We start from the raw sequence: 141,700 nt of genomic DNA on the forward strand, positions 1-141,700 counted from the left end.
GTTAGGAGACTGACTGCGGTTATGTCTGCCGTGTAGCTGCGTACCTGTAACCGTGGTTAGCCGTAACCTTAGTTAGCTTAACCGCGGTTTAGGCTATTCGTGTGACGGCGGTATTAATGTGCTTTGGTTGAAACAGAGGGACGCCAACCAAGGTAGTCAGTAAAAAGTTCTTTTTTCTGCGTTACAAGAAAAAATTCGACGTTTCGCGTCCCTCTCGCATTCTTTTTCAGGGTTTTCTTCCAGCCGTGGGGTCACGCCTATTCTCCACGATAAGGCAGACTCTCCATCGGCAGCGCACCTGTATACCGGTTGACGTTACCGGATGTCGCCTGGATGGGCCAGAATTCCACAAAAAGCCGCTTAATGATGCGGGAGTTGTCGAATTCGATGCGGTGGTCGTTCACCATGCTGTGCTCAGCGAGTGTACTCCTTTGTCACTCGAACTTGCGGACGTCGTTTTTATGTTGTCGCAGCCTCTCGGTGAAGTTCTTTGTTTCCCCCACGTACGAAGTTTCACGATTTCATGGTATGGAGTAAACCAGCCCTTGCTCTTTCTCTTCGGGAGGCCTGTCCTTTGGGCGCGAAAATGCGGAGGTGCCAGCAATCCACCTGCTACAATCCACTTCCACAGGAAGCATGTCCGTACACTTTTTCATGGCAAATTACGCGGTTTTCTTCAAGCTTTGTGTGGCGATGGCCCAACCCTTCCCACAGGGAGTCGGCGCGTCTTAAGAAATTGGTCCCCACAATTTCCACAAACAAAAGCGATTCCGCCCGCGCTTTCTTGGTCAATGCCTGGCAGGCCGACAGCAGTCCGACGCTGCGAAAAAATCATTCGTCGGGGCGAGCTCTGGGACAACGGCACCTACAGGATGAAAAGGCAAGGAGTAACGTGACACCACACGTGACCGAAAAATGTTAACGTAAGTACGTTACCCGTTACAGTTCCTAAATTGTAACGAGTACGTTACTAAGTTACCGAAAAAAGTAACGTGTTACCGGTAAAGCCGTTACTTGTAACGCGTTATCACCAACACTGATTAAGAGCGATTTACACAGTCAGTCAATGCGCGCATGGAGCAGAAAAACGAATAGAAGAAAAGCCTTGATAGGCTGGGCCAAACAAATATTTTTGGGCTGTGATGCGAGTTATGGCTATGATGTCGATCGGCTATAACGCCAGTTGAGTCAACCATATATACTGTATGCAAACGCTGGCGCATCACGTGGGTAGATGGGTTCCGACACTTTTTACAGTTCAACTTCGCCTCACTCAGTCATGCCTCTTCTTTTGCATTTCTTTTCAGGCAACAAGTGACGTCGCTCTCAGGCACTTCAGCAACCCAGGCATAATTCTTAGGTCAACGGTTAAACAATTTCCAGGCACAGAATAAGAATACTTTGACTGCACTCAATTATATAATCACCTATGTCTCAGCGTTCGGCAACGGAGTAAAGTGAACAGAACGCGTTCCCATGCCGGAGTGTACATTTACACCGCAGAACGTCTTCGGTGCACACGTGTCGGCGTTCGTGTTGTGCGGTTCTCTTCTCTTATGTCCGTGCCTGCACTTCTTCCTTCTTTCATGATGAATGCCTTATCCTTTACATCGCTACATAAATGACCAAGTTCCTGACCCTTTATGCTGCAGTGTGAATATGTAGCAACTTACCGGAGTTGCAATACAATGCCAAGATTTCCAGACTAACCGCCACTCATGTAGAATAGGGCGCGCATGTCTTTTTTTTATTCTGTTTGCGTGCTGCCTTTTGCTGCCAGCACCGTCTCATATTGCGCAAACTTTTGCGAGCTTTGTAATCTGATAACGTAGCGCTCATGTGTTCATCATCGCTGCAAGAGCTCAGCTTCTTATGTGCTATTGAAATGCAACGAGTGTAGCTGAAATGCAATTCACTTAAAATTCGCTTAAAGAATGCAAAGGTCGATCGATTACTCAAACGCAACAGACTTCACTCGTTAGGCGAGGTCAGCATGCAAACCATAATGGAAGGAAACACAAAAGGCAGGAGGCACGGAGGTTAACCAGAAACTTATTCGGTTGGGTAAGAGACCTTAAAGGAGAAGTCATGATCTCTGTCAACCCAAAGCGTCGATCCCTATTCTCGGAATATCTCGAAGCGCAGACACCGGCTGCTGGTGCATATCGCAATGAATAACTTTTATCTGAGCTTGCAAGGTGGACGCACATGACGATAAAGGTGGAAGGAAGCACTTCTCAATCCGACAAACTTGTAAATTGAATTATGCAAACAGCTGACCACTCCTAGGTTCTAATACCGTTTATGAAGTTCGGATGTTCCGGGGAAAATAGATATATGCTATTCAACGAAAGCGAGAATTAAAGCCTGTGGGCGAGAACAAAAGCTATTTCTAAATTATGTCGGCTGCTCCCATGCTGTCACTGCCCGTGAATGCGTTAGGCCAATTTCCAGGGCGTCATCCATTTGTTATCGCTTTCCTGTCGCGTTGTCAACTCGTTCAGTCCTTTATCGAACCATGCGAAGCCTGTTCTTGGTAACTTTTCAATGCCCCGTAGCTTCGGAATTGCTGCAGAAAAACAGCGCACAAAATAACGTAGACGAGACACAGATGGAAGACACACAGCGCTGCGCGCCTTCCCTCTCTTTCTCGTCTACGCCCTTGTTGTCGCCTCGCAACACTTGGCAACATTAAGCAAAAGCTCAGCCATGCCTAGCAAAACAGAGTAAACCTTAGCATAACCTCGTAACACTTACCAAAACTTAGCAATGCCCAGCAAAACTTGACAATGCTTAGCAAAACTTAGGAAAAACATTGCAGTGCCTATAACAACAGTTAGCACAACCTCGCAATATAAGCAAAACTTAGCAATACCAAGCGTAACCGCGCAAAACTTAGCAAAATCTTGGAAAGCCACGGCCAGCTATTGCCAATCATCTACGCTGTGTCTCTAGCCTTGCGCCACTAGTGAAAGCTACGCCCAGCTTTTCTTCGGAAAATAAATACCCATTAACTATATAGCCCAACTTACTATTTTGTTATAATATATTTTCTGTAGTACCTTTCGGACAACATATCTCCTGTGTGGACGTTGAGCATCTTTTTCATATTTTGCGATCTATCAGAGTATGATTTTGTTGTATCTACTGGTACCCTTCATTTTGTTATTCTCAACGTGAATGCTAAAATACTACACGCATACAGCAATAGTACACAATCATTCAGATTCGCTTATGCTTATTGTCAGCAAAGCCGTAATACTTAAACATTCACAAATTAGCATTTGTAATTGTCACGCTTATTCTCAAGCAGTGAATGTATCAGTCTTGTCACTTACGAAGGCTCTACTTTTTTCACCGGAATCGGAGCGAGAGAGAATACCTAGCGATGGAGACGCGACCTTGACAGGGCCGTTTCGCTTATACGTTTTTTACTTAATTATCGAAATGTCCAGTTTCGCGAGTTGCTGGTAATTCACGAACAATAAACACACTGTGACTTGGAGCAAATAAAGCCAAATCTTAGCGCTGTTTTGACGGCTCTTGTCTTCAGTAGAGTCGCCCAAAAGTTGAACACATTCTGTATACTGTGACACAGCGCTGGAGTGACAGCTTGTGGGATGCCCTAACAGTGGTGCAAAAAAAAAATATTCCACGCACGTCAGCACTACTGCTTGTGAGGGCAATTCAAGAACACCCACTCCCGTCGCTGCGTTTTTGTTTTTTTTAAACGAGTAACATTGATTTCTCGGCCGTCTGGATGATAATAGCGTGTTTCGGACCTGTATTACTAACCTGACCTAATGACGTGTTGTTCATCACTGTCTTTGTAACACATTTCATTTTCACTTGTCTGAGCATTTTGTTTCTTTCTCGTAAATGTTGTTTAGGAGCGACGCGTACATTCATAAGCGCGGTGCCTAGAACGAGAGACAACGATTGCGTGAAGCGCTTGTGCGGGTGGCTCTTCAACCATGTTGCCGATCATTTATTAATACCCTGCAAATATCCATCCCGTCTTCCTATCGTCGCCTCCGCCACAATATAAAGCTTAGAGTGCGTAATTAATATCACTGACCGCCCGTTGTCACACGTCCGTCGTAAACAATACTTCACCACACGCCGGCGCCCTAGAGGGATGCACGAGACACTCCTCTCGCCTGTGGCGTCTGCGGGTGGCTTACATAACAACCGCGCGCTCTTAACTCCTCCTTTCAAAACGATACGAGGGCGTTCTCCTACGCACAACCGATTCCCGGTCGCCTGTGTGCTATCGCAACCCGCCACACTTCGTGAAGCCATCTCGCGGTCGCCTTCATGGACATCAATTGCAAGACACCATGGCTGACCGACGTCATCCCTCCCCGCAAGGTTCTGCGAAACGCGAGCGCGCATCGCTCAATGAATGGCCACCGCGGGCCTTCAAGATCCAAGAAGGGGTGTCGAGAGAGGCTTGTGCATCGCTGAGCGTGCGCGCATCATTGTGGGAGCTGGGGGAGCTCTTTTGTTTTTTCGTGCGCGGCCAATTAGACAATGGGGGGGAACGCCGTGCCCTCGCTTCATTGCGACACCTGTCGGTCGGTCGTTGAGGGCGCTCGCCTTTCGTTACATCTAGAAGGACCGAGGGAACGTCTACACAGGACCTTAGTGAAAAGGCGGCAGGTGCTGCATCAAAGACGGCCAAGACTGGCGGCCGTCCCGTTGCAACGGCCATCTGCTCTGACGAGATCGCCGTTGCGACCGTCACTCGAAGTCGGTGAGCACGGGTCGAGCGAAGGCGTTTGGCACGACATGATCGTACGATGACATTTGGTGATGCTTATGTTCTAAGCCGGCCAAAATTGTTGAACAGAGGGTCTCGTTTGGAGTCAACATTTCTACAAAGTAGTCTTGCCTTGTTCAAAGCAAGATTGTTGAACAGGTGGTGTCGCTGCAGCCAATGTTTCGACAAGTGGTCTCGTCATCTCCAATGCAAGCAACCTTAAGACAAGACCACATTTCGTAACATTGGCCCCAACGACACCCCATGTTTAACAATATTCATCTCTTGAAGGTAGCCTCCATCTTCTTCTGAACTTATATCTTAAGAAAAATTTTTATCGACTAAAGAAACAAGATGACTCAGCTCTCGTTTTCTTCGACAGTAAAGACCACCGTCGTGCTGTGGTTACGTTTTTTTATCGCCACCACTTTTCAGAAATAATTATGCGGAACCGCTGCAGTGGCATACCCAAAAAGCGAGTGGTTACACAATTTTTTCGTTAGGGTCGATGGTGAATGTAATCGGAGAATGAGAATGCGTGAAGTTTAACGTACGAGATATTTCATACGATATAAAATGATAATTGCAAATTGCAATCTTTTGATGCAGGAAATGTTAAGATAAAGCAGTTGTGACTCCGACTCATTTGTAATGTAGACACTTCCCATTTTGTATCATCAATGTGTGATCAGTGCAACTCTTAAGGAATGGACATATTATAGCACTCTAACTCAGAGAAAAAGAATACTTTCTCACAGCCCTATACGTTTGAAGGCGTTCGTTCACAAACTTGCCTTTCTTTTTTTTTTTTTGCTCAAGCTGGTTCAACATTCCAATATTTGAATATTTCTGGATGCATGTACACAATCTTCATCCATCATTTTCATTGTTACTGACTGAATACCGCTAAAGATACAGGAGCAGAGCAAAAAAAAAAAAGGTTGACTCGACAGGCGCTGCATTCGAAATAAGATTGATTAAGAAGCACACGCCTATTATACACCGTTCATATCCCAGTTGTCTCACATAACATAAAACTAACCGACTAAAGAGCCGTATAAGACTATCACTCTGCCACACTTTCGATAGCGCAGGCGTATACAAGTAAACATCAGTAAATAGAGGGTCAACAATGAATAAAATAATAAAAAACAGCACTACACCCGTCAGACTTGATAACAGCTAAACCAGATGTATGACAGTTATCAAGAAATAAGATGGGTGATTTAGTTGTCCAAGAGGTCTACCGAAGATTGGCTTACGCAGGTGTCGGCCTGCTTCCAGACATAAACAGTTTGCATTAATTCCCTGATTGATTCATTGTTATGACGAAAAAGCACTGTCGTACCTTTCCATATAGGCTTGAAGCGGCATTGCTTGCCGCGCAATGCAAAATTGGAGCAGGGAGCACCTAATAAGTGCTCTCGAAGTTGGATAACGTAAAGGCGCTTTAGAATTTACCAAATGGAAAGTGAAGATGAAGACGTCCCCTCGCTTCGCACAGAGAGGTCTTCACCACCCTGGAACTTCCTTGCCTTCGATTGCTGCCCTGCTGGCCCTCATTGCCGGCTATTGATGATTGACCAAGTCCGAGCTTGTCGGGAGGCCTGACAATCCATCAATGCGAGGACGTCGACAACTGTTGTGGTTTGCCTATTAGAACGGACCGATGGACGGGCAAATAAGCCCGCTCATAAGTATTTGTAAGAGCGAAGGTTGCCGTTGGTGCTACTTTGCACCAAACTGGCTGCTTTACGACCCCGTCTGGCGACGAAAATTGCAGGTTGGCGCCGTGGCTATACTTCAGGTTACTCCTAAACTTTGTTTTGGCGCGTTAGGTACCCATTTTTCTTATTATTTGCAGATAAAATATGCTGTTTCTAAGCTTTTATGTTGTATCAGCCGGTGGGTTCTCCCCCCACCAGCAGGCTGGTGCGCATCGAGACACCCCAAAGCAACGTGCCGTGCTCATAAAAATACGGAGTGTCAAATTTAAGTGTCCAGTGGGGATGCAAAGAAACGCGAACAGAGTGGCACCTACATTCTCTGCTGTTTCGTATTTCTTGTCAAGCGGTTGTAGCCTGGATGACAAGAAAAGCCACTAGAGTGATCCATGAGATACAATCAAGAACCATTCTAGCATCTTTTTATAGCCACCAAGGTCAGTGCCTGATGAAAACAGCGTGCCGCGCGGTTCGCGTTTCTTTACATCCCCCCTGTACGTTGGCAAACGCGTGGCTCGCACGCTGCTCACACTGCCGGCTATGTATGCTGATGTTACGTGTAAGTTGCTCATTCTGATGTGCAGCGCGTGTTGTAGTCAGAACGTGACAAAAACACAGATGCGCAACACAATGAAGCTATAGTCTGTTCATTTTCAACCATATTTCACTATCTGGAGCAGGACTGGTATTATGGAAACAGTAATCAAATTTGGTCTGTGGCTTCAGGAAAAAACTGCTTCAACGTTTAATGTTCCCGGTGAGTTATTTGTTGGCCGAAATCACTTTGTATCTTGCAATAACTTTATCTCTTCGACGTTAACTCTACGCAAGCGCACTAAATTTATTATAGTTGCTTGATTTACTTAGAACTTATCTGTGCCGTAAAGACAAAGCAAGAGAGAAAAACACCGTGCTCTTATTTCTTTGGTCCTGCTTATTCAAACTGTTACTATTTATTCTTCAATAAGAACTGCGCTCCTAGTACCGCTTCTGTTCTTTTTGGCTACAAATACAGGGATTAAATTTAATGGCACGGCTACTTTGGCTACTTTTAGCTTGAATGCGGCGTTTTTTCAAATCCACCCAACGGCAACCCTAGTAAGAGCAGATGCTGGTCAAATGTTACCTTGGACACACTGTTATCAAAACGGTAGATGACTGACCAGCCAGACTCGGGAGCAAAATGTTTCTTCAGTTCGGCCCTTAGTCCACCCGCCTACTCTTCGATTGCGGCGTTCTCTGTAACCATACTAACTGCATGCCATAATTCGTTTCCTTTTCCACTGTGTAGTATTCCAAAAGAATAATTGTACAAGCAATAAGGTCACCGAAGCTTTATTATGCTAGTAAGACTAGTGATGGAATGCTTCCAACATCAAATACAGCTTTCCTACGCGCTGCAAGTTACACGGAGCACGCAATCACATCTGCCCAATTATTCACAAGAAAGAACACTCGGTGAAAACCCTCAGACTTATGATGCAGATAAGTATGCTACATAATTTTATATTTGCTATTCTTTAACAAGTTACTTTGTGGTAGTGCTAAATAAAGGTATCTTTGTAAAAGCCGAAATTGAGAATTCTTCGGTACCATAAAAATGTAAAGTAGATGGCTACAGCGTACGGAATATGCTCAGAAGACGCATAAAAGGAAATGGTAGATGGCAAGGTCGAAGTTCACATGGCAAAGCCAACAGCAGCGAGCAGTGCGAAAGGCCCTACCTCATTCTCGGTGACTCGCACAAGGTTTGCGTATATTATGCAAGCGCTTGAAAACGGGCAGAATGAAAGAATTTAGGTTCTATACTGCACACATCGTTTTTGGAGTGGCCCAAGGCACACATAAGGGAAGAGTATTGGTATGTTACGTATGGCTTTTAATTTTATGTGGCGATCTCTTATGTGGCCCTCAACCTGTACAGCGGCGATGGCTTAGGAAACCCGTTTATTTCTTTGTTACGCGACACCAACTCAGTGAAATTCGCTACGTGACCCGAATATTTACCTCCGCGTTCCGATTCTCACTCCTCAGATCTAGATATTTAACAAGGTCTTTTCCGCTGTGATTCAACCTTGCTCAGTTGGCCCTAACTCGAAGTGAGGATTCCAACGGCTTATTGATCATTATCGCTTGTAATACATACCGTCATATTCAATCTGTGGGCTTGAAGAATCAGGCCGTCTCCTTTCGTATATTGGGCCGACGTTCCCATGGGAGCCGTGCGGCCTTTTCTGCCATTCGTGTAGTCCGGTGTCCTACTATAAGGGTAATCTATGATCGTTTTGCACAGACTGCGTTTACGCTCTCTCTTAATTTGTCACCTTTAATAAAGCCTAATAAAAATAAGCATGCCCGCAAATACTACCGTGAAAAAAAAATCCACAAAACGCTGAAGCGTGCCCTAACGAGCGAACATGCACTAAAAGCTATTTCCAAGTTGATGTTTTGAAGGCGGTACCTTATTTTCTCCCGCGCGCCAATACAGCTCAAGAAGCATCACTGCAAAGGATGCCAAACTCTCTTCTTCTAGAAAGGATTATTATACACACAGAAAAATTCACGATTCTGTAACCATTTCTGCCACAAGCCTGCGGCCATGTTACTTCTGTGATTACTGAAGCTTAGTTTCACGTGTGGAATAGCTCGGGAACAGCGACTGGGAACCGGACCCCAGATGTGAACTATCAGCGCTACAGCAACTGTTAGATTTTCTCCGCCAAAGCAAAATTATAAGTTAGTGAAAGAGTCAAGAGATGTCATGCTAATTTTTCGTTAGGCAATGTCACACCTTATCATGCACTTAAAACGACTACAATTACATTTACACACAAAAATGGCTTTGCACATGCTACCTGTAGCAACAGCATCTTCTGATGCTGTGTAAATCGCAATCAGAAGCGCCACGGGAGAATTGATTCCACTCTGATAAGATTACTAAAATTCATCCTCTTTCCGAGCGCAGTTTTCATGTCATTCGCTCGCTAACAGCCTTAGTCTTCATGAAAATTTACTTTTGTCGATATTATCAGTTATTTGAGTCCCTGGCTGGCTACTGCGTAAGTGAAGTGGAAGCCTTAGTTTTTAATGAAAAAGAACAGGGATCGATGTGTGCGTGAGTCGCCGATTGCATTACTTGCGCAACCGCCTTTCATGTACACGTGTCTTTTTTTTTTCTGTCATTCTATATGGGTATGAGTGCCAAGAGGTTATATATATAGAACATTTCCCTACTGTTAAGCAGTTTTGTGTAGCGCTTGTGTTTATTTCCTTTCCTGAGTCAGATGTTTTATTTCTGCTGTGGTTTATATATTCCATACCACTTACATGCATTTGATGCAAGAAAGGTGCTCATTTTATAACGCATGTTTTAAAACTATAGCCGATGTCTTTATAATAAAGTTTTCCAGATTTTTTATAATATTTTATTTCATCGCGATAGCAATCGTCATAATAAAAAAAATTGCAGTGGCTTAGCTCGGCTATGCCAGAATATACGTAGCGTTAGCAAAGGTTCAGCTGATTATTATTAGCTTTCCAGATTGTCTACGATTATTAGCCTTCTTCTGTTAATTCTTCGTACGCTGAACCGCTAATTGCCAGGCAACTACTTCGGGATCTGATGAGATAAGCTTCTCGGCTCTTCTGCGCCGTTGAGCAGTACTTGCGCTCTCCTTCTCCATGGCGTTACCCACATGCAAACGCCAGTCAGAGGAGCTATCAAGCGGCTCCAGCGCAGTCTCAGACAGCGACTGCACAGCAAAGGCGAATTGCGCGCGCGTCGGCGCCAGAGTGTCTGCCATGGCTTCGACGTCACTCCTCTCGAATGCGCAGACCAGCAGTGGCGAGTCGCGCTGCGGCGGTGGCGGAGTCTGCGCGCGCGCCGACGCCAGTGTGTATGCCGCGGCTACGACGCCACTCCTCCCGAACGCGCAGACCAGGAGCGGCTAGTCGCGCGCGCCGGTGGCGGAGAGTGCGTGAGATGCCGGCTCTGGTGAGCCAGCTGTGTGACATCACTGATCCTCGCGCATGCGCAGCATGGCTCATGAGAATCCACGCGAAATCGGCTCCGGCTAGGCAAGTGTAGCTTGTTAATAACAGAAAACATAGCGCGCGCTAGAAGAAGAGGGAGACGAGAAACGGCGCGTGGCACGCGAAGCTTTGGTTTTTTTGGATTGGAATAAACAGCTGCGTTGGGACGCGCTGCTCTATATCTTCAGGCGTATTGTCCTTAAACCCGGTATATATTAGAACGAAGTCTTCGGATTTTACATAGCTAACGCTACAAAACTGACTAAAATATCATGTGAGTTGAACTTTTTGCAGACATTAAGAACCTACAGAATTATTCCTACGCAAGATTGCATACATCCAGCCAGTGCATCAATGTAATATGTGGAGAGCCGCAAAATGCGTTATTGCGGAGAAGTCCGCAATGGTAGCTTAGGAACCATCCCTACACTTATCCGTGTAAATCCGGAAGGGCTTCGCCTGTTTTACGACAGTTACCTTCTAGTGACGACCCTTCAGAACTTGATGTTCACCACAGTTGCTCTCGCCAAAGTCCCAGGCGCATGTGTACGTGGTAACTAGAAAGAACTTGTTCCTGGTAACTTTTGATACCACAGTAAAGGAAACGCAAGGAGCAGCAAAATAAAACCGGAAAATTGAGAAATCAGAGACAGGAACAGGTAGGATACTAGAATAACAACTTGCTTAAATTTGAAAAAAAAAACGGGAACAAACAGAGCAATTTGAGCATGCGCGGCAACCTTTTCTTGAATATGTACTATGTATCAACTCGCCGAATAAGCCACTCTTGTGAACTTCAACTTTCCTAGAGCACATGGAATACGCAACCAAACTGCCTATTTCTGGATCAGCCGAAATGAAAATTCGCAACTCAGATCTCTTCATTAACAATCACAGAATACGGTGGCGCACACATGCGGCTCCACGCTGTTTGCTGCGCGAATTCAAACTTCACACCTGGCTACCCTCCTACTGACCGCTTCGCTTCGGTGGTTCCATGGACCACACAGGTCGCAGAATAGTGCTGCGCAGCTGTGTATGTGGTTTAAAAAAAGACCAGGCCCTCGCCGGAAACGCAGCGCAGTCACAGCGTAAGCGCGAAGAGCGGCCGCCCAGTCGCCCGTCGCGAACTGCTTGATAGCACTTGCACCATGCGCGTAGTGAGAAAAGTGTATGTACAGAAATAGTCAGCTATGTTTTGTGATTTCAAAGGCAGGTTATGACGAACATGGAGTGTGACAATACGGGCACTAGGCTGTTCACTAACGCATAATGCGGAAGAGCATATATAGCAGAGACGGGGCATGAATGTCTGTGCGTGGACCTCGAACTTGTCATTTGACGTTGCCACAGCACATGGTTGCCTGGATGTGCGCGCATGACCGTTCTTGTTGCCTGTAGCAACTGAAGTGTCGCGCTGTTAAGCACGTGGATGAAGGTATAATTCCCCGCATTTAGGAACGAAGCATTTAGGAGGAAGAACTGCACAATGCAAAAGAAAGAAAGAAAGAAAGAAAGAAAGAAAGAAAGAAAGAAAGAAAGAAAGAAAGAAAGAAAGAAGGAAGGAAAGAAAGAAAGACAGAAAGAAAGAAAGAAAGAAAGAAAGAAAGAAAGAAAGAAAGAAAGAAAGAAAGAAAGAAAGAAAGAAAGAAAGAAAGAAAGAAAGAAAGAAAGAAAGAAAGAAAGAAAGAAAAGTAGTACACTAGGCACGCACATGCAGAGCTTCATTTGCTCCATTTCCACAATAGGGCAAGGTCTGAATTTCTTATTCCCGTTGCAAGATACCTTGCGGTACTCTATGCAACTGCAACGCAACGTCTAAATCTACACATCTGCCGACGTGGGCCCCTCCCGAATTGCAGCTTAGCCTACTTTTAATCACGGGCAGCTTTACAGCGCCCAACCATTAGGCAGTTTCCCAGAGCGAAATAGCCGGTGAGATACAAAACTATCGAAACGACACGTGTGTAGCGGCGCACGCGACTCATCGCGCGACAGGAGGGGAGGGATTACAATAAGCATGACTTTGGCAAATTTTGGCTCGGTCATTTGCAATAAGCGGTCATCTTTACTGTACCCGTGTGTTACTTAATTCAGATGGCTGCACGAAAGAAGGGAATTTTAAGGGCTCGTTTCTATGTTCGAACAACCTTAATGAAAATGAACAGATAATAAAGCCAAGAAAGGTATCGTAGTTATTACAATAGACTTAAAACAATGCAATTAACGTCCTCTGCACCTTCCTTGCCTTCATTATCAGTTAGTTTTCAAAAAGGGCGCATCCATTCACACGGCGCGACAGCTAGTGGGACAAGGGTTCTTAGGCAGGCTAGCTGGTTCGTGACCATTGTAGCAGAACAGCGCAGATAACGGGATGACGTGTCCTGTGAGTTCTTCGTCCCGTTTTCTCCGCTGTTCTGCCACAATGGACTAGTGGGATACTATGAACTGCAATAAAATATGTGCAACTGCTATACCGCACATGCGGCGGCATCACCCGCTGCTCACTGACGCGGATTGTGCCCCTCTGTGTCCACTGAAGCAGATAGGGCTGGGTTTTTGGGTGTCGAAAAAAAAACGACACCGTTCTCCGATATTCTTAAGATCATAAGACACATTATGAGCCTCTGAAACAGCTGCTGGATTTTTGCTGCTTTCAGCGTGATGTGAAGAAAAAAAGGCAGCTTCGCCCTAGGGGTGCCAAGACTGAAGGAAGAGCGGAGCTTCCTTTTATCTCTTTATTTTTTCTTTCTTCTTCTCTTTCTTTTTGTTTCTCTCTTTTCTGCATCTTTCCTGGTGTTTTTTTAATCTCTCTTTCTTTCCGTTACCTTGTTTCTCTTATGTATTTCTTTCTCTTTCTCGTACTTTCTGTCTTTCTTTCTCTTTATTCCCTTCCTAGCTTTCTCTCTCTATTTCTCTCGCTTCCTTAGTCTACCTTTCTTTCTTGCTTTTTCTGTTTTCCTGACTGTTCTTTTTTGTCTTTCTTGTGTCTGTTTCTTCCTACGTCTTTCTACAGTCCAGTCACATTAATGTGACCGCCTGTCAAAAGCCAGAATAACCACCTTTCGCAGAACGGACTGCTGAGAGGCGTGCAGGAAGAGAGTCAGTTAGATTCCTGAAGGTGTTCAGTGGGACGTTGAGCCATGCCGACTCCAGTGCCGTGGCTGGTTGCAGGGTGTTTGCTTTCAGACGTTTCACGCTGTATACGCCAACGTCCATCTCGTTTTTCGATGAACCATGTCTTATGCTCCGATGGAGCATAAGACATGGTTCATCGAAAAACGCCACCTGTCTCCACTCAGTGGACGTCCAGTTGCTGTAATGGCGCGCAAATTCAAGCCTTCGTCGCCGATGAACAGCAGTCAGCATAGGTGCATGAACCAGGGGTCTTCTGCGGAGGCCCAGACGCAGCAGCGTTCGCTGAACAGTAGTTCGGGAGACACTGTTGGCAGCACCTTGGCTCATGTGGGCGGTCAGTTGCTCAGCGGTGCCACGTCTACTAGCCCGAACGAATCTCCGCAGCCGTCGTTGGCCTCTGTCATCTATGGCCCGGGGTGCATCACATTTTACACGTCGCTGATTTTGGACAGTCTCATTTTGCCATGCACGGTACACTTTTACCACGGTGGCACGCGAACGGTTCACAAACATAGCCGTTTCGGAAATGCTTCCACCCTTGGTCCGAAAGCCAATGATCATGCGCTTTTGGACGTCGGATAAATCGTTCCGTTTCTGCATTACACCAACGACTGCAATGTTTTCCGAAGCCCTCACACACCCTTTATATACGCTCAACTTCACTGTGCTGCCACCTGCCTTCTGTGATTGGTCATTTAACGTCGACGTCGAAATTATGTGGTGGTCACATTAATGTGACTGGACTCTGTATCTCTGTCTATTTATTGCTCTGTCTTTTTATCTTTTTATGTCTTTATTCACTTTCTTTCTCCCTATTTCTCTGTTTCTTTCTCTCTCTCTGTATTCGTAGCTTATTTGAAGACACCGTTATTTGTTACGAGTACTAACTAAATTACATCATGCTTTTGTGCTTGCCAAGCACTGCCGGGCTCTGTTAAAATGACAGCTTTTGAACTCACTGCGCGCGAGACTTTATATTTCATTTCAGTTTTTACTTCTACATCAAGTGAAAAGCGGCAGCCGTCACCAGAAATTAGTGAGAGTTCCTTCATTTATTCTTGCTTAAAAATAAAATATGCATGCAACACTTTTGCAAGACCTGCCCCAGAACAACCCCTTATCCTTGTTATGCTTTCATATATACTGATGAAAATCCACCTGCTAGAAAATTACTTATGGAGCGACATTGCTGGTGAATGTCCTTTATTTAGAAAACCGTCCATTAGCGTACCTTGCATATGGATTCGGTATTACAAGCACACTTACGGAAACGCCTCGACGTTGATTTCTTTTCTGGCCCATTTGCATCACCACGCTCATTGACGATCACTTTTCTTTTTCTGGTCCGCCAAGATGATGCAACAGCCCCACGCTGTAAAATCAGCTACGAGCGCTGTCCAGCGAACGTGAGTAGGCGTGCGAATGGGGATCCTTTCTGTCGTCGATTTGTTCCTGCTGACGACGAAACAAAAGAGGCGTAGCGAAAGGCTGCCGCCGCACTGAAGGCGCGCCGCTAATTGCCGCCCAGCCTGCCCAGGCTACACACAGTCAAAACGAGCCGCACGGCCCGTAGCTCGCACGAGGCGTGAAGTGCATCGCGGTGCTTACAATGATGGAGCGCCGCGGCTTTTGTGAACCGCGGGTACGCAGGACGTGCTTCGAAAATGAAGAAAACGGCCGATGTTGCATGCAGCAAGCGAGGGTGCGGCGAAGCTCGTCAACTCATGTTTACTCGCGCCTCTGGCCGAATGCATCCCTCACAATGCTTCCTGCACTCCCGCAACTTCCGTTATAATAGCCGGCGTCTTTGTCGCGTGCGCGAACGCAAACAAGAGGCCAGTCGCGCAGCATGAATACAATTTCTATCGACGCAGCCAACGCTGCATGCGGCCTCTTGCAGCTTCGTTAGTTCCGTGCAGCGTGGTCAAACTGTAAAGTGAGCGTGGAAAACGCCGACTGCCAGAGGTATAAACGCGCGGCGATTTCACACAAGTCGGCTTCACACCAGCAGGTAACCCGCATAAAGTTTGTGTAATGTGCACACTTAGTGCTTCCATTGTGCCTGAGTATCACCTGAAGCCCAAGGGCACAGTCGGTCACTTGCTGTTGTAGTAAATGACTAACGCATAGTTAAGCTCACTCGTACGCTCAGAGGCCTGCAGCAAAACAGGAGAAATTCCAGGTAGTGCACGAAACAAACTTATGAAAGCGATATGAAATAGAGCGTCTGCGTTGCCTCCAAGAAACCATTGTGGCTGAACACATGCGCCCCGCATAACAATGTGAGGTGAAACGCTGTCTGAGGATAAAGCTGCAGCCTCTGTTGACGTCTTACACTTGAGTCTACGAAATGTACAGAATGTGTGTTACCACCCTTTAAACATAAATTTGACGTTCTTCCACGTTCACATGTCAATATGTTTTTCTAGGTTACAAATATAATAAGTGTTTCATAAGCATTTCATATTTTTTGTTAGCTTAGGCATCAGCAAGTTTTGAGGCACACATTTTATGTCTGCTTAAGCAGGACGACGCAGCGAGCCATTGAAAGGGAAATGATAGGTGTAACCTTTCGGGATAACATAGAGAAGAGTGGATTAAGGAACACACGGATGTTAAGGACATCTTGGTCGAAATCAAGAAAAAATAGGCATAATCAGGGCACATAGCGCGAAGGCGACCTAACCGCTGACCATTAAGAGTAACAGACTGCATTCCAATAGAATGCAAGTGCGCGAGGGGTCGACAGAAAGTTAGGTGGGCAGACGAGATTAAGAAGTTTGAGGGGATAATGTGGCCACGGCAGGCACAGCACCGGGTTGATTACAGCAACATGGGAGAATTCTCTGCCATGCAGTGAGCGTAGTCAGGCTGATGATTATGGTGAAAGTAGGGCCTCTCAATGTGCAGTCTGCTCTCGTTTCTCACATATATTACATAAAATTCACGCAAGTTTACGCAGTTAACCGGATGTTAAGGTTATTCTCCCACACATTCACATTTCTCTGTGTGAAACAATGTTCCTACTCCCATAGGGTTGTGCAAAGTGAGCAAGAGGTGCAGTCTACAAAGGCTGGTGATACGCTTGTGTCTGTGTAAATGTATGCGTAAAGCGCAGATGACGGCTGCCTGGCATCCTCGCAAAGCTTTAAATACTGCTGCACACTTGAAAGTGTGTAGTTACGCGGAATATATATAGGAGATCCTGCTTATAAGCACCGATTTGTATGCAGTGTGCAGATCGCGAGCTGCCAGAATAAACGAATCGGGAAACACACACTCTCCAGATAAGGAGTAAGTTAAAGAGCCACTTGCGAGCGCAACGTAAAAAAGTAATTTGGGCTGCATATTTTGGTGAAGTAAAGTTTCAAGCGGAAACTAGGGCGAGCGTAAAGCATAATCAGTGGGAACGTATCGCATAAAACTGTCAGGCTTCGTTTCACACATTGCGCTTGAATGCACTTAACTGTAACTTCTGAATTGTGGGGCAGCTTTCGAGAGGCGGATTTCCTCATCGGGTCAGCTTGTTCCATCTGTGAATGCATTTTCGGACTTGTGCATTCATACGTCTATGCAATAAGTTTAGCAAGGAAAGCGCCGCCCGCTTTTCCTACACTTAATTCTTCTCTGCTTCTTTTCATTTGATCTTTTTTCTTCTGTCTCTTTTTTGTTTTTACTTTTCTTTGTCAGGTTTTGTTCCCATATTTATTATGTACGTTTTCACTGCACTGCACTTAATTTTGAATTTATTGTATTGTATATCGTATTTTCAATTTTGTGTGTTGCACTTTATTTTATTCTTGTTTCATTTCATATCTGAACCGTGTTTTCCCTTTTAGCCACCCGCCACTCATCTGCCAATTGCTGAAGATTTCAATTTCGTTGTAATTTCTAGCAGGGTCATTCCACGCCAAACGTCCCAGCCATTTCGGCGACCATCTCAAATGTACTCGAAAAAAAATCGTGCTCATTTAGTGCATTGAAATCAGTGAATTGCTAGAATATCTCGCAGAGGAAAAAACATTTTTGGTCACGTGGGAGCCTTCCGAATTTCGCAAAATGTCGTCTGAGGGTGGTTTGTCAAAAAAATTAATCTGAGTATCGTTTCTTTTTTCAATTCCAAATTTTGTTCAGATAATAAGCAAAGGCGTTTGTGTAAGGTGTTCGAAGCTCAATAATATTACTGCAATTTTCCTGCCCTGCCTTATACGCCTCCAGAAATTTCGCCAAAATGCTCAATGTATGTATTTTTGTCGTTATAATGTTTTGCTATGTAGGAATATATGAGTAATAAATACTTACTCCCCGAAAGAGGTATTTTTCAATAAAGATATTTTCAGACCGCTGATGTTTCTACCCATTACGAGAAAAAATAACAAATTCGCAAAAAAATCATCGTTTTGGTCCACATTGAGACGCAGATTGCCTTCTTATAAAGTTAAATTGGATGTGACCTCGATTGCGCGAAAAGTGCAATATATGATGTATGGTGTCGAATATAACAACAATACACGAAACCGCTTTTGAAAGGCTTTCTCGCTTCATTATTCTTGAAGGTAGCCCTGAACACGGCGTTTTGAAAGACATTTTCTATCTGGGCAGCAAAGTGTATCCCGGAGGCATTTTCCTTCCTCGCGAAATGGTTGCCAGTGTCGAGAAATTGACTACCCCGCACGCTTCTTTTCTTCTTGATCAAGCCACTCTGTCCACTTCACGAAACACGGACACACTTTTAAGCCTTTGTATCCAGGCGTCCACATATGTGGACAACACATATCACTGAAGTGGGATCAGGCTAGCCAACGAATTTCCGTAAAAATCGATTCGAAATGTTGGCATCACTTCAGCATTTCATAAAAACATCTATATGTGTCCACTTCTGTGAACAAACAGCGGTAAGTGCGCACAGAACAATGGCGTTCTTCTCGAGTCGCCTGTAGAGGTGTATGCCTGCATTTGTTTTATGTAAGTTCACTCTAAATTCTTAAGAGTTTTTAAATTATTCGGCTTTATTCGAGAAAAGGAAGGGTTTATGTTTTTTGTGTGAGTTTTGTTGAAGTGTGAGCAATCAAAGTTTTGTAAGTTGAGTTGTCGGGACGGCGTCCACATTTCCGGACGCCTGGCATACCGAGTTTGTGTAAGAAGCTGATGGAGCGCCGCATGGTAGTAGGACCCGCTTGGTTGCCGTGCGGCTCTGCACAAAGCATTATCTGTATTATAGCTAAATACGCCTTTTAGAAGATATGTTTCAAATTTATTTGCTTTGTTCGGGACGTGAATTAAGTGATGAAGACATACATGGCATAATTTTCGAGCTGGCTAGCGGAAGCGAATGTTCCGATTTGGAGAGCACCGATAATTAGCGCGTTGAAGCAGAGCCATCAAGAAACAAAGGCCTCTTGAACACTCCTACTGCTGATGATGAAAGCATTCAATTTGAATGTAACCATGAACGCATTGGCAATGATCATCAACGACGATAAAGAAGCAAATGGGCCTTGAATGGTGATAACGATGGTGATGATGAATGTGCTGAATCAGAGCCGTTAGCAAGCGGCCACGTTAATGTTTATGATAATTATGGTGATAGTAATAATGATGAATGCGTCCAACTGATAATGAAGGCGCTAATTATGGTAAGTAGCGATGATGAAAATATTTAATGCGTTGAAACAGAGCCATCAGCAAGCAAAGTTCCCATCAGCGATGAAGAAGGATGATGGAAATAGTGTAACTGGGGTTACCAACGTCCACATATGTGGACACCTACATTTTTTTTTTTCGAGAGCTAAAGCTACATTTTCCAGGCTTTCCAGGCAAGGGGTACTGTGTAGATAGAAGGAATTGAAGAAAAGCGTGTGCCGGTGTCGCGCCGTGCAACACTAAGCAGCGCACCCGCCGCGGTGGTCCTGTGGTTATAGTGCTCGACTGCTGAGCCGAAGGCCACGGGATCTAATCCTGGCTACGGCGGCCGCATTTCGATGGGAACAAAATGCTAGAGGCCCGTTTACTGAGATTTAAGAGCACGTTGAAGAGCCCAAGGTGGTCGAAATTTCCGGAGCCCTCCAATACGGTGTCTATAATAGACAGTGATTGCATGCTGCATCCTCAAAGTCACTTTGCAGTGACTTTGAGGATGCAGATTACGTTGGAGCGTTAGGAAATTGACAACGCGAACAGCGGCTATGCGCGGTTTCACGCCGGATCACCTTAACTTTGTTGTACACTCATTCGAAGGAGGATGCGCACTGCCTGGAAGAGCTCTCCGTCGAACTACCATCGCCATAATAGTGAACTTTCTATATGTTAGGCAAAGTAGCCGCTGTAACGAAATACTATTTCTTTCTTCTCTAAAGCGTGCGGTTCACGCAAGAGTTGTACATAGAGATAAACCTCTATGTTCATGCAGAAGGCCGAGTTAATTAGTGGGAATGTCTTTGCAATAGGTAAGTTCAGCCTCCGCACTATTTTAGCAGGAGTTCGATCAATTTAGTGAGAATTGTACAACAACAAGGTTTGTTATGCTTAACGTAAGTACCAGCCAAGTGATAGTGAGCAAGAAACGGAATTTCGGATGTGGTTTCGAAAGAGCAGTGATATACATTCTATCACAATGCATCTGTGATATTGTAGTCTGTAGCGAAGTTATTGATTGAGGTCTCACTGTTATTTTTTCAGATACCAGTAAGTCTGGACGCAGGTGCTTCTGACAATAAAGCCCAGTTTCACTAAACACTCATAATTTCTTACACAACTACAGGTGGCGCCAACTCAATTGCGCTGACAAACCACTGAGACGCAGTTGATATGTCACGCATATTCATGTTTGGAATGATTCCTAAAAACACCAGAACGTTTTATTCTTGCTATGAAGACGTCAAACGTGCGTGCGGCATGGTACGCCACAAAAACAGCATTTCTCGTGCTATTACCAGGCGTTGTTAACACTAGTGTACACATGCTAAACCTATTTATCTTCCGGAAGACACAGTCTTTTAAATGCGAAGCATTTATTTAGTAGGAACTAATAACGCTTTGACTGTTTCTATCTATCTATCTATCTATCTATCTATCTATCTATCTATCTATCTATCTATCTATCTATCTATCTATCTATCTATCTATCTATCTATCTATCTATCTATCTATCTATCTATCTATCTATCTATCTATCTTTCTTTCTTTCTTCTTTCTTTCTTTCTTTCTTTCTATCTATCTATCTATCTATCTATCTATCTATCTATCTATCTATCTATCTATCTATCTATCTATCTATCTATCTATCTATCTATCTATCTATCTATCTATCTATCTATCTATCTATCTAGCTCTGTCAGGTCACTGCATAGACAACATTACATGCTGGTCGGGTGCGTATACCCGCATACAGCGCCCCACGGTATCAGGGTACGCGCAACATGCGATTCACAGTCTATAACAACCCAAGACAGTGAAAATAGACATTGAAGATGCTATCAGACACTCTGCTTGGATCAAACAAGATAAAAATAGATTTTGGTATAGTTGAGTACAGTTTTCATGCAGCGCACAAACACTTACTTATGTATGAGAGCAGCATTCTGGGCAAGTTGCCAATCAAATACATGAGTGCGATCGCGCAATAAAAAAGACATTAATGCAAGAGAAGAAGCACCTAGCGCAGACTTTCAATGAAGTTTATTGTGCCAGTGAACTGGTTTATATATTACATATGTTGCACCATATAAGCAGGTTTCACTATATAGAACGGTTCAGTGGCAGAATAGGTTTAGTTGGAAGTTTGCGCTAGGTGTGTCTTCTTCTCTTACGTCCGTGCTTTTATTTATTTATTTTATTTTATTTTCGCCCAATGATACTGAAGTTGCATATGTCCTTGTCTCATTCAACACGCTATAGTCTAGCGTTACTCATCTTCGCTGGTATACGCCAACGAAAGCTGCTCACACTTTCTTTCGATAAAAGAGACGTCTGTAGCGTAACGTGAGTGCCGACGTTATCAGGCAGAGAACCACCCTTTAGACGGCAGTTGCCAACGTGCCTAGTGGACACGGTATGCACTACTACTATAATTACACGAAGGCGTCTTACACCTCGTAAGACTTGGCCCAAAGTTCTGCTTAAGCAGCTTCTCGCTGACTGCTTGGCATGAAATTCATTCCCGCAATTGATGGGGTCTGTAGAATTCTTAGCTTTTCATTTAGGTTAGCATGCTCTCACTTTACGGTTACTCAGGAAGCAGCAACAAGATCGCCTAACGGCCGAACTAGGAGCTTTTTGGCACCCTTGTTTGAACATTTCACCAGCAAAACACACCATTATTATTATTATTATTATTATTATTATTATTATTATTATTATTATTATTATTATTATTATTATTATTATTATTATTATTATTATTATTATTATTATTATTTGTTTTTTTTGTGCGCCAGTACAAAGACCTTACGGTTGTTCCTGGGCACATTAAATAAACGTTTGATTGATTGATTAATATTATTATTATTATTATTATTATTATTATTATTATTATTATTATTATTATTATTATTATTATTATTATTATTATTATTATTATTATTATTATTATTATTATTAATGCGCTTTGATGTTGCAAGTCAACATCAAAGTGCGCAAGTTTAACCATAATCAGTGTGTGGCTGACTACGTCAAAAGCCTTGCTCAGGTCACAGTAGATTACGTCAACCTGTACTCTCTGAGAAATAGGTGTGGAGATCTGCGTCATGAAACTAGCAAGATTTGTGGTAGCTGAACTGCCAGCGAGAAAACAATGTTGATTAGGAATCAATGAGTTTTTCACACTAAAAGACAATATGTTGTAAAGAGCCAGCTCGAAGATCTTTGATGTGGCACATAGTAGAGAAACTGGGCGATAATTAGAAACGTTTGTTTTAGAGCTCGACCTAAATACTCGGAAAACACGAGCAGTTTTCCACATGCAAGGAAATGTGGAAGTGTCCAGGCAGTTATCAAATATCGCAGTCAGTACTGGGACAAATATACTACCGTAAGCTTTCAGTATGGCGGAGGGGATGCCATCTGGGCCAGATGATCAGGATGGTTTTAAGTGCTTAATGCATTCGCAGATAAGATTTTCATCCAGCGACAAAGCACTGGATGAGCTAACAGCCTTGGGCTGTTATCCCATATCAGTGCTAGAGTCTGAGGCCTTTTAAACGGATGGGAAACGCGTGGCGAAACAGTCAGCGACGGCATGCACTTCTACCCCATTTGAATCCAGTAGTCTGAGGGACTCTCCGCTTTTGCTAGAACGTTCACGTACATACTTCCAAAAGTCAGCCGGCCTGTCAGAGGCGCTTTTTTCTAAGAATTCAATATACGAACTATGCTCCCGTTTATATAGGCGTTTAGAGAGAGTTCGAAAGAAGCTGAACTCTTCCTTCCACTTGCTGGTTGGAGAACATTTAGAATTCCTGTGTGTGCGATGTTTACGTTTCAGCGCACTGATAACTTCAGATGAGAGCCAGTACGGATATTTCCGTTGTTTAGGTGTACAATGGGGAATAAAACTACGCATGCTGCTCAGTACAAGCTCCGTAAACCGATCAACCTGGTCATCAACATTTGGTTTGTCAGTAACCTGTGACCACTCAACGGTTGACAAGTAATGATACAGGCCCGTGTAATCACTTCGATTGAACGCAAGTCTTGGAGATTTGATTACGTAGCTGCTGTAGCTCGTTGTTTCGGCTGATGTAGATAATCTTACGCTAAGTGGTGGGTGGAATTTGTCAGGACGTACAAGAGAGATGTTGGAGCGGGAAACTTCAAGGTTAAACTTGTGCACTTTGATGTGGACTTGTCGATTGTAAATCTCTTGCACAGCTATCTGCTCAATAGATTCTCCTATGTTGCCGTGAATGGGCAACCGTCTTCTTTGTATAAAGTGACTAGTGGGGTCCCTTAAGGGCCGGTATTAGGCCCACTCCTATTTTTAATTTACGTTAATGATGTTTCTTTTGCCATTCGTAATTCTTCTTTCCTCTTGTATGCCGATGACATCAAGATTTTTAAGGAAATTCATTCAGTTAACGGCTGTCACTTGCTGCAGTCAGATTTGTGTTCTTTTTCCGAATGATGCAACGGCAATAACCTTTCCCTAAATACCTTCAAGACAAAATTCATGTGTATCACTCGTAAAACATCTAGCGTGTCATTTCAACACTCTGTCACTTTTGTGTCATTATGCAGGCTTTATGAGATCAGTGATCATGGTGTTGTTGTTGATAGCACGTTAAACTTTTCTGTTCACTTTAAGCGTGCTGCTATGCGGGGCCTTCGTTCTCTCGGGTGTGTTTGCAGAATATCTCGAGAATTCAGTTCTCCTATAGCCCTTCACAAATTGTACACCGCAATATGTCTTCCACAGCTTGTGTATGCGTCTGTGATCTGGAATGGCATTGCACAACCCAACAGTAACACCACTGAACGAGTTAAGAAAAAAGTTAGCATATGGTAACCATCGCCTCGCTAGAAATGATTTTAGATCTGGTTCAAATACTGGTGGAATATTATCATTGCCATCACTTTACTGCCGACGAAATTGTTCTCATCTGTTATTTCCTTGCAAGCTAGTTCACGGTATAATATCCTGCCCTGTGCTTCTCAATTCTTTAATTTTTCGAATTCCGCGTAAGTTAACCAGAGAGAATAGACCATTTCATGTACCCGCCTGCTTCTTCTAACACTCTACCGTTCACAGGATACAAAGTCTGTATAATGTTAATTTTCTTGATCTTGACGTTTTTCATAGTCCACAGTCATTGTTTTTATCCCAGCTTTTCACTCTCTTGACATAGTATGGCACAATGTGCAAAGTCTTTCCGTCTTTCCGCATTGTTGTATATATATGCAATATTATTTTTCATTCCCCTTCAATGTTTCTCGTGTTGTCCTATTTAAATCCTCACCTTTCGTGTTCATTTCTCTTTGTCTACGCGTGTTTGCTCTTGTTATTTCTGAAGACTGTCTGAATCGTATTATTTTTATTGTTTTATTTTTGCGCGCGCCTGCACAAAGACTTTACGGTTGGTCCTGACCACGGTAAATAAATGATTGATTGATTGATTGATTGATTGATTGATTGATTATTATTATTTTTTATTGTTATTTGATTTGCATACACAAATGCTCAAGGACACAGAGAAAAGAGGGAGGGAATAGGCTGACAACTGCCACCTAGAGAAGCACAACGCCTGCCTACTCTTTCGGGAAGAGGGAAAAGATAGAGGAAAGAAGATAACAAAGTAAAGAAAACAAATGACGAAGACTTGGACTGAAACAGGTAAAAACACGAAAAAGAAAAAAACGTTTATAAACTGGTGGATACATATGTTTGATCCATAAAGGTCCGCCGAGCCCGATGTGCCTGGTCGCGCCAGAAGCACACCCTCTCGGAAAGACGCAACCGTCAAGGTTCATGCACATAAATCCCACGAATTTATATTCCTTAATCAGCAAAGCCCGCTGCGAAACACGTGTTTTGCCAATTCAGATGTAAAATTAATTGTTTGAGCGAAGATGTCCGGGTATCTTCGAGCAGGTATCTGTCGTCGCGAGGACCATACAAAGACCCTAACACATTAATAAAAATGTCTAGCAAGTGTAATGGAGTTAAAGTGGAGAGGGGAGCTGTCCATTTCGCTCCTGCCAGACTAGCTTTTAACATAGGAGCTGTTTAAACTCGCCGTTCGCCCGTGCGGCGTTTACAAAAACTCGGCCTGGCTTTAGTTAAGCTTAAGCTTCAGCTTTAGTTAGCTTTAGTTAAGTTTTAGTTAGCTTAACATTAGTTAAGCCTGGCCTGGCTGCTTCTAACTGATCGTTAAATACAGGAACGCACGCTACCAACTGGTTTATTTTCGAAAGAACACTCAATGCGCACACATGCGCAATGAGCACACATGCGCAGAGGGCCAAAATCAAAATCGATCCTGTAAAAACCAAAATTCATTGTTGTGCAAGCCTATAGAAAGCACGCTTACACACCTACTGTCGAACCATTTGATAAAGTAAACCGGCGCCAATTCCCTTGCCACTGCGTCACGACTTCGCTTTAAGACTTTAGTGGAAGAAAACATGGGTACACATGCACAGCACTTAAAATGAAAAGGCAGATGTGAACCCGTCCCACTTTTTATGGACAGCGCGTGCTCCTGTAAGCGAAAATTAACACATCGGCCTGTTTGGCCGACGTATACGTTACCGCAGCTTGATTCCGTTAAGCTGCAGTAACGTATACATTAAGTTGAGCTTAACCTAGCCCAAAATACACGGCCAATAATTTGTAATGGCCAATCGATAGCTAATCAATAAGTTAATAACCAATAAACAAATTATATAGAAATGCTTGGTTTTGCTTAGCCAAGCCCGAATTCGCCACAGATGGCTTCGCCTAAACGTGGAACAGAACTCCTCTGTGAGTGCAGGTCCAATAGCTCAGCGTCACTAGCGGCTACCCGGTAACACTTGAGTAGCCTCGACAGCCTCTTTGATGGGGTGGCACCTACCGGAACTAACGTTGAGTCTAGGCTAATGCAATGAAGTATAACTCAGTCAAACCAGGTTGCTACTTAGGAGTGACTTCGTAAAGCCTTGCAAAAAAAAACTTAAGAAACAAGCATCCACTGGCACAACTTAACAAAACCAAGCATAACCTGGCCAGTACCAGCTGGGTGCCCATCAGCTCCGCTGTTTGTCTAGCCTTGCGCCACTAGTGCAAGATACGATAATTTTTGGGTGCCAATGGCTTAACCACCCCTCCATGTGCACCAGCTGCATACCGCGACATCCTACAACAAGGAAGGCTTGGGCGCCGCAAACAGTTATTTGTGGCAATTCTGGCACGCACGCTTTTTTAAAGCACCCTAAGAATTAGTAAATCCTCTTGAATTTGCATTGGAGGCAGTATAGCACACACACATAATGTAATAATAGTTGTTGGTCTTTCACTTGCCAAAAGCTTGGTATGATTATGAAGGATGCCATAGTGGAGGAATCCGGAAATTTCGACCACCTGGGGTTCTTTAGCATGCAGGTAAATACATGTACGCGAGCCTCTAGCATTTCGCCTGTATCGAAATACGGCCGCCGCCGCTGGGATTCAATCCCGTGACCTTCGGGTCAGCAGTCGAGCACCATAACCACGAGACGAACACGGCGGGTCCATACATAGTGTACAAAAATCATTCACAATAAACGGTATTTGTTGCCACGCATTGTTGTTAAACGTTGGCGATGTCTACGCGTTTTTTACTAGTGAATGAACATCATGTTATTTATTTATTTATTTATTTATTTATTTATTTATTTATTTATTTATTTATTTATTCATTCATTTATTTAATTTCTTATAACCTAATTTCCCACGGGAAGGCTATGCGGCGAGGAGTGCCTCATTTCAAATGGGAGGCTTCCTTCGCGAACTCCCGTTGTGTTCACGGCATTCCTCACTGAGCGAATTCAAGTGGCGGCGCACCGTTATCGCTGTGCCCTTGCGATGTCCAGTGGCATAATTACCGCATAAGTGCAACATTCCGGTTCGGATCCAGGTCAGCAGTGCAGCGCATAACGTCCGCGAAAACTCACCTCGTCCTCGCCCTTCAAGAGCATGCCTCTGCTCTCCTTCACTGACAGTACCAACACGTATGTAACGGCACGACATCACGGTGCGTGCATTCCGTCTACATTGTCTTATCTCTTCTTTCTTCACAACCTAAGCTGTTCTCAGTCTGGTTTTGCAGGTGCGGGTACTTGCAGCCTTGTTCTTGAGGTCGGTGACACTTGTATAGATATCACCCGGATGAAATTGCGTCATAGGTATTCCAGTAGCACTGGTGTGGCGACGCCTGTACTGGCCTATACAGGCTGCGGCAACTGGTGGAATGGCCACATTGCACGAAAAGAAAGAAAATAATGAATGCCAGAAACCTGAACAGCGCAGTGCTGAGCTGGACGCGTTGGTACGTCGTGGCAAGGAGTAGTAATTGTTACAGTGCTACAAAGACATGGAAGGAACAAGCGACACGGAACGGAATGAGCATTACAAATAATTGTTACAAGCAGAATACCCAACATGGAAGAGATGTGATGACGGTCATACATTTGGGGCGAGCATAATTATGCAGATAGTGTTTTCGTGGTTTTCAACTGCTATAAGCAATATTTATGAAGTGTAAGACATACTAGATAGCAGAAACATTACTTGACATCGACATTGATTGCTTCCGACACCTAAATCAGGTGTTTTATTTACGAGATAACAGTTTCTGTGAGGCTACTGTGAAACGCAGAGCCAAAGCAACGGTAACCATACTGTAAAAGCCCGTTAATTCGAATATTACACGGGCATCTTTCACCTTTATTCAATCATCAATCAGTTACAGAGTACAGTGTACTGTACATTGATCATATATGTCAGATAAGGAGCAGGGTTAGCAAAAAGGCAATTTAATGCCTGACAAAGTGCTGTAACCAGAACCGGAAAAAATGGTCCATTTACCCGAAGGCCGAAGTATTGAAAGCATCAAAAAGACAATAAAGAAGTGTCCATTACATTAATGCATTTTCATTTTCTTAATTAATACGTACAATCACTGCTAAGCTGCATAATTTCTTTCAAAAGATGCAAGCAAAAATGTTAGACCACGCATCATCTACGAACCCGAAACTGCAAGTTTTCTGTGCATCATAACATTAGCTTAATAATAATATCTGGGGTTTAACGTCCCAAAAGCACGATATGATTATGAGAGGCGCCCTAGTGGAAGGCTCCAGAAATTTCGACCACCTGGGTTTCTTTAACGTGCACCTAAATCTAAGTACACGGGCCTCAAACATTTTCGCCTCCATCGAAAAATAACATTATCTTGATATGTAGTATTTTGTTGGTTGTTTAACAATCATAACAAGTGCGAACATGTAATAATGCTCTAATGGCATTGTCAAGACACCATTTTTTGAAATCATAAAAGTCATAAACTTCTCACTAGGCGCAACGTCGTACATTTGCTGTTTACGCTCAAATACACGTGTGTGAGCCTGTTAATCATCAAATTTGCTTTGTATGATGCTGTGTGTCATTTCAGTAACGGCAACAGAAGTAGATTTGATATTTGGAAGCAAGTTGGGGCATCGAGCCTCGCTACTACACTGCAAAAGCTTCCCTCACAAATGATCGGCACCGCATCGTGAAAGCATCCCGTCACGGCACTGATGCTGCAAAGCAAGCTAGAAAAAAAATGGCGAGTTGCCGCTCGAACAAAAGGTCCAGGATGGAACTAGCTACAAATATCTAGGGTTTTAGCGCTCCTGATCACCTTGTGTAAGCGCTGCACCTGTTTCAAATCTTTTTTGTTGATTTTCTCAGAGCTGATATTCTTCATATTTTTCCGTACACGAACAATCATAACCTTTTTTGCTAGTGAAGATTTTTCATTAATACTTGACACGTTTCCTTATTACATTAAGGGGTATGCAGTGAACCTCAATAAGAAAAATCGTGCCACAAAATTTGACATGACTGCCTGTTATACGAAGGTGCCTCTAGAGCTATTGCATTATTTTTTTGGTTATTTATTCACTGTGTTCTTGACATTCACCTGATCTCATTTGTGTTGGTTCATTAAACTGGCCAAAGCTTCTTTTACGTCCCTGCGAAATATTCTGTTTTTTTATTGAGTGGAATCTGAGTTAGGAGTGTTTGCGTAAGGCCGACTTTTAATTAAGTTTTTAATTATGAAAAATTAACAATAATGGGACTTGCTTTATAATGCTCGCATGTGCTAAAAAGGTGTGGTTTATAATGTAGACTAGTAATATCTAGTGCTTATCGCTTTTTTCAAAATTTTTATTTCCGGCACTTCGCGTCATACCTTAAGTGAATCAATACTTACTTTTTGCACAGGAGCAGTGTAGGTAAAAGCCGCATGTTTCATCATTAGCGACTTCGATCACAATATGACCACGGCTCAAGACCCCCATGTCTTAAGCCGAAACGTGCTCGGAAGCCATCTATTATTACGCACCACCGCCACCATGCGCACGTGACGATTATTTTTTTCACCTGAAAAATGGCCGGCAAACGGTCGTTCGTACTACATCAGATGTAGCAAGCGAGTTTTACGCGAGCATGCGTACCGCGGCTGACGCTTTTCGTCTTAAACAACTTCCACCATGTATAAATTTTGTGACGTTGCGCACGCATTATCCAAAGTCAAAACGAAGCTACTGAGTGGGAGAAACCGCTATCGCAGGGAGAATCCGCTGTGGGAGAAACCGCGATCGCTACAGCCATGAACGCGCGCGGCCTACGTCCCGAGTCGAAACGAAGCTGCTGAGCGCCGCATCTGCTGCTGAATAAACATGACTCGCTAATGCGCAATCACGGATGGCGACTACGCAGTTCCCAAGGCACGCGGCAAAAAAGAGACTCCGACTTGTCGCAGCTTTTACCCCAGTCGCTGTCGACGCGATCACAGATAGCGCCCACGCATTTCGCGTACGCCTAGTAATACCGAAAACAAAACTAGTTTACCGTAACCGCCGAATGCTTGGTCGCCGACAGCACGACTGTGGTAATATTGTGGATGGTGACGAAGCCTTTCTCAAGGCCCGCGGCTGTTTCGCTTGTTCGCGAACGCCGTTCTCGCTGTTTTGCGTTGCCATTTGCGGCCCTTCGTGCTTGGCGCGCTCCTAGTATCGTCCGAATCAACCGGGTTGCGGCCAAATATGACCAAAATAACGACAGTTTGATTTCATTGAACAATACATATGCTTGCTCGAAACTTCTCTTTCGTAAGAGCGCCTTGCCATTGGTCAACCGGCTTCGCTTATGATATGTGCTAAATATGTTTGTACAGTAAACTCTCACTTGTACGAACGTCGGTTTAACGAATATTTCAGAATAACGAACTTTTAGAAAATCCCCGGCGATTTTCTTATGCATTGTATGCAAAAATCTTTCAGTTGAACGAATTTCAGAATAGTGAATTTTTCAGTTGAACGAACTTGATCCGCGGACCCAGGCTCATTTTTTAAATCAATTCAACGAAGTTTTGTGCACTGCAGCACTGGCATAGCCGATGCGAGCCGCCACTAAATCGCCCATCCATCGGCGGCGGCGCGACATCGCTTGTGCATGCGGCGCCGCCGAGGTAAAGCGGCCGTGCGGGTGACGAAAACGAGCCACGTGCACATCAGCTCGCCCCTTCTTTTTTTGTCTGTCTCATCGGCATCATCGGCATCATCGGCATCGTGCGGCCATCTTCATTTCGGGAAACAACAGCGCATTTCACGCGCCGTGCGCCCTTGTAACATCAACCAGAAGAAAAAGAGTGCGATGAGGAAGTCGTAACGGCTGAGGCAGGTTCAAATCCCGTAACTCTAGCCGAAGCGGTAGAGTATGTTAGAAAGTTGCGAGACTTCGTGTCTTAGCAACAAGCTGGCCCAGAGGCAGCGCACAGAAACGTAGACTCTGAAAAGTTTTGTCTCTTCTTGCGCTTTAAGGGTACCAGTCCAAATTAAAATTACAGATTTCTTTTCAAAATAAATTGCATTTCACACTTTTGACTCTAATGTCTGCTGTGCCCAATGCTGTTCCATATTCTAGTGAATATTCAGTTTAGTGAACTTTCAGTTAAGTGAACTATTTCCTTAGGTCCCTTGAAGTTCACTCAATTGAGAGTTCACTGTATACCCTTAAAAATGGTGCTAAAATTATGGCGGCTTCGCACTATAGTGGTACCAAGCCTGAAGGAGAATGGGAGCTGGGCGCCCTTCCTTTTTTTTCTCTTTATTTTTCCTTTGTTTCTTCTTCCCTTTCTTACACTTTGTCCCTGTTTCTTGTATGTCCTTTTTGTGTCTGTTTTTTTTTCTATTTCCATCCTTCTCACTCTACCTATTTCTTTCTCTTTCTCTGTTCCTTTCTCTTTCCTCCCTTTCTCTCTCTCTCTCTATTTATCGCGTCCTCTTTCTTTCAATCTCTTTCTCTCACTCTGTTTTTTTTTGTTTCTTTTTTTGTGTCTCTCTCTTTCTCTCTATCTCTATGTTTTTCTGTCTTTTTATCATTTTATGTCTTCCTTTATTCCCCTTATTTTTCTCTATGGTTCTCTTCCTCTTTCTCTCTCTCTATTTCTATCTTTCTTTCTCTCTATTTTCTATCTCTTTCTTTCTCTCGTTTTCACTTGACACTCTCACCTGCTGTACACAGTGGGGCTTTCCCAATTCCTGTGGCGCATGCCAACCTGAGGAGTTTTGCTTGACGGAGCGCAAGTTATCGATAGCTTCAACAGTTTCGCTGTTAAAACAGTCCAATAATGTAAATGTTTGGGCTAGCCCGTAGGTCATCATTTATTATACATAAAAAATCACCGCCCAAGCGCTCCGTACAGATAGTTCACCAACCAACCTGAAACGTGCGGCCCCGGTGTTTATCACTACGTTAACCCTGAAAAACGGCAGGAAGGGGAAGATGTAATCTTGCGATGAAAAAAATCCGTAAACAGTGGGTGGGTGCTCGTGCCGACGTTTCATCAAGTAGACTTGTCTTCTTCAAGGCTGGAACTACAGCCTTGAAGAAGACGAGTTTACTTGTCGAAACGTCAGCTCGAGAAGACACCCCCTGTTTAAAGATTTTTTCATACCTTAGTCCCGGTAATTCAGAAAAAAAGACCATTTCAATTTAATTTTTTTTACATGATGTATGGAGTAGGTTACCTCTCTCTAGAAATCTTAAATGCTGGTTACCCCCTGTGCTTTTCCTTCTTCATTTTTGGGGGACCAGTGGTCAGTAGTGGGTTTCGCCCAATTTCTTCGGCACGTACGCGGTATGCGTTCTTGAGAACATAGGACGAAATAAGTTTTTGGTTTCGCCTGGCTCTACACAGCTTTGCGGTAAAATCAAGGCTGCTCGTGAACGAAATAGAGCACAATACAGGGTTGTCCGCATGTTCGTGGTTTCGTTATCTTACGTATAGTCTTGCGCTGTAACCTCAGCCGAGGAAAATATTATCATAATTTATCCGTAAAGTTATAACACGCTGCGGCAGTCAAATGCTTTAGCGAGTATTGTCAATATTTCTTGATAGCTTTACATTAGCGCGCAATGCATCGCGAGAAATGCACGCCTCATAATTTTATAGAAGTAGAGCTCCCAGCTAAGAAATGGTTCAACATAACTTTTGTAAAACCGCCACACCTAATTCATTCTGTCAGAACAGATCTGCCACGAAGAAAGCAAAAAACGGCACAATTGCCTTTTTTATTGAATGCAGTGCAATAGCGAACGAGTACGATATGGCGCCTTTATCGTAGATATTCCACCGCACGCACTCTTGTAACGGTGCGTCCGATTAATGTAACATAATTATCATTTCGATCTTGTTAACGCTCCCGCACGGGAGTCGCATGGCGTGGCAGAAGCTTCGTGACTGTCATCGCAATTCGGTAGCGAGGCAGCTATTCTAATCAGATTGCACTACACGCAATACCAACGCCTGGCAGATATCTGAACCCGTGGAAACAGCACCGTATGCTTCAGGATGAAGTGCAGCGCGCAAAATAGAACGCGGAATCGAGCTACGATACTTCCTTCACCAATCTTCAAAGATACTGGCCGACATCGTTGTCACACACATGATTGCTTATTTGCTTCTTCGCTATAAAGTTAAGCCGTAAACAGCTTCGAGACCGAACTAATAGTTCCTCGTTAGGGATATCTTCGCCAGTGGTTGAGCGCCTAAGCTAATAATGTATTCATCCTCTAGATTAGCTCTGATAAATTGTGACGAACAATTTCCTGTAAATATAGGTTGAACGTGGGTCTACCTTCTGCTGTTCACTGAGTTGTGCATGATCACACCCTCGCGCATTTTGTTACAAACCGTTTTGAAGGAGAAACCCAAGATGGACCACAACCACGGAACCGTCCGTTTTCTCCCAAAGCTCTCTCTCTTTTCAGGACTCTGTCCCCTCGTGTTGTTCGTCGCATTACAGGGGACATTACAAGGTACTACGGCAACGTGGCGTAGACAACAAGCAGATCGTTTTACTGGACACTTCTTGAACATCAGCCTTGTCACATCGTGACCTCGTGCACGTATCTTGGTTGTAATCTACTTTTCCGCCGCGTAAGAAACTGCACCGAGACCGAGCTCCGTCTCTTAAAGAGGATAGATATTTGGAGGCGTGTGCTACGAGAGTTGGGAAAAAGAGACGATAGCCCGGATGTTGCTCGTGATTCCTTTCCTGACGTCTTGACTACTTCTACCTGTATATAGTCGCCTTCTAAACAATATGTCTTATCACTTGTCACTGATTCACACAATTCCGTGCATTTTAGCATTTTATTTCCAGGTAAAGAAAGCTTTGCTTTAAACCCTCCCTAACACCAAGAAAAACTCACTCCTTCCCATTGGTTGTAATCATGACGCGAACTATGCAACAAATCTTTTTTCTCTCTCTCTCTCGAACAGTACTCGTCAAGTATATTTCAATTTATTTTGTGAATTCTTGCAGATAGTGCGTGGAGCCGATCCCGACAAAGGTCGTAAAGCTTCTGCAGGGACGTCAGCCACGGAAGAATATAGCGAAGATTACAGCACCCAAAGCTGTGCAAATACGAAAAAGTAAAGATCGAGAAACAATGTTAGAGTGTTGTCTTGGCCCCTTCCAAGACCCAGCAATGGTGAAAGTGCATCCGACTCAGGACCAGCGGTAGCCTGCCTTCTTTAAAAGGTCTCGACCATCTACAATCAAGCCCACAACTGCACCGGCAGCGTACAGGAGCATTATCCGTGACTCGAGAGTTCACATGATCCCAACCGGGACCACGTGATTCCTTGTAGAGCGCAGCTCTTAGGCGCCCGTTCCTGCGTTGAGCGGCGTCGCCGTTGGCTGGCGTAGTCGGCGTAACAGATAAACCGAAGGAGGATGAAAGAGAGCGAACGTGGAGTCTGTCGATATCACGCGCCACTGGCGTCTTGATGTAGAGGTAGATGTAGATGTAGATCCTATACATGCTGGCGCACACCCACTCAGAGGGACTGGCCAAGAATCGCGTAGCTTAGAAAAAAAAAACATCGCTGATCCCTCCATCATAGGAATCGGTATAACACGAAAGTGAAACGTGTCTTCACAGAAGTAGTACTTATTGTGTAGTGATATATGAGTGTTTGTACAATGTCTATTCGTGTTTGGCAGCTATAGCACCGTTTGATGTGGATGCACCCATGTTCACAGCATGTCTCTATCGCGACGACTAACGCCCATGATCATAATTAAACCGTTGTGGTAGCTGACGGTGTGAACATATATTTGGACACAGCGAATCGTGAATCCCGCACAAGCTCATAATCAACACTGGTACCCGGTGTGCACTTCTTCAAAGCGTCGTCAATTAAGGAGAGAAACAGCACGGTGTGCGCTTTCTAGTAATGGGTAGCCGATGCCTGTGCTCATACATACACTAACACACACTGCGCTTCAGCAACATGGGAGGTAGCGGTTCGTAGCCTGAGCCGCAAACGCGTGCGTCCCGCTGGCCTCTGTCTCGCAGGCGCTGCTCTCGCTCCACCAAGGCACGACATTCGCCCGTCGAAATCGCGTCCTTTCTGCAACGCGTATTGCAGCAGTTTTGTTAGCCGTTGGTGCACGTGGAAGCTGCACTACTCCGATGAGCCGACGCACGCTAACACGCAAGCCAAAGGCAAAGAACGTAGCTGCGTCAAGGGTGCCTCGGCGACGCCAGCGCGGCGTCTACCTCTCTGGTATCGAGACGCTTTAACAATGACCTCCGATATCGCGTGGAATCTCGGAGTAAGCGCTAGTAAGTGTCGATCGTGAAGCATTACTTCTTTTCACATCTCACAGACGGCCGCACCGCCCCGCTCCGCCCGCCGCGAAAGAGAATGTGTGAAAGATAAAAGGCGCGTTCGCGCAGTGTCTAGCATCTCCCTAGTTAGCTTGGTCGGTAGGGCGTCGGGCGGCGCTTGCCGTCACGGCCGCAACGTCGTGGGTTCGACGCCCAGCGGGGTATCTTTTTCTTGGTTTTTTTCTTTCTCCCCCGTTGGCGTCCATTTTATCAACGTCATATCCGTGACGGATGTACTTGGTGGATCCCGGCATAAAACTCTTTCGTGTTAAAAATATTTAAAAACTAGAAATGCAAATAATTTCTCATTCTGTACAACAAAAAGATTTTTGCAAGTTAATTTTGCGAGAATAATAAATAAAAAAGGTAAAAAGTTGGGTGGAATTAATTCTCATGAAATAATAAATAAATTCATATACAAAAGAATCTTACTGTATTTTACTTTTGGTTAACTATGGAACTTCGGAACTGTGGCTATTGTGTAAATCTGTTTGATTGTTCTATGAAATCTTGCATGGCCTCGCATACTTTCCTGCTGCTGTGCCCAAGGGTAAGTGCACCTATGGAGATAGTAAATTTGAGGCTGTCAACTGTAATCCCATGATGCTGCGTTTCTAGAGATGTCTTTCGTTATGTAGAAAACTTTTGACAAGAGATGAGAAAGCGTTCTATTGTTTCCTCTTCCCTACAATAAGAACAAAGCGGTGATGGTGCCAAGCCGGCTCTGTATAAATAAAAATTTAATGATGCAATACGACAGCGCAACTTTATAACTTCTAGATCTCTGTCATGACATGATGAACTTTTCCAGGGTGTCACTAGATTATTAAAATCCGGGGAATTTCTTAGAGATGAAATGCTGAATTTTCGCATCATCATTCGCCTCCGAAATCTAGCCGCTGCTGTAAAAGCTGAAGTAGGGGTAATAATAATATCTTGTCCGTCTAATGCCGCTTTCGCTAATGCATCAGCTGTTTCATTTGGAAACAGTCTTTTATGCCCAGGTACCCATACAATCAGGTACCCACATCACCGGACGCCGTGAGTGCACTGCACAGTGATAAAGAGTCCGTTATTATTACGGCGGAATTTATTGGTGTGGACAGTTTACGAAGGGCCAACGCTATCGCTAAAAATTCTGCAATAAACATGGGTATGAAATCTGGGATTCGGAGGGAAAAGGACCAGTCGAAAACAGGGCAGTAGATACCGATGCCACTTTTTTCATCTCTCTGCAACGCGTCTGTCGCAATGATTACATTTGCGTGCATTCTGAACAGGTAGTCCTGTAGTGTAGCTCTTAACACGGTACTCGGTAGGTGTTTTTCAGTATTAGGGAAAATGTCATCAAAGTAGATTTAAAGAAAATTTGTCGCATTACAAACCGGAATGACCTCCCTTATTTGGACGGGCAGTGGATCGAGGAGAGATTGTGCAAACTTTACTTGAGGTGTGTGAAATCTAGGCCAATGACAATAAAAAAATAAAGCAGGCTGCGCAATGAACACTGTTCGGTTATGCCTTAGAGGAGATTCAAATGCCCTTAAATATGTTTGTACACCCAATTTCTGAATCTAGTGAGAAGTGAGGGAATTCTAGCTTTCATACACAAAACATTATTCGCTACAAATTTAGGTAGCCCTAAGCACATACGCAGTGCTTGCTTCAACAGAAGAACGAGGGGACGAAGTTTATAGGCAGGTGCCTTGTAGTATAAAACAGACCAGTGACGTAGCCGGGGGAGGGGGAGGCACACCGGGCCCGTGCCTCCCCCCTCCCCGAATATATATATATATATATATATATATATATATATATATATATATATATATATATATATATATATATATATATATATATATATATATATATTTGCTATGGCATACAGAGCTCAAAACGACACTCGACTACATCTGCCTGCCCCGCCCCCACTTCAAATCAAGGAGATTCCCCCCCCCCCAAAAAAAAACACAAAAATTTCGGCAGACGCCTCTGAAACACACCCAAATTCTAGAACCGGTCTTACATACATGCGATATATTGATAATAACGTGGCTCTACGCATTCCTGATCTCCTGTTGCTTATTCTCCATAGAATACCAACTGCCCGAACACCCTTCGCTGCGATATATTCTATGTGGTTTCGCCATAAGAAAGAGCGTCATATATCACTCCCAAATATTTGATATTTTGAACTTGTGGAACGGATGTCAAGCTTGTATGAAAGATATATATGGACTGGGTCTTTTAGAGGAAATACTAACAACGCACACTTGTTCACGTTTATAGAAAGATGAATAGCGTCAAGCCAATGTTCTATTTCAGATAAGTACATTTACAGGTTTTCATAGAGAGCGTGGATGTCATTAGCTGATGAAAAGAACGCTATGTCATCCGCATAGACGTACGTGTGTACATTGTCTAGCCTCGCTTTCTTCCTCTGTCACGCGCGCTGGCCCCTCGGTCGGAGCTCGTGCGTATGCTGGGCTGGCAAGTACACTGCGACTGTCTTCGCTTGTCCTAACGGGCTTTCGGCGTTTCGCTTGGTTCGCGATGCCTGCAATGCACTGAGTGGCGTGCGTAGCATTCGAACGCTGGTAGTTTCTGTCGCAACATGTAACGAATATTACATCGCTACAACTGCGGATAGCCAAACTTCAAGCACAGTTGGCGTTGCCCCAACACGAAACTGCGCTGAGAATTCTCATTAGGGAGTATAGTAGTCGTCGGTGAATTTTTCTACCCTCACCCCGCCGCCTCCCAGAAGACACGGCCGCAAACTGACTGACGCCACACGACCAGTCTTGTGGTACTTGCAGGTATACTGAAACATTAAGCATGTATTCGTAAATATTACCAAATCAAAGTAAGCTATTTAACAAAGACAATATATTTAGCCTACATATAAAAGCTTACTTTGCGTGAGCCTAATTACGTTTCTCAAAATAAAAACCGGTTTAAACATGCTTTCCACAACAAATCACATCCTATAGCAGTGTCCCACCTATTCAACACAGAGCTTATGCGGCGCGAAGTTTATTACATATGGCAAAAAATTAAGCTATCACATATGGCAAATCGCACTGGATAAAAGGATGGCACGAAGCAAGAAATACGTACACAAGTGGTCGTTTAATTAAACGATCCCCAACAAATTTTCTACTAAACGGTATATGCTAGATAAATTCTGTAGATGTCGTCTGAAACTTACTTCCTTGCTTTTCCTTGAAACAAGATAGCCCGAAGATCTCAAAAATACATTGCACTGCAGCAGATGTACGTCTGTAAAGAATGTAACCCTTAAGAATAGTATGTTTACAATTTTTCGCGTTTTCTGATGTCCTATATTTCGACTTGCGTGGAGGGAGCCTCATCGTCCCTGCAGGTATTTTCATAAAGTTGTCCTCTCTCTCTCTCTTTGATGTCCTATATTTATCTGTATCTAACCGTCATTCTTGGTTATCATGGTTCAATGCGCAGTTTGTGGTTCAATGCGTGGTTTAATGCGAAGTTCGCTTTGGGGCCCGATGGGCAGATCTTCGTGCTGTTGTGCAGAGGCGACGGTTTATGAAACCAACTGTTTAACCTGCTTGAGTTAGTGAGTGCGTGGCGCTGAGCACGCGCCGCTCTTCAATGGGTCTCTATGACGCAAATCATTTCACTCTCACTGGATATGCGCCAGGATTTCACTTGTATGTGCCGCGTTTCAATGAACCACTTTGATTCCAACGCGGGTCACTGTGAATGTCTCGCTCTTTAATGACATTCGTTCCTTTGTTCGCTGAAAACGCTTCTCTGCCATTTCTAAGACTGCCTGTTTCGTCTTCTCCACTGCAAGCTAATCTGAATATCGGCGGTTTTCTTCGCTTTCAGTTTAACGATGCCGGTCCTTTAGTCTCACCTGCAATTAAGATGTTCCAGTCGTTACTCATGCTTCAGTCTTTTAAGAATGAGAGCTTTCTAATTAGAAATCTGGTGATCGGCGCCCCTTATTCCTCACAAGCGCTTGTTTCGCAGCTTGATCATAGCCACAAGAGTTGCCACTCTCGGACTAAACTTAGACGGAAAATGTGCTAGTGATTGAGGCACGATATGTAAGGGACTAGTAATGTCAACTTGTTGGCTAGTTGGTAAAGCATGATGAAACGGGAAACAGCGCGGTAAACGACGACAAAGAAGGAACACACACACCACACCACACGAAGCGCTGACTGACAACTGAATTTTATTCGGGCGAAAAGTATATAAATACACTTTTAGGCGCACCACGTCACAAACAAAATGACACAAACAAAGCATGAAAAAGCACAGAGACACAAAAAAAAACCGAAACCTTGGTCATCGCCACATGGTGCATCGTGACTGGAAGGCGTAAGCGGTTCAGTTGATACGGTTAGCCGATAAATATGAAATTTCTTTGTCAGATAGTAAAACAGATGGACTACTGACACACTTTTCTTTTAACAATGAAATGTGATGCGCTTCGATAATCTCTCTTGTCATTTGATTTTGGTTCCTAGCTAACACGTCACAATTCTCAAACTTAGGGCGACAACCACATTGCTTACAATGAATACCCAAATGGCCACTAACGGAACTGGTCACGTTATTCTTATGCTCACGAAGTCTATCATTTAAACACCGGCCAGTCTGGCCGATGTAGAATCTGCCGCATGACAAGGGAATGCGGTAGACGACGTTACTTATACATGACACGAAAGGTGACTTGTGTTGTTTACTACGGCCGATACTGTCATCGGGGGTGCTGTTGACGCGGTTACACATTTTTGACAACTTGTTAGGTGCACTCAAAACTACTCTAACATTGACCCGCTGACCAATCCGCTTCAAATTGTGTGATACTTTATGCAAGTAAGGTAAAACAGTGAGTTTTTGACCTTGCGCATGTCTAACGTTAGTATCACTTGCACGTGCCGAGGGGTTACAAACGTTTATTTCCTTAAAAAGCTTTTGTGCTACCGAAGCTAGCACGTAGTGCGGGTAACCAGCTCCTATCAATCTAGTCACCTGGCCTTGAAAACTATCACACTTACAGTGCACGCACGATTTTCGGAGCGCGTTCGACATGCACAACTTGGCGATTCCTCTTTTTATCAACTTTGAATGGGAGCTGTGAAACGGTAGCTGAGTACAAGTCCGTAAAGTGTCCATTAGCAATAACACGTACAGTTACTTTTTTGAAGCAGAGCTCCCTTTGTCTGCTTGAAGCAGATAAAGAAGGCGGTTTCGCAGTAATGCCGAAATCCTTACAAAAGGTGAAAGGAACTCAAGCGATTGACTCCGTGTTTTCGCGTAAAGATGATGTGTCGTTGGCTAAGGTCAAGTCTGAAGCACTTAAGCTGTGCAAAAGATTGAATCTGAAGAGCCTTGCGCAGAGCATGAGCAAGTGCACTTCGAACGCTCTAAAGATGTTTTTTACAGTTAAAACACATAAAATCGGCGCCACTTTCAGAGTGATTGTATCTGAAAGTAATACTTGGCAAAAATGTGTTTCCTTGTTCCTAAAAGACAAGCTCTCGGTGCTTGCTCCTAGTGATCCTTTCAAGATTAAAAGATCTGAGGACGTTATCGAGTTTCTGGAGCATCGACACCCGAAGAAATTTGCCGCTTTTTCAATAGATCTAAAAGATCTGTACTACTCTATTCCCCAAGACGCATTGCTGTCGTGCGTAGAAGATTGTATAGATAATGTTGGCGCTGTAGATTTTCAAAATTCAACTGGATTAACTGTTGCAAATTTCGTTGAACTGTTGTCATTTTATTTGAAATCACTTTTTTCATCATGGGAGGGGTGCACCTATCTACAAAGGCAAGGAATTAATATAGGGTCATGTATCGCACCCATTCTTAGTGACATTTTCTTGGCCAGTGTTGACCGTAAGGTTTCCTCATGTATTGCCCATTCTTGTGTTTTAAAAGTTTTCCGTTTCGTTGACGATTTTCTGGTGTGCCTAGACTGTGACTCAGGCTTGTTTGAGGAATCCGCCTCTAATCTAGTAGATATTTTCAGATCCTGTGCAAATCCCCTCGAATTAACCTGTGAAATGCCGTCTGAGAATTCGATTAGGTTTCTGGACCTACGTTTAAAATGGAGTTCCGAGGGTGTCTGTTGGAGTTTTGAACCGCGCAGCAAGAAACCCATTTTGTCGTTTCACAGCTCCCATTCAAAGTTGATAGAAAGAGGAATCGCCAAGTTGTGCATGTCGAACGCGCTCCGAAAATCGTGCGTGCACTGTAAGTGTGATAGTTTTCAAGGCCACGTGACTAGATTGATAGGAGCTGGTTACCCGCACTACGTGCTAGCTTCGGTAGCACAAAAGCTTTTTAAGGAAATAAACGTTTGTAACCCCTCGGCACGTGCAAGTGATACTAACGTTAGACATGCGCAAGGTCAAAAACTCACTGTTTTACCTTACTTGCATAAAGTATCACACAATTTGAAGCGGATTGGTCAGCGGGTCAATGTTAGAGTAGTTTTGAGTGCACCTAACAAGTTGTCAAAAATGTGTAACCGCGTCAACAGCACCCCCGATGACAGTATCGGCCGTAGTAAACAACACAAGTCACCTTTCGTGTCATGTATAAGTAACGTCGTCTACCGCATTCCCTTGTCATGCGGCAGATTCTACATCGGCCAGACTGGCCGGTGTTTAAATGATAGACTTCGTGAGCATAAGAATAACGTGACCAGTTCCGTTAGTGGCCATTTGGGTATTCATTGTAAGCAATGTGGTTGTCGCCCTAAGTTTGAGAATTGTGACGTGTTAGCTAGGAACCAAAATCAAATGACAAGAGAGATTATCGAAGCGCATCACATTTCATTGTCAAAAGAAAAGTGTGTCAGTAGTCCATCTGTTTTACTATCTGACAAAGAAATTTCGTATTTATCGGCTAACCGTATCAACTGAACCGCTTACGCCTTCCAGTCACGATGCACCATGTGGCGATGACCAAGGTTTCGGTTTTTTTTTGTGTCTCTGTGCTTTTTCATGCTTTGTTTGTGTCATTTTGTTTGTGACGTGGTGCGCCTAAAAGTGTATTTATATACTTTTCGCCCGAATAAAATTCAGTTGTCAGTCAGCGCTTCGTGTGGTGTGGTGTGTGTGTTCCTTCTTTGTCGTCGTTTACCGCGCTGTTTCCCGTTTCATCATTTTAAGGGACGTTCCTACAAACAACGCAAAGGAATAAAAGACGGTATACTTGTGCAATTTTGCTACAAGCACAATCTCATTCCCAGCAAAGTTGTTTCCAACATTAAAACACGAGCTTTTGTTGCCTGCCATTGCATCACGTATACTTTAAAGGTTTATACGCAAATGGCCAGCCCGTGTGAAACTTTGGCCCCACACGTTACTCGTTCGAATATCTGTGACGCGATCTTTTCACAAAAGCCAAAATTTAGCCACGGATATTTAACTTTCCGAGAACAATGTCCATAACAACTTGCTCCACGTTTTATGTTTTACCTTGATGCATTTATTATTTTTTTTCCTACTGGTGCCTCCTCTACTGCACATTTTAAACGCGTCTGAGCTCTTGAATGTTATCGCTTACGACACCTGCGATTTCAAAAGCTACTGGAGCTGGAATATACGTTTCCACCTTTGCCTTGGTATGATCAACGTACACTGTATCTTCACGAAATATAAATAAGGTGCCTTATTGAGATCACTGAACACACTACCAAAAAAACAACAGCCCTTGTACTAGGTATAAAAATCAAATAGTTTAACAGTTATCTGCAAGTCTCTAGTTTAGTGACAGCCGCGAATTTTTGGCGCACAGTAGGACGGGCCTTGTGAGAGGGGCCTCAATGGAGTACCGTAGCAAAAATTACCTCGTAACATTTTGGAAGACTGCTAAAAATTTTTGTGGAGGGCCACATCTGATCCACTTGAATTTAACTTTACACTTCGTGCACTTATTTGCTTCAGTGATCTTCGATGTTTCACAAAGCTTGATAATGGCGGTGTAACGCACTCGCGACAAGGCGGAAGGTTCGAATACGCAGTTAGCCCACACACTTTCAACTCGTTGTCCGTCACCTCCTTCAAGTGTGAATAAGGTGGAAGCTTCGCTTTGCCTAAGCCCCTGGAAAATCAACTGAGGACCTTGTACAAATTATGCAAATAAAGCAAAATAACTATTCAGTGATTCTTTGCAGAGCTAAATAAACCACACGCATTTAACTTCCTTCTCTCCATAAGTTCAAAGTAACCATGCCTTTGCACCAAATCTGATCATTGTTCCCGTACATTGCGCTTGGTACTTTGGAAAACACTGAGGATAATGCGAGGACAAATCTGGAATGCGTGGGTGACTAATTTTGTACAATGGCTTCAATGAAATTCCATAGATTAGACATTTATTATACAACACTAACGACGCGCATCTTCACATATCATCATGCCTATAGGCCCATTCTGTCCTCTGCGGGACGAACGCCTATTTCAACGACTTTCAGTTTACACTGCCTGGCGTTGAGCTGATTTCAATTACGGCTGCGAGGTTAATCTCATCACCTATAACTCTCCGCCGTTCTCGGCTACTTTTCGCATTCCTTGGTATCGTTTCTCTAACTGACGATCGGCTGTATGACCTTGCATTACGTGGCCTGCCCCGATGCATATTTTATCTCTTATTATCAACTCGGTCATCGGCTACCGCTGTTTGTTCTTTAGTCCACTCTGTTATCATCGTATCTCTCAATGTTACGCCTGTCAAGTTTCCTACCACCGCACGCTGCGTGGTCTTTAACATCTTATCGGGCTTCCTTGTTATCCTCCAAGTTTCCGCTGGATATCTTCAGCGAAATATAAAAAAAAGTGCTTTCATCGGTACATTGTGGATTCCAGGAAAATAACGAGTATTCAATCAATGCTATCAAAACCTGTAATAATGCTGCGTATACTTTGGTGTTAGCCATAAAACGTGTCCCCCATTTGTTCAAAATATCATATCGCTGCCGTAGGTAGTCCTACTGTTGCAGTGAGGAAACCGTAAATATTTGAGAGATTTCCTCGAAACAAGCATAAAGTGAAGGTCTGACAATACTCATGAGGCCTCTAATGATTTCACAGATTTTATTGTTTGACGGCGCATCACCTCCAGCATTTCTTACATTTCCCCGTAACATAAACTCTGCGAATTATCTCTGTCTTATTTTTGAGGCAACCATAAAAACAAGCACGTAACAGTTTCTAGGTCTTCCAGAAGAATAACAGATTAGACACCGAGCAAGCTTGAAGCATCCGGTGTTCGTTCCCTCGTTGAAAACGTTCGTATTTCTGTTAAAGTGAAAATTTCATTTCACACGTTCAACCATTTTTTAGCTCGAATAGCTTAGTCGCCGCCACAAGAGACCTTGTACCTGTCGTGATAATTTTATGTTATTCGGTTAGATTGATAATGATTTATCTGCCTAGGCTTGTTGGTGTGTATATGCGTATATTACTGACGTGTAAATGTGTATAATATGTCGCTGATGCAGACTGCATAAGCTATCAGGAGGTCAAGACCTCGTCAGGCTTTTTAGCCTTTAGTCTTTGCCTCCCTCAGGGAAATGTATTTTTTCCTGAAAATAAACAATGTTCAATGTTCAGTGTTCAAAAGCATTATCAACCTAACCCAAAATTATCATGACAGATACAAGTTCTCTAGTGGCGTTGAATGAGCTATTCGATCTTAAAAAAGGTTGAATGTTTGAAATAAAATGTTTCCTCTAGCAGTCCTCGAACGGTTACGCTTAGGTTATTACAAACGCACTCGTATCCCAGCCTCTCGATATATATAGTCGTTTCGCGGAGGTCTCCCCTCCGTGTCCCGACTGCAGCAAATACAGCGACTTTAACCACATGCTCTGGGAATGCCCCTCTTTACAGCACCACACGGATCAAGACACCTCGTAAGACACTTTTTATTCACTGAAAAAGAGTCATGACTGGTTCCATCAACTCCGGGCAGTGAGAAGGCCCACGATGCGGCGGTGAGGCTTGGCCTTCCCGTCCCGGAGCGGCCCGCGGTCTTCCCTCAATAAAAACAGGGGGATGACTTCTTCAGGAAATCAATAAAATTCACCTACCTACCACGAGTTAGGTCAGGTTAGGTTAGGTTAGGTTAGGTTTCGTTAGCTTAAATGAAGTGAGGTTATGTTAGTTTTAATGAGGTCTAGTTTAACAAATACTTTAACTTCTTTGCGCCCAATAAACACAGTCCTCTCAAGAAAAAGGGTATTTTCCGGTCTTTCCAAGCTTCGGATGTCTTTTTTTATAAAAACAGACTCGACAAAATCAAGATGATTCTATTGGAGCAGTAAAATGCAACTAGCATTTAAATAGGCCTACATTTTTATTCGGCATCAAAGAAACTTGAAGTGCCGGGCCTTGTTGAGCCAGAGCAGTGTAGCTTTCGTTGCTGCGCACTGTTTTACCGACCAACAGTGTAATAAAATTCACACCTGGTCGAAGGTCGTTCTTGCGAGTTGCTCACTCTTGTCCTGCAAGGAAAAGTGAGACAGCAAATACCAATTAAACGAAACGAATGCGGCGTCGGTACCGAGCTTAGACCTGGCTGCTGCCTTTTTCGCATTCTCGGGCACACTGACAGCATACTGTGTTCTCTCACCCATGGCGTTCAGCTTGCTGCCAGTTTCTGCGGCAGCTCGCGCGCCGCATTGGACCTGCGCCAAGCCGGAGACCTGAACACGTGGACAGAGGCGCGCACATTGCAGGCGCAAGACCCGCAGTCCTGCTCGGTCAATGCCGTCACGCTCCAATGCGCAGGAAAACTGATATCACACGCTGTCCTCTCGTCTCGCGACCATGCCTTTGCTTCACCGTCGTCATCCATACCTCTTTGCACTACCATACCGGTTCCTCATTATCCTCGCTGTCGTGTCTTTTGTAAGCACAATAATTGAGAATCTGGCTTACGCGTAGATTGCTTCTCGCGTAACACCTTTACGTACCATAGTCACTTGGTCTGCAGCATGCAGAGAGAAGAGGCACGTAGGTATTACTCGGTGACTCGGGCTACCGGTGTCATTTTAGCAAGAGGCATGATTGTGTAGACGTGGCGTGGGACCGCACGGTAGACCAGGGACCCGGATGGGTCAAAACACACTAGCCAATAAAGTTTTTCTGTCTGTCTGTCTGTCTGTCTGTCTGTCTGTCTGTCTTGTCCTGTCTTGTCTTGTCCTGTCCGTCCGTCCGTCCGTCTGTCTGTCTGTCTGTCTGTCTGTCTGTCTGTCTGTCTTGTCTTGTCTTGTCTTGTCCTGTCTGTCTGTCTGTCTGTCTGCCTGTCTGTCTGTCTGTCTGTCTGTCTGTCTGTCTGTCTGTCTGTCTGTCTGTCTGTCAAGCAGACATAATCAGTTTGCTCTTTTTGTGCATTTGGCGTGCATTGCAATCAGGTTCAAAAAGAAATAAAAAAACCATGAGCGCCTGTCTGATGCGATAAAGAAAACATGGCTGATTCCTCCGTCACAGAAATCGGCATAACACGAAAGTAAAGCGTGTCTTCACAGAAGTAGTGCTTATTGTGCAGTGATATATGAGAGCTTGTGCAATGTCTATTCGTGTTTGGAAGCTATAGCAGCGTTTGGCGGTGGATGCACCCATGCCGACGCCTAGTGGCATGTCTCCATCGTAACCAGAAGAAGCGGTCGCTCTTTGTTCAATACTAAACCAGGCGTAATTTGTTCACCTACATCTTTACCCTTCATCAGTTTCAATCCACGCGACCTACTTCATGGTGTTCCTTCAGTGACGGAAGAGACAGACGTCATAAGGAAAGGGCGGATAGTTTAGTCAGGCCCAGCATGGTTTGCTACCGTTCTCTGAGAAAACGACACAGAAGGAAATTCAGCAATGAAATTATTTCATGTTTTTATTGGTGCGTACAAGTAATGACGTAAAGAAAACTAAAGGTGGGCGACAAATATTGCTTGCAGCCACAAAGCGCAGAGCGCCACACTCTCCGCAATACGGGTGCAGTGGTTGCTCTACGAAACGAGCTGCGGCAGCGGTGGAGCGAATTCTCGCGTATTTGCAATGTGCTTACGAGGTACTCGCATAACCCTGAGAGTGTGAACTAGCGCCGTTGATGGCCATAGCGATGGATATGCCTTTTAACAGAGAAGCTGTTTAAGCTAGCCGTAATGTGTCCGACCCTATCTCGAGAAATAAACAGTATGTGCCACGAAAATTAGGTAAATCCCACTACCATAGGTCAGCAAACTCACTCATGAGTCGACTCACTCAGACTCACTCAGACTCAGATCAAGCCGCGAGTCTGAGTGAGTCCGGATGAGTAATATTTTTGTGAGTCTGAGTCCGAGTGAGCCCTAAGTGCAAAATGTATTTCTTCAGTGAGTCTGAGTAAGCTCCACACCTTTTTGCCAACCTATCGTTCTATATAGACCACTTCAGCATTACTATCAGCCTTATGTCGGCTCACGTTTATGCTCCCGTCGACTCACACATACGCCAGCTCAATACTTATTGATCAGAGGCGTGAGTTACGGGGAGAGGGGGAGGGGGGCAGGGTAGATTCAATGACCTGCCCCTGAGAACTCTTTCACGGGCAGTTTTTGATAAAAATATTTCGTGTGAGTCATCCCTTTCAATAAAAATGTCCTTACTGGATTGCAACCACTGATAACTCATACTTGAAGGCACGATATCAAAAGGCGCCAAGTAGAGCACCAATTATTCACACCACATATTGGTGTGAAAGAGCATTGGCACCATGGTCGATAAAGCCAATTATATGCTAATGGCCTCATGAGTCGACTCAACCAGACTCGCTCAGACTCAGATAGAGCCGTAAGTCTGAGTGTGAGTCCGAGTGAGTAATAATTTGGTGAGTTTAAGTCCGAGTGAGTCCGGCTGAGAAAAATTGCCGTGAGTCTGAGTCCGAGTGAGATCTAAGGGCAAAATATATTTCATGAGTGAGTCTCATTGAGCTCCACATTTTCTGCTGACCTATGCTCGCGAGTGGTCCACTAAAAGTGAAGGAAACAGTTAGCCAAACAAACGGGTATGTTCCGCAGAAATTTGTGCGGCCTATCAGGAAACTGTCATCATCATAAACGGGTATGTGCCACACAAATTTGGTATATGCCACTCCTCACCACTGGTCCACTTAAAAGGAAGAAGGCAACAGTTAGCCCCACACTAGGCAACAGGAAAGGCAACGGCGGCTACGAGAAGACCCCAAAGCGATGGAAGGCCCACGCCAACGACGACGTGCCCGTAGATATATGAGAGGTGCGAACGCTTGGTTTCAACGCGAGTTTCTGTCTCTGGAGTTTGGACATCCGTGTCGTGTCTGTCACTGTGTGTGGTTTAACTCGAACCTCTCTGCGCTGAGTGTCAGCGTAAAAACAATCAAGCATCACCTAGCTAAAGCCTAGCAACGACCTAGAAGCAACCTAGAGACAACCTGCATCCCCTAGCTAAGGCCTAGAAACAACATAGGAGCAACCAGATTTGTCTTCAGAATCGTCCAGTTTCGCTGTTTCAATGCTTGCGCGGCTTAGCGCTTAGTGCAAGCCTCGTCAATTTTTTTTGTATTTCCCTTAAACCTATTGTTTACCCACCACTAAAATAACAAGTAATTAGCAGCATGTTCTAATTAACATCATTATCAGTCGGCTTTATATATGCTGATGACTAACCAAAATCTGTCCCCGGCAATTCATTTGACTTTTTTTTTCCTAATACAATTGAATGCTTATCCGTCTCTGCCGCGCAAACAACTTAATCTCACTTGAAACGCGGAAAAAGAGTGTGGTTTAATTTGTGTTGCTTATCTTAACCTCTGGAATGCGCCGGTCAGGTAATTTTAGTACTGCTTTCAAGTAGCATTTCTTCGTTTATATCATTGATAATGACCGTAGTCTTCGGCTGTTTATTTTGTTTTGTTTTTAAGAATTATAAGCTCTTAAGAAGCAATGGAATGTATGTTTTGTGAGACTTATTAGATATCAATTCCTTAATTATTGGCACTTAACCTAAGAGTCCAAAAAGCATTGCGCGATAATTTGTTTTCATTCATATTTTCTACGAGACGTTTCGAAATGCGTTCACGTAGAGCACGACTACGTGTCTCGCATGGCAAACCTATTTTACGATCGTAAAGGCGCACTATCGCAGTGCATCAGCACTAGATTTATAGCGAGATTACTCGCAACTGGGCAGATGTCATCTAATTTTCAATCCGGCGAGTTTTATTCTCCTGTTATAAACAGAACACCAACGTCACACGCTGACCATAATTTGTTTTTCTCTTCCTCCTTTATGTTTACATCTGACCTAGTTATGTTTTTTTAATGAAGCGCTCACCTAGCAATTTGAAGTAGTACATGATCGTTGCGAAAAGCTCTACTCTCTCATCAGAACCAGGAGTTTACATTATATTGTTAATTTTTATATCACACCTAATTCAAAGAAATTTTATTTTGCTGAGCTTCTCTACGAATCAAAGCTTCTGATTGTGCAATAAAGGAAGCAGACAATCTGAATATAAACATGAGAAATGGTTTACGTAAATTTATGCAATAAAAACATGCAATGTTCAGAATGCACGCAATCGCAAAAAATACCGGCTCACTACGGCTTTTTACATGCACCAATGCCTTCTCAGAGTAAGCCCGGTCAGTGCCACAGAGAGGGGAGAAAAAATTATTTTAAGCTGTTTGGCACTTACACGTCTCTCTGATTCGTCAAAATTTTTAAAGTAAAATAATGCGATATTTCCTTGATACGATCAATTGCAATCCAATGTCTTTAAGATAGTGCGACAGCTGATATCCAACAAAGTATGAAAGTGGAAAAGAAACAGCAGGAAGTATGTTAAAAAACATAGCTGATCCCTCTGACATAGGAATCGGTATAACACTAAAGTGAGACGTGTCTTCACAGAAGTAGTGCTTATTGTGTAGTGATATATGAGAGCTTGTACAATGTCAGTCAATCAATCAATCAATCAATCAATCAATCAATCAATCAATTAAAGAACTTTACTTTCACCAAAAACACCAAAACCTGGTGCCTATTGCACCGTTTGAAGTGAATGCACCTACGTTGACGCCTATAGTGGCACATCTCCTGATTATAAGGTCACCAACGCTTACACTACCACACTGCGCTTCAGCAACACGGGAGGCACAGGTTCGTAGCCTGAGCCGCGAACGCGCGCTGGCGTTCAACGTCCCGCTGGCCTCTGTCTCGCTCCAACAAGGCAGGACATTCGCCCATCGACATTGCTCCGTTTCTGCAGCGCTTACAGCAGCAGTTTTATCAGTCGTTGCTATCGCACTGGAAGCAGTCGGCGGCGGAGAAACACCGTTGGTGCATCTGGAAGCTGCACTACTCTGACAACAAGCCGTCACACGCTAACACGAAGCGAAATGCAAAGACCATAACTGCGTCTAGGACGGCTCCCCGATGCTAACGCGGTCAGTGTTTTTCGCTGGTATCGAGACGCTTTAACCATGACCTCCGAGAGGGCGCGCTGGCGGGAAACGTGCCGGCGTACAATCTCGGAGGCCACGCTTTAATTGCGTCGTCGCCGAATCGTTCTCTATCGGCGCTAGTATTGATTGATTAATTGAAAACTTTATTGTAATATATACAATGTGCTCTCGCTTGTTGGCTTCAGCACCATGATATCAAAAAAAGGAAGAAAAGAGAAAAACAGAATAAAAAGGTGATTTTCTCAAACTGCTGAGCTGCTTGTGCTTGTTATTGCTGGGCAGGGAATGGCCGTCGGGCGCAAGTCATTGCACCATATATTGCTTGCATTTTTCCATGCACAGCGTCACATTGTGATCGCGTAACCGGGTCAACACTTCTTCCAGCTTTAGCCGACAGTCATCAATACTTGACCCTCCTATGAGGACATCGTCGATGTAACACCCGACTTGAGCGACGCCCTTGAGGATCCTGTCCATGAGGGACTGGAATATGGCAGGTGCACTTGCGATTCCATATGGGAGCCGCTGGTAATGGTAAAGGCCTTGGTGTGCGTTTACCGTTAAAATACCTTTGAGCCTGATAAAGCTGAGAATAAGTCTTCTGGCAGAGGCAGAGCGTAGTGCTCAGTCAGTAGCGCAGGGTTCACCGTGACCTTGTAGTCGCCACACAGCCGTACTTTTGCTCCCCCATCTTTTGCTACCACCACCAAAAGAGTTGCCCAATCACTCCTGGTGACCTTTTTTCAATATCCCAGTTCGTTCCAAGGCATCCAGTTCCTCAGACACAGCTTGCTTCAGCGCAAATGGCACTGGTCGAGCCTTGCAAAATACTGGCTTGCTGTTTGGTTTCAAGAGAACTTGCGCTTTATAGCCCGTTATGAACCCGATCTGCGGCGAAAACACTGCCTCGAATTTTTTCATTAATTCATCCACAGTCTGATCTTGCTCTACGGCTCGAACTTCTAGCCAGTTCAATTTAAGCTTCCTCAACCAGTTGCGACCAAGCAGACATGGCAACTCTCGTCCACCACCGTCCACTATCAACACAGGTGGGGTGTCAGTTTGACCACCGTGCTCGACTCGCACGTTCACTGATACTACAACCGACACTAGTTCCCCTGTGTGTGTCCTTAAAGGAACAGTCGCGTTCTTGATAGTCAGTTGAGGAAACTCGCGCTGAAAACAGATTTCGGCATGACGGTGACGGAAGCCCCTGTATCTACCTGCATCTTGAAGGCTCGTCCTTCAATCCTGACAGTGACATAGTAGACAGACTTATTCATTTTTATACTGCATATTTCTTGGTCTTCGTCCGAATCCTGTGTCGGACTATCGATTGCATTCACTGCCTTTGTTCTGCGGGGGCGCTGCCTCCCCATTGTTCGCACGTGGCCTTGAAACCCGCAATTATGGCACTCATAATTGCGATACCGCCAACTTTGCGAAGTATGGCGTTTACCGCAACGGAAACACTCTGGGCCATCAGTTCTGCCCCGACAGCTGTCCCTGCTACGACTGCTTTGCCTGAGAACATCGAGTTCTAGTCCGGAGCGCTTTTGTGAACTACCTTGGTGCTCTTCTGACGACATTTGCCGGGTCTGTGTGGAGGCTAGCTCACGGTTTAAAGCAATTTTACACGCCTCTTCGAATGTCAGTTTTTCAGCTGTGAACAGCTCGCGTTGTGTATCGGTGCAGCGTAGCCCGGCGACAAGTCTGTCTCTAAGCGCTTTGTCGAGAAGCTTTCCAAACTCGCAACTTCTGGCCAACTGCTTTAGCTGCACCACAAATTCGGCCACAGTCTCTTGTACCAACTGCACCATTTGGTTAAATCGGCACCTTTCGGCTATCACGGCCTTTCGGGGACTGTAGTGACTTTTCAACAGAGTCGTTACCTCATCATACGTTTTGCTGGCTGGCGAGTGTGGTATTGCCAGGTTCTTCAGTACCTCATACACTCGAGGGCCTACAACTGTCAAGAATACCGCAAGCTTCTTGCCTTCAGTCACATCATTTTGCTGAGACGTAAAGCTCAAATCTTTCCAGGTAGGGCTCGAAGCTATCACTCCTTTCATCAAAAATGGCAATTTTTCCCACCTTCGCCATTGTAGTGACGCCCACGCAGCCGTCGTCTTCACTTCAGCAGCAACAGAAGAAGCACGTGGAAAGCAGCCGACCGGATCCCATCTTCGTCGCCAGTGTAGTAGAGTTAGGCAGCCGAGCTGCCGTACTCAAAGAAACAAAAGTGTCAGTTAGAGAACAAGGAGTAATCAGTGCTTATTCTTGGGCCATGCTTTTATAGGCATGCGGTTGCTAATCCGCTGCCGTGTCAGCGCAGCTGATGACGAAGTGGAACGTCACGCAGTAGACCTTATCATATTGGCCATCGGAACTGACGACAAATGCGGTGTCAGGCACTTTCCATAAAATGATCACAGGATTCAAACACACTCCTATGATTGTAATAAATATGTATGCACTAAACCCTTCCCAACAAATATATTCGTGTTTAACGGCAATCGTCTTCAAACATCGTTTTATAATATTCAAAAACATTACCAATGCACCCATGGTTGTCTACGGCTTCAACGGCAGCATTCAGGCGTAAAGATACAGCGTCATACCGGCCAACTGGCATCCATGGGCCGAATTCACAAACTTCTCTATCGTAAGTGCATTTTCGCATTGTTGAGCCAGCTTCGCTAATGATATATACCCCGCATCGTGATTGGCTGAAATAACCTCTTGCGAAAAATTTTACCGTAAGATGTATTTGTGCATACGGGCCCAGGTCTTTCGCGATGCGTTCTCAAAAACTACTAATGAGCAAACAAGGTTGGTTTGTTGAAAAGAAAACCGATCACTCCAATCGCGGCGGCCTCTCATAACGCTGAGAACGCGTAAGATGTGTCAGCGAACTTTGGTCAAACCTTTAGGAAAATTACGGCATCTCCCGCTAAAGGGGACCATGAGGCGATGCGAAGCCGGAGCACTTGCATGATCGCGTTCCGTTTGCGTTCGTTGGGCATGCTACCGACCTCTTGTCGTGGAACGCGAAGAGGGACGCTACGCGTCTTCCATCTAGCCTGGCCGTTAATTCTCACAGGGCGAGCGGGGAACGCGGTCGACAGCCGGGCGAGAGGGGGGGGGGCAGCGTAGGAGAGGAGAGAGAAGGGGAGGGGAGGCGCATGCGCTCGAGCTCATCGCGGCGTTGTGCAGGAGAGAATTTTGGCATGTCTAGCCCGCGTTTCAGAGGAATAGTGGAAAGGGGGATGGGAGAGGGAAAGTGGAGAGTGAAAGTGGAGAGGGATAGTAGAGAGGGAAAAGGGAGAGGGTGAGTGGAGAGGGGAAGGGGAATGGTGAGGGGAAGTGGAGAGGAGGTAGTTGGAGAGGGTATGCGCATGCGCAGTGAGGGTGGTCACGCCGCACACCACAACCACCACCACCGCCGGATTGAGCTCGACCTTAAGATACTTCGCATCTAATAATAGATTTGTGCATTGCGATAATGCAGCCAACACACTCTTCCTTGCTGTCATCTCCAGAAACGTGGGGTATTTTCCCCGTAGGCTTAAGTAATTAGATATGATTTGCCAGTCAACTTTTTAAGTATAATCCTATAAGGGCAAATATGTGAGTAATTAGTGGGTATAACGTTGCGCATAAAGGACACGGACACTAGAAGAGACGACGTAACAAACGTCTCTTCTCGTGTGCGTCTCCTTTAAGCGCAAAATTATACCCTTTAATGGCAAACCGACAGGCCTGAATTGTAACCCTATTGTCTGTATTGTTGTGCAGGGCAACCATAAATGTCAAATTATTTTCTTTCCGTGTTCATAGCTACTGTAGTTTGAACATTTGTGGGACTGGGAGAACATGCGCGAGATTACAAATAGTGTCACGTGGCCAGACATTTAGGATCAGCGACCCTAACTGCAAGTATGCACAGAGAACTGACCATTGTCCGCCGCGGTGGTATAGCGGTTACGGTGCTCGGCTGCTGACCCGAAGGTCGCGGGTTCGATCCCGGCTGCAGCGGTCGCATTTCGATGGAGGCGAAATGGTAGAGGCCCGTGTACTTAGATTAAGGTGCCCGTTAAAGAACACCACATGGTCGAAATTTCTGGAGCCCTCCACTACGGCGTCTCTCATAATCATATTGTAGTTTTGGGACGTAAAACCCCAGATATTATTATAGAACTGACTATTTGCTTGTTGCACTGCAACAAGCGAATGGTTTGCGTGTTATGAAGGCATTAATTACGCCATGCGCGTTGTGACCTGATACTTCTTTAAAATCATGAGCACCTTCACTGAAGCATGGAACAGTGAGAACCACACTAGGGGGCTATGTTCCCAAGATAATAATAATAATATTCATAATAATAATATTAATAACTTCTGGTGTTTTACATGCCAAAACCATGATATAATAGTGAGACACGCTGTACTGGAGGACTGCGGAATATTATTGACCACCTGGGGTTCTTTAACGAGCACCTAAATCTAAGCGCATGGGCGTTCCTGCATTTCACGCCCATTGAAATGCAGCGGCCGTGGCCGGGAAGCGAACCAGCACCCTCGAGGTTATGATCACGAAAAGACACAATTTAATAGCTTTCTTTAGTCTCTCCAGAACTTCACTGACAATTCTTCGTTTAAAGAAATACTCTAAATGTTCACTAATTACTTATTCTTGAATAAATACACTGACTAATACTCAGTGTATTTATACTCAAAAGGGACACTGAAGAAAAGCAAGCTGGTTTCATTCTTCCAGCGCCGCACACACGGATACTCTTAAAGTGATTACAAGTGTTAGCTTAAACCACAGGTCGGCAAACTCACTCATGAGTCGACTCACTCAGACTCGGGTCGGATCGTGAGTCTGAGTCTGAGTGAGTTTTGGTGAGTAATATTTTGGTGAGTTTGAGCTCGAATGAGTCCGGTTGAGAAAACATTTTAGTCAGTCGGAGTCCCAGTGAGTCCTGTTGAAGAAAATTTTAGTGAGTCTGAGTCCGAGTGAGCCCTAAGTGCGAGATACATTTCTTGAGTGAGTATGAGTGAGCTGTACTTCTTTTGCCGACCCATGGCTGAAACACACTGCACGTAGAAGAAGCGTGTTCATCTAGATGCCACGTGTCTTTCCCTTCCCTTGCTGCGTTTTCTTGTGCATTTTGGAGCGTTCAAACGTCACGTCAGGGCACTAATCTCATGAAAGATGCGGCCAAATGAGGACGTAGTTCGTGTCACTTACCAGCTCGAAACTGCTGAGACTAAAGGAACGATGCAATTACACAAAGAAAATTCAGTCTTGCACAAATTGGACGCGAAGGCCGCAGCTGCTTCTGTATACCTCCGCAGACGTGCTCCGAGTTTTCACACAACTCAGATCCGCTCAAGCAATCTGGGAATGCTGGCGTTATGTATCGAATAATGATACCGAGGAAAGTAACTCGTCCGTTTAGACTAGTGTCTGGTACTCTTCAGTGCTTAACAGTAGGAGGAGGCTGTACCGGGAAATAAAATATTAGCTCATCGCAAGAATGACAGTGCAGAAGAATCCTCACTCACCTTCTCGCAACAGCCGTAACACTCCCCTGGTTTTTCTTCAACGAAGCTGGTGCACACTAATAATAGAGCAATGCACTGGTGCCACATTTTTTTCGCACACACGGGTGTGTGCTACACAGGTGTGTGCGTGGTAAAAGTGGATGAGGGGCTCAGAAAGCAGGAGGATGCGGGTTCGATTCCCCGCCAGAGGTGCCGCATTTCGAGGGTTGGAATTGCAAAAACCACGCGTGTACACTCATTTGAGTGCACATTAATTAAACCCCGATGACCAAAATTATTTCAGAATCTCTAACCACGGCTTACTACATAATTTTATGGTTCTTTTTTATGTAAATCCCCGCCATTTAACGTTTTCATTCAATTAAATTGTGAGCATTATGCACCATACATTATACCATTCCCCGCGCAAATTACTCGCTTTTACTGAGGTTGCATGTTTTTGCACGTAATTTCTGCTTCAGTAGTAAAAACGCGGTATAAAAGCTTTTGCCTTGATGATGTCTGCTGTTGGGGCTTCCATTCGCGTTGTCAATCATTCTCATTTCTGCTACTGTAGCCCCTGTTGATCTACCACCTTAGCGGTCACTTCGTGGGAATAGTCGGGAACCCACGGAGTACTTCATCTGAAATATCGGTAAAAAGGCGCAGGCAGTGAGAGACAGATTGGCATGCCAACTCAAAACCCCAGTTTGATCATTTGAGCCCCTATGCCAAACCAGCCTCACAGTGACACGAACCAGTGAAAATGTTAGTACTAACCTGAATTTGCGCAATTTTTCATCCAATCATGCTTCCGAACTTATCCTCTAGTCTTCTTATACCACAGTGTAAAACTACAAGCATACGCACGCGCAAGCGCGCGTGGTAAGGCGCGCCAGCGATAAAACAGCAGTGACAGTGCCCCATTAGTGGATAACGGTAGTCAAAGAATGCAGCGGGCATTAAAGGGACAATAAAGGCAAATAACAATTTATGTCAGCGTGAAAGCTCAATGTATGACAAAGTCTAAAACGGCAATATTATCAACAGCGATGCCCTACTTACCGAGAAATTAAGCTATATGTATCACATGATCAGCGCCACGAGCGGGACATCTTGGAAATGATCCCGATGACGTGAGAGATCCGACTACAATTAATCACTCGTAATCAAACTAGGTGCAATAAAAAAAGAACCTTCCGTGCATGCTGCTTCTTCGCTTCTGTGTGATTCATGGAAAAAAGAACCTCATTGGCGTTGCCATAGAGAACGGCGCGCGTGGTTCAAAGGTTCCGTTTTCGGCAAACTGCGCTTCGCCCGGCGCCCAGCTTCGCTCACGCGGTCGCATCTCAGTGGTAGTTTCGGTATCGCGTACTGCCGCGTGTGTTTTGCGCGCTCGTGAAAGTCGCCCTGACCGAAAGTTCGACAAAATGCGGCATGCATGTGATGTTGCCGGATGCCCGTATGGTGCACGCCGCCAGTGCACGACGCCGCGCAGTAAAGGCGGGCAACGTTGGGCATGCCAGCAGTGACGTCAGAAAGACCGCTTTCAGGCGGGTGATTTGAAGTGCTTTAACGCGATGACGTGATTTTATTTCAAAATAAGCACCTCCTTGGCACAAAAGTAGCACTACGATGTTTCTGGACCGTTATTTCAACTATCAACTTCGACGTAATATTTGCCTTTAGTGTCCCTGTAAAGTATCAACTTTGCACAACGAAGCTGCGTATGACTAGGTAAAAACATATTTTTTCTGTCCTATGTGCGCATACACTGCGAGCACGTATGCATCCCGGAAATTGAACAAGTCCCGCTCCTCACCGCTGGTTCACTACGAAGGAAGAAGGAAACATTCGGGCTTTTGCAAACACCAGTTAAGATTTCTGTACAAGCGTCACTAATACATGAGAAAGACTGTCAATAAATGAGAATGAGATGAACCCTCGGATTCGGCACACCTAGTGATAAACACCGGGATCGCATGTTTCAGCTTCGGTGTTTAGCCATCCGTACAGTGTGCTTGGACGGTTTATTTCATTTCTTTTTTTCTTTTTCTAAGTGCGTAGCACTTTAGGGGCGCGGCTTGTCGTCTATCCATTGTCTCATGCCACATGGTCGTGCAGTGCTCAATGCGGGCGAAAATGAAGGCTAAGAACGCTCGAAACCTGTGCAAAATGAAATATCAATGCCTAAGATAATGTATAGTACAAAAATAGTCAAGCATTAATCGCAATAATTTCCCTAAAATAGAGAAAACCTTTCTGAAAACATCCGCCTGATACCCACGCCGCGCGAGAGAGGGCGCCACCGCCTCGTCAAGCGCACGATTGCCAAGGCAATCGCTAGGTTGCCTGTGCTACGCACTTCCTCAGCTTGCAGGGTAGTGCAGCTGAATTAGGCGCAGGACATAAAACTACACCAAGACCAACACAAAAACGACATTACCGCAGGATTTAGAACTACACCAGGGCCTATTCAAGAAATGCATTTTTTATTGGGGGTTTCATAGCATTCGAGCCAACGTTCAACTTCCTGTTGGCTGGGCGCGGCTTCCGGTGTATTCACTGAGAAACATAATATCACTAGTTGCCTAAATTTTCCATAAGACTTTCGCAATTACAGCGTAACTAAGGTCCATAGAGGTGTACTAACCAGTCAGGTACGCAATTAGGTATGTATGTTTCGAACAAAAGTGGGCGATTGTGAGTAGTATATGCACTCTACTACAGAAGAACAGTGATTCGACTAGCATCCGTTGCTTTACAAGAGGCACTGCCAATGGAGCCGAATTACATAACGAAACGCGGGTGCTCCCTATAGAACAAGACCACCGTAGGCGCTCTGGTTCCCAAGTGCAAAGCTCTGCCCACATTGTCCAGCATTCTATCCGCGCCGAAAGAACCGCAGTCGTGATTGAGTCGAAACATCTGTAGCTTAGACTTTCTATCTTTTATCTTTTTTAAGCCGTAATATATCTTATTTTTTGCCTATACGTGTCCATCGTGCCTGCCTGCTTGCCGGTCTTTCTTGCGTTGCCATGGCGAAGAGAAGTCCACGCAAGGAAACGTTTTATTCATTAACATCTTAAGGCGAAAGCCTTTAATGTCTCATACTTGCGTCCGTCCGTCCGTCCGTCCGTGCCCTGGCACGATGCCTGCTGTGGCCTCTCGCCCTCACACTCTCTCAGCAATCACGTGATGGCACAGCGGCGAATAGCAACAGTTGCGCGTTGCTCCTTCCAACGCGCGTTGCGCAACTGTTGCGCAACGCGGCGTCGGCGTCCAGTGGGGACGTCCGTCGGTGGCCTCGGACCGTCAACGCGCAACTGTTGCGCACAGCGGCGGCGGCGGCTTCCCGCGGCGGCGTCCGTGGGCGGAGTGGAATGTCCACAGGCTTTCGCCGAACACACTTTGGAATTTACAAAGTGTCCTCCAAATTTTTTCGACCTATATTAAGGCGAAAGGCATTGATGCACAATGAAACGCGAACATTGACCGGCGTCCTGCGTCGGCGTCAACACGAGTGATTCAAAAAATCATCAAGTGATAACGTCACCGTGTGACGTCATCATGACGTCACACATCGCCGAAATTTGTGACGTCATTATGACGGCATCATGGCATCACAGTTACGCATCGTAGCTCGGTCAGAGGTGGGCCGATCACGGAGGCCAGGTGGGGTGCCTCCGATCCTGCAGGCAGTGGAAAACCACTCAAGTGCAGAAAGCTTTCGAGTAGTGGCGGGGCAGGATCAATGTAATCGACTGGGAGGAAAAAGAAGATGGCTTTCACCTTCCAGTCGCCTTAGGTGAGTGCATAAGGGACCCTGTGGGTTTTTTATTGCTATACAGATACGAACGTTCCAGTGTAAAGTGAATTTTCGCCACTGAACCGTCCATTGCCATGTTGTTTTCTCAATTTATTCCAGTTCGCTATTTGATTTTCAATTGCTTTTTTATATTATAGTAACCATTCTTTTTAATGCTGCAGAACGATGAGAAATAGAGTAGCCATGGTTTCATACAACTAGTTTTCTCTACATCAATCAAGTCATAGCGGAGCATAACAGGACCCTCATTCACAAACACGCCTTACGCTAGAAATTTTTTGTCAGAGAATATTTAAGCCATACATGACACGGGACATTTCATTAGCGAAGCCTACTGGCCAACGAGAAAACGCACTGGCCAACGGAAAAGCGACAATATTAGGAAATGTTCACAAAGAAGGAAATCGCATTTAAAAAGTTTGTGAGAGTGTTTTGTTGGCCCCTCACCTACCCAAAATGCGCAAATGGCGAAAGTACATCCGACTCGTATATAACCGTTGTCTGCCCTCTTTAGAAGGCCCCGACTATCTTACCCACATCCGCACGGGCACCATTGTACTGGAGTGCCACCCCTGACTCGATAGTCTAAATGATCCTAACCAAGACCATGGGACTGCTTTGTTTGGCTACAAACCGGCCGCCTTCCTGTAGACACGGCCGCGAGCTTTTACGACATGACTAGTCTTGTGGCACTTGTACAGGATGCACTCGATGATTATGTAAATTGTGCCACAGATGTTCAAAAAAGAATAAATAGGTCATGACAATCTAGCAAGTGTGGGAACTGAGGTTACAAAAAGCATCTCGCAGGTACATGGCGATCCAATGCATATTATGGGGCTGCGCAAAGTATTACCACGTGGAACAACGCATTTGTGCACATTGAGCTTTTGTGTTTTTGTCATAATCGCACCGCCTCACAAGCAGCACCAAGGCGATGACAAGCGACGCTTGCCAAAAGTAAAGCTCGCAAATCATAAACAACGACAGTACACAGCGGGATTTTTTCATGTAACTAGGCCTTTATTTTTAGTTCATAATGCTTTTAAGGCGCGTGAGAACACAAACACAAGGAAAGACACGGGACAGAGCGCCTACTGAAAACTGGTTTATTTGCAGAAATAACGTACATATATATCTTTCTCAGCGCGTGCGCAGAAAGCATATTCGCATCAGTGGTGGCCAGATAATGCATGCTCAATAAACTTTTTCTCTGATTTATACAACACCACGGAAGTGTCACTAACGCACATGTCACCTTTTTCGCCGATACAGAACGCTTCCATCCTTTCTGTGGCTCTTTTATCTTTGCTTCTGGCGATAACCCGCACGTCAGTAAAGCGTGGTCCACAAGAGCTTGAAGGGCAATTCCTAATATTCTTAGGCAAACTTGGGCCCTCTTTATTTTGCTCAACATTTCGTTCGTGCTCCCTGATCCGCTCATTCAAACATCGACCGGTTTGCCTCATGTAGGAACAGCCGCATGTAAAAGGAATCTCGTAGACTACCCCTTCGGCACATCTCGTGTACTATAGCCCATGATGAGTGCCACATCCTCATACATTCCCTATTTCTTTTTCTTTTTCTATTTGAGAGAAAAGCCCTCCAAGCTTACTAGGAGCTGAACAGACGAGCGGAACGCCATGTCTGCTCGCAACCTTCTTCAGGTTATGGGCCAGCTTGTGCACGTACGGCACGGCTACCGGCCTGACCTCTTAACGAGGGACCTCAGCTACAGGCCTGGGAGCCATTTTCTTTATTTTTTGTAAGAGGCTTTCAGCGACACCAATGACAAGCGAACCAGGGAACCCACCTGAAGCCAGCCTGACCAATTGTTTGTCAAAACTAGACTGCATCTGGGCACTTGTGTCCTTCCTTGTGTTTGTGTTCTCTCGCGCCTTAAAGCATTATGAACGTTCACTAACTCGCCCAACAAAAAGTTCTCTTTATTTTTATGCCCGCGTGATTGACAAATACGCCAAGCCGTCTCTTTTTGTACTAAGTATAAGGTGGTGAAGTGCTTTGCGCGGTCGAAAATGTCACTCTCATTCTCTGTTGGAGCTTGCACATCTGGTCACTTGTGTTCGTTTGCCCACGTTTTGTAATTTCGTTGTACACTTGAAAACTGACTGCGATTTCTGGGCGTGTGCTTGTGTGGATGCCATGTAAATAGTGTTTGCCCAGCGGTGCTGATATTAGCGTTGTTTCGTGGAGCTACCAGAAGTCCTAAATCCTAAAAGAAATAGGCAATAGAAAGGCAGGGATGTTAACCAGGTCGCACCCGGTTTGCTACCCTAAACGGGGGAAGGGGGAAGAAAGTAATAAAGACAGGATGAAGGAAATAGAAGAGAACTAATACGCTCGCATTCATAACGGCTTTCACCGCGTCTACCCAGAAGGTAGAAGACTATGAAGTAGACTGCAATCCATCATGTCAGTGACGGCTCGCAAGGACTGGCTCCCAAATATACAGGACTCGCAGAGCACTTACAGCTGATGGGGTTGTCACTCCGCTGAGGAGTGTGCCCATTCTGCTTATCAATGACCTCGACACAGCGATGACGCGTAGGTCTTCGTCGCAAAGATCACCAGCGGTATATTGCGCCGGCTCAGAGATGAGTGCACAGTGGTGGTAATGACGGCCATGCGATATCCGCCGACGCTTTCATTACCTTTGCTTGTTTTCGACTATCCGCATGACACGTGTGTGCTGGTCCTGGTGGCAGTAGTGGTAGCTGTCGGCAAAAAGAAGTCCGGTGGTCCACTGGAGTACAACATCGCCGTGACGCTGCAGGTTCGGCAGCATTATTCCTAGACCTGCGTCGGCAACTGCAACGTCATTGTCGCTTTCTGATCAGCGGCTTCTTTGTGTATTGAGCCTCCCCTTATCATCTGCTTCAATATGCTCCATTCTTTCTAATGAACGGTGTGTCTCTCAATGAAGCTTCGTGCGATCCATGGCATTTGGGACCTATCAGGGCATTTAGTTGCTCGGAGGAATGCTGCATTGTGGGGCTCTTCAGATCGGGCGTAAATCACCGCGCTATTGCAAACTCCGCCCACATTATCCATTTTCTGACACTCTGGGCACTGCAGAGGTGCTGGTGTAAAGGGACAAACTACGTGTCGAAAGTGTACTACCTTCACGTGGGGAGACAAAGTGTCGACTCAGAAGATAATGATCACGCAACGCGATTAACCCAAACGTGATACTTGGACGATGTTGGAATGGTCACTCATTGCCTTGATCAGAATCGGAATGTCGGCAGATGGAATGGCGATGTCGACATCGTATATAACACAAACAACTATGTCCTTGTTCAGCGGAATGTGAGCTTGCACCTTGATACCATCGAAGTCTGTTATGCTGGTCAGAGAAAGCAGGGAGGCTTCGCGTATGACGTCAATAGCCAAGACATTCTTGCGGGAGTTAACTGGTGCATCCTTGATATCGTTTGGCACCAGAGACTCGTGTTTTCTCGAGATGATCAGCCGATTCAGGTTCCAGAAGTTGTCCGATGGCGAAGATGGCACAAATATGACTGCGTACTTTGTTGAAGGCATCTTCGGCTTCACAGTCGATGCAGTTGAAGGGGGTAAGCACCGAGATATCTTCGTTTTGCTTGACGACGAATATACATAAGCAGGTGTGAACTCATCGTCGGAATCATCACTGCTCGCCGAGTACAGTTCGGTGGACTTACTGTCGGCGTCGCTGAGTTCGCTCGTTTCCTCGAGGTGGCCGCATACGGCGGCGGCATGATGCCTGGAAGGTGCGCAGGCAAGTTTACTTCCAGTGTAGCCAAATAAAACAGCGATGGTTACGGAAGTAACATGAAAAATCAGCAAAAGCTGTCACACCCATTCAACAAAGCGCTGTCCGAAAAAGCACACTTCACCGCCGTTCCTGAAAACGTTGCCAAGAACTGTGAAAGCCGTAGCCGTTGCAGTGGCATAGGCGGAACTGTATTTCCGGGGGGCTGGGGGGCACCCCCTTAATCTTACATGGGATCAGGCAGGTAAGTGTGGTCGAGGGTCATTTTGTGGGCTGTATCCCATGGAAGAAAAAGATTCCGCGGGCGGGTGCACGGGCACGGTGTGCCCCCCCTCCCCCCCCCCCCCACCCCGGCTACGCCACTGAGTCGTTACGTCGCAGTGGTGATAACCTTCCTATTCCTCGCTAAAACACTTTCCACTTGTTCATATTTGCAATGAAGAGACAAGGACCTATTTAGCCATACCTGAATGCGTGTGCGACGCTGTTTGACTTCCATTCATTGACCCCTAACACTAAAATTAACGAGCACATATATGCTTGTAGCAAATATTTTATCTTGTAGCGCATTGCAAAAGTTCTGCACCGCATGGTGCACGGGAAGCGATAGGATGTTATGCGGTGACGGCCGTGGCCTTGACGAAGGCGAGAATTGACTAAGTTTACAAGTACCTCTAACATATCGCAATAAAATGTTACTAAATCAAAGGCATCCCAACCTTTAACCTCCTAGCTAATGATACCAATTTTAAAACAACGTGCATATTAGTTTGAAGTGAAAGACAGCGCGGAAAACGAGGATGAAGAGAGAACGAACGACAACAGTGTTGTGTTGTCGTTCGTTGTCTCTTCGGCCTCGTTTTACGCGCTCTTGTTGACCTCAAACTATGCAACACCGACTAGCCCGGCGTCGTACCCTCGTGCATATTAGGTGACTGCCAGCTGTCACTACAGCGTCTGAAAGTACATGCCACTGTACCTTGAGGGAATAATTTCTTTCCGCTCTTTCTAGTACGTGCCGCTGCGTTATTGCTCATGTCACTTGAACAATACGTAATGATCCCAAAAGGATGTATAGGCGACAGTTGCGTGCATTTGAAAATGTTTGATAACCTTTCGTCTAGATCATGAAATAAAAAAATAAGATAACACTGCTGCCTGGCGAAGCCTCTGCGAACAGGAGTAGAGCAGAAAGCGCGGTCAAAATTCCATATAAATATTTAGGATGCGCAGCATATTATAGTAGCTACAGGCACCAAATACGCAGATGCAAAAAAAAAAGGGGGGGCGGAGGGGACATAGGATGCAATTTAGCCGAAGAACGGTACTTTTCTCATTAGTGAAAGAGATTATAGGTTCAGGACACGCTGTCTTAATAGCGCGCATTCTTTATATAATCGAAATTTGTAGCGGAGCATATATAGTGCCCTGATCCGAAGACCGAAAAGCTGCAAATCCCGTTACGTACAAATCACTGCGTAATCTTTACAAAAGATTAGCTGTGGATGCGGGCAAAGTCATTTCTCAAATGCAGTGAAAGCTGCAGGAGCTTGTTACACAAATATACCGCAACGGCCAGTTTACGGGTTGAAAACTAGAAGTTCTTTTATAGTTGATATTCGCTTGCACTGCTGCACGAAGCGGGGAATGTCGAAACACCAGACGGAACTACAGCAGACATGCTGCTTCTAACAAAACGGGATTACCGCCTTGTCAAAAAAAGAAACATACCATTCTACGTGAACGCGCTTGGCAGGAGCGCAGTACACGATTCGATACGTGTATTAAAGTAGTACACCGCGCGAAGTAATGCGGCACGCTGCGGGATAATTGCCGAAGAGCGCGTCCGCAAGGATGAGCTGCTACGTGACAGTTTTTTCTCATGAGGCCACTTGCGAAATCGCTCCCCTTTCGACCAAGAATTTGTCCTCACCGCTTGTCTTAACTTTGACTTGCTGCTGCCTTTCGGCTGACCCTCGTATTTCCTTAAGCGGCCAGTTAGTATGTGTGGCATAGGATGACTTTACGCATTGCCCTCCGCTGGAAGAGGCAGGCGCAAGAAGGTGGACGGGCCGGACGAGGATAACGGCTTGGAATGGATACCAGAGACTGGATCTAAGAGGAGAAGAGGAAAATTGTGGGAGAGGGGGAAGTGACAGGTATAAGTAGGAACGACTCACTCGGTACTTCGTTGTCGAGTTCGTTCGGACACAAGGTCACCAGGTGAGTTGGCCGCTCACATGGGATTTTAGCAGCCGAAGCCTGGTGCCAGTGGAGCGCCCGACCAAGACGATCAGCCGAAGTGCGCCTGCTGTTCCCGGGGATGCGACAGTGGAATACTATTGTTGTTCTTCATTGTAATCTTGGCGTACGGTAGCGGTTGAGCTTTTTGGTCCTTGCTGACGCTGACCGGTTCACTTCGGTCCTCTGGTACTCTCATTTATCGAAAATCCTCATGGTACCTAGCAACACAAACTCACTCGTCGGCATGTCTAGGGCACTTACTATTTTTGCGTGTTAGTCGATATAATCTAAACACGTGTCTACGTGGTGATCCTCGCTGACCTTCACTTTCAAAGAGGTTCACTCATGTGGTCAGGGTAAGGATTACGGTGGACAAACGTACGCTGTAAATATTCGCCACGCGCTGAGAAGAAGCGGTTCTGTGATGCAAAGTCTGAATGCTAAATGAAGTATTTCGGTTGGCAAGAATTTGCTACTTCAGCAAAACAACGTGCTACTAGCTTATGTGCTATGCCACTTAGATCGTTTGATCAGCGTCACTTTATGCTTAGTCGTGACCATTACTTCACCTTGGCGATCGCTAAGTATGACGCAAAATGTCCTGTGAAAATTGTCAGCTATAATAGAGTCAAACGAGGGATAGACGGGGGGGGGGTTAGGCTGAAAGAAGTTCCATAAGAAATACTGAGGCTGAATCGTACTGCGAATGCTTAGATTCGACAGAAGTACAAACGATTGAAAATTACTGTAATTTATTTTGTTAACGTGTGCAATAAATTTATAAACTGAAATTATTGCGGATAATTACTTCCCAAGGAAACATCGGACATAGGTACAAATTATGCGTTGTTGTTCGGTTCTGGCGGTTGATTCTAACGTCCTCCTATAAATTTCCCGAAAGCTGCTGACTCAATTCGTCAGCTGGTCGAAGGCTGTGATCTTCGCCTTTGCTGGTGCCATCGTTGCAACTTCGAACCGGCCTAGCTCGCCAACTGCTACGGCAGTTGGTGAGCTACGCAGCGGCACAGGATATAAACTGAACAAACATCTGTAAATTTTCCCTCATAAGCACTTCCTCACTATAAAAATTGCAGGCGTCTAGGGTGTCTTCGTGTACTGCATTGATCCACCGCAACCTAGTTCCAATTCAAGTCAATCAAGTTTGATCATTGAGAAATGTCGCGGTACTTTTTTCGGTGGGAAAGCATATCTTCTCGTTCTTGAGCAAAGCATTTACAAGTGGGTGTGGTAAATTTCTGAAATGTGTCATGAAAACGAGGCTGTTTTCTTATCAGCAATGCGGTTTTGTTTTTCATGTGTCCAAGAACCAGCACCATGAAGGCTGTCGCTCTCCTCATCCTTGGTAAGTTTCATACGCGTAGAGTTTACCGTCGACGCTTTTGATGTCTAAAACAGATACGCCAGCTAAGATGGAGAGCGTTATTTAGGAACAGAATAATTGTGAGCACCATTCAGTCAGGATGAACTAGTGAATTGCATAGAACGCATTACAACAAGTGTAGACTGCCTCGTACTTCAGAATCTTATTACTGTGGCTGAAAGACTCGTTCCTTTGATCTTAAGTGAAGGAGAACGTAATCGGTGTTCAGGCAGTTGGTATGTACGCATCCAATACCTGCAATGTTCGTGTTAGCATTAACTTGGATTCGCTTATGCAATGTTTGAATGGCTTTATTTTAATGCTTAATTGTTTTAGGTAACTTTCGATGTACACTTCTGGCGGTCTCTAAATACTGGGGCTCCAAAGTACACTTCTGCAGCTACCCCTAAAGAAACTATAAAGAACACAGCTTAGACAGGCCGGCAACTCCACTTCAACATCCACGCGTTTTAACCTTCGTTAATGTTGTTGAACGGTTTGATCGTCTACGGCAGCATGTTGTCGCTTACGTATCCTAACCTAATGGGACTTCAGATCAGTAGAGGTTTATGTGCAGTACACAAAGCAATTTTCTCGACCGGAGAGAAATGGGAGGCGAAATCATTTCGTAATTTTCGCATTGAACTTCGCACCTAGACTTTTTTGTATTGCACCAAAGCAACACAGAGAATTAACTGTAACTCATCATCTTTGCAGCCGCTGTGGTCGTTGCTGTCCCACGGGTAAGTACTCTTCGCATTCTTATCACGCCCTTCATGTAGTGATCTTTAAGACGACAATCTTTGCAGAAAGAAAGACAGAAGATTCTGTTTGGGATAAGCTGTAGCTGTCGTACATAGCGCTTATATGAGACCCATTAATCGCGTCAGTCTTATTGTTCCGCAGTATTGCAAAACTCAAGTTCCAGAGAGCCCATGATGCGGCGGTGAGGCTAGGCCTCCCCGTCCCCACGTGGGAGCGGCCCGCGGCGTTGCTCTAAGAGTAGCGTTTCTCAGGACCCAATAAAGTTCTATGTCTGTCTGTCTGTCTTGACGATTTGTTCTCGACCTTTGATACACCACAGATCAGAAGCGACTGACAGAATGCTGGGACTAAGAAAACTTGCAAGAAACTGCCATTCGCAAGCACTTATAGTCACCTTGCAGGATCGTTAACTTAACTACAAGGCGCACAGTAATCTCTATGATGTTGACTGCGATTCGCTTTGTAAGCTTCGAAACCAAGATAATATAGGCATGATCATGATGAGTTCTTCAAAATACAGTCTGCGTGCTTAAGATGCAACATGCGACGCCAGCAGTGATTGCGGCAAGGAACAACTAAAGAAGCTCTATTGAAGGTGTAGAAGTATTTTTATATTTCGGTTGTGCGGGATCAAAGCAATTCAGGTCTATTGGTATGGGGGGTACGAATGTGAATAAATGTATGTATTCTGTGGTACAAAAGCTGCAAACTCTGTTGTGCTCTTTCTTCTTCACCGCAGTCTCGTCGCCAGGCTGTCAGCCTTCCCGACGGCGTCGAGCTTCTGCTCGGCCGCGCCGCGAACTCCAACTTCCAGTGCACCCGCGACGGCTACTACGCTGACGTCGAGACCAACTGCCAGGTGTTCCACGTGTGCCGCGGTGTGACCAAGGAAGACGGCAACGTCGAGTACGAGCACCACGCTTTCGCCTGCGGCAACCAGACCATCTTCAACCAGGCTTCCTTCACCTGCGCCTTCATCGATGAGGCCATCCCATGCAGCAACGCCAAGGACTTCTTCTACCTCAACGAGCGTCTCTTCCAGGACAAGGACACCCCCATCCTCGGAGACGAGGAGGCCCAGAAGGCCGCCGAATTCTACCCGGCCCGCGCCGCTGCTGCCGCCGCCAAGGCCTAAACAATGGCCCCAGGCTAAAGAGTGTGTGAGGACTGAATGTGAGAGCTTGTACAGTAATACGTATTAAATCGGGTAGCATAACTTCCTTGGTGCATTTTTTTAATTGGGAATCTGATCCACGATGAAGGTGATCCTCCATCCGTGCGCTCAGAAAACGAAAGCCTTAGATGCCTCATCATGCACGAGATTTGACCGTCGGTGACGTCAACACGAGCGATGCAAAAACAAAATCATCATCACGTGATAACTTCATCATATGGCGCATCATGACGTCCCAGATTGCCAAAATTTTTGTCGTCATCACGACTTCAATATGACGTACTCATGACGTCAAATAACGTGACGTCACATGACGTCTTCGCTTGGTCAAAGGTGGTCCGATCATGAAAGCAGTGCAACACCAGCTGAGGCGCAAAAAGCTGGCAATGCCTCCGATCCTGGAGGCAGTGCAAAGCGACGTCAAGTGCAATAAGCTTTCGGAGAGGGGGGCGGAAGGATCAATGCATCGACTGAAAAGAAAAGGAGATGGATTTCGCCTTCGAGTTGTCTTAGGGGAATGCATAAGTGTCCTAACTTTCCTCAGTGGGGTGGCAGCGCCCCCTTGCCCCTCCTCACCCCTGTGGATACGCCTATGTATGCGGCCCTGTGTGACTTATAAATATGGCGTTTGCTCGCGCAAGGGGAAACTGTGCCCTCTTACACGAGATATTTTTCTGGCGTATATTGTGGTTGTGGTGGTTTGCAGTCCCACAGGCACTCCTTTCACTTCTACTGAGGGTGTGAGGTAGAGATGTGCTTCGTCCTCGCTCGGACGACAGTGCCTACCGTGGACGTTGGCAATTCAAGCCACAGTCGCAAGAGGTTGCCGTGCTGTTCACGCTCGATGTACCACATGGTGCCCATGTTTTCATTAACGAAAACCATCGCTTACGGCGGTGTTGGCCGTGATCACGTACGTACGGCTTGCCGATGCTCAGGTAAATTGGGGCCGACAGGCTGGCCATGTCGCTTGCGTTCGTGTTGGCGGCCTTGGTCAGGACATCCCTTTGTACCTGCTCGTTCTTATGGCCAGTTATGTTATCGCATTCGGAATGACATAACACGTTGTCCGCAGCGTCAAGGCAACATGTGTTATAGCGGTCGACGTCCGCATTGCTGTAGTGTAGCCGTATGCCGTCAGGGCACTTAGCGGCGGCTTCTTCGCGTGTCACAAAGAGGCTTTCAATCAGTCTGAGGTCATACTCGGTCAGTATGAAGCCATCGCCCCGCCTCATATGAAATGAAGAGGACAGTGCGTCATTCTGGCGGACCACGTGGACGAGTAGATTGCAGTCGTCTTCCAGGGGTGTTCTGTCTTCAGCTCCCTCACTTGCCTTGCGTTTCAATGTGTGTGTTCCCCATTAGTGTTTTGATTGAGACTGTGCATCACCTGTGGCACATACCCGCATGACATGAACTGAGGTACACGTGACTGTGGGAAAGGATTTCATAACGTACGCGACAGGCGTTTTGCGTCATTCACGTCAAGACCAGTGAATCAAATTTGTCATTCACTGAACCCCTGCTATGCCAATTTTGGTATATTACAAGTTATGGAGACGACCAGGAGAGCGCCCAGACCTAGGTGGCTAGATAGATAGATACGCAGATAAAAACGGGCAAAAGTGCCAGAAGTTCGCTAGGAAATACTTCGCATTTAATGATGCGAAATGTAAGAGCGGCTTCGTTTATGTGCAGCCGCGGTCACGTCTGTGTAGAGCGCGCGAGCAGCCGGCTTTTGCTCTGCAGGGCCTTGAGGCAGTTTCGGGCTCTGACGTGGTCAGCCTGTCTACTAGGCCGCGCATGCTCCTGACACACCATGTCAGAACCCGAAACTCCCTCAAGGTGTCGCCCCGCAGAGCAAAAACCTAGAGTCACTGTATATGCTACCTTTAGATAGCAGAGTAGCGCATAGGTCCGGCTAGCAACCACAGCTGTGTGGTGAAGTAGCACTCCATTTTTGCAGGCGACATGCCTACCGCGTCGCCGATAAACATGTCTGGTGTGTCGAAGGCCGGCGATACATTGGCTGTCGATAACTAGTGTTAATTGAGTGAGCTGCAGCGGCGGCGTCGAGAAATACAAAAATTGGCCCGAGCGTCAGCTTCTCCGCAATGCATGGTTGCTAGCGGCATTGGAAAACAGATGCGCAACTCTGCTACCTAAAGGTAGCATATACAGTAATTCTACAAAAACCTAGGGTGCCTCGATGTGCGCGCGCCTCCGCTTCCAGGGTGAAGACACCTTTTGAAAGACTCCGCGCCGCCTGGCGGCCATATTGGTTTAAAAGTGTCGGGCGGCGCGCAGAGTCTGGCGCGGGGATGGTTCTGTAAACACGTTGTTCTTGATGTATTGAGATCAGTTCTTTGGCCGCTATAACAGGCTGCTGTGTGCCACTCTGCACTAGTTCACACGCGAAAGGCCAACGGATGTTTCGCTTCCCTCGAAACACCGAGCAAAGAAAAAAATGGGAAGCACAAGTGAAACGCGACCGCTGGCATCCGACCGACAGCACCAAGATATGCGAGGCTGTTGACTTGTCCAGCATGTGGCCGTGCATTTATTATCGCTGGCACTGAGCATGCTGTTAAATAAATCCTTGCTTGTCTATCTAGAGCTGCATCGCATAATCATCGCGTGAAGCTGCTTTTACAAAGAGGGTGTTAAGCTTTGCGTTAAGCCGTGCGGAGTGAATAGATGCTTCGGCTACCTTGCCGATAAGCTTAGATAAGCTTGGTCAAGACAAGTTAATCCTAGCTCATGCTAAATAAGCATAGTCAAAACAATCAGTAGTAACTGACACAAGTCAATACTGATTGATACTCATTGATATCAATTAAGCCGACGGATTAAACCAGGGTAAGCCTAGAAAAAGCCTAGTTAAGCCGATATATCGCAGCCCAATTGATTTTGGACAAGCCAACTTAACGTTAATCGATACCAATCTACACTGATAGATACCTATCAAGTGGGATTAGGCAAGATTTGTGAATATTTTGTCGGATCACGCTAATTCGGTCCAAAATGAGATGGCATAGCCATGAAGTAGATTATACCCGACTAGGCTATGTTCTTTCAGATTAAGCATGACTAAATAAATCCAGGTTAAGCTAATCCTGAATAAGTCAATGTTGAGTGAATTGAGAATGACTAACCGTTTGGGTGACTGCGTATGGTCACATTAAGCCGATCCGATAAATTCAATTAGGCTGAATTCATCATCATCATCATCCGCCTGTCTACGCCCACTGCAGGGCAAAGGCCTCTCCCATGTTCCGCCAATCAACCCGGTCCTGTGCTTTCTGCTGCCACGTTATACCTACAAACTTCTTAATCTCATCTAGCCACCTAATTTTCTGTCTCCCCCGCACGCGTTTGCCATCTCTTGGAATCCAGTCAGTTACCCTTAATGACCACCGGTTATCCTGCCGGCGTGCTACGCGCCCGGCCCATATCCATTTCTTCTTCTTGATTTCAACTATGATATCATTACCCCCGTTTGTTCTCTGACCCACTCTGTTCTCTTCCTGTCTCTTAAGGTTACACCTATCATTTTCCTTTCCATCGCTCGCTGCGTCGTCCTCAATTTAAGTTGAACTCTCTTTGTAAGTCTCCAGGTTTCTGCTCCGTAGGTAAGTACCGGTAAGATGCAGCTGTTATATACCTTCCTCTTGAGGGATAGTGGTAGACTACCATTCATGATTTGATAATGCTTGCCGAATGAGCCCCATCCCATCCTTATTCTTCTAGTTATTTCACTCTCATGGTTCGGCTCCGTGGTTACTACCTGTCCTAAGTAGACGTACTCCTTTACAACTTACAATGTCTCGCCACCTATCGCAAAGCGCTGTTCTCTGCCAAGATTGTTCCGCATTACTTTAGTTTTATGCATAATAATTTTCAGACCTACTCTTCTACTTTCCGCATCCAGTTCAGTAATCATGAGCTGTAATTCATCTCCCGTGTTACTCATCAATGCATTGTCATCAGCGAATCGCAGGTTACTGAGATACTCTCCATTAACTCTTATCCCTAATTCTTCCCAATCTAGGGCCCTGAAAACCTCCTGTAAACATGCGGTGAATAGCATTGGAGAGATCGTGTCTCCCTGCCGTACGCCCTTCTTTATTGGGATTCTGTCGCTTTCTTTATGGAGGACTATAGTGGCTGTGGATCCGCTGTAGATTTCTTCCGTTATATTTATATAGGCTTCGTCGATTCCGCAGTGCCTGCATAACTGCTGGCACTGCGGAAGTTGGATTAAGGTAGTCTGAATCTTGAACCATTCAATTTTGAGCCGGTTGAGATTGCCTAGCCAGTTGGGTAACAGATTATGGCCGCACTAGGACAATGTGGACTAAGCCGGATTAAGCTAATCCACATTAAACTAATCATGAGCTTGTGAATTTGGAGTGAGTTGAGATTCTAGCGTTTTGGATGCGGGAGCATGGCCACGTTAAGCCCATCCGCATTAAGACACATTAAGGTAATCTTGAGAAAGTCTCTTATCAGTAAGTTGAAACAACCTACCCATTTGGATGACTGAGTATGGCCACAATAAGGCAATAGAAATTAAGCCGGATTAATCTAGCCGGGATTATGCTGGATTAAGCTAACCTGGACTAATGTAATCCCGAACCAGCCATTTTGAGTAAATTCAGTTTCTCTAGTAAGTTGGATGATAGAGTATGACCACAAAACAGTGTGGATAAAGCCGGATTAAGCTAATCCGCATTAATCTAATCACAAGCAAGTGAATTTGGAGCGAGATTGTGTTGATTGTTAGAGCTCCATGACAGGGTCCTGTTAGAGCTCTAACAGAGCTCCATGACCGGGTCATGTATATCATGACGTACATGACAGGGTTTTCATGTTATGAGCAGTCATTTATATTCATCTTACACTGTTATCGTGCCCTGTCAATTTTGGTATACTGAAACCTAATAAAAGAGCCTTTAGAGCTGTATACTCCTCTTGAGGCGGTCGCTATTCGAGCCATACTGCCTAACTTCTTAATTACTATATGTTCCATACACATCTCACCTGACTATAGACTCTCAAAAACAGAGCTCGAAGACCTACTAGACCAGCTGCCAGAACCTTTTATATTGGTTGGAGATCTAAATGCTCACAATCAGCTTTGAGGCGATCCGCGCTGTGATGCGAGGGGGCGCATAATAGAACAGTACTTGTTATCGTCGGGTGCATGTTTGCTTAACAAGGAACAACCTACATTTTATAGCACGGCACATAAGATATACTCATCAATCAACCTCTCGATCTTCCGTTCTTCGCTCATGCCGTATCTACAGTGGAAGGCGATCAACAAATCCTATACCAGTGATAACTTCCCAGTGGCCTTGCAAGCTACTGGTAAGCAGGGAGTCCCTACATTTCCTAAACAATGGAAGCTGCCTAAAGCGAACTGGGAACTATTCTATGCACTATCATCGCTACTATATAACACTATAGAACACCTTGATGTTGAGGGTATGGCAACGTTCATCACAAAATACATCATATCTGCCGCTAATGAATCAATACCCAAATGTTCGGGCAGAAGGGCCAATGCTAAGCCATTGTGGAATGAGGAATGTGAAAAGGCGAATAAGATCAGCACAAAGCATGGGGCATGCTGTATCGCTATCCTACAGCTGAAAACTTAATAGAACTCAAGCGTTGTAAAGCAAATGGAAGGCGCATCTGACGTATAGCAAAGAGGGAGAGTTGGATGAAATACCTCTCCTCAATTAATTCCTACGCAGACACGAGAAGAGCATATCACAGGTCTAGGATACCCCAGGCGCAACCCCCTAGCCCTCTTCCATTAGTAAGCGGTCTTGGAACCACACTTTAAGGCCAAGCTGACCGGCTAGGAGAGCACTTCCAGCATATATCGAGCCCGGAGCACTACTCAAGGGCATTTTTGAGCCATAAGAAAACGGTGGAGTCTTGCCATTTCCGCCCACAGAAACCCACTGAGGGAGGGTACAACAGCCCCATCACTATGCACGAGCTTAATGTTGCACTAAAGAGCTCTGGAAACTCAGCACCGGGGGCAGATCAAATCACATACGAGATGATTAGGCGATTACCCAGAGAAACACTAGAATGGTTACTTGGCCTATACACCTATTCCACCGGACATACGTCACGAAAATGGGGTGGCGCTGCCGTCGGGCGTTTAGTTTCGCGCGGTAGGCAAAAGACGCTGAGCCTACCGTAGTTGCTGCTGGGTTTTCGATAGTGTGTGTTAAATTCGACGTCCTGCAACGGCATAAAAAGCGGTATGCCGACGAGCTGCGTCGCGGTTGGATGTGCTGAAAGGCACAAGAAAGGCGGCATAAGTTTTCATCGCTTTCCACTTGACGAGGACCGTTGCAAGAAATGGGCAGCTGCCGTGAATCGGGAGAAGTGGTCTCCGACGCCTGCTCATCGGTTGTGTTCCAAACATTTCGTTACAGGTAAGCTCTCATGTTATTTAGTGGTTGGCGTGGCCTGCTTTGTGTAACAGAAATTTTTAACCTATTCTTAAGCCCGTCATTGTTACGCCTCACTCCATTATTCTTCGCAGAAACCTTTTTGCAGAGCGACCACGTTCACCCCAGAGGACGTGTGTGGAGAGTTTAACACACGGTCGTGTTCGCATATTCATCGCATTTGCCTCGGTGTATTGGACTGCGAAAGTCTTGGGAAGGATTTAAATGTGCTCGTGTGAACTAATGATGTGGCAGGTCCATTCACGCAGCCTCGAAGGCTGTGCTTTTCCAATTGCATGCGCTTGCGATGACATACCAACACAAGTGCCGTCGTCATGGCTGTTCTTACTGCAACGTCAAGATTTGTAGGCGTGGCACATTCCGTGGGATGTATGGAGATGCGTGGACGTGCAGCTTGTCCATGCATAGAAAAGCTGCACGCGCGTAATCTGTCGCGTCTGTTTTCTGGGCTGCACGCCTTTGCGGTCGCTGCACACGTGCGTATGGGAAGAGCTTGCAGCCATGTAAAAATTTTTTCCACGGCACGTAGTAATTGTTTAATTTACATAGAGAAAATTGTCGTCAAGGTCGCTACCCTCGTTTACTTGAATAACCAACACGGCGCATTGGTTTGTGCGTGGCGAATTGCCATAACGAATGGTATCCCGTGTACAACTCAGTATTTTACTATGCCCATTTGCACGCTGAACTGAAGAGCGCTTTGCTGGACTAATTATTGCTATTTGTGTTATAGTAAAACGTTCCTGTTGGTCGGGAGAGCATACACAGAGCACGCGATGGCTCGCAGGCGAAGTTTGCTAGAAGCATAAGAAGTGTGGGTGAGGCAGGCGGCCAGTATTTAGAAAGAATGCTCCTACTTTACTTTTATGTACGTTTTTGAGGATAAAAATATTCGTGTCATTTTATACATGTTGTAGTATGCGAACCTTCCTTATTTTCTGCATATATTCGCTGAATGCTTGAAAATTTCAGTGCATGTTAGCATATGTCCTGTGTTTTTAGCCATCCCTATTTCTCGTATTCGATCTTCCTGTCCTCTACCCGTCTATCGAATGAGTGGAAATGTGCTATGCCTTTCTAGCTGGCAACTGTCAGCTGGATCTCTCTTTCCACCATAACATTGTGTTCTTGCTTATAAATATCCAACAATAGTAATAGGTCACATCTTTGTTAGCATTCCATGCAATCATATCTTGCTCGGTGTTGCAGTGGCAAGGCTAACAGACACAATGTAGATTCACGCAGTCTAACCAGGTTACTTTTGTTCGGTTGATATACATTAACACATTCAGTAACGTTCATAACATGTGGTAGTTGCAGTCATAAGCAGCATGTCAAGTGCAACTGTATTAAGCTTCACTTTGTAAGGATGTGGGATCCTTAATTTGTGCATGCAGGCAGACCGTCGGATAGCCCGCATCATCCCGATTATGTGCCGAGCTTGTTTGCACACAAAAAAATACAAAAACGCAGCGGTGTTTAGGCGTCTCCAGCGTGCAGCGTCAAGATCTCTTGCTAGAGAGGTTCATGGAGAGTTAGAACCAGTGGGCACTCGTGAGTCATTTACAAGCTTGGTTATCTTGAAACTAACTTTTTTTGGCAACGAGTACTAAGTTATGGGCATGTAGTAGGCACGTACCAGTGCTGGGCAGTATCGAAGATACATGTATCTTCGATACTATCTTAGATACTCTTTGGGTATCTGGTATCTGTATCGCGATACGTCTTGCAAAACGAGTATCTGTATCTGTATTTCCGATAAATTCAATAATGTATCGTGTATCTTAAGATACAAGATACTGCTATAGAAACACCACAGTGCGAAAGAATAAACGTCGGCCGAAATTCCGGTTCTCAAGCTGATATTGCTGCCACTGAGCCACCTTAATAAAACTGTCGACAGTAACATCCTTGTATATTTCCGCCAGAGCGCTCCAGCGAGCACAGGCGATTATCTTTAAGCGTCCCTATTGGTGGAGCAGAGTCATGTGATGGCGCTCAAGCCATCGCGACAAAAACAAGCGTGCGAACGTCTCCGCGCAGCCTACCTTATTTTTCTAGATGTTTTCTTCCTTTTTAGTTGTGTTGATGTCATGACACTTGTTAACAGACCCTGCACTCTGCTGCGCACTCCAATGCGTGCAGCATCTTTTGCACAAATTCTGATGCCTCTATTGGCCGCGAGGCCTAGCGCGAGCGGACGAAACCCCGCGGTGTGGACGGCTCCTTGCGTCGTCTGCTCACCACACCGTGTTCTCATGTGTGCGTACGTCATGCTCGTCCTCAGGTGACAGCTTATTCCGTTGTGCTAGCACAGCAACAAATGTTTATACTTACGCCTACACGATATACACAAGCATTTCCCCTTCCGAGACTTGTATGTGAGTGCATGCATACACGTGTCGGTATGGCGCTAGGTCGAACCATCGTACCATCCTTTCGACAAAATAATTCCGATGAGGTTGCCACATTATCGTTCAAGCACATCACATAGTGCATTTGCCGTCGTCCTAAACGAAAGAGGTACAAAATGTCGAGGTGTGAATGTAGAGTTTTAGCGACACCGCCTCTTAAAGTGTTGGCGATTTTGAAATCATTATGAAACCGCAAAGCATGAACTAGCATCTACAAAGGCCGGTTACCGGTAAAAGAGACCTAAAACCAGGCAATTCTATAGTGGTACACGCGTATTCATGCAAACAGAAAAGCAGAGTGCGCAAAGTTCTACTTTATCTAATTACGCAGAAATACGGGCTCTCTGTTTTGTAGCCGCCAAAGCAAGAAGTAAATGCCTAATGGGCTCAGTCGCGCAACGCTCTTTATATTGTGGTATTGGCTGAACACAAGTTGAACACGTCCAAATAGAGCAAGAAAAAACATCGACCACAGTGCAAAACATTACTGTGACCAAAGGCTAGTACCCCATTGATTGGCAGATTGCGCCTCTCTGACACGTGATAGGGACGTTAGGCCCTATCACGTGTCAGAGAGGCGTCAGAGAGAAGCACCATTAGGCTGTAGTCAACGCACTTTATTCGCCGACAATCGACTCAAACCGCCTACGGCGAAGCGCCGCTGCGTGCATTTGTATACGCGCCGCCGACCGCCTATCCACGCTAACACGGCGACGGCGCTGCCACTTATAGCCCGATCTCGTGGCGAATACTGTCACTATCGAAGTTTGTCCTGCGTGATGCTTCGTTGCAATGTCTCAAGAATGCAAGAATGGGGCTGCTTTGCGTGTCGCGCCTTTCACACATTAGCGATTTGAAAGATCTTGTGGATGCAAGCTTGACTTACATAGTACGATCAGATGGACTTACATGCAAAAGAGATTCTAACAACCATCCCATTATTAGTGCTGACGTTAGATGCAATAGAACAAGCATTTACGTAACAGGAAACATTTTGACGTACTGTATCTTTGTTCTTCCTGCTAAATTATTCGAATTTGATTGTTATCACAAGTGCTTTCTTTCCTGTCTTCCGTTTGCATCCCATACATTACCTAGTCCTCTGCATAGTTTTTCGCCCGTCTGTTTATTGCAATATGTCTTTTGTAGCCTGCTACTAAAATACGTTCTCTGCTTTATTCTTATTTTTTACCTGTCTGCGAACGTGTTTTATTTCATATTTCGCGGGCTTTCTCTAAAAGCCCGAAAATATTCACCATGCAGCATGTACGCTGCCAAAAAAATTGGGTCGGTCTTTTTTAAATTCGCTCTACGATGTGTCGAAGCGCAGTTGGCCCTAAAGTGAATATTAAAAATGTCGCAATATCGCATAATTGACCTTATTTAATTAACCAGTTAAGCTTAGTACAAAACATACCATAACGAGTGCCACATGACGGCAAACCAAATAGATTTGGTTTCATTCAGCGGCGGTTAACCACTTGTTTTTTTAATAGTGGGTTCTACTTACGCGAAACACCCTGTATACTTATTCACTTTGATTGTTTAATATGGAACGACCTTGCTATTTGACTTAAATATATTCGTTTTTCTTTTTTTAGGTCACCTTAAAGTATTCTTATTGTTACAAATCCGCAGGTAAACAGAGCTAGAAGTGGCAATAGTGTGAATAGCAGTGATAACCTGCGGCGTTTTGTGCCGCTAGAATACGTCTGAGACGTTTCCTGGCGGCTCAGGTTCTCTCAGAGAACAAATGGTAAAAGATTGCACGTTAGTGAATATGTTGCCAACGAACGCTTTACGCCAGCAGGTAAGTAAAATATGAAAAATCACTGCAGTTTTATGTCCTCAAATAACTGTGAGCGCGGACTATGTAGTTCATCGTCTGTACACGACGCGCCACAAACAATGCCGTTGCTGCTGTACACCTGTCGGTGGATGCGGTATTACGAAAACATTACGCTTGCGGACAAGGTAAGACTGCACAGCGGTATTTGCGCCATCGTGTGGAGGCACTTGCAAGTAGATGGTAACCAGCTAGCTGGTCGCCAAGTAGGCCAGCTGGCAGCGACACCAATAAACTACACAAGTGTCAAGCAAAAACAACTAACAGCGCAGCAGTTAAAGAGCTGTCATATTAAGCAGCCAAACAAATCCCAATAAGTCGTTTAGAAATGAAACTAATACGCCTTGAGCAATAAGATTTGTATCTTGTGATACAAACAGGTATTTTGTTAAAATTAAACAAAGCTCGTCGCAGTTCAGAAATTTTCAAGTAAACACATTTCTGTATAGGCCTTTGCTGCTTCATTATATAGATCTATAACAGCAAACTTGCAAATGTATCGAAGTATCTTAAGATACAATTGGGAGGTATCGTATCGGATACAATTATTCCGCGAGTATCTTGTATCTGTATCTCAAATACTTCTCGCCCGAGTATCTTGTATCGTATGTCGATACAATTTCAAAGTATCTTTGCCCAGCCCTTGCACGTACTAATTTGACCGTTCTTGCCAACACCATTTTCAGAAGTACCTGACCCAGACTGCAGTTATGGTCATGACAGTTCAACAATAAGTGATGTCTGTTCTGGTAAGAAGCTTGATGTTTGGCCAAGGTTATTGCTGCTGGTCATAGTGGCACGTCAAATATTTTTCCATGTTCCCTTCTGACTCCCTGACAGAGCCATTGCAGCTTCCCGATACTGATCCAGAAACTCAACAAGGTAAAACAGAGTCATTAATTATACATTTTGTTAGGCATGAACTTTTTTGCAGTATCGCAACAAACCGAGGCAATGGAGCTGGACACAGACGTAGCTGCATTTGATAACGAGTGGCCAGCCATAGCAGTGCCTTGCTACATTTGCAGTAAGTAGACGTAGTTACATGTTGTGTGCTACGCATATTTGTTTCTAAAGTGATAACTCTGCTCCTTGCATGCTTGTTTTAGAGCCAAAGTATCAAGACCTCGAAAGGAAAGTGGGAAATCTGGAGATCAGAAATGAAAGTTTGGTGCGGGACAACAACGTCTTGAGACGGAATCTGCACGATTGTGAAACAAGAGTTCAAGCAGCGGAAAAGAATGCCAACAAAGGACCCTTTTCAGCAGAGTGCATTACAGAGCAGTGCGTTAGCATTTATACGGGGCTGAAAACTGTTGCACTTTTTTCATTTTTATTTCACTGTTTGACAAGTGAAACTTGTATGTCCCCAGTAAGTGTACTGTAGCTGATGTTGTGCTGATTGTACTAATGAAACTGAGGCTCTCGCTGTTGAACACAGACCTGAGTCACAGGTTCGGTTTGTCAGAAGCTGTAGTAGGCAGAAAAATGTCTCGGAACATTCCAAAGATTGCGTCTGAGTGTAGGCGTTTTATTATTTGGCTCACGAGAAGATGCAAGCAGAACGATGCCAATGCCAGTAAAGAAAAAGTACCCGAGATGCATTGCCATCATTGACTGCACAGAAGTACGAATTGAAAGACCATTTGGCTTTTCATCAAGGTCACAGACCCACTCAAATTACAAAAGCACAAACACAATGAAATTCTTAGTCGGCATCACACCATGTGGAGCAATTAGTTTTGCTTCTGAATGCTGGGGCGGGCGAGTATCAGACAAAGAAATTATCTTAAAATCCGATTTTCTTGAAAAGCTTCAAGCCGGTAACATAGTTTTGGCTGATAGAAGATTTCTAATCAAAGAAGAAGTGGCTCGTAGGGGAGCAGAACTTGTTGTGCCAGCAATGACTAGAGGGAAGAAGCGAATCTCCGCAAAAGAGGTGCAAGACGCACGCCACATATCGAAAGTACGCATTCATGTGGAGCGTGCTATTGGTAGCATGAAGACATTTCACAGCCTCCGGAATCGAATCCCCATCAATTTGCTGCGTTACGCCACAGACACTACAGTGATTTGTGCTGCACTCACTAACATGAAGCCCAGATTAACTTGAACATTGGGGCCTTTTGTTAGCCGATCATCTGGTCTCTCACCCCGTCCCTTTTCTTTTTTGGCATGACGCAGAGCATGTATTTTTTTCTCGGCGTAGCTACATTTGTTTTGAATTTGCTGGCAATATTGTGCAACATGCTGTTGTTACTTTTGCATTAATTTTATTGTTTACATGTCATTGCTATTTGATTCTGTCATCCTTCTTGGCCTATTTTATGTACACTACAGGATGAAGGACTGTGCCCAACGACCAAAAACTTGCTCTAGTTTGCATGAGCTGATTCTGTATTATCCCTGTGAACTCCTTGTATTCATTGTACCATCTGACTTGTTTGTCCTCAGCTTCTTCCTCCTTCTCATCGTACCAAGTCCGTTGCTCTAACTTACCACCAGTTGGCAGTCCTATGCACTTTACCAGCCTTTCGCTTAATGCAACTAATACATTGGCTATCGGTATTTACTCTCCTACCCCTCACTTTCCGCTCCATCGTGTGCTGCGTCATCCTTAACTTTTTCTCGAGTTTATTATTTTGCAAGTTTCAACTCCATTGTTAAATCTGCCCATATGCAATGATTGTGTACTTTTCTTTTTAGGGACAACGCCAGTTTACCCGTCAGATTTTGGTTTCTGTCAATAGTTTTTGCTATTTGTCACTATCACTGCTGAAGACCACTGCTCTCTGTTAATAGTCACTCCTGTTTCTTCCCAGTCCAGTCATTTTAAATACATCTTTTAGGCATTCAGTAAACAGCACTAGAGAGATAGCATCTTCTTGTGATTTTATTGCTCATCTCAGTGTTTGTTTCTGATTGTGTAAAGCCAGAACTCATTCTCTTAATTTTTTTATCTTTGTGTTATGTCTCTCAATCTCCTGTGCTACTTTGGGCATTGAGGGTAGGTAATAAAGTAAATTCATAGCCACTCTTTGGTTGTTTCCAAGTTCATGACTGAAATTATCCTTCATAACATGCCTCAGTCTAATGTCATTCTACCACACTTGTGTTCTGTGCCATTTCTTGGATGGATTAGTGCAAGTAGACTATTTTCGCAACGTTGCATGATGAATTGAACAAAATTCCCTAAAAACATGGTCAACAAGCAGTGCACATGTCATGTTAAATTGAAAAGGAGAACAAAGTTTACTAGCATATTTGCAGAAGCCCTACGCCATAACACGCTCTTTTGCCAATGAACATTTTGACACTTAAAGGGCTCCTCACCAGGGAACATAACAAACTTAAGTTAGATGCTGGAAGTTGTATGCCCAGTGAAGAGCATTATGCCGCAAGAATTTTTAATATCTGTGCATTCTGAGCTGAGAAAACGAATATATTGAAGCGGCGCGAAACCATGATACGAGGAGGCGAGTTTTCAACCTTTGCCACTCTCTCCGCGTAGCCTTCGCAAGCCAAATCCCTTCCCTGCCCCCTTCGGCACGTGAACCGGAGGATCGCATGACGCATGTGCATGAACAACTTATGCACACGCAAGCTCACGAGTTCATGACGCGAGACGCGAGCGGTCTTGTCAGCGTGCTCTCTGCAAGCTACGCCAATCACTGTGAAAGCTGCGACATTTGTGCAGGCACAAGACTAGCGGTATCATCAGCGAGAGTCGCATGAACATTTTGTTACGATGCAGGAGAATAAATGGGCCTAATGAGTGTTTGAACGCGGTAGAAAATTGCTTTCGTTTCCAGGGCTGGCGTCTTCTCGACGCGCAAACTGCGATAACACGAACGCATGCGAAACGGAGACACATTAGTCTTGCATCTCGCTGCGATTCGCAGAAAAAAAAAGAAAAACACATGCACTGCGTCAGTGCGTCTTATTTCTCTCAAATTTCATTAATCTACTGAAGCGTCAAATTACGCAGGCTACACACGTCGCGTCAAAGAATTATCAGAGTGTCACGTGCTACTGTGCGAATGTCTACGTAGAGGACCGACGTCAAAGCACACACTTCTACATAGGGCCATTCAGTGATGTACGTCATCTCTTCCGCCCTCGGGTGCGCGCCCGCAAGAGCAAGGGAAAGCGGTGTTCAGTCTGAAATTTGACCTCTCTCTGCGGCACATAGCATTGCAAAATCTGGCAGGCGTGATCATGAGCATCCATTGTGTGCGTTGTGCTCATCACCTCAAAGTGGTCAAGCCTGGTGAGGGTCCCTTAAAGGGTCCGTGCAAACCAAGTTATGCTTACTATTTTTATATGCTGTTTGCTTGCTATGGGTCCTGACGACTGCTTTGGCACCAGTGAAGGCGGAAGCAAAGCGTTTCATAAATTAATTTCTTTTTGACGACAGTTTTTGCTCCAACTGCGGTGTCGTACATCGATTTCTTCTGCCTAAAAATCCTCCAGCAACATAAATTGATGTACGACGCAGCAGTCGATGCATAAACACACTCTGGAAATAACCTCAAATATAAATATGAAACGTGACACATGACTGGTGCCACAGCAGTCATGAAGAACCATAGCAAGCAAACAGCTGATAAAACCAACACGCTTACCTTGGGGTGCAGGGTCCCCTTACTTTGCCACAAAGAGTCACAGTCTGACAATGGCCAGGTCCCTTTGCCAGTATCTGCTCAAAAGAGAGCTGGAAGCACATGCTTCAGCCGTACTTGACGAGCTTTTTGCAAAAGGGGCTTGAAGAAGGTGGGGCTGTAACGCACTTCTATCACTGCGAATTGGTGATGCAGCCAAACAATCAAATGGCACGTCTCCTTTCTGCACACATGCAGTTGTGTTTGAATTTGTGTGTAGTAGGTGTGCTGCTCCGAAAGGCGGCCAGCAGCAGTCATATAAGGAGCTTCCAGGGCCTTGTGATGAGGCTCCCTTAGGGACCAAGGGCACTTGACTTCGAGAGGGCCAACACCATGGCAGCTGCAATGCCACAACCCGTTGGCGGTCGCGCCGAGGAAGGGTGCCTGAAGGGAAGGGTAAATGAGCCGTGAAGCAGTACCACGTACAATGGAAAAAGTCATTTGTGGAGATTGTTTTGTATGATTAGTAGCAAACATGTAGATACAGTAAAATGTATCGGTAAACGCTTGGTTTCTTCTACAGCCTCGTTAAAATGTAACAACCACAGTTATACCAGCATTTTGTTATAGCTGTGTTAATTATAGATTGTGACATTAGACATGTATTTAATGCTCCTAGAAATGATTGACAGCTTTTATAAATGATGAATATGTTTGTCCCCATAAAGGGGCCATGACACCCAATGTGCAGTTACAATCTGTGGTATCTGGGTTAATACTCATGCAGTCACAAAAAAGCTGGCAAGATAGTAACGAATTTGGTTGAGAACATTATAACTGACTATATTTAATGAGCACATGAGCGGCGTGAGAGTCTAACAACACTGGCGCACTTGTGAGCCGTGACTTATCAAGCTGCTTGCTGTCCCCAGCCTTCTGGCGTTGTACGTGTTGGAACATACTTCCTAGGAATTTCATTGCAAAAAAGGAACATCGCACACGCTACTAAACTGTAATTACAAATGCCGAGACCTAATTTATCTTATTTGTGCTTCAGTTGCGTTTTTGACGCAATGTTGGAGATTTGGGGTAAAGTCATTAGCAAGTTTCTCATAAGTACGTACTCATATTAGAGACTAAATCAAATAGGACAACGCTTCGTCCATTATTTGACGAGTTAATATTCGCAGAAGCCTGCAAATTTTTAATGAATATTATGATCATACGTGACGGTCAAACACAAAGCCAATGTCATGCAACTCAAAGTCCTGGTGCTGCGACTTCATAAACCCCAAGTAGTGCTCTTTGGCTGTCCGCTCATGATCCTGACCCCACTTGATGGATTGAACATTTAGAGGGGGCCGGCGCTGTAGAATACTGTCCAGGAAACCTAGAACATTTGTGTTGTCCTTGAAAGTTTTCACCTGGATAAAAATTAACCTCGCCACGTGAATAGGTAAAATTACACAGAAGCAGTAGGAGCTTTACATAGGCTAGTTGATGTAGCATATTAAATGAAAAAATGCTGAGCAAAAACCCAAGGACAAGAAGGGAACTTTTCCTTCCTGTCCTCACGTTTTTAGTGCAATGTTTTTCCATACAGTACACAGAAGAGTTGAGACATATCTCCCGAATACGCATACTTACCCTATGCATTGTGGTTCCAGTGAGCCTTCCATATCTGGCCTCATACCATAAGGGAGATTTCGAAGACACCCTTGTGCACTTCTCGATTCTTTCGATTTCTTTTAATGGTACAAACATGTCTTCGAGAAATCCCTCCTTCGTGCTTCTGGATTTCTTAGCATTCCTGAATGAGTTGACGAAAGAGGCTAGAGTACATCATGTACAGCTGCATGTGAAACACTGCATGGCTCTTCTTAAAAGACGCGTTGTCTGTCAGCCTCAAATTTTTTGTACTTGAAATATTTCTCATACCCCCAGCTACTAAATGGCAAACATGCTTTCTTGATGTGCCTTTCATCGCACAGTGAACAGACTTGTAAAAAACACCTCAATGTGAGGACTAGTTGAATTTCGAGTTTGTATGTGCGTTTAAAAACTGCAGACGGAACAGAGTAATAATGCACGTACAAGATATGAATATAAGTGGAGTGAGGATGATAACTGAGGCTTAACTTGCACTACATAACAAAATTATTTCCTCCACCCACGTAAAAATGGGTTCCTGCAGTCTTGTTTGTGGTAGTGTTTACAAAGTTGGGTTGTTTTTCTTTGGGAGCAAGAGGGGGGGGGGTGTTTGCAGTTTTGCAGTTCAGCCCAGTTGATTAACTACAAAAAGAAAAAAAAATCTTGTTTTGGTGAACATGCCCTATGCACAAACACCCATTTTCCTACCTTAAAAAAGTGTACATCTCCTCATCCTCAGAAGCCGCATCCGTGTCCTCTGGGTCCACTTTTGGGATGATTCGCAACGCCACAGCACTTGCACCTGCGCGCCTTAGCTTCTCAAATATTTCCTGGTCACTCGGGTTGAAAGGCTCTGACGTGTTCTTCGGTTCCGGCGCCAGCCTACGTGCCTTTTTCCCTGGCCTGCTCAGATTAAGCTCATCCAAAGCAGCCATGGTTGCCTGAAAATGTAACAAGAACTGCTAACAAGGGAGCGTTGCATGAAGGTGCAAGATAAAAATTATGTATCAGTACAAACATATATAAAAAAGAACAAAGTCACATCACTTTTTTGGAGGTGGCCTTTGTCCAAGCACATCGCCGAGACGTGCAGGACAAGTCTATCTGGGAACGTGCAGCTGATTCAGGGGCAAAAAGTGTGGCAGTAACATGGCTGCACAGCTCACGCAGCCTGAAAGGGAGCGGCATATTGACTGCACTTCTTTTTTGTGCAAGCACTACTTACTGAAGCGAGTTCACATACCCTGCTTTGCACTGGCAGTGACCAGCCAGCACCTGTCCAGATAATTTGTCAATACACAGCCTCACGTCGTGGCCATTGGCCGATGCAGTTTGTGACGGCATGACTTCAGCACGTACAATGCAAATTTTGTTTGCATTTGTCTTCCAAATGCGGCATTTTCTGATCAGCCCTGAAGGTGTCCAAAACAGTTGTGCAAGTTAAAACTTCAAAACGAGGCAGTGTTTCAGATGTACATCAAGCCTTAGAGTGATGAAAAGCAACTGAAAAGTATCAAGTTTCGTTTCCCTGACCCGCGTTGATCACTGAAAATGTTGGTTTTGTTGCTAAAGTATTTTGAACAGTGAAAGCTTGGACAACGGCAGCCCACAGCGATGTGTGCATTCTGAAATCTTTAATGTAGGCTGGTGCTTGTCATTCGTTATCGCTTGCTATCTCGGCCATCGTGAAATCGATCCGTAGGGATTGGTTCACTTACCTAAATTGAAATGAATAGGCAACCAATATAAACCCAAAGAAGACCGAAAATCAGGGGAAGTTCCGGCTGAAAGCGATGAAAAATAAATCCTTGAGCAGGGAATTTCGCTTCGGTCGACTTAAAGGAGTTCAAATCACGGTTAGCCTCCATCGCGATGGAAATTGCCTCGTGTTAGTGGCGCATTAGCTATGGTTACAAAGTTAGGCACATGTTCATTTTAATAAACGCCGATCATTAGGGACGATTTATCGCGCAATGCAAATCAGTACAGCGCCGATGTAGCACATTAGTACGATGGTTCAAGGTACGCGGAGTTTTTCATCCGATAGCGGACGTGATGACGAAAAGTTAAATGACGCGCCTTTCGTAGCACCCATCGCGCGAACACGTTCAATGCAGCTCCGTGATTAGTGTTGGCAAAGATGTGAGACGCTTTAAATTGCATGGTGTTCGTCTGTGTCACAAACACCAGATGAGCCTCACACTTCACGTATCGTGAAAAAAGCGAACACAGGTAAAATGCTTCTCAGACTGCTGCGCAGGCAGACCAAGCAAACGTTGTTTTACCACGTGCGTACACTGACAGTCAAGCGTAACCAAATCAAAATTGCACCACTCACTCACCTGATTCAAAATAGTTGTACGCTTGTAGAGACTTATAGTTCTCGACGCTTTCGGGTGTGAATTGACTAGGCGAAAACAGCAAGTAAATCACCACGTTTGTCATTTTTACCGGTGGGCACATTCGTTTGGCCTCGGCGTCGTGAACCCACTCGTTGGATGGTATTCCGTATGGATCAGGGCACTGCACTCCATAAATAAGCAGCTTGTCACTGTAGCGCTGCTGATGAGCAGCACTTAGGCTCCTGAAGTACTCAGTCGCTGGAAAAATTGAATGCGGTGGCGAGTCGCGTATCGCAGCAACTTTTCATTAACTGGCGCACATGTGAGCCCTCGCCGCTTATGGCGCAGAGGCACAGAGTCGGGCTTTCCCACCGGACACCGCGGGCAGAGCTTACTAGCTGGGACGTCGGTATAACCACACCTTTATATCGACGGCGCCTACCGCTGTTTAAAAACATGGAGTAGGTCTATATAACAAAATCTTGTCCACAGGACAGATGCTGTATCCGTGGAAGGAGGTTATAATAATCCCAATCCTGAAGCAAGGCAAGGATGCATCGGATGTAAGAAATTACAGGCCCATTGCGGTAACTAGCTGTTTATGCAAGTTGTTCGAAAAAGTCATAAATCGCCGTCTAATGTATTTTCTGGAATTTATCGGAATCCTAGATCACGGAAGTCGGCTTTGTACGACAGGTAACTTAGTACTGCTGGAATCATATTTTAGGGAAGCATTTGTGCACAAGCAGTATTGCCTCTCTATTTTCTTTGACCTTGAAAAGGCATACGATACAGCCTGGCGCTATGGAATACTAAGGGACTTTGATAGCTTCGGTATATGCGGCAACCTATACAACGTCATACACAGCTACCTGACCGACAGGAAATTTCGAGTACGGGTCGGTACCGCCCTCTCCGAAACATACATACAAGAAAACGGAGTCTCGCAGGGCGGAGTTCTCAGCTGCACCCTTTTTATAGTAAAGATGAACTCTCTACGCACTGCTCTACCACCGACAATATCCTACTCTGTTTACGTAGATGACATCCAAGTAAGCTTTCGGTCGTGTAACTTGTCCATTTGCAAACGGCAAATTCAGTTGGGCGTGAACCATGTCTCAAAATGGGCAAATGAGAATGGTTTCGCAGTTAATGTTGACACAACTGTTTGTGTCTTGTTTAATAAATCCAAATCCGTTCAGCCGGCCCCTTGTATCAATACCAATGGCTCCCCCATATGTGTTAAGAATGAACATATGTTTCTTGGGCTAATTCTTGATGTTCGAATGTCTTTCATTCCACACATCAAGGCACTACAGTTGAAATGACTGAAAACGATGAACTTGCTCAAAATGCTGTCGCATCCATCATGGGGAACTGACACTAAATGTATGTTATTGCTGTTTAACAGTCTTGTTAAAAGCCGGCTGAACTATAGCTGCGTAGTGTACCAATCAGCCTCAAAAACGGCACTTACGATGCTGGATCCGATGTACCACTTAGGCATTCGTCTACTGTTGCGTTCCGCACAAGTCCCGTCAGTAGTCTGAACGTTAAGGCAAACGAGTGGCCCATGCAACTCGAGCGTGAATACTGTAGCCTCATGTACACCCTTAAGCTATTTTTCATTCCGACACACCCCTGTGCAAAACTCGTGGCGGACACTTCTTCTCTAAGGTTTTTTGAAAAGCGACCGTCTCTTACAAAGCCATTCAGTCTTACCTGTACCGCGACTGCTGCTCAAGCCGAAATACCGCTACAACAAGTCACTCAAGCACCTTCCATAGAGTGGCTCCCACCGTGACAAAAAACCCACATAAAATGTGATGTCTTTTTGCCAAATAGATAAACAGCGCCATCCTCGTGCAGCTATACAACAGCATTCTTATCCCTCCAATGCAAATATCGCGGCTATCAGCGATTTTACACAGATGCGTCAAAGACTAGACAGTCTGTATCTGCAGCTGCCATCGGGCCTGAATTCGCCTGTTCACAAAGACTCAACAAGCACACTAGTATTTTTACCGCAGAAGCATATGCAATATACCCACCATATAATACATCATTAATCGTAACATTAAGAAATTAGTCGCATTTACTGATTCACTGAGCGTTGTTCGTGCATCGAACACTGGCAAACCAAACAAAAATCAAGTCCTCAGTGATTTGGAAAGGCAATTAATTACAGCATATCGGAGCACCTCAGAGATTACCATAGGCGTGCGCAGGGCTCCCCATCAGGGGGGACAAAGGTTCAACGCAGCGCCCCCCCACCCTACTTAGTCCATGTATGGGACAGATTTTGCGCCCCTCCTCTTATATGACTAGAAGGGTCAATGTACGGGGCAGATTTTGCGCCCCCCCCCTTTTAGAAGATTACAGGGGCAGCTTCCCCCCCTTTGCGCACGCCTATGGAGATTACAGCATGTTGGGTACCAGGCCATGTCGGTATCGATGGGAACGATAGAGCGGATGCCTGCGCAGCACTAGCCGCACAAAAAAGCCGGATTGATGTGGACACTGTGCCATACAAAGATCTAAAAGCGCTTGCCCACCGCAATCTGCCTGAGAGGCGGCAGGAAGAATGGGACCTCGAAATCAACAAGCTTCATACAGTGCAACCTCGTATTAAAAACCTAGTTTTCCCCTGTCGTGATAGATACAAAGAAGTTGTTCTATGCCGACTCCGTATAGGACACACCCATAGCACTCATTCCCATCTCTTAAACGGCTCAAACGCACCAAAATGCGAAAGATGTGCAAAGAACTTGTCCGTTTTACACGTCCTTATCGAATGTACTCAAATGGAGATGGAGCGGAAACGCCACTTTCCGGAGATCTTTAAAAGACATATCCCTCTTCATTCATCACTGTTTATACCATCATCAACATACCATCATCTGACATTTATTGTACATATTCCATGTCATTGTCATAATTTTATTACGTATACATATTTTACGCATATTTAGTGCGCTGCATTTTAGGCCCCTTACAGCCCCGTCACACTTAGCCACAGTCATTGATCACACCGGTGCATTTACATGTTACATTTCCTTGGCGCTCTATGGCCACTATAGCCTTTGCGCCATTAAACCCTAATAATAATAACAATAATAATAATAATAATAATAATAATAATAATAATAATAATAATAATAATAATAATAATAATAATAATAATAATAATAATAATAATACCTTCAGAGCTGTATTACCGAGTCATGTATGTCATGGCCTGCATCACATGCATGATATGTGTTATTACTAGTCATTTGTGTTAGTAATACTCTCTCACCGTGCCATGTCAATATTGGTAGTCAACAAGTTAATAAATTCGCCATCGAAGCCCCATGACTTGGTCATGTGTGTCATGGCGCACATGACATGCATGACATGATTTTCATGTTAGGACCAGTCAGTTATGGTACTTATGCCCTCTTATCATGTCGCGTAAATTTTGGTAGACACCAAATTAATAAAGTGGCTGTTAGAGCTCCATGACCGGGTGATGTATGTGATGGCCTACATGACATGCATGGCAAGGTTTTGGTGTTATGATCAGCTATTTATGTTATTCATAATCTCTTGTCATGCCATGTAAATTTCGTTACTCAACAAGTTACTAAAACCGCCATTAGGGCTCCATGACCGGATCGCGTGTATCCCAAACATATCCCCTAGGATGGCTGGGGCCCATACTGCGCCGCTATTGGCTGGAGATGGTCACGTGACATACGCGCACTTCCGGGATTTTTTTGTTTGTTTGTTTTCAAGCAACGCGGCGGCGTCCATGTTCGCGTTTTGCGCTGAAGCCGTGCCCGCCGTAGAGATGACGCCGATATGTTTGGGCTTTTGGGACGGCGGCGTTTATGTCCGCTGTCGGCTGGCATGGAAGACGCGGCACTTGTACGCCTTCGGATGTTAGCTGTTTTAAGGTAAGTAGTTGTCTCACCTGTGGTATTTACGCTGCGCTCTTCTGTTCCGCGCATAAGCTACATGTGAATTTGTTTCAAAGTTGCAGTCCTTTTGTGACGGGGTGCTGCTTCTTGCTATACCGCGCGTTCACCCAAGAGTCCTTTGTCATCTTTTTCTTATGACGCGATGCACCGCCTTGCAGCTTTCGCGCTGTATAGTACCACTGCTTATGAAACGCATAGCAGCGGTTGGAGCCTAGGAAGGACAATGAAATGCGCATAGCGGGTGCCACCCCCCCCCCTTTTTTTTACAGCGAAAGCTGTTATGAGATCATTTCACCGGCCGTTCTTGGCGCTGTAGTTGTCCGCCGCTGCCGCCGCCGGTGTCCGTAACCACTATCGCTCGAAATAAGAAAAAAAAAACGAAACAAGAAAAACATTCCAGGATGGAACGAGGTTCGAACCTGGGCCCTCTGCGTGGGAGCCCAGTATTCGACCTCTGAGCCATGCCGGTGCTTGAAACTGCCTTGCAAAAAGGTCCTATACAGGCTTCATGTCGGGAAGGAACCACATTAGCATATGCAGTATAGCGTGATAGAAGAGTAAAATAAGCACCAAACGTCGCACAACGCGAATTCTGTCACAGGGCATCACAAAATGCGAATTGCGCAACGAGTAGGTTGTTGAATGCTTCCAACCCATTACAAAGGACTCTGCCATAATTCTTCATCGTCATCAGGCACAGCATCAACAAAGTGCGCATAATGTCTTACATGCATTTAGCAGGTACGACGGCTCTCCGTAGAATGACGAAAAATGGCACAGTGCCTGCTGCCCTACTTCTAAAAAATTAGAATGATTTATAGCGTAGTGGGTTCCTCGCAAGTGCACTTGTATTGGTTGCCAAGGAAGCCCATAAGCGCATGATCCATTTCCTCGGGGTCTCAGTAAAATTACAATGATTTATAGCGTAGTGGGTTCCTCGCAAGTGCACTTGTATTGGTTGCCAAGGAAGCCCATAAGCGCATGATCCATTTCCTCGGGATCTCAGTAAAGTTCTTCGCCCCCCCCCCCACCCCCGTCTCTCTCCCACGTCAACGTATGTTATACAGCATGACGGGAGAGGGAAATAGCGATCGGGCGTCACCCAATGCAAATTGCATAATTGGTGGGCCGTTTAAAGCTTCCAACCCATTACAAAGGGCTGAGCCATAATTCTTCATCGTCATCAGTCGTCGCTTCAGCAAAGGGCACATAATGCCTTACAGACATGTAGCTGGTGCCCCGCTTCCCCGCAGAATGACGAATAATGGCTTAGTAGGTGCTTCCCAAGTTCACAAAAATTGTGATTTATGGCGTAGTAATACCTTTCTAGTGAACTTGTATTAGTAGCCCCAAGGCAGCTTAGAACGGGCTCTAGAAACGCCGCTCTTCCAGCTTTCGCTGTGACTGTGCTGCGATTTCAGCGCAGGCCTGGCGTTTTTAACTAGTGGAATGCTGTCAACATTTAGCAGTAAAAAATACACGGTGAAGATAAATCGTCTTTCGAAAATAGTAACTTAGCCTGTCCGATTATCTGTTCGCCAATCCGTAAAATTTCAAAGCATTTGATCACTCTATCACATTAAAAGTAGGGAGCGCAGTTCTCCTTCTCATAGACTGATGGTTAAACTAACGTCCAAAAAAGTTTTGCGCTGTTTTGAAAAATTGAAATAAGAAGCACTAAACAGTAGATGCCAGCTTCAATGCATATCTCTGTCATGTTAAATCAGACATGCAGTGCAAATAGTAATATCCACTGTTGCCCATGCAACATGAATATTGAGAAAAAAAGTGTATTATTGTGAAACAAAAGTTGGTTATTGAATTCAAAAACATAATTGGACAGTACAGACACACATGATATTTGCAGACACAGTTATTAGAAATATAGTACACATTCCTTTTATTACTGTCACTGAACATATTACACATGAGTGCTGCTGATACAGATATGACAAATGAACTACAAATATGTTTTGCATGAAAAAAAGAACTGGGAGGAAGCATAGTGAAATGTCAGACAGTATGAAAAGACAAAGACAAAAGGAGACAGACACGTGCACTCATAAAAAAACGCTTTATATTTCATGCACTTCTGAAATGAAATAATTTGCGAGTCAGTGCACACGTCTGTCTCATTCTGTCTGTGCCATTTCGCACCGTTTATCATTTCGGTGTGCTTCAAAACCAACTAGCCCCCGAACAAGCATTAACTGCAGGAAGCTTTCTTAGACTGTGACATGTTTTGAAAGTAATGACTGTGAGAGAAGAGTACTTTACAGTGCATGTTATCCAAGACATAATGTCATGACCACATTGAAAGGACACTTCCAGGACCCTATTTAAAATACTATGTTAGACGACAAGGCTGACGATCTTTTACTTGAAGCAGGATTAGAACACCACAATACGTGAAGCGGTGTTGAATTTTGGAACAAACTGTGTGTTCTAATACCTTGCAGAGATGCCATAAAATTGCACCAGAACACCATTCACAGAAAGACGTGTGCTCTTACCCTTTTCTTAAATAGTGTGTTCCCTCGTCCGGTTGATGCAAATGCATGGTCCACACGATGTAGCTTTCTTTATGGTCTGTCTGCAGCTTGGAGTTAGTCTTAATCTTTCTCCTAGTGATTTTCTGCATGGTATCATGTTGTTCAGCAAGCATCAACTCCCCCAAGAAAATGTTTTTGAACATCAGTCTCGCCTTGGAGGTAGCACTAGGCTGGAACAAACTGTGTGTTCTAATACCTTGCAGAGATGCCATAAAATTGCACCAGAACACCATTCACATACAGCTTGGTAAGCACAGATTTGCACCTGAAAATCTGATTTATTTATTGATTTATTTGTTTGTTTGTTTTAGTTCTCTCGTACGTACTGCCGTTCTTGGGCAGGAGTGAATATAAAACGATGCAAGAATAAATGAAACAACATGAGAATACATAAGAGAAATTGTCGTGTACGGAACCTTACTGCTGCATGTGACAGCACTCGGCACTGCACACGACAAAGTAAATGTTGAATGGCATAGCTAGTTTATCAAAAGCAAGCAGAGAATACTATTACACACCTATTTGATCAGAAACAAGAAAAAAAGATATGAGAGGAGAAATCACAGCAAACAGTACGAGATTGTATCTGAAAAAAACACATACACAGCATCTTAATCTCGTCGCGTATGACAAGTAAGGAGTAAAATAACGCAGCTACTTAAAACAAACAAAAAAGAATTACCGCATATCAAAGGTGCATGACAAGTGTAAGGAAGGCCGCGAAATCTATTAACGTGAACAATCGAATGCACTCAAGTAAAAACCAACTAATTCGGCATTGAAACACCTCGGCAGGCAGATCCTTTGAAATATGGGTACTACTGCGAATGAACATGTTTTGTGCTGATATTCGCTGACCTTCATTGAATGAAAGGCCCACATTTGCCACTTCTGTACTGTTGGAAAGCATTGTTTCTTATCTGCTCCTAGTTCTGTTGATCTATTCCTACTGTCTATGTCAACCATTATAACTCTGGATTTCAGTAGGCTGGCGACTAAAATTTCAAAAAGAGTGGGCAGGATCTGCAGTATAATATAATTCACTTTTATTGCTTGTCATTAAAAATGAAATTACCAACAGGGACATGCCCAGCACGAGGTCCTTTCAAATGGCGTGGTCTAATGTGTACTTAGGGATGTGATCAATTGTAACCAATTTGCCGCAGCTTCTGGAGCAACTAAAACCTCACTTTCGAGCAGGAAAGCAGCCTTTTGGAGCAGTTGCCAGTCACGCATTTTCGAACACCCGTTTTGTCGCTAAACACGAGTAGTTTACCATGTTTAACAAAATAAATATATGCACACATGCATGTATTTATCTATGTCCCAAAAGGTGAAATTAACCCACAGCGTCTCGACTTTCTGCTGACAGCCCTAGATTTCTATTTATCCATGACATCAGGCTGCCCGACATTTCCTTGTGATACACATCTCATTTGCTAATCAGTAAGGCTTTCCCTGATGCTTCAAGATGCACAAGTTTTCCACTCATATACTGTTTACTATCAGAAAGAACCAGCCTTGTGATGGCGCCTGTGCTTTCAATGCAGCCTAGGCATTCGAGTTAAGTGGAGAAGTACATGCTGTCGCACTTTATGGCCAGACTCGTTAGGCTTTTGGTTCTTTTGCAGTTAATAAATAATTGGTATATTGTAAATTCAAACAATGAGCAACATGAAATTTGCTAGAATGAAAGGCTTCGCATTTTATTTAAACAGGTTTTCTTGACTTGCACTTTTGCTGAAAAGTATTTGTATTGTATTTCACCATACTATCCCAGCAAAATCCCGCCGCCCACTGCAGTGGGCTGACATTGTTTATAAATTCTGTCCATTGTATGATATTAAAACTGCAGCGACCTGCATAAATCTGCTAGAAGTCAGAAGAAATAGCAATCAAAATCAATTTTTTTCTAAAATTACCGAACTCGAACACCATGTTCTAATCACATGTGCATACTTCTTACTGTAGTTAATACAGTCAGTCCTCTCATAAAAGACTGGAGTCACACAAAAACTTGTAAGTCTGCGCTTGTTTATCTCACTTCCTTCTTAGTGTCCTGCCCCCACAGTCAATTCAACCGAGATGAACGCTCACCAACTAGCCCAAATTTCTACACTGCTTACTCATGATACATAGCAACTTCAGCCTCCACCTCCCCCTTCCCAGTGTTGCGGTCTGGGTCAGTACAACAAGCTCACATACAACCTTCCAGGTTGCATGAGATGGCGGCAAGCACTGTGTTCATGTCTTTGCTGCTGAAGGTCGTCACAATGGGCAAAGTTTTAGCACAAATGACGGTTAGGTGTGAACATTATTGCTGCAATTTACTTGCTCATCACCATTAACTCAATTTAATACATATGCAGACCCTCGTTGGTTTTCGCCAAGCCGTACGTACTTTGCTTTGACTAACAGCCACCCTGCTGCTCGTTCACCGTCACCCCAACCACGCCGCTATTCCATGCTGACCAACTAAGTATCATCTCGGAGGGAAAACGAGATCATGCAGCTCCTGGAGGTAGTGCTGCATCATTTTCGACTGATCCCAACCCTCCGTTGACACTCCCTACGAACAAGAACCTGCTAGAAGTGCATGTTGTCAGTATTTCTTTGACGGCATTAGTCGATACTGGAGCTCAGGTGTCCATAAGGAGTGCTCTCTCTGTCGCCGACTCAAAAAAGTACTCATGCCTGCTATAACTAAAGCCGCACACGTCACCGATGGTGGAACTGTTGCCGTCACTGGAATGTGTACAGATTGAATAAGCATTGCTGGCCACCACGATCCCGTCTATTTACGGTGCTCCACAATTGCGCTCACGACCTAATAATTTTGCTTTTGTGTAAAAATGTTTGAAGAGGAAGACCTTACAAAGTTTTTGGTACTGGGAAAGCATAGAAAGACCCTGCAGTCTGCTGCACGCAGTTTTGTTTAGTTGCCTTTGTCTTACTCCTATTTTTACTTTCAGCAGAGAGCCAGAAGACTGCACTGGAAATTCCATTCAACATCATATTGCAGAACATACCGTGATGTGACCCCAAGGCCCCCGAGTATTTTCTGACATTGTTCCCCCTATTGCAATAAATGATGAGATCACACACAGTTTTCACTCTACTAGAATAAATGCAGTTGTCCTGCGCTTACAGCTAATAAACTTCTTCGAAGTCTAATTTGTTTTGTGAGTCATTTATGTTGCTTCGCCAACACCCACCATTATTCACAGTCAGGATACTATACTCGGCGACAACTTATCTTGGCATTGGAGCGAAGGCTACGGAGGCGGGGCATCCGCACATTTGTGTTACTACGCAAGTAGCTCGGCATCTTGCAGCCGATTTCAGTTCCAGTTTCGGTTTCGCTTGCTCGCATCGCTAGAGCGTTTAGCACCACGTCTACATGCAGAATGGGAACATCAGTGTGCGTAGATGCATGTACCTACTGTATTGTATATTGTCACAGGGTTGTTACGTTGACGAAGGCAGCAGTGGGCGTGTCGAAGATGAAATTCTTTATTTGGCCGAACTTGTGGGCGGGAAACGAGTCAGTCAGAGCGTCGTCCGTCAGCAATTTTGACAGTGGTGAAGCGTGTCGGCTTTTATACATGTTCTATCGAATGTTCCAGCGTTATCGCTGGTGGCCACGTATTCTCTAGACTATTCGCGTACCGCGCGCAATCTTAATAGAAAGGTCTAAAACAATCGTGACGCTTCTGGAACATCGCATCGCGGTCTGCGCGGAGCATTCCACACAGTCTTTGCATGTGAAGCCCGAAGACAACAAAATTAGACACATGGGAATATGAGGAACGCCGCCAAGCGCACACTGCAGCCTGAATACGGTGTTTGCTCGATTGTAACGCGATCACGAGTGTAACGCGAGGGGCGACTTTAGTAGCAAAAGTTTGGAGAAAAAGCTCGCATTGTATTCAAATAAATACGGAATGCAAGTACCATGATGCCGCTGAATTGGGTTTAGATTTAGGGAGAGCTCACGCTTAATTAAAGAGAGACTGACGCAGAATATTTTATCAAGCTTCGCTGGTCACACACCTTCATAGAGCGCAGTTTCTCAGCCGTAGATATTTCATTGCGCATGAAGTAGCTGTGCACTTTGCGTCGCAATGCTGCCATCGCAAACGTGTAATAGCGCAGCAGCCACGTCTTGCCGGTGATGCGCTTCTCACTTTGGCCCGAGAAATTCAATTTCTTGCGCTTCGGGGAGGCAATTTGGGCGCGCAGAGCTTCAGCCTTGATACGCTTAACTGTTCGCTCACTCACTCCGGTGAGCTCGGCGACAGTCCGGCACACTGCATTTCCAGACGAGTCACGCTGACGGCGCCTCACTCCAGCGATGACATTGCAGATAACTTGTGTGGTCTGGTTTGATAGCCACTTTCTGTCACATTTAGAGTACAGCTTCTTCGGAGAACGAAACGGCGAGTTTGCGGCCGCACACGGTTCAGGCCAACGGTTCAGGCGGCATCGCAGACGCCATGTTTACTGAAACTCTGAGAGAGCAGGCGTGAGGAAAATGTGGTGCAGGCGTGAGGAAAACGTGGTGCTGTCCAAAAAATAAAGACAGAAACAAACTTGAAGTTTACAATAACATTTTTTCACGAATGGCTTCCCATACTCGTTTTTTTTTTATAACGAAGAAATCTTTATTTATTCGAGCTAGGTAACTTTTCGAATTAGAAAATAAATATAGGTACTATTTCTTAGCGCGCGCGCATGCAGGCACTTTGGCTCTGTAGCTTCCACAGTGGTGCCAAGAAAAGTTGTCGCCGAGTATAACTACCAGATGGACTGGTCCCACCCATGAAAATGTCATAGCTATTTAGCAACCACAGGGTTGTAATAAGAGCACAGGGTTTACGAAAGGACACAGTACATGGGTCTGCAATTGAAAATACACTATCTGACCTTGGAGTCACTGAAAAGTAAGTAGTGTCTGTGGCCCAATCTAGAATGAGACATGGGACAACTTAGTTACAAGATCCCTTGAGCAAATTCATTCTGTATGTGAATCTAGCAGTACAAACACAAATGAGGCTTAATAGAGCTTTGTTCCGTTATTAAAATATGCTTAGCATAATGCTTTCCATTTCACATGGTAAGGGCTCCCAAGAAAGGTAGAAAGTCGCGGATTCCTTGTAATTCTCTGCAAATGTTTCATAAGAGATGCTTCCATATGGCAAGGTTTTTGAGAAAGAAGGACTTTAACAGTATTTTGGCAATGAACCAATGCAGATATAACAAAGTGCTTGAATCGAATTGAAGATGTGCAGATTAGAACCTCTACCACAAGGTAGTGTTCATAGTTAAAAGACGTGACGTGCAAACATAGACACACGAGAGAACACATTGCAATCACCGCCTAACAACTGAAAAGGCGCACAGTGGCTGAAAAGAAAGTACCTAAACACGAAACTTATCTGCGCATGCCCAGGCAAGATGTGATACCTATCAGTCCGCACACGTGGTGGTACACGTGAGAGATAACCGTTCAGGCATTTAATTCCTTTATGCGCGTTAACTGACGGCTGGCTCACGCGCGCACTACCATTATTATTTACATGCCATGCCTCAAATATTAGACGTGTTGCTTCATTCCTGTGCCTGTAGAAAACTGCGCATTCATCGAATTTCGTCGTGCATTTACACTCTCGACAATGTCAAGATAGATGCATGCATCATTAACTTGCATAGAGCAGAAATAAAAATCCTGAACACTTATCGATAGGTATCACCTCTTGCCTGGGCATGCGCAGGCAAGTATTTATGTCTACTTTCTTTTCCCCCGCTATGTGTCCTTTCAGTTGTTAGTCGGCGTTTGTGGTGTCTTGATTTCTCTCTCGTGCCCGTGTTTGCACACCCTGTCTTTTAACATGAATGCGAACTAGCTCAGCTCTCTCTTATTGTAGTGCTCATGCCGATTTGTCTCTTCCTGAAATAATGTCATCCAATTCATTATAGGTAACATAAAAGCATCAAATATGGAAGCATTCTTAACCTGTATTTCACGCCTGTCATGGCATGACAATTATAAAGCGTCTTGTTATCCATAATAAAAAACACAAAGGCCTTTTAGGAAGCGTAACATGAGTAATGCATATTTCTTCACAAATAGAAGTGATGCATATTTCAAACCAGGACCGTACCCAGGAATTTTTTTTCGGAGGTTGTTCGTGTGTAGAACGGCTAACTTTGGCAACTGGTGGTCGCTGTGTAGGCATGGAAGTATTTTAGTGTCACACGAAAAGTTAAAGCACAAAAAAATTTTGGGCGGTGTCAGAACCCCCTCAACTTCTCCTTAGTTACGGCCCTGTTTCAAAGCCCCTTTCATATATATGTCTAATAAATACACTAATGCCAAATAATGCCAAATGTCTTATAATTTATTCAATTAAGAGCTTACTTGACCTGTTAACCATCCTTGTCCATTTCATTCTAAATTTGTCACGCTTTTTCCCAGCAAAAGTACTATAGCGTCCATATAACTTGTAACCTACTTTGAAAACACACATCTATTTTGTAACAAGAGTCGGTATTTTAGAATAACAGAGAGCTGAGCTAGTCGGTACGTATTCATTCTAAAGAGACAGGGCGTGCAAACACGGACACAAGAAAGAAGTCAGGGCGCCGCAAAGCACAAACGGCATTTGTGGTGTCCTGACTTCTTTCTTGTGTCCGTGTTTGCACGCCCTGTCTTTTTAGAATGAAGAGTCGGTAATAGTTCATTGAAGCACTTTCACAGATATTTTTGCTTGCCTCAAGAACCTGCTATATATGATACTTTTGCTAATAAAACATCAAATCATTAACGAAGTATTGGCCCTTAGCAAACAATGTATTGTACTAGCAATCTACCTGCTGATGTGATAAGCAAGCCTGATAAATAACTCGGCACAATATACAATTGAATGGAAAGTCGCAGTCAGTGTAAAATGATAATATACAGGAAAATAGCAACATGGTTTACAAGTTGAAGAAGTTCCAGCTGGCATTTGGTTTCTCGTTAAGAAATATATGGCTGTCGGGCAGGTAATGACGTATACATCAGAATAAACAGTGCACTGTTCTGTTAGACAAGTGGAAAGGGAAAACAAACAATTTTTAAGAATGGGATTTTGTTTGCTCATTTGATGTCATTAGTGAACCTTGAACATAACATTAATAAAGAAGAGTCTGTGCTCCAATTTCACAACATATGTCGTTATTTCTGTACTTCATATTTAAGTGGTATGTGCATCCATTTACTGGAGTAATTACTGGAGGGCAGGGGGTGGGGGGTAGTTCTAGGGGTGCTGTATATTTTGGCTTTGCATATTTGTTACAGTAAACATGTTCCTACTATTATGTACCACGTTGAGAGTTTGCAAAATATAGGTATATTCTCCAAGTACATCACTTCTTGAATCGACTTCTGCTTTCTTCTGTTCGTGCTCTTTTTTTCTGACCATGTCGTTAAGTTTGTAAACCGTCCTTCATTTCAATGTATGTCCTGTTTTGGATTCGATATTTGGGCCCTGATGGGCAATCAATTGGCGTTACTACTTGGTTCTGCATGTCCAATTCACTGTGATCGATGCATTGCATGCTGACATGTACATAACATGTCCCATTACGTGTTGAAGTAGTAGTTTACCGCAGCAGAGCACCCATTAACATTACATTAGTTCACATAAAAGAGTATGCTTTGCTCCCTGCCTTTTTCAAAATGAGGTACGCTTACCAGAAGCTTGGAAGTTTATCATTTAGAAAACGCAATTCCCGAAACACGTTTTTTTTACATTTATACTGCGCTTAATTTAATTTTAACGGCATCGAGCCGTGTTGGGAAGAATGAATAAATATCCACAAAGTGACTTTTCTGTCTCTTTTTTTTTCACCGTAGCTGAATAAGAATGCACTCATATGCGAGCAAAATTAAGTTATAGGGTCTCTTGCGTCGTGTCTATTATTATTATTATTATTATTATTGTTATTATTATTATTATTATTATTATTATTATTATTATTATTATTATTATTATTATTATTATTATTATTATTATTATTATTATTATTATTATTATTATTATTAGGTTTTAATACATAGAGAACACGAAGACACAGAGGAAACAGAGAGGGTACAGGCTGACAACTGCCACCTAAAGGGGCACAACGCCTGCCTGCTCCTTGAACGGGTAGGGAGAACAGAGGAAATGAAGATAGGGGGGAAAAAAGAGGAAAAAAAAACAAATAACACAGACGTAAACACAAATTAGCAGTGCTCGTTGCATAACGAACGCGGGACACTAAACATTGTGCTCTAGTGTCTCACATGACCCACATGACGGACTGTCTACACGTTCTTGATGGAATAATATCCCACGCACTGATACAGAGTCAACCTTTAGCTTATATAGGTGGGCTCTGTCACGACGAGGCAATCCACGACCACGAATACAGGGAGGGAACAATCCACTTGCTACACGCCTGTCAGGGTGCTGCTTCAGAAGATGTCAGCGGATCAACAGACGAGCGTTGTCAAACAGGCATGAAATTTCTTGGCAGTCACATTCGTTGTGGGTACAACTTGAAGCTAAGTGATCGGCGTCTTCGTTTTCATCAATACCCGCATGTGTAGGTATCCAGTGGCAAATGAGGGACAACCCCACGAGAAATAACACACGATCGCGTTATAAAGCACGCCAAAGGGGGCGACGCCGTGTACACGCTCCCTGATTAATGTTGATCACCACTCTTCGTCCAGCGTAATACGAACGGCGTATGAGCGCTTGTCAGCGAAAGGCTCAAACATTTACGGCGGGCACGGCTTCAGCGCAAAACAAAACGCGAACGTGGGCGCCGCCATGTTGATTGAAAACAAAAAAAATACCGAAAGCGCGCGTAGGTCACGTGACCATCTTCAACCAATAGCGGCGCAGTATGGGCCCCAGCCATCCTAGGGGATATGTTTCGGATACACGCGACCGGGTCATAAATGTCATGGCGTACATGACATGCATGACATCCTTTTGGTGTTATGACCAGTCATATTTTTTTCATCTTACGCTGTTATCATGCCCTGACAATTTTGGTATACATAAAGTTAATAAAACGGCCGTTAGAACATTATGACTGTGCCATGTGTGTCATGTCTTGTATGCGGCATGTCGTATGGCCAATGCTATTGCTGTTGACTCTGCCGTGCTAACTGAGGTGGTTCGTACGGTAGCTGTGATCGTGCTTTTTTGACTTGTGGCTACAATAGTGCATTTGTCTTTGGCTATTCTGCAGGCGTCAGTGTAGTACACGTCCCGATTGTGACCAAACTGCTTTTGCGATGCCCTGGCCCTGGCCTCTCGCCTGCCTGCGTGATATTTTGCATTCATGTTTTTTGGGAACGGGAGATGCCATTGTGTTCTCTGACCTCATGGGGTAGAAGAAGTGTTTGTTCTCCGCAATGTTGCGGTCTCAAGGGATACCCTAGTTTTTGTATTAAGGCTCTGCCTTGCTCTGTTGAGTTGAGTCTTTCCCGCTGCGCGAGAATAACTGACGTTGCAAGCTCTTCAAATGTGTTATGAATCCCCAGGCCTTCAAGTTTTTCAGTACTTGTATTGTGTGGAAGTCCTAGGGCTGTCTTGTATGCTGTGCGTTTACCAAGCATTTACCTGGTAGGTCTCTCTATTTGATAGTTTTTGAAACGGAAGGCTGTAAGTTACACGACTTATGACAAAAGCCTGCACTAGCCTGGTTGTTTCCTCTGCGGTGAAACCTTTCTTATTTCTGGTTACTCGGTAGATCATGAGCGCGAGGCTTGCCGTGGTTTTCCTTAGGTTGACTAAGGTGTGATCTACCTTGCCGTTTTCCTGGATCCACAGACCTAATATGCGCAGTGTTTTCACTTCTTTATAGGCCAGCCGTTTAGGTGTAGCTCTATGTGTGGCCGTTGCTGCTTTCTCGAGTACGGGGCCCGGATACGTATAAATTCGGACTTTTCTTGTGAGCATTCCATTCCTGCGTCTTCGGTGAATTTCTCGACTTTAGAGATAGCTCTCTGTAGGGAACCCTGTTTGTTTCCGTATGAACCTTTATGTGCCCAGATCGTAATATCGTCCGCGTAAATCGCATACCCTAGGTCCCTTTCTTCCCCTAACATTATCGCTAGCTTTCTCATTCCTATGTTGAAAAGTAGCGGCGAAAGAATTGAACCCTGGGGCGTTCCCCTATTTGGCATGCTAAATGGTTGTGATCTAGTTGATCCCAGGCCTATGGTTGCCGTTCTATTGCTCAGGAAAGAGCGTATGTATTGATATACTCGCTCCCCACATTGAATATTCTGAAGTTCTTCTAGGATTAGGCTATGTGCTATTGTATCAAAGGCCTTCTTTATGTCTAGTGCTAGGACTATTTTGCCATCACTGCCGTTTGGGGGATTTAGTGCTTCTTTCTTTAAAAGGAGGAAAACGTCTTGTGCTGAGACATGTGGTCGGAATCCGAACATTGAATCTGGAAAAAGTATGTGCTTTTCTATGTGGTTTGTTAATCGTGTTTGTATTACCTTCTCAAACAGCTTACCCATGCACGAAGTGAGTGAAACGGGGCGCAAGTTCTGAAGGTGTCTTGGTTTTCCAGGTTTCGGTATTAATATAATATTTGGCTCTTTCCACTCTTGCGAAACGGCACCTCCCTCCACCCAGACCTGTTCGTTGAAAAATTTGGTTAGGTGTGTGAAGGTATTGTCGTTTAGGTTGCGAATCATCGCATTCGTGATGCCGGGTATGTCTTAGCGACTGCATGAGTTCATTTGTTCGCTTGTATGGTACTGACCAGCTGTCTTTGCTACGTGTGCGCGATTGAACGTTTTTTTGTATTCAAGACGTGACATGTATTTTAAGAAGGTTTTAAAATTGTCGAAGCCGAAACAATATGAATACAGGAGTCATTATTCGTGAAGACTTGTCACGCGTATCAAACTATTTTTTTTAACTTGGAGGACGCTTGAGCTTTGCCTTCAAGAGTAGAACGCGATAGCTTAATTGGGCCCCGTGCGCATCGTCTTCTCAACTGCTAGCCCAGCTTCGGTTCTCGGTGCATGCCTCAACCATGCCGTAAGAAAACGAACGACTGTGCGCATAACATTAACCGTTTCAAAGTATCCTAGAATGCCTGCTGCAAGTGCAGTTGTTAAGTGCCCACTACGCCATAATTATCCCTTTTGCGAATCTGCGAAGGGCCCATTACGCGTCCGTAAGGCAACAAGTGATCATACGCCGCTGTTCACTTTGTTGATGCTTTTGCTGCTGATGATGATTAATTATGTCTGAGCGCTTTGTAATGGATGGGTCTTTAGAACGCCCACTCGTTGCGCAATTCACATGTTTTGACGCCTGGCGCGATCCTACGCTTCTGCCACGCAATATTACTTGCGTTAAGGACTCCTTCCACTACATAATATTCATATAGTGTTTCTTTTTTTTCGAAGCAGTTTCAAGAAATAGTGGGGCTCTGTGGTAGAACACATGCGTGCCACCCAGACGGCATGGGTTCGATTCTCACTCGAAACCGAAGATTTTTATTATTAAATGCGAAGCATTTCTTTGCGAACCTTTGGCACTTTGACCGTTTCTATCTATCTATCTATCTATCTATCTATCTATCTATCTATCTATCTATCTATCTATCTATCTATCTATCTATCTATCTATCTATCTATCTATCTATCTATCTATCTATCTATCTATCTATCTAGCCGCCTAAGTCTGGGTGCTCTCATAATCGCCTTCTTAACTTGGTGTAGTCCCAAATTGGCATAGGAGGGTAAGAGGATTTGATGAATACGACTGTCGGGTCATGACATGAATAACGTGAAAATCCTGTCGCGTACGCCGTCAAACCCTCTCCTCCAGACACGTGTGGCACATACTCGTATACCACGGGCAGCGGTATACGGGTATGCGCCACAGGTGATTGACAGTTTATTTCTAACAACGAACGGCGAGAACAGATATTCGTAATTTAATGGAAAAAATAAGAATTAGGATCCCAGGAGGAATCTAACCCATGTATTCTGCGTGGCAATCAGGTATTCTGCCACAGAGCCATGCCAGGTCTATACACTGGTTTGGAAAAACAGCCTATGCAGGCGTAAATCGGTGCAACGTCAATTGTGTTTGTGATACTGCCTATCTAATTGTGCAAGAAAGCAATAAACACTACATATGTACTCCTACAATACAGCCGTCATATCAGATTAACGTCTGTGGTTCCAGTCTTGGCTCCGCTTTTGTAGCAGTCTAATAGGCATTACATTTGTATTCCTATCCCTTTCAGTCACGATGTGTACAATTGTACACATCAACTTCGAAGTCGCATCACGCACCGCGTGTTTCTTCAAATCACTTGAAACTTAGTGTGCACATTCGTACACGCTTCCTAAATGGACAACTAGCGCTTATTTAACTTCAATATGGTGTATATTGCTGCAGATGATCACTTTGCTAGAGACACTACCATGTTCGACGATCGTTCGACGTGCGACGTTCCAGGACCAACGTCAAGAGTATTTTTTGAATTTTTTCCTTCGCTCGAAAAGCATACAACCAAAAAAGAAACTGTGCATGCATTTTGAGCCTAATAGTTGATTCCTTTTATGTAAGGATTGAAGCTGACTGATTGCAGAATAATTAGATATTTAATTACACACTAATTAACATTAATTACTGTAACTCACACAAAACAACGCATTCCTTCGTTTTATTTCTTGGAATGTAATACTGAGTGCCTTGAAATCATGCCATGGAAATTTGATGCATTTGCAGACAGTGCATCATAGTAATTCGTGACTGAAAGGACTATAATTCAGCAAGCTATAAAGAAAAATCATTGCTCGACCCTGGTGGAATACATTACTGAAAGTTACGTGTGATATTCACATGAGTGCACAATAAAGTGCATTTAGATTTTATAATACTGACGTATATACTCTAACGTGAGTGCGGACGTTACGTCACACCATAAGTCGCCCTTTAAACGCCAGTGTTGTCGACGTGCCTGGTAAGCCCACGATGTGCCCATGGCTACTACTCCTACAAAAACATGGCGATCCACCTCTTAACACTTGGCTCAAAGCCATAAAGTACAGCCTAGAAGTATTCGCTGACTGCTTCGCATGAAACCGATTCCCACAATGCGTAGGATCTGCCGATAATTTTTTAGCTTATTTTCATTTTTCTCAATTATTCATGTATTGTGTTTTTTTTTTTTGCGAAGCGGTTAAAAGAAATAGCGCGGATCTGTGGTAGAACACCTGCGCGCCGCCCTGACGACCAGGGTTTGATTCTGACTCGATCCCGAAGATTTTTGTTTTTTATCTTATTTGCATCTTTCTAGATTTTTCGGTCACGCACAAGACGATGATTTTTCGCTCACAACCTACGACGCCGTCACCGACGCCGACACCGGAATTTCTGAGATATGAACTTTTAACGCTATCGCGTTAAAAAGTTTCGCAGTGGGATGAAAATAGGATACGTTCACTACTTGTCGAAGCAGGCGTTTTGCTGGCTGGCCCACACAAGCCCACAATAGTTAAGATGCGATTCAGATAAGGCATAATATATCTGCAATTTCACCCTATCAGCATGTGGGTTCAATACTAATTTAACTACAGCGTCTGAAACTACATACCACTGTGCCTTGGGGGAATACTCGTTATTGAATAATTATTGAATAATTGGTGACACCTGCGTGAATTTGAAAGCGATCGGTAAAATTTCGTGCAGATCATGCGGTCACTGTGGGCGACAGACTCCAAACTACTAGCTTGGTGCGCAACACCAAGGCCAAGACGGGACACTGTACTTGTGAAAAAAATTAAAAATAAATTAAATAACACTGGTGGGTTGCGAAGCCTCTGTAAAAAGAAGTAAACGAGAAAGGAGGTGAAAATGTTATTTAAATATTTCGGATGCACAGTATATTACAGTAGCTACATGTACCAAATACGCAGACGCAAAGAAAAGACATAGGATGCACAGTAGCCGAAGAACGGTTCTCTTCTTATGAGTGAAAGAAATGATAGGTTTAGGATACGCTGTTCTTAACATCGCGCATTCTTTAGCGAATCGAAATCTGGAGCGGCGCATATATCTTGATCCGAAGGCTGCAAGAGCTGCCAATCACGTTACGTAGAAATTCCTGCGTAATCTTTACAAAAGCTTAGCTGTAGATGCGGGCCAGGTGATTCCTCAAATGCAGTGGAAGCTGCAGTATGTCCTTACATAAATATAGAACAACGGCCGGTGTACGGACGTTTAAAAACTATAAGTTCACTTATAGTTCGTATTCGCCTGCACTGCTGCACCAGCGGGGAATGTCGAAACACCAGACGGAACTACAGCAGACATGCTGCTTCTAACAAAACGGGATTACCGCCTTGTCAAAAAAAGAAACATACCATTCTACGTGAACGCGCTTGGCAGGAGCGCAGTACACGATTCGATACGTGTATTAAAGTAGTACACCGTGCGAAGTAATGCGGCACGCTGCGGGATAATTGCCGAAGACAGCGTCCGCAAGGATGACCTGCTACGTGACAGTTTTTTTGCATGAGGCCACTTGCGAAAGCGCTCCCCTTTCGACCAAGAATTTGTCCTCACCGCTCGTCTTAACTTTGACTTGCTGCTGCCTTTCGGCTGACCCTCGTATTTCCTTAAGCAGCCAGTTAGTATGCGTGGCATACGGATGGCTTTACGCATTGCCCACAGCTGGAAGATGCAGGCGCAAAAAGGTGGACGGGCAGGACGAGGATAACGGCTTCGAATGAATACCAGAGACTAGATCTAAGAAGAGAAGAGGAAAATTGTGGGAGAGGGGGAAGTGACAAGTATAACTAGGAACGACTCAATCTGTAGTTCGTTGTCGAGTTCGTTCGGACACAGGGTCACCAGGTGAGTTGGCCGCTCACATGGGATTTTAGCAGCCCAAGCCTGGTGCCAGTGGAGCGCCTGACCAAGACGATCAGCCGAAGTGCGCCTGCTGTTCCCGGAGATGCGACAGTGGAATACTATTGTTGTTCTTCATTGTAAAGCTGGCGTACAGTAGCGCTTGAGTTGTTCGTTCCGTGCTGACGCTGACCGGTTCCGTCCGGTCTTCTGGTAGTCTCATTTATCGAAAATCCTAGCGGTGCCTATCAACACAACCTCAGTCGACGGCATGTCTAGGGCATTTACTATTTTTGCGTGTTAGTCAATGTAATCTAAATACGTGTTCACGTGGTGACCTTCATTCTCAAAGAGAAATTCGCTGATGTGGTTAGGATCAGGATTACGGCGGAAGAACTTAAACTGGAAATATTCGCCAGTGCCTAAAAAGAAGCGTCTCTGTGATGCAAAATGTTGGTGTTAAATGTAACATTTCGGTTGCCAAGAACTTGCTACTTTAACAAAACAACGTGCCAGCAGCTTATGTGCTAGCCCACATATATCGTTTGATCAGCTTAACTTTATGCTTAGTAGTGATCATTAATTCGCCTTCCCTACCGCTAGGTGAGACGCAAATTGTCCTGTCGTAATTGTCAGCCATGATAGAGAGAAACGAGGGAAAGACAGGGGGGGGGGGGTAGGCTGAAAGAAGTTCCACAAGAAATACTGAGGTTGAATCGTACTGCGTGTGCTTAGATTCAACCGAAAAGATAAATCATTGAAAATTGCTGTAATTTTATCATGTGCACTAAGCATTGTAAACTGAAATTATTGCGGAGAATTACTTCCTAAGGAAACATCGGACATAGGTAGAAATTATGCATTGTTTTTCGATTGTAGCGGTTGATTCTAATGTCCTTTTATAAATTTCCCCCACGCTGCTCACCGAATTCGTTAACTGGTCGAAGGCTGTGATATTTGCCTTTGCTGGTGCCATCGTTGCAACTTCGAACATTCCCTTGCTAAGGTAGTTGGTGAGCTGTGTGGCTGTACATTGTACCGGGTGTCCAAGCTACCTTTAGCCAAGGGTTAAAAAATACAATATCAGAAGCAGGCAAGTGGAATCACTTGCAAATTACTGACAGTCACATTGCGCACTACAGACAATTCTTTGTTTGGTAATTAACTAATTTGTCAATTAGGATTATTTATTCAAATTGCTAAATATTGACTGTAGGCAAGAAATGCGGCTTGCAAAGTTCGAGAGCGTCTTCAGAAACCCCAATTCCATTATTTGCGATAAAGAAAGTCTCGCGTATACCATTTTTTCCAAGCTGCAAAGAAAGCCCGCGAAATACAAAAAGAACCACGTGACTAGCGCATTCGCCCGCCGCGAGAATGCTGCCCTCAGCCATGGTTTGAGCGAACAAAATCAGCTGCGGCCGCGACTCGGCGGCTCCGTTGCAGCGATAGGCCGATAAGTCGACGATGGTTTTTTTGGCCCGCGTCAGCCAGTTGGCGCGCGTGACGGTGCAAGTTGTAGCGAGCACGGGCCAAGAAACCACCGTCAACTTATCGGCCTACCGCCGCAACGGAGCCGCCGAGTCGCGGCCGCAGCTGATTTCGTTCGCTCAAACCATGGCTGAGGGCAGCATTCTCGAGGCGCGCGAACGCGCTAGTCACGTGGTTCTTTTTGTATTTCGCGGGCTTTCTTTGCAGCTTGGAAAAATGGTATACGCGAGACTTTCTTTATCGCAAATAATGCAGTTGGGGTTTCTGAAGACGCTCTCGAACTTCGCAAGCAGCATTTCTTGCCTACAGTCAATATTTAGCAATTTAAATAAATAATCCTAATTGACAAATTAGTTAATTACCAAACAAAGAATTGTCTGTAGTGCGCAAGGTGACTGTCAGTAATTTGCAAGTGATTCCACTTGCCTGCTTCTGATATTGTATTTTTAAACCCTTGGCTAAAGATAGCTGGGACACCCTGTGTAAATTGAACAAACATCTGTAAATTTTCCCTCATAAGCACTTCCTCACTATAAAAATTGCAGGCGTCTCGAGTGTCTTTGCGTACTGTATTATCCACCCCTACGTAGCTCCAATTCAGTCAATCAAGTTTGACAATTGAGAAACCTCTCGGTACTTTTACTGTGGAAAAACATACTTTCTCGTTCCTGGGCAACCGATTTGTGACGACAGCTTACGCTATTACAAATGTGCTTGGTAAATTTTTGAAATGTGCCAAGAAAACGAGAGTGTTTACTTATCAGCAATGCGGTTTTGTTTTTCATGTGTCCAAGAACCAGCACCATGAAGGCTGTCGCTCTCCTCATCCTTGGTAAGTTTTATACGCGTAGAGTTTACCATCGACGCTTTTGATGTTTAAAACAGATACGCCAGCTAAGATGGAGAACCTTATTTAGGAAAAGCCTAATTGAGAGCACTATTCAGTCAGGATGAATCAGTGAATTGCGTAGCACGCATTGAAACAAGTTTATAATGCCTCGTACTTAAGAATCTTATTACTATGGCTGAAATACCCGTTACTTTGATTTTAAGTGAGGCATAACGTAATTGGTGCTCTGTCAATTGGTATGTACGCATGCAATACCTGTAATTTTCGTGTTAGCATTAACTTGGACTCGTTTATGCAAAGTTTAAATAGATTTATTTCAATGCATAATTGTTTTAGGTAACTTTCGATGCACACTTCTGGCGGTCTTCAAATACTGGGGCTCATATGTTCTTTCGTGCAAAGTATGGGCAAATCTAACGTAGCCTTAACATCGAAATTACTCTAAAGGATCAATTAAGGGTAGCAGGACCTTTGCATCGAAGCTATCGAGGCAAATCAGGCTAGCAGTACCTTTGCATCGAAGCAAATCAGTCTAGTAGTACAGCTCTTTTCTATGTTATTGTGCTGCCTAAACAAAATTGTTCATTGGTACTTTACGAAGGCGTATGAAATATTTGCTCCGAATGACAATCAACCTTACTGAAACAGTCATTTATTACATGGATCAATCGATCATTGAGTGTTTGAATGGCAACGTTACTTCAAATATGCAATTAGCTAAAGTGCTTTACAAATTGCGAGTTATAAAACAAGATACGAGAGCTTGCTGCGTTCATATATATACAAATAAACATTTCCAAAGTTCGAAAATACACTTAAGCAACTACCGTTAAAGAAACAATAAAGTACACAGCTTATACAGGCCGGCAACTCCACTTCAACATTAACTCGTATTAACCTTCGTTAATGTTGTTGAATGGCTTCACTGTCTACGGAAGCATGTTGTCGCTTACGTATCCTAAACTAATGGCATTTGAGAGCAGTAGGAAGTTCATGTGCAGTTCATAAAGCAATTTTCTCGACCGGAGAGAAATGGGAGGCGAAATCATTTCGTGATTTTCGCCTTGAACTTCGCACCCAGACTTTTTTGTATTGCACCAAAGCAACACAGAGAATTAACTCTAACTCATCATCTTTGCAGCCGCTGTGGTCGTTGCTGTCCCACGGGTAAGTACTCTTCGCATTCTTATCTCGCCCTTCATGTAGTGATCTTTAAGACGACAATCTTTGCAGAAAGAAAAACAAAAGATTCTGTTTGGGATAAGCTGTAGCTGTCGTACAGAGCGCTTATATGAGACCCATTAATCGCGTCAGTCATATTGTTCAACAGTATTGCAAAAGTCCGGTTTTTGGCGACTTCTTCTCGAACTTTGATACATCGCAGATCAGAAGCAACTCACAGAATGCAGGGACTAAGAAAACTTGCAAGAAACTGATATTTGCAAGCACCTCTATAATCCTTGCAGTATCGTTAGCTTAACTACGACGCTCAAAGCAATCTCCATAATCTCGAATGCGATTCACTTTGCAAACATCGAAATCAAGAAAGTATGGTCATAATCATAATCACGTCTAGAGGTATAGAGCCTGCAGGTTTAAGCTGCAACACGCGGCGCCGACAGTGATTGTGGCACTAACAACTAAGAAAAAGCTATATTGAAGGCATAAAAGGAAAGTATTTCTGTATATCGGTTGTATGGGATCACGGCAATTCAAATCTATTAGTATGGGTGGCACGAATATGAATAGAGGTACGTCGTCTCTGGCACAAGAGCTACAATGTATGTTGTGCTCTTCCTTCTTCACCGCAGTCTCGTCGCCAGGCTGTCAGCCTTCCCGACGGCGTCGAGCTTCTGCTCGGCCGCGCCGCCAACTCCAACTTCCAGTGCACCCGTGACGGCTACTACGCTGACGTCGAGACCAACTGCCAGGTGTTCCACGTGTGCCGCGGTGTGACCAAAGAGGACGGCAACGTCGAGTACGAGCACCACGCTTTCGCCTGCGGCAACCAGACCGTCTTCAACCAGGCTTCCTTCACCTGCGCCTTCATCGATGAGGCCATCCCATGCAGCAACGCCAAGGACTTCTTCTACCTCAACGAGCGTCTCTTCCAGGACAAGGACACCCCCATCCTCGGAGACGAGGAGGCCCAGAAGGCCGCCGAATTCTACCCGGCCCGAGCCGCTGCTGCCGCCGCCAAGGCCTAAACAACGGCCCCAGGCGAAGGAGTGTGTGAGGACTGAATGTGAGAGCTTGTACAGTGATACGTATTAAATCGGGTACTCCAATTTACTTGGTGCGATTTTTTTTTTCGAATTTGAAATCTGAACCACGATGAAGGTGATCCTACATCTGTGCGCTGAGAAAACTTATTAAGGTGAAAGTCTTAGATGCTAGAGGTGTGCACGGGCTCCGGGTAGCCCGAAAGCCCGAGCCCCACCCGGCCCGCGGGCCGGGCTCGGGCGGGCCGACGTATTTTCACCTCGGGCCCGGGCCGGGCTCGGGCTACTTGGAGTTTTATCGGGCCGGGCTCGGGCCCGGCGCAAAGCCCGACTCAAGCCCGAATTATAGAGAATGAGCGGGAATTGTTTTCCAGCACGCGCACAGCGCCTTTTCCGCGACCGCCATTTACCGCTTTTCCTTTCTATTCGCGACTTTAAACAAAAGGGAAGCAGGTAAAGCACTGCCTCTGTTGCACTCAGACAAACAGAGAAGTAACACCACCTGAGCGGCGCTACGAGACTTTTCGCGTTAGATTTAAGGCCAAATCCCATATGAGTGAAAATGCACGCGACAGCGACCCGACGTAGATCGCCTTCGTGCAAGCTGACGCTTGCATGGGCATACACGTGACGGCTTTGGCGAGCGAACACCAGTGTTGCTGGCATGAGGCCATCTACTTGTAATTTGTAATCTTTGTAGTAGAGACTGTTCGTCGTGTGTCGTTTGATCATATTTGATATGCTCAATAAAATGCCAAATAACCGGAAAACGATGTTTTGTTTCCGCAGCGAACCTTCAAAAAGCCGGGCCGGGCCGGGTCCGGGATTGTGTTTTCGTACGTCGGGCCGTGCCGGGCGGGCTCGCAGCCCTTTGCCGTCGGGCTCGGTCGGGCCTTCAACAAAGTCAGCGGGCCCGGGCCGGGCTCGGGCTCGGAAATACGGCCCGTGCACAGCTCTAATACAGAGCACAAAATGACACTCAACCACACTTACCTGCACGAAAGAAGAAGAAGAAGAAGTTGTTTTAATGGCAAGAAGGAGGAGAGGTTGGCCTGGAAAGCGGGTTTCTAGTACACTCCACGTCAGATCAAAGGCGTGCCACCCCCCTCCCCTCTCCCTCGAAATAAAATTCTGCCTACGCCAGTGATTCCAAACAACCCGACAGGCACCAGTAAGTCAGGGATTCGGTCTCATCTTCGGATTTCTCCGAGGACATTGCATGTCATTGAACAGCAAGACAGGCTCGTACAAACCAAATTACTTTTCATGAAATCTCATTCCACGTCCTTGTTCATCGCTCACTTTCTCTCATTTTTATAGTACCCTTTCCCTCGCTTCATTGATGATGTTCGTACTGTCTAAAGCATTGTCCTCTGTCCTTCCTGTTTCTGACTAGCCTCTTGTTTAGCCTCTTGTTTGACTCTTGTTGACTAGCCTCTTGTTTGTTCTGAATACCTCTTGTTTAGAAATAGAATGCGAAAAGTGGATAAATAGCGAGCTTCTATGCCATGTCAAACAGATGTTTTTCAGGGGGGGGGGGGGTTCAACCATAGTTTATGTATGTTCGTGCGTGCGTTTGTATGTGTGCGTGTATATATACGCAAGCAAAACTTAAAAATTTCGGGGGGGGGGGGGGGGTTGAATCACCCAACCCCCCCCCCACCCCTTGGCTACGCCCCTGATGTCAAACAAAGGTGGTTGTTCTCCAGCTGGCACGCTATTCTGAACATCCTTACCCTCTTTTACGATACAATCCAACAGATGTTTGAACAGTCCAACATATAACCATCACAGCAACTAAAGAAAAAAGCCTCGAGACATGTCTGCAGTCTCGCAAGAAGAGGATATCTGGAGTGGCGATAACTTTCCTAGAAAACAGATGTCATATGGTTCCACATTACAGCGCTGTCGCGCTTTGTTATTACAACTCGCGGTCAGTCTTAGCCGAAAGCTATATGTATGATAAGCATAGGAGATCTAAATAGCCAACGAAATCACCGTAGAACCATAAATGTCATTAGTTCAATAGCTAGATGATTGATTGTAGGCCAGCACCGATTCTTATTATTATATAGTACTATATAGTACTATATAGTACTTCGAACATTAGGGACGCAACCATTAGAAGCTCACTGACGGTTGTAGCGCGCATACAGCGGTCAGTAGTGCGTGCCCGCAATCATGGGGTATTACCAACATCTGCTATACTGTCACTAGACAAAGGCTGCTGCCACAGACCTGAAGTTCCTAGACACCATACTTTGTTGTACAAACCTAAACGAAACTACGGGATAAGAGTGCCAATACTTTTCAATCATATTTCTTCCCTTCTGCTCTTTTAATGCTTGCCATCATCATCAGTCTGTCTACGCCCACTGCAGGTCAAAGGTCTCTCCCATGTTCCGCCAATCAACCCAGTCCTGAGCTTTCTGCTGCCACGTTATACCTACAAACTTATTAATCGTCTCCCCCTCACGCGTTTGCCATCTCTTGGAATCCAGTCAGTTACCCTTAATGACCACCGGTTATCCTGCTGACGTGCTACGTGCCCGGCCCATATCCATTTCTTCTTGATTTCAATTATGATGTCCTTAACCCCCGTTTGTTCCCTGACCCACTCTACTCTCTTCCTATCTCTTAAGGTTACACCTATCATTTTCCTTTCCATCGCTCGCTGCGTCGTCCTCAATTTAAGCTGAACCCTCTTTGTAAGTCTCCAGGTTTCTGCTCCATAGGTAAGTACCGGTAAGATGCAGCTGTTATATTAATGCTTATGAATGCGTACTAACTAGCCAGACAACATGAGTTTCTTTGGCAGCACAGAGAGCAGTTACCGAATTCACAATTCCCCTAAAAGACAGTCAGCGAACAATGCTTCTGGCACTCTTATCGCAATGGAAGCAACAACGGGACTCCTTCACAAGTAATACACTCCAACTAAAGCTCTTGCGGCGAAAGGAAGACGGGCCGTCACCAAGAACGCTTAATAAAGGTTATATCATCCCCACTTCCAATTGAGCACATGCGCCTTACACACAATTTTTTTTTTACTTCCAAAGGAAGAAGAGCCAGCATGCGAAAAAAAAATTCTAGGAGCCGTAACAGTGATGCATATCCTAATCACATTCCCCTATACTACGACACAAAGACAGAAATATTTTGGTGAAGTGTACAAAAAACACATATCTTCGCATCCTACTGTACTTCAGTGAGATGCCCCCTTTATTCCCCTGTTTGTTGTGCTCAATTTTTTATAGAAAACTGGCTATGCTATAGAATAACATTAGTTTCACTGATTATTATGCAACACCTTGTGCCTGGCGCACATAGACATGAATTGTTCCTTTTTTGCGCCACATGACCTCGTTTAACCTCAGACTTCAATTAATTTCAGCTCACTTAACTAACTGCAAGTTCGCGCGACCTTTTTAGAATGCTCCTCCGCGATTTCATCGCTTCATTTGAGTGTGTCCCATGGCCTATTGAAATGAATATATCTACTGCATTTTTCTGTGAGCCATATGTATGTACATTTCTCAATTTCCTCAAAGGCAAAATAACAATGCTGAAAGCATTGTTATTTTGGGACCACTCCTCGGGACCACTCCTTGAAAAAGAGTGCATGGTCCCGTTTATTTATCTGTTGTTATCACTTATGCGCATCTCTAGAGAGCTCCTCACCGTGATTTTGAGCGCTAGAAAGAGCCACCGATCCAAGTACCCGATTTTATTTTATACCGGTGTCACATGGTGCAATGGTAATCGCGATTAAGCCCGAATGGCATCAAATTTATTAACAGTGATTGGCTCACTTCTGCAGATTGAGTAAATGAGCGAATCACGGCGATAAAGAAATTCGATGCGGATCAGGTCTGATCGCGATCAAAAGTGACCATGTGACACCGGTATTTGTCACAGCCACGGTGTTAGACCTAACGTATTGCAGCACTGTTGTCACTGCCATATCAAGCTAATAGGTAATGAGGAAGGGAAAGAACAAGGACTCTGATATTTGGGTTTGTTTTGATGGAGTTATTGAATTGTAAGCTGTTGGAAGATAAGTATCGGGGGGGAAACAAGCGCACGTTGTGGGAAAAAAAAGGCATCCCGTGGTTGCGGGTGCGATTTCCACCTGCAGCAGTTGAGTTGTTTTTCGTTCTAAAATCAGCGCACGTCTGTGTCACGTAATGTGTCAGGACATAATAAAGTCTGCAGTCACACTTGGCTGAAAGGTTTGTCTAAAGCACACGGTGATGGAGATAGTGCGTGAACTCCAAACGCTTCTTGATGTTTCTTGTCTTTGTCTTACACTAACCTTATGCGACTCTGCAAGCCTCGCTTCTAATTCCTACATACACGTCGTATTTGCGATAGTGGGCAATAATGACAATATTCAATGTTCGCAGAAGAAGACAGACACTAGGAGCAGCAGCAACAACGACTGACGCTCTTGGGTGTAAACTGCTTCGCGTAGCCTAGTTTCTAAGGTCCTATAAATAAAACCGCTTACATTTCATGAATTCAAATTACATAACATTACTTTTCAATTCGCCTGCTAAGTAGAGAGCCTAAGGTTTGAAATAAGTCGCCTCTGCATAGCGACGACCCGCCAAGCCCATTCCGAACAATTCAGTCATTTTCGCAACAGCTGTTCCGCCTGCACAATGGATGCCCGCAAAACGCTACGTATATATAAGCGTTTGTCGTGTCACGGGCATCCGCACAATGCTTCCCTCTGCTGCCATCTCTCTTGCTCCTCCTGCCGCGCTTTCCGAAATTGATCTCCGCAAGTAATTTGCCAAAGAACGCTAGCCGACCCATCTCGGTCCATCCTCCCGCTTATGTACGCTGCGGATCCGCGGCCGCATCGCTTTGAACTCCGGACCACGTGAGTGATGGCGGGTCAAGATCCCCTCCTCTCCGCTGACCCTTTTACCCTTTCCTGGTCCTTTCTCTTCGCTGCTCTTTCCACTCGCTTACCTCCGTCCGCGGCTCCAAGTGGGTGCGTAGGCAGCTGGTAAGCAATGTATATGCGAATCGCCGTCCCCGACGCTGCAGTTAAATGGCGTTCGCTAGCACGGCTTCTTCAGCCTAACGTAGCGTCCGCGGGCTTTCGGCTTCGGGCTCTAGAACCGTTCCTCCGAGGATCGCCCATGTCCACGGATGAGCGGCGGTCACGCGGTATACACCTATGTACACTTTCCTTTAAACGGAGCGCGCCCGTGCGTGCCAGCAGGGGGCGCCCCCGTGCCCTTTCGCAGGACCCCGTCGCTGTTCACTGTATTCGCAAGCGAAAGTGACGCCACCCACTCTGCTGTGCGCGACGACGGCTGGCGCTTCGGGACATCGCGTAATATCGGCACGAATACGGACGCTCGACTTTTCGGGCGTCCTTGGTTTAGCCGTTACTCTGCGCGTGTGTACAGAGAAGAGCATGCTCACGGCGCGCGGGTTATGAGCACGCTTGTGACAGCGCTGCGGTTCGCGTGCACGGGTGTTTGCGCAAAGCTGCTAAACAATGCGCATCGTCGTAAGCGACGCCATGATAGACGGCTGTTGGCTGTGATGAGAAATGCCGGTAGGCCACGCCTCAATGGCCTCTTTTATGACCGATGCCTATCAGCTGGAGCACGTATATACGTTGTAACGCTCGGATAAGTGGACAAGAAAGCGAGCGCTCAGCGTGAAATCGTGGCGAAGTCCACGACAGGCTGCAACCTGCAAACGCGAAGAAGCTTTTGTTGCGCGTGTGAGGTGGTTTTGCGTGCGTGCGTGCGTGTATGTGTGTGTGTGTGTCTGTGTGTGTGTGTGTGTGTGTGTGTGTGTGCGTGTGCGTGTGTGTGTGCGTGCGTGTGTGTGTGTGCGTGTGTGTATGTGTGTGTGTTTGTGTGTGTATGTGTGTGTGTTTGTGTGTGTGTGTGTGTGTGTGTGTGCGTGCGTGCGTGCGTGCGTGCGTGCGTGCGTGCGTGCGTGCGTGCGTTTCTTCCATTCTATTAGTTTTTCGGGGAGAGGGAGAGGGGAGCGTGTGGACTGGAGGAGGCGCTGCGTAGCGCAGTCATCACCAGCCGACGCCAATGTGTATGTCCATTACAGGATGAATGCCTCTCCCGAGCGGCCTTTAATTGCCTCTATCTTGGGTAGGTGTCTCAAAATTACGCCTGCAAATTTCATAATTTCCGCAACAGCTAGATTCCCCGGTGTCCTCGATGGCGTTTCCCTAACCCTGGCATCCACAGATAAACGCTCACGCTCAGAAATCCTCGACATGCCCCTTCCACCATTCATTGAATATAATCACCCTACACCGGCAAAGCTCAATAGGTAAAATTTTCAAAATTTACATTTCCGAAGGCGGACGGCGGAACTTCAGTTGCCAGCATTGAGAGTGCACTTGCTTCTAGTAACTTAAGCATTTCAGGCAATTAATGGTAACTCTCCTTGATGAGTAAAAGCAGTGTTTCTTCCTCATCTTATCTTGCGTACAGTTCTTTCATGAGTTTAAGTGATTGTCACTGCGGAACACAAAGATGAGGTACAAAAATGTTGTCATCGCGGTTGCTGTGGTAAATAAGCTGCATTATGTTCTACAAGAATAAAATGTTGCTCCTTCCAAGCCTGTTATAATATTGTTATCGATGTCTTCTGCGGGGCCACGAAGTGTTATCAGACAACGAATATGTTCTTGTATCACTCATAACTAGAGGCCGAATTTTTAGGCACTAAAAAGCTCGTTTTAGGCGCCAAAAATAGGCAGGCAAAACAACGTTTTCAGGCTCCAATATCAAAAATATATCCACAATAAACATTCACATAAATGCAAACAATTTCAAAAGAAGACGTGCGCGACCTCTATCTACGATACGAAAACAAAAATGTAATTGCTTAAGAAAGCACAAAGGCGCCAACAGTTGAACATAGCCGTGCAATTGTGGCCTTGTCCAGCACGGTTCGCAGAACACGGTCTCTTCCGTATTCTACACGGTGAGTCAGGTGTCCACTATCGAATCAACACACTCTTGGATGTCTTTTTGGCATGACTGAGAAGGGCAGAGCAGGAGCAGACAGCCAGATCGCTAAAGGACCAGAAAAGAAGGATCCCTCCTATTGGCCAGGTCGAATCGCGTAGAGCCCATTTCTCCCCTGTCAGTGGACCACTGGCGTAGCCAGAGAGGGAAGGGGGGATTCAGCTCCCCCCTCATCCTTTTCTGTTTTGCGTGTGTGTATATACACGCACACATAGAAACGCATGCATGAACATACATAAAGTATGGTTGAACCCCTCCTCTCCACTGAGAAAAAATTTCTGGCTACGCTACTGCAGTGAACACATAAAAAATAAATTGCAAACAAAAGTTTCGTGCACATTACATTTTTCTTTCGTTTTTTCTCTTCACTCTCCTTTCCGCTGATGGCTCTCCGTGGTTTCGCATTCGCCAACCACTCGCGCCATGTCAGCACGGCGGCGACTGCTCGTCGGCGTGACTCACTTCACTGCTGCTAGCGGTTGTGTCTGGGAGTTGGTTGAACTAGAGGACTAGGTTGAACCCCATAGAGTTCCGTACAGTCAGTGTTGCGCGGTAACGTGAATAACTGTCTGAAACAGCACGCGGGAGCGAAACTTGAGGCTTAATAGCGTTCATATAAGCGCCAATTTTGAAAATAGGCATTTATAGGCATTTGAAAACATTTGGGCACGAACGCCAAAGATAGGCATTTATAGGCACTATAAGAACACTATAACAGCCCTTCCTAACCCCTAATTCATGCTCATATATTAAAATGGTGCGATAGAAGCACAAGGAAGAAAATATGCATTTGCCTAAAATCTGGTCTCTACTCATAACGTTTTGTAAGAAACAGGCGTCTATGATAAGACAGCAGCAAAGTTTCGGCCACAGTAATAACGCTATCTGCCAGAATTTTAATTGCTTACAGAAGGCACAGCTCTTTGGCCGTGGGCTGCGGGTCACGTGCAACGAACTACTGCAATAACACCCGGTTTGTTCGTATTGCATCCTTGCAGCCAATGTTCGCTGAACATCAGCAGTGACTTCACCAAACCCGCAGCCACTATGCTGGCCGCACCTAAAGGTGATAGCTTGGGCCTAAATTACGTAAGCTTGCTCGAAACATGGTTGCGGGAGTAAAATAATCTTGTCTACAATATAACGAGGGTGTCATGAAGATTATTTTTATTGAAAAAATTAGGGCAGCTTGTACTAGGTCGCGCGAGGCTGGGTCCCAGAAGAGCTGGTGGGTACGTTTCAGCTCCTCTTGTTAACCATCCGTACAGAATGCCTGGGCGGTCATTGAGCGCATGCTGGTACATGATGATGATAATTCTCCATCTACGACACACGGCAAACCAAGAGCATTATAGCTCTGCTGTAATGAAAAGAAACGGAGGGGAAGTTGTCGCCATTTTCTAGCTACGGCTACCTCTTTTCACTCGGTTCGTATTATAAAATAACAATTGAATAACATATATGAAGTTCTGTGTTTGGTAAATTCAAGAGATCTCGTCGTAACAAAGCTGGCGAATACTGTGACCAAGAAACATTGTGGTGTTATGGCTGCCAAGAACTCAGCTTGATTCTTTTGCGGTGTTTTGTATATGCATGATACTGTTGCCAAGGTAGGCCGGAAGGCGGAAGCCAAGTCAGGCAAAGTCAGAGACACTTACGTGACCATGTGACGAGGTCTATAGTAACATATCATGCTTTTTGATGAAAGAAAGAGGACATGTATGGCGCATATTTTTTTTATTTATTTATTTATTTATTTATTTATTTATTTATTTATTTATTGTTCCTTCAGGGCTTTACAGCATTGTAGAGGGGAGGGGCAAAAGAAAAAAAAACACAAGATAACATTCCAACTACGACATCCGATATACAATCAATACAGGAAATGGGTAAAATAAAAATAGAAAAAGAATACAAGAAGGTATATTTAACAGAAAAACGCAGTACATACACAAGAAACACAAAGCATAAAAAAAAGTCGCGGTATCACGTAAGCATGAAATGAAATCAAAGTGACGTATTTACTACATTTAGGAATGTGTCAGGGTTAGTAATGTTGACGACTGATACAGACAGGTGATTCCAGTCGCGGCACGTTTTCGGAAGAAAGGAATCAGAGTACGTTACCGTGAAGCTACGAGGAATGTGTACTTTGTTGTTGTGATCTAAACGAGATATGAAAGATACAGGCTGTATTAAACGCGATTTTAAAATGTGATTGTGATAATATATTTTGTGAAAGATACAGAGGCGCGCTAGCTTTCTGCGCGTGGCAAGTGACGTAAGGTTAAGGGTGGCTTTCATGGCAGATACACTGGATATTCGATGATAATTTGATAGGATGTAACGTGCCGAGCGATTTTGAACAGCCTCTAGCTTGTTTATTAATGTTATTTGGCCGGGGTCCCATAGGGATGAAGCGTATTCTAGCACAGAGCGAATATAAGTGATAAATAACTGTTTCTTTAATGATGATGGTGCACGAGGAAAGTTACGTTTTATGTAGCCTAGCGTGCGATTAGACTTAGATATAACATATTCAATGTGATCGTACCAGGACAGAGTGTTAGTAATGTTCACACCAAGGTACTTATAGGACCTGACGTATTCGAGCGGGATTGAATTTAAGGAGTATGAGTAGTTTGATGAATGCGTGTGGTTACGAGAAACTTTCATTGCCTTACACTTAGAAGTAAATATTGTAAATATTTATTCGTTATCAATTTACCCTTCGCGCAACAGTTATCAGCGCAGAATCACTGGCCAAGAGTCACGCAGTTGGCTAAATCCACGCTCTCCCAACTGTTATCTTCCTCTAAAAACCACCTCATCTCCAGCCAAGAACAGGCACTTAGCAAGTGACGAAGCTATAGTGTACGCCATACATAATCAATGTAACATAGATGATACCACATGTCTGCCGCGGTGGAGCAGTGGTTATGGTGTTCGGCTACTGACCTGAAGCTTGCGGTTTCGATCCCGGCCGCGACGGTTGCATTTTGATGGAGGCGAAATGCTAGAGGCCCGTGTACTGTGCGATGTCAGTGCACTTTAAAGAACACCAGAAGGTGTAAATTGCCGGAGCCCTCCATTACGGGGTCTCTCATAATCATATCGTGGTTTTGGGACGTAAAACCTCAGATATTGTTATTAGATGGTACCACCAACTATCATGGCCTATTCAGTTGCGAGGTTTGTGTACTCTAGGAGTATCAATAAGCAAACGTTATGCATAATGGAATTATGTCGTGATTACGCAAAATCGAGAGACAATCAACAGTACTACAAGCATCGTCGGCTAAAAATGTGCGCTATACTGAGTGTTTCGTGAACTTCGATCGAAATGTCCTAAACAAAGGGAGCGTACAATGATTCAGTGATTTCTTCGCGATAGCTTCTATCCAAGAGGTACACAGCAGGATACGACAGGAGGCAGAAAGAGTGCGAATATTTAATATCACAATGTATTCTAGCCGATTACGCAAAGCGAGGAAAAAGTGCAGAATAGCGGAACTGTAAGTCCCTGCTGTAGTCCATGAGTCACCGGAGTTCACGCACCTCATGATCGGGCGCATCGTCGGGCTCTAGCAAGAATCTGGTGCTAGTTGTTTGGTTCACGATCTTGGGCAAGTTTTTTCAGCGTGAAACAGACGCGGACGAAAGGTCGAGAAACAGAGAGTCTCTATAAAATGTACGGCTTCTATGTCATTTCTCGTTTCACTGTGCATAAGGTCGTCTCAAATGCACTGCTCAGTTAGTCGGTCAGACAACACAGCCAGGCTATAACGACGCCTCATAACTGAAACTAGTAATATTTCTCATTCAAACCAGGGTGGCTCATAACGTTCACTTGTTGGGATAAATGTTTTCCTACACAGATTCCCCTTCAGCGCAAAGACAATAACACAGGAAAGAAAGCTTTGATTGTTTCCCAGTTATTTCAATCACACTGCCCCGCAGGAAGTCGTGTCTCTGCCTATTAGGCGTATCAACAAATGCACTCGCTCTCGTGTCATGCAACAGCGACAAAAAATAAAGCGTATGCCCACTCCGAGATATAAATCTTCCGCACAATGGTCGACAACGTTGCTCAAGGAGGCGACACGATCCGACCTCCGCTGTGGGCCAGCGTAAATGTACTCCGTGCCCTTTCCGCATTTTCCCGCCAGTCGCCGAGAACGCCGTCCCGGCGAGGAAGACGTCCCCGTGAGAAGACGCCGCTCGTCGTGTGCGACGAGCGGCGAACCGGCGCGAGCGAGCCCGCGTCACGACGTGGACGTCGTGGGGACGTCTCGCCGAAGGACACGGAAACGGAGAAAGTGGACCGGTCCCGAGCGGCGCGTGAATCGCGGACGGCAGTGTGACAGCGCCCGTGAAGTGTACGCGTTAGCGTTGGCCGACGCTAAACGCGCGGGGTTAATAACGGACAGGTGCATTGTTGAGCGTCCCTGGGAGTGTCAGACGGGACGTTGCTCCTACGGCGCCGGGACGTATCGCGGACAGAGCGATCACTCGTGTATGGTGCGGCCGCGGAGGAAGAAAGCAAAAGGCAAAAAGGAAGATACGATGTCACTGCTGTCGCGGTAATGACGTCAGCGCCTCACGGACGCCTCAGTGCGGAACTCCACTTGACATAAATCGAAACCAGTTGATATGCTATAGGCTATAGCTTACGCACATGGTTCGAAATCACAGTGACACAGTCAAACTATTGCATACTAATGACGCCTATTTGTGTATTATGTTGTGAGGTGCACTGCGTTTGCAAGCAATGTTCCGTATCGAAAATAAAGAGCGGCAATATTAACAGCGGCATTGTACTTACATATTCTAGAAAGCGTTATGGTGCATGTTTTTCCAGTGACCAAAGAGAACTAATTTAGACACGGTGTTTCCAGGGGCCATGACACGGTCATCTAACAATTAGCGGTTTTTAGCGAAAAATAGAAGTACAGGGTCTGTTCTGTTTATACATATATGAAAAATGAGCCGTAAAAAAAAAATTGCAGTGCGAAATAAGCTCTAGAAGTCGCCAGCTAAAACAAACCCCGCCCACCGCCGGCGACCGCCATTTTGCCATGACGCGTGTGAGGTCATGTGCTGCATGGAGCGGAGCCGTCATCATCCATCGAAGTTTCAACCGCTGTAAATCATTCAATTCCAATGTCAATGCGCACAAAGCTGAAATAGCTCCACTGCACGCGCTGCTGATTACGGAACAAGATCGTTCGCCGGAATGCAGACGTTCGCACAGCAAGCAGCTTGTTACGTCATGGCTCGCGAATACGCCAGTGTTGCCCGGCTCTCAGGCTGCTCACATGTTTATGAAAACATTCAATTATAAACTAACTACTCAACCAAATGCGCTAAAATTTCGCCAGCTTCTTTGTGTGAACGCATAGGCCACATAACATAGATTATGATCGGAACTTGAGTGTCGTGGCCCCTTTATATTCGATATCACGTGGAGCATATACGTGCCAACTTTGCAGCAATGGTTCTAGTTCATGGGTTAATTATTCGCTATCATAAATTTCTGAGTCCTCGTTCTCTTTTTTTTCTTTTTTTTTACAGGGAAGCTGTCATAGCCTGCCCTGTGTCGTCGTCGTCGTAGTAGTAGTAGTAGCAGTAGTAGTAGACGTCACGCAGATCACGTGACAAGAAGGGGGCTAAACAAAGAAATATATAAAACGAAATAATGATGATGCTGCTCGAAATATTTATCATGACATTTTGTACCGGAAGCCATCATCATCATTAAAGCTTCGCTATCTGACAGCTTTCACGGCGTGGAACTGGCTGCATTTTTTTTTTCTTTTTTGTCTCTTTGTAGTACCTTTACTTAAAACACGTGGAACGTAGCTTCGTGTCTTGAGAAACCAGATCTGGCAGCGAGTTACAAGAAAGACGGTGTGTTATATAAAGACGACACGCCTAGCCGGGTCAGAATTGGTTGAGCATTGCGAGCGTATAAAGGCACTTAACTGAGCCGGACGCAAAAAAAAAGAACGCGACACGTGTAGCGCATCTGTGCGTGTCGCGTGCCTTGTTTCGTCTACATCTGTTAAGCCCAATTTTGCGCTTACTATTTGTGGCAGTGTGCACTGAAAGCTGAGGAAAAAATGGGGCAGTGCAGCTTTTGCGCAAAATTACGACATATATTTTCTGCTGCTTGTTGGCTGTGTGTTTTCTTAGTGCCCCGGCAGTCCTAAACGGGACACCAAGTGAAATGCGTTCGAAGTGTGCTTTAAGAACCCTGCAAAAAATATGCTCGTTGCCCTGCCAAGAACAGAATGCTGCTACATTTATGCTCGAAGAGAAAGCGTGTTACGTGTTTTGTGCACACCAAGTTTTAAGCCTCCTGGGTAAACGTAGGCCTTGTTAACTCGTTTATGAATGACAGAACTACACATTACGGTTCACGTATAAACAGCTCCCGTGTCCTGAAAGCTCTGACATGAGCTATTTTTAGTTCACGCTCGGTACGAGGTGCTTTAGGAATGACTTAGGGCCAAAGTCTAGCGCGATAGTCCTATATTTCAATTTATAAGTGATTGCACTTCGCTTATCACTCGCCCGCGCACGATTCTCCAGTGCCTTACCAGCACCAGCCTTCAACATAACCTGAAGAAATGTCACTTCGGGGCTCGACAACTCACCATACTTGGTCATGTCGTTTCCAAAGACGGCATCCTCCCTACCCCAGCACATCCACCACTTTCGAAGGGGGTTCGTTAATCTACGTCGGTCAGCAGGCAGACAGCCGGCACAGCGAAAACAGTCCATCAGGCTCGGCGCCAACAGCTCGCGAACGGCGCTAGCGCTTCACACGAAGAGAGCGTCCCACTGGTGAATGCCTTGTTCCTTCGCCACTACACAAGCAATAAAAATTATTATTACACTAAAACAAGCGGCTTCACGTCAGGCTACTTGTTCAAGGGTGCACAAATCTATACTTTTCTGGTGGCATTTTTATTGCACCTTTATTTGACACGTCGTATACTAAAAATGGGCATACTTTGCACGATTATGTCCATTTCTTCACAGCATTTCGGCGACATTATCGTTATTAGGGTCAGCATTTTCTGGTCATGTGGTAACATACGACGAAAGGAATTGTACTCGTAAAGTATCTCATGAACGCGTTTCACAGGGGCCCAGCCCGAAAGCAGTTTTTTCGGGGGGCGGGGGGGGGGGTGTTTCTACCCTCCTTTATGCAAGTTCGGGCGTGTGTTCGTATGTATCTCTATACATATACACTACAAAACGTAAACATTTGGGGGGGGGGGGGGGCGGTAGTTTGAAGCCCTCGAATCATCCCCTTGGCTACGCTACTGGCTCTTCACACCAATCATTCGCGGTCGTCCCATAATTCAAAGTCATCATCTTTCATGGCCTTCAATCTTTTTTTATATATATCCCGGTATTGTTCGTTAGAATATGTCATAACTTAACAATGCGAACAAAATCGCGTGACAGGTTTTCGCCGCCTTAATTTTTATCATTTTGCTCATTATACGAAGATCGCTTATATTACACTCCGGACACCTAAGACACCGTTCACTCTGCAAAGGCGCGCGTAAATCTAGCGCCAGGAAATATAGACGGCTAAGGCGTATAGACCAGGGAATCATGGTCTGACGTGCTCTATAGAAAGGGATTATAGTTCAAGCACCTATTCCGCAATCAACCAGAGCGAACTTACGCGTTTCAGACAATATAAAATAAATCACCTGTCGGAACCGCCATTACTCTATCAGCAGCCTACGTGGTGACCTTGACTGTATAGACCATTTCGTTTTACTCTGGCACCAGTATTTAGAGCGAACTTATAATCTTCACCCCGGTTAACACCTGCCGGCACGGCCATCATAGGGGCCGTGAATTTGGCGACGTCACAGGCGATGCCGAGCGAGCACTGGTGCCAACCGCATGTGATACGACAATTGGTATTGTCAAAACCATGGAGGAAGAACCGCCATTTACGCGCGCCTTGGAGGGGGCATCTCGCGATTCCGCTAGCCTCGGCAAGCCTCTGACGCCACACCTCCCGGCCAGTGCACGCTGCCAAGTAGAATTAAGCTCCCGCAGCGCGTGCAGCAGACGCAACCAAAGTTAGCTGACCAATAGTAGCGCTTGCCTGTCACGCGACCAGGGCCTATATCTCCTTTAATTTTTTTTTATGACTAGCCTTCAAGATTGTCACGTGACGCTAAATCCTTGTTGTTTTCCTTCCCCTATGGCTAAACCTGTTCCCGCAGTCAGCGGCACAATATGGCTGCCACCAACAAGCGTTGAGAATTCTGGCCTATACCGTACCTCACCAAAACGAGTAGCACCTTTCTGCGAAAGAGGATCTGCGTCGCTGGCGTCGGAACTGTAGCGTGTGCGCAGGAAGCGGCAGTCACGGCCAGGGCAACAGGGCAACAGGACATGCCGAGTTCCGCGTTCTAGCTGAGCGCGTGCAGCATCTTGCCGGCAGCTTCTGGAAGCAGACCTTCCGACACCAGGAGACCTTCTTTGCTGCCCTCGTCTACACATTCCTTTACTGCATACCGACCTCTAAGTGTCCACCGCTAGCTTTCCTTTCAAACAGCCTCTCTGTGATTGACTTCAAACCGACGGCTCTGTTCCTCCACCTGTCGTGATGTACATTTTCCAAGCATGATATGCTTGAAAGTTTTCACGAGGTCGAGAAAAGACTCGCGAGCAGACAGCATGAACGAGTGATTGTACACCGCATTCAAAGGTGAAAAAATAGTCCTCATAGCAAGTCGGAGCAAACAATAATACGACAGAAAGGAAGTCGGACGAACCACTGACTGTCAACTCATGAAATTTCTTCAAATCTTACCGTTCGGCTTTGTGCTCTATCAAACAAGTGGCAGACAACACCGCCGTACAGTCTACACCTAGGTGTTATTTCCCTCAAGAACGCGGCGAGAGGGATGACCTGTATATCGGTACACATTGGACTCAACCTTTACGTTTTCTCACTCTTTTTCCTCTATTATATTCCTCTCTCTTTTTCCATCTATTAAAACAACTTCAGCAGTTAAAATACCCGATTACTGCGATATTATTATAGTACTAATAAAATTAAGTTTTGTAGCGTCAATAGACAGCGCCGTCTGTCATGTCCACCGCTGTGGAAGGCCACGGTAATAATCTGACCCTCCAGCGCTCCTGAACATGCAACCAGAGCACGGCTCAGGGGTGCTTTTAAGATGTGAAGCATCTTATAGCGGAGTTCAATCCGGTGGTGGTGTGCGGCGTGACCACCCTTACTGCGCATGCGCAAGCCCTCTCCACACACCTCACACAACCCCAGGTGATCGAAATTTCCGGAGCCCTCCACTACGGCGTCTCACTTAATCATATTGTGGTTTTTTGACGTAAAACCTTGACAATTTTTATTATTATTATATCATTAGCTAAGTCGCAAAACGTTATTTTGTGTGAAGCCGCGGGCCTCTAGTGAAACGTCAGCGGTCGGCATGCGGCACGCCGGCCGCGTGTTTGAGACCCCTAGTATATAGTCTTGACCCCGGACATCACTTGCTGCGACCGTCGCAGGGACTGCGAAGCTGCTGGTGAGCGAACAGTGGCGGCAATTAGCATGCGATAGGGACATGGCCGAACGCTATCCGGGTGGTTCGTTCAAACTGCTCCCGCACTTGCCGACAAAATATGGCGCCCTCCCTGAAGCGATGAACATCCTGGTCTAATTAACCACGGCCGAATAGGGAATGTTCCTGCAAGGCCACCGACATTTCTTGTTCTAGCACTGATAATGACTTCGAAACTTTGTAGCATCAAATTCTATGGAGTAACACATTTTTGGCATACAACGAATTCCAAAATGCGTCTCTCATAATCATATCGTGGTTTTGGGACGTTAAACCCCAGGTATTATTATATTGTTATTACGAATTCCGAAATGTCGCACGTTAGACTCATTCGTACAGCAAAAAAAAAACTAAATTCCGCATGTCTATAGTGCTATTTTTCTAGAAATGAAGAACCCTCATTTAGGCTTCTTTTTATCGGTGCGACAAGCCAGGTTTCTTGGCTTGGATCCACCTGGCCCCCTCTCTCATGAGGGCCTCGTACATCCAACACGGATACCAATCTGATCTTGGCATATATACAGAGTGTTTCGTGACGCAACTCGTGTCTCAAGTGGCTGTTTTAGCGATTGGCGGTCGCGATACGGAAGCGTCCTCGGCGTCGCAAAGCGTACGGTGCGTGCATCCCCTGAGTGCTCACATGAATCCACTCCCTGCTTATCATTCAGCATTAACGTGACCACTTGAAATGCTGTTTTCTGATAATGACAGTGATTATAACTCGTGTGCTCTTCTTTTTTTTCTGCCTTTTTTCTAAGTTCGAACGGACTGCCTTGAGGTATTGGACACAAGAGCAATGCAGCCTGTTAGCGTGGATTACCTGAAAACGGTGATGTAACTTTCACTATGGGTGGTGACGCCAAGAGTGCTGATATTAAACATTTTGGTAAGAAACTGTTTTTGGATATTTTGTAATACCAAAGTGAGCACGAACACCAGTACAGTGATGCCTGCTTAACAAAAGTCAAGAACGCTACTGGAACACTTTCGAGATACCTGTACGCGAAGTTCGCCGAAAGAGTTACAGATAACATCGTCTTGAACTGCCATAGTCACGCCATTCCCAGCTCTTCACTGCGACTAACAATTATTCATTTAAACAAATCATCTTGAAGGTGCCATTCGTGATCGCATTTGTGCGAAGCATACATTACTTCAATGGCTTCTTTAATTTAACACTTGTAACGCAATACCTTTAACTTCACATAACAGGGCGTCTAAGGTCGACAAAAATTATGTGTTGTACGCCACCCTTTCACATGCCACATATGAGTAAATACAGTTTTCACAAAGCTCTCGCAAACATCGTAAAAATTTCATGTATAAGATGTAAGTTCATACATCAAATTTATCTGTGCGAGCTATCCCTAAAGAAACTATATAAGCTATAGAGGACTGCGATCTCCGTTTTCGGTACGGAGTTAGCGATTAGTAAACGTTGTTATTTTGTTGAGTGCTGGTGTATTATGTTTAAGCAATCTTGGTACCATTAGAAGGTACCTTGACGGCACCTTTCTTTTCATGACCTACAAATTATTGAAGGCTGCGGACAAGACAATAATAATTTATGGGGTTTTATATCCAATAATGGCGATATCTTTATGAGGCACGCCATTTCGGAGGGCTCCGGAAATTTCGACCTCCTGGGCCTTTTTAACGTCCACTGACATCGCGCAGTATGCGGACCGTTAGCGTTTCGCCTACATCGAAATGCGACCGCCGCGGTCTGGATTGAACCTGGGTCTCTCGGGTCAGGCAGCCGAGAAGGCTACAGACAATGAAAATCAACAAATAAAATAGCACTCAAGCTAGATGTGAATTCATGTGAAACAATATGACAGTGTAAATATCATGACATAAGAAAAAGAATGGCTCGTCACGCGGTATATCCCCTCAATACGATACATGAAGTCAGTCGCAAAATAGGACATGGTCAGATCAAAATACATAAGTGAGCTTACACTAGATGACAAATACTGCTGTCAAACATCTGCAAAAAATCGCTCGCTTCCAGAAATACTGCTTGGAGTTTTTCATGCTTGCATACGTTCAGCAATATTTGTCAAAATCTTGATATTGTACATAAACAGCCTGCGTCTTAGAGTCACTACTACTGAGACGTATTCAAAAAAAAAAGATTCTATGGAATCGATCAAACGTTAATGTCATCAAACCATTTCTGCAGTTCAGGTGTGTGTGTGTGTGTGTGTGTGTGTGTGTGTGTGTGTGTGTGTGTGTGTGTGTGTGTGTGTGTGTGTGTGTGTGTGTGTGTGTGTGTGTGTGTGTGTGTGTGTGTGTGTGTGTGTGTGTGTGTGTGTGTGTGTGTGTGTGTGTGTGTGTGTGTGTGTGTGTGTGTGTGTGTGTGTTTATACTCTAACTTTCTTTAAATTTTCAGCAGCTGAAAAGCCAAATGAAAGGGCGATAGAAAGGGCAGTCAAGCGAACAGGGTTCGGGCAGAGGAGATACGCCTCGCGTCACAGGAGCAGATATGCCTTTTCGGGATATTTAGCCGCGAATAAGCACATACCAAATAGCTCAACGTATCCAATCCGTGAAAATACGTTACTCATACACAAGCGCATACACCGAACACTGAAAGGGTAGGCCAAATATGTAAGCTTCGCTTTGCAAAAAACGGAAAAAAAAGAAACGATGTTACAGCCAAAGCTTGGGGCATCAACACATTTGCTTTCACGATCCGTACACACAGAAGGCGTGATGAAGATGCGAGAAACGCGCTTAGGTCCACCTGACACTTCCTGGATCTCCGGTGTCAGCGTCTTCCACCAAGCAAAAGGTGCGCGCCTTTATGTTATTGTCGCTGGAGACTGTGAAGTAGAGACAATAGGCCGCTATAGTACACAGCGATCAAGGGCCAGCTAAGCGCGAAATTGCTCTCAAGTGGAGCGTCACAAGTGCGAATCACGCTTGCGCGTGGGTGTGCTTTATATACGTTTTGGCGTCAGCGTTCCGCCCCGGCGTGTTGCGTGAAACGGACGGAAGAGGACTCGGGAAGGCACCGCGTGTTTTAAAACCGTTCATTCTCAGATTTACTTCCTTGTTTTTCAGCCGTGGCGAGTGAACGGCGGTCATCCCGCTCGCCTGCGGAAAGTGCACACTGTATATTTGATTTGTTGAGCCCGTGTTTGGGCAGATTCCCGTGAAAGAAGCCTGTATCAGGGCGACGTATTCAAACTTGAGCTTGCGTCGCGTTTTGTGCGAGGCAGATTGTGCAGTAGGAATACGGATAGTCTTTTTTTTTTCAATTGAGCAAAATACTAACGTTAGTGACGTACACTCTGTAGGTGCCTTCGCCCCGATAAGTGATTATTGTAGAATCATACTGTAGGTGTAAGCAAGTAGCGATACTCGGTGAGAAACAAAGGCTGCTGTAAGCAGTTAGCCATTGACAGTTGCAGTATACGTAGTGCAATCCTAGCTGCCGTGAAAAGATTTGAAACAGCGGAATACATGAAGAAGAACCTACAGAAAAATGAAAACACTTCTTATGCATCTGTGACTCGTAAAATGGCAAATGTTAAGTACATTCACAAAAATGTTTCTTTAAGGTCGCTAACAACGTGTCTTATCAGCTCAACAGGATAAAGGGTATTGGAAGAGCAGAGAATTAACTTTGTCAGGTGTTGCGAGTGAGTCGTTTCGCAGTAAAGTGCTGCATCATCTAAGTTCTGTAACTGCAAAAGACGGCTTAAATGGATTAAGTATGGCATGCCAATGCAGACATTGTATGTTGAAAATTTTACTAATATTTTTTTTTCATTCTCGTTTCCCTTTGTCGTCGACCCGCATAAAGCCGTGCCCATGTAGTCACCGTGATTGTTCACTCGAAGCAATGTACGAGCCTAAATAATGAATTGAATACAGCCTCAAAAACACCGCCTTATTTTAGCGCTATTCGCAAGTATAGGCTGAATTTTGCTCTTGTAGATAGCCTTGCTAACTTTGAGTATGTGGTGTTAGCAAAGAAGCCATTGTGCTTTGAGGCGGAACCAACAAAAATAAAGCATACTTAGACTATTGACTTTCCGAGTATGCGCCAGCCATGTCAGCATATTAACATGTATTTGTAGAATTCATTCACTGAACATGGTTTCTTGCACACGATTTAGTAGTCTAGAGCGCTTAAATACACCATTGAAACCTTGCGTCGCGGTCATTTCTAACCAGGGTACTGACCATGCAAAAACTGAAAACCGGGAAAAGGCGTAATTCTTTGCTAGCTACAACTGAACCGTAATGTTACGAAACTTTCGGCTTCGGGTTGAAGCCGGAGTGAAGAAAAAAAAAATAACGGTTATTCGTTCAGGTCGGCCACCTTCGTAGAAGATTTTTTTTTCCTACCGTTTCTTTACAAACGTGAAATGAAGAAGTGGGAAGTTTGACCACAGGTATGAGGTCGGCTATATTAAAATCAAAGATGTGACAAACAACCGCAGCCATATGACGTAAATAAATAAGAACTTAACCACGAAACACAGTCAAACGTATGCCACAATACGGCGAAGCCCCAAAAACGTGCTCGCATCGCCTGCTCAAACCTCTATCTTCCCTTGAATTTTTGTGCAGAATGTACATAGCATATCGAGATATCATCCCGAGTAAGATATGCTAAGTAGGCTCGCTTTTAATTAAGAGAATTACATTAGAGACGTGCGCGCGAAAAAAAAAAAACGTAGCTCCGAAGGACTACTCTCCTTTGCAATGTTTCCCCACTCAAGAGCTCCTCAAAAGTATATAAATGGTGATTAGTGAATACCACAATATACTGTTGTATCATTGCCCTAGTGCCTGAGAGCTTTTGTGCGATAACATTTCAGTGGTTCAGCACCATAATAAGCGTAAGTTTGCGCTTGGCCTTTTTGGCATCAGAGTTGGCTGCAGTGCGTGATGTCTGCAGATGATTGTTATACACAGTTCCCCTTTCTTGGCCACATTAGTCGATTCTTAAATAAGCGCATCATTGTTTTGTTTCTAGGAAACAGACCCGGAGTGTATCCCAACATTAAGAAACACAATCGTTTCTAATACCGGCTGCCAGATCTCTGTCATCCGCGCACGACTCGAGTCGTGACCAACACTACCGCGTATGCGCTACAACTCTGTGTGGACGGCTGTTGAGATGACAGATAATAACCGAAATCTTGCGTGTGGATTGTACGATCGTTCACGTTCGCGTTTTCTGCGGTATGGACTAATCGTGGCATCATTACTACGCAAAGACTGCGTAAACGGCAGTAATTATTGCTACGAAAAAAAAATGCGAGAGGTCAAAATATTTTGCACCATCCGATAACTGCAGTTTCAAGGATGAATCGAGGATGAGCGCACAATTGCAGTGATAAATAAAGCCCAGGCCGCGCGCTTAATGTTGGGCTGAAAGACCTTGTAGCATGGAGATGTGCAAGAGGGAGAACTTAGCGGCGATCAACGCGGTTTTAATCATGTAAAAGTGCAGCGGCAGAACTGACAAGGCAGCGTTTTGTCGTGGCCTCATATCTAGAGTAATAGTGGCAGTTAGGAAATCGGAGGTAACCCTGATCTTTAACTTAGGTGTCTCGTAGCGTCACTCGCACCTCGGCATTCGTGTGCCCTGGTGCATTCCTTGGGTTAACTCCGTGTTTCGTCGCAGTGGCGAAGCGGATCTCAGAAGCCACGTGGAAAGAAGATCGTGGTTGAGATCCGCTCCGCCAGATGTCGCAACGATCCCAGCTGCTCAAAAGAAAAGCTTCTGCTATGTGAATGAACTCATTCAATTAATGTCGATTAATTATGCTGGTAGTTAATTGGCCCGCCGGTAAACTTACGCTCCGGTGTCATATGTATCAAAACATTGGGGGACGCTTAAGCTTCGCCTTTAAGAGTTGACCGCGATAGCGATATCCTGCCCCTAGTGCGTACTTCGATCGCTACGTGTGTGTAACACAATGCGCACACTAAGGAGTGTGCCTTAAGTAATGGATAGCATGCTTTAAAACTATTATGCGCGAGAAACTTTTTCGAAGTAGCGATGCACCCACTACGTGGTCTTAAGGGAATACGCCCAGTAATGTGTGTGCCTTCTGTAATGGGTGTCTGGCTTTGAACCACCAAGTCGTTATGATATCCACATGGCGTGACGCCCGATGGCAATTTACGCTTGTACCACGCATAATTACTGCGATATTACATCTCGTACTGTGACACCTGTATACAGGACGCGTATGTTTGTTAAGCATGAAAGATACTTTCAGCGCAGTTCCAAGCAGAGGCGTGGCTGTTGCCACGCAGACGGCCTGGGTTCGATTCTCACTCGGACCCAACGTTTTTATTATTTATTTTATTTGCAGTTTTCTCGATTTTTCGGTGATGGGCAAGATGATCATTTTTCGCTCACAACCAACGACGCCGACACCGGAATTTCTGCGAAACGAACTCTCTAACGCTATCACGTTAATATAACTTAACTAGAATTAGAGCCATCGATTTCCTACCAGTTTTATTTTTTCAAACACATTTTCTGAATATTTGGAAAAGCGGAAGTAATCGCTCGACCGGAAGTGCTTGGAAGAGAAACAAAAGTGTGACTCGTTGCTCCTGCCACTAAAACGTTGTGTGCTGCTGGGCTAGACAGCTGCAACCTCGCGAGGCCATCCTAGCAATTCGCCTGCACAATGCTGACGCGCAGTTCCGCCGACACCGCTGACTCTGCAGTGCATGAGCATGCTTCTTTATGGGTCAGCAATATCGCTGAAGGGATAATTAAAGGGAAGCTGAAGTGGCTTTAAAATTCTGTAAAACTTGGGGATTAACAAGGACCCGCGTTATCATCGACGGTGTCGTAACTTTATCCGCGGTTGTTGCAGCAGTAGCTTTAAAATACGCGATATAAAAGTTTGCCTTGCTCCGCGCTCGCGAGCGCGCCGAAAGTGTGGGCGTAGAAGCGAACTACGTCATCTTCGGTACGTTTGGCAGAGCCGCGCTGCACTCCGACGGAAGGTTTCCCGCGGCTCACTTATCCGAACTAACTGCAAAAGCGCTATTCATGTGCCTCAGGCTCAAGTTAGTATAGAGGCGCTCAAAGTTCTGTAGCTGGATTACAATATCTCCCATAACGACGAACAGCCGAGTGCAATTTGAACAAGTGTCTCGTATCTCGATCCTCGGCATCCGTGACTAGCTCCGACCGCGCTGTTGCCGGAGCTAATCGCGGACGCCACGATCTAATAGTGCTGCTCTTGCAGATGACGTGTCATGCAGAAGATGACGTCACCGCGTTCGCTGTGCCCCTAAAGATGCCCCGTGGCCGCAGGCGTAGTTTTATGCCAAAAAATGCTATTTCCGTCCAGTTTTGAGAAATATCACATCGATTTTCGAATTCAGCAGGGGTCGAACTGTGGTTACCCATCTCCAAAGTAATTTTTCTAATAAAAGTACCTCAGCTTCCCTTTAAACGACGTCGGACGAGCTTGCAAGTCAGTCGGTACAGCGGGCTATAAGGTGGAAGGCACTGCAAATCTTAAAAAATCACAACGCGCGAAAAACGGACCCATTACGGAAAGTTATGTTCCATAGAACATCCGTTATATCGAAGTGCAATTTGTCGAAATGACCGCGGCGGTGCTAGTTGAACGCAGCAGTGTGACTTGGAAAACGGCGATGGCAAAGATAATAACGGGCATAATGGGAACCGGTTGATGTAATAGATGAATCTATGTACGATAACAGTAAATGAATAAATGGACCTGTGTGAGGAAACGTCCGTTAATAATAAGAACTAAATATTGTGGAACAAGCATTTTTTGCCTAAATTGATACGGCAATCAGAAATCCGCTCTCCAGGCAACATCTGAGGCGGTTTCAATGAAACTTCTTCCCTGGAAAACATAAATTCAAGCTTTACTTAATTCTGCACGTATATCTATGCTAGAAGTCTGAAAACTGTTAGGTGGCATTAAAAAACGCGCTAAATTAACGAGTGATTGAAACTTTATGCTTACCACTCTGTAATCAACAACAGAGAACGGTGAATCGTCGCATATCTGCAGCAAGAATAAAAAAAAATGAGAACAGCGCCAAGTGTGCCCAAGCCCCTTTCCGATCGGCGCGATTTCGAACACTGACTAGTGGCTCGCGACTCAATGATCATAGTGAAGAGACTTTACATGTAAAAAAAAGCGTCTAAAAACATTCACGTGATAGCGGTGCCTTTCTGTTTGTGTTCTTCAATTGAGCGAGCCTGTGATACTTTCCATGCCACCGCGACTATGCAATGTAAGCAAACAATCATCTTTGTTGATCCGGACTCAGGGCTTTATTTAGTTATAGAATGAACTAATGGTAAAAATGAGCCGGCAGTGCGATAAGTTTACTCTGACGTCCTAATTAGCATACACCTCCAAATGAGGTCGAGTTGCGTGCCTGCTGTGCAGTAAGAACGCCACTCGCGCTACCTGTTTCGATAAGAGCGTTACGCGCTCTTGCCTGGCCTAGTTAATATGGAAATAAGTTCTCCAGAAGCATGTGTAAGTAGGCAGTTTTTATCTCTTCGCCGACGCGCGGTGACTAGCGCTGTGACCTCCATACTCGCTCTACGTGCTGCCGATACTCAGTTGCACTTTAACTTATTTTTTTTTGTTTAGTTTCCAGCAGACCCCGTCTAATGTCATGGTCAACGCATTCACTACCATCTTCGCGTCTCGTAAATTGCGTGTAATTGGTGTCGCGTGACACGCCACGACGTGCGAGTCGAGAAACATGCGGTATTGTCTTGTGATTTCAGTATTTTCTGGCATAGCGGCAAGTGTGTATAATTATAGTAAGGGGCATATGATCCGGCTTAAGGCGCTGCGTTGGTGGGCAGCTGCAGTAAACTGTGCTTAGGCACAGTTTACAAACTCAGAGTGACAGAGACGTGTTCTTAAAACGTTTTATCCACGCGAAAAGCACAGAAATTACATACAGTTGCGTTGTTTTCAGGATGAAAAGAGCGATGTTTAATGAATGGAAAGAGTCCTATTATTTTAATATTACTGCAGTAATGAAGAGGAGGACATTCTTCTAATCAAAGAGATAAATTTCAGCAAAGTCATGGACATCTAGAAAAGGATACGCCTTAAAACTACGCAGTACTCAGGATTAAAACAGCCCTTTCAATTGTAAACTGCAACTCTTGCGGCCGTCTGAAGTGACGCAGTAATGCTCACTCGAACAGTAATATATATTAATTATCCTTAGCAAAATCCAGGAATTCGACTCCCAATGTTTCCGAGTGCCCTCAGACTTAGTAACCACAGCATCATATGTATACGGCCTCCTATTTCTGGTGGGTTGTGAACAAAGATGTTATCTCAACCGAACAGTAATGTCCTACCACTCCATCGCTTTCTTGCATCCTCGAGTGTCCACGGACAAAGCACCAATGCAACTTGACGTCTTTAATTTACAGTATAACTTAAACAATTTCTTTATGTATGGAGAGACACAGCTAGAAAAGAAAGAGAGGGAAATTATATGAAAGAAACGCAACGCGACTAACCAGGACTGAGCCCGGTTGGCTATACTATCGTCTTCCTTCAAACCCTTCGAATCAAGGTTTGAGGGAATAAGAGAAAGTGCATTGTTAGTGTGAGCAACGTAGCAACGATTCTGGACTCTATGCAACGAACGGCAACGCATTCCAGTAGGCTTCATTAGGTGCACCGTAGCTTTTGTGACCTTTTGTAGCTGCGATGTGGGAGACCATGCATGGTCCCAGGATTTTATTCAAGGTTAAAATTTCCTTATTCGGCTAATCTAGCCTTGCGCGGACGTCATCCTTTCAGAATTTACACTCGACGGGCAGTACAGAATATTCGATGCCCTACAGCAGGCTTCGGCCACCTTTTGGGGCGGAGGGCTGAG

At 44.9% G+C, this 141,700-nt stretch overlaps 1 protein-coding gene across 4 annotated transcripts; it reads left to right on the forward strand.

Moving 5' to 3' along the window:
• Positions 1-67,772: 67,772 nt before the first annotated feature.
• Positions 67,773-115,215, forward strand: LOC119381389 (U-scoloptoxin(01)-Cw1a). 4 transcript variants are annotated; one of them, XM_037649229.2, is made up of 4 exons: positions 67,773-67,823; positions 68,559-68,584; positions 69,346-69,813; positions 115,175-115,215. In XM_037649229.2, the coding sequence occupies exons 1-3, from the start codon at positions 67,775-67,777 to the stop codon at positions 69,739-69,741; spliced, it is 471 nt and encodes a 156-aa protein (XP_037505157.2). In that variant the 5' UTR covers positions 67,773-67,774; the 3' UTR covers positions 69,742-69,813; positions 115,175-115,215. The 4 variants fall into 4 exon arrangements, with proteins under 4 accessions (XP_037505157.2, XP_049268646.1, XP_049268648.1 ...); XM_049412689.1 differs by lacking the exon at positions 69,346-69,813 and having other exon boundaries at positions 114,736-115,215; XM_049412691.1 differs by lacking the exons at positions 68,559-68,584; positions 69,346-69,813 and adding an exon at positions 114,066-114,091 and having other exon boundaries at positions 114,736-115,215.
• Positions 115,216-141,700: the final 26,485 nt, after the last annotated feature.

Source organism: Rhipicephalus sanguineus, chromosome 2 (genome assembly GCF_013339695.2).
Source record: "Rhipicephalus sanguineus isolate Rsan-2018 chromosome 2, BIME_Rsan_1.4, whole genome shotgun sequence".
NCBI classification, from domain to species: domain Eukaryota; kingdom Metazoa; phylum Arthropoda; class Arachnida; order Ixodida; family Ixodidae; genus Rhipicephalus; species Rhipicephalus sanguineus.

What these genes read in the sequence shown, in the direction of transcription:
- LOC119381389 (XM_037649229.2), top strand. Translation starts at nt 67,775, where the DNA reads ATGTGTCCAAGAACCAGCACCATGAAGGCTGTCGCTCTCCTCATCCTT. An exon ending in TGTCGCTCTCCTCATCCTTG is followed by an intron (nt 67,824 to 68,558) that starts GTAAGTTTCATA and finishes TCATCTTTGCAG; the next exon opens with CCGCTGTGGTCGTTGCTGTC. An exon ending in TGGTCGTTGCTGTCCCACGG is followed by an intron (nt 68,585 to 69,345) that starts GTAAGTACTCTT and finishes TCTTCACCGCAG; the next exon opens with TCTCGTCGCCAGGCTGTCAG.